Source organism: Lycorma delicatula, chromosome 3, assembly GCF_047948215.1.
Source record: "Lycorma delicatula isolate Av1 chromosome 3, ASM4794821v1, whole genome shotgun sequence".
Lineage (NCBI taxonomy): Eukaryota > Metazoa > Arthropoda > Insecta > Hemiptera > Fulgoridae > Lycorma > Lycorma delicatula.
Genome location: NC_134457.1, coordinates 136,745,682 through 136,870,312, shown reverse-complemented (window position 1 = coordinate 136,870,312; position 124,631 = coordinate 136,745,682). Strand labels below are relative to the sequence as shown.

Sequence of the window (124,631 nt, the reverse complement as noted above, 5' to 3'; positions counted from 1 at the left end):
GTTTTTTCAAAGAATGAAGAATATTCATTTAATCATAATTTTTTTTACTGAGTCTGAGATTAGAAACTATTTAAAAAATAACTAAAAATCATTACAATATTTCAGTTATTCTCCATATAAATCAGAGGCTGATGGAAGTCCAAGAATGATACAACTTTTGCTTCTCTCCAAAGCAGAAGATTTTAAGAAGACGAATTATAATATAACAATATGTAATTTCTAAAAATTGCAGAGAGGTCAGAGATGTGATACTGTAAAGAGGGAAAAAACTTCATGATCAATTTGTATTTCCTACAAAGTAAAAGGCAAAATAAAACTAAAAATTAAAAAAAAGCCACTATCTACCTAAGCAAGTAGATGAAAACTATCCCAACATTCCAGCTAATTTAATAAAAAATAAAATAAAGGACCCAAATTGTTAAAATTACAAAAAACGAAACAAAAATTATTCTCAAAAAAAAATTAAGAAATTAATTACTTTTATTAAATTATATTATAATTATCCTATAATTTCTGAACTTTTAAATAGCTTTTTTCATCAGTCATTTAATTTGTCTCTTGTTAAAATGTGTACAAAAAAAATATTCAAGAGCATAATAATGAAATTAAATTAATAAGATAAATAAATAAGGATATTTTTCAGTGTCCAGAAACTTATTACCTTTTAAAAAGAGTGCTTTGAATACATCACCATTTTAATTTTTGTTAATTAATAGCAAGTAGTACTGAAGGTAGTAAAAGCATAGATTTATTTTTGCTTGTCCCTGATGTAATCTATTTTGTAAAAAAATGGTTACATCACAAATTAGTTTTTTTTTTTAGAGGACTAAACATGAACTGTATGAGAACACTGAACATTTTTATACCACTAAAAAGCAAATCTTTATTACAAAAAAAAAAAAAAAAAAATGATTTGAATACGCAATATTTCTTTTCTAGTTAATTAAGAATGATAGATGGATTAGAGGGCTAGAGAAAGGTTTGCAGCTTTTTGCCACCATCGTTCTTGAAGATAGGAGTTCAATCAATTGTAAAATCAATTTGTAAATGATATAAGTATTGAAATTTTTCCTAATTTTAGGAGAGCCATGAAATCTAGGATACCTGTGAGTACAAGGTAATGCACCCAAATATTAAAAATTTTAATTTTTTACTGAGCTTCTCAGCAGAAAATACGTTCTGCTTTGTGGGGAAAAATGATTCCTTGTGCCTTGGGAAAAAATTTAAGTATTGGAATCATTTTATTTTTATTTGGGGATGAAAAATGTTACTATGGTAGGGAGAGTTAAAGAGTTAAGAAAACATGTTCATTATAATACTATTAGAATTTTTAACTTAAAAATATCCAATTATTTTAATTGTTGTTAATTGAAAGGGACTAGGTGGCTATTAGGCCTAAAACCCCAAGTGAGCTTGAAATCTTTGATACCTAGACTATTTAATTTCTCTTGAAGGTAAAACATGTTTTGAAAAAGAACAGAATAAATGTCTGAACATAAATTTTTGATAAGAAATTTATTATAAATCTTTTTATAAATAAGAGGGTTAGAAGTTATGTTATGAATAAAACCAATTGGTATGTGACAATATCCAAATTTTTTGTTATTATAATTTTTTTATTGATATACATTAGCAGAATACATAATAAAACAGCTAAAATAGTGTAATATTTTAATCTTTGTTATTTGAAGAAATGCTGAACTGGAAGGTTTGTCAAGAGCTTATGAACCTTATGAGATCACTGAGGTTGATCTAGGATGCATAGAAAAAACAAGACGGACTGAACTCTGTAGAGCTATTAGATTTTTACTGGTACTTGGAATCTTAACACATTTTTAATAACCTTAATGAAATGAGCAAAGGACTACTGAATATACATTCATATCTGAGGCTGATATAATATCACTATACTTCAAGTTTTGTTAACTGAGGGAGTTAGAGTGGATAGAAGTTCTAGGACTAGAGGGATTGATTCTCTTTGACAGAATTTAGTATTTTACACATCGCTCATTTATATATATATATATATATATATAGGTAGCTGAAAAGCAACTTACACTCCCCTCTTAACTTTTTTATATAACTGGATGAGATTTGCACCATTCTTCCTTGTACTCACTCTTTTTTGATTATTGAGTGGCAGCGGAAGGGGGATCAACTTAAAAATTTCAAATGGGACCAATGATCATTTGATACATCATTTTAAAGGGCTTGATGAGAGAGAAAAATTATACAAATAACACTAAATTCTGATCGCCTAATCCAAAATGGTGGCCAACAATGTATTTGTTTCAGATAGCCAGAACTACAGATACAGAACTACTGTATGCTCCATTTTAATTTTTTTGTTATTTGAGGTATCCTGATTCCCTCTTTGCAAATCTGTCTGAATGAAAATCTGTAAGAGTGGCTAACTCAATAAGCCCCAATTTAGAGTATTTGGCCTTCAGGGAGTGTAAGGGGTCAGGGACGGCTCAAAATCTGTCAAGAGAGTTGTTTTTCCCATAATATTCTCCCGAAGATGATATGTATGAGTGTAACTGAAGTGTAGTCTTATGCAGTTTCAGTTCGACCATTCCTGAGATGTGTGGTTAATTAAAACCCAACCACCAAAGAACACTGGTATCCATGATCTAGTATTCAAATCCGTATAAAAGCAACTGTTTTTACTAGGACACATAATATTCTCCCAAATTTACCCTCACTTGTCTCACAACCCAACCTTTTAGTCAAACTCATACATTTCTTACTGCCCCAACTTTCTTTAACCATCTTCAAAACCAAAACACACAGTAAAAGGTGCTCTAGAAAATAAAGTATATTTATTATATACATATACTGTAACTTAAAGTATATAAGGTATAAATAACTTTCAAATAATATTTATCTATTAACTTTATTTTTATTTTGAAGTTAATCTATTTTATAAAAAAGTTTGTTAACAAATAATTATTGATAATTGTGTGTTAATTTGTTTTTTCATAATTGTGTGTCAGATTCACTGATTTTAATTGTTTAATTTTTTTTTTACAATAATAATGAGAGTAATTAACATTAGTATGCTTTAGTGTACAACCATAAATAAAAATATCAATTACTTTTTTGGTTCTACTGAATAATTTAAGATATGAACCTACCATAACTATGGTAGGTTATATAATTGGATGAAATATGAAAATGTCCAGTTTTTGTTATACTAAATTAAAAATCATCATGAATTTGTTAACCAATGATCACTTAAATGATGCAATAAAGATGATTTGAATAGAGAACATTTCTAATGTCAATTTTATTGTTGTTTACAATAGAAAATAGTAATCTATTTTTTCAGAATTAAATATTTATATCATTATGTAAATTTCAGATATAAACAGATCCTCAATTCATAAAATACTTGTCTTTCTTGAAAGTCTGCATACGTTTGTTACATCTGTCTGATGATAACATATTTTGGGTGGGTATGTAAATATAAACCTTTTGGATGTATCAGTTGATTATATGATGTCTATTTTTGGGTCTATAACCACACTAGCATACAGAATTGACATGTTATCTCCGAAGGGATTATGTAACGATAATATATCTTTGCAAAAAAATTAATCATTAAAAATACCTGTTCTGGTGCAATTGAGATACACACTACAACTCATTAATCTGTTTTGGCATCAGTAGATTTAGTTTATACCTATCTAGAAATTACCATATTAGTGATAAGGATTGTTTTATTGATTATGATTCTTTATACACTGGCATTTAAAATGAAGATTGATTTTGCCTCTGATCATATAGTTGGGGTTACTGAATGTTTCCTAAATAAGCTATTACTATATTTTTTTGATTCTCAGTTGTAAGTAAATAAAAATAATACACAATCTGTGTAAACTTAAACTTGAATTATTAAGGATTTATTCATTTTTATCAGATATTGTGACAGAATTTATGAGAAATATACATTTCAACTGTTTAACAGAAGTTTAAAAAATACATTCATTAAGTGCAGGAACTTATTCACTAAAATTTTAAAATATTGAAAATTAATTACTTTAGTAATAAATACTGCAAGAAAAGGATTGATAGTAAGGAGATTTGGACAATTACAAAGGTTTCAAAGAATCAGATAAAATGGAATCAGATCATAATAAAATATCTTAAATGGTAATATGTATTTTCAAGTAAAGGATAAACAATTAAAAAAGGAATTTTAATTGAAACATTTGTTTTTATAACTATTTTAAAACATGTCTGTTCCAAATTTTAACTTTCTAAAATATTACATCTTGTTATTTTGTTCCCTCATGTACAGAATGCGTGCCAACGTGATGGAAGTGTGGTTTCCGTCTCTAGCGCTAGAAGAAAATCTTCAAGCAGCTGCGGCAATTATTTTTGAAGAAAGTGCAAGTAGACCTCAGCATTGTACTTTTGTTGGGAAGTACTATACTGACTGTTAAAACAGTCTCTTGTATTGCCAAAAATAAGAAACCCAAAAAATCCATCTTTCCATGAACACATCCATTATAAAAACCCATATTCAAAGCATCTACAATTCGATTGGCTATATCTTTTCACAAATTGCGACAACCTAGTTTATTTCAAGTTAACTAGTTTAAACGTTTCTTGCTTTTGTTAATTTGTTCATGAACTATTTAATTAATTAATGTATAATTTAAAAGGAAAATACTGTTATATTTATTTTATGATACGATATATTTGACTCATTAGTTGGTATAACATTCGACCATGATGGGGGATATATTGAGGTTATATTTTTCAATTAAACGTTGCGTTTCATATTCAATTACTGTATTTACGTTTTGTTTTTTCCAAATTTCTGTACAATGTCTAGCGAAAAGGCAAGTCCTATTAAGTATTTTATTTCTGGTGGATTCGGCGGAATTTGCACCGTAGTATCTGGCCATCCTCTTGACACAATTAAAGTAAGTACAGAATTATCTTACCGTTTTTGGAAACTTCATCTATAGTTTTGTTTCTGTTTAAATAATAATTGAGAAATTTCCATTAAAGAAAGGTTCTGTTACTGTAAAACTTTTTTTTTTTGCACAAATACCCAGTTTGATCTTGTGAGGAAAAAGTTAAAGAAAGTTACATTAAGATTTTTAAATTTTAAATTGACTTAGTTAAGTTTTATTAAAATGGAGAATGATTATCCATCACTTAAGTTTTTTTTGTTTGTTTATTTTTAGTTATATGATTCAAACCAATAAATGTATATGCTATATGCTGTCTAATGGAAAGGAAGAATTAGTATAATGTACTGTCTCTTGAGATTTTATAACTTTAAGGTTGATCAATTTTGAAGTAGTTTAAGCAACAAAAAACACTGTTCTGAGCTGGTGGCTCACGGGAATTAGCGATTTCCGAATTTTAATAATTTATAAAATTAGAAATAACATCTGAATTGGAGAAGGTATATTTCTGTTGTTTGTTGTATTTATTGTGTTAAATCTTTAGGAAATTTACCAGTTTCTAATATCTATTTCTAGGTGAGTTTATTTTTTTAAATTACTGCTTGTTAATAGTATACAATAGCAATTGGATGGGTAGTAAGAAAAAATGCCAGACTTGTTCTAGGAGTCAAACCCAGTACCGACTGATAATAAACCATCTTATTAATTATGCAGTATTCATCAATATTCACAATTTTCTTTGGTACAGTTATGATGACCCCCAGTGTTGAGACTGTAAAAAAGAATAAGGATAGTATGTTATTTAAAGTAATGTGATGATTTTAGATTTTAATTGTGTAATTAACCAAAATATATGAATTAGTAAAAGTTATGTAAGAATAAATTTTGCACTTATTGAGTCACTAGTTTTATTTTATTTTATTTTTTTTGTTATCAAAATTGCCAGAGTACATTTATGGTTCTACACATTTAAAAGAAACTTTAAAAACTCTAAGAAACGTGAAAAAATACATGACTAATTTTATATTGCTAAAATATAATTTTTAATATTTTTTAATGTTCTTTATAAATCTCCATATATGGCATTATTAAAATTCTAATCCCCCCTTTAAACTTACAGTCATACATCATGTAATGTTACCTCTGATAACTAACCCTCAATGTAACGAAGTACATAATTTATAATTTTATTTTTTTTTATATTTTTTTTTATGAAAACTTTCTAAAGGGTAAATTAATATAAAATACTACACCAATGAACTTTTATACAAACACAATATTCAACCATAACCCAAGGTGGAAACTACCATGCCGATTGGTGGATGGCTCTCTTGAATGATGTCCTCTGGGCACCTGGGCGAACCCAGTTGTATTCAGCTCTAGCTCCAGTACGCGTGCATTCTACTGGAGTGGTCTGTTATATTGTTGGTACTTGTGGAAACCATATGGAAATTCCTTATAAACCCCAAGAAACCCCTATGATGGTTGGTGGTCTATCTGAAAAAAAAACCACCACCCAAAGTCAAGTAAAAAGACCACACTCAGCATTGTCTGATGAGGATAAAGTGCTGTTGATGAGAACAGGCTAACTGTTGACGTATCCTGTCCACAGTAAAAGAACATTTGATTTGTTGTTCTTAAACACAATTAGGAAGGAGGCTATTTCAAAAGATCCCACCTTTTCTGATCAATAAAGTTATTACAGGCTCAAGTGGTTCACCTAAAAATGTCAGGAAATTGAGGGATGGCACGATATTTGTAGACAATTAATGACAAACAGAGTCTATCCTTGTTGCATCTCACTAACATGGGTGGTATTAATATAAAAGTGGTATGCCACAAATCCTTGAATGCCAGTCGAGGAGTAATCTTTTGTTTGGACCTTTTGGAGCTTGATGTCAGCGAGATTACCATTGACCTTCGTCCCCAAGGTGTTGTTGAGGTGAGTTAAAATTCTTTAATAAAGTGAACATTTAAAATTACATTGTAATGGACACCACATTGCATCAAATTTTTTTTTAGTGTCTGTATGAGCATTCATATTAATTTTGTTTCATGTTGCTCAAGTAGTTCTGTGGTGTAAGTGAGAACATGTCGTTTAAGTAACCATGGACACATCAGTTCGTATCCGACTTCATGTACATATATTTTTTTAACCTTTTTTTTTTTTTAATTTAAATATATTGATTTATTAATAATTAATTATTAACCTCTGTAAAAAGTTATGAATTAAAATGACAAATACATAAAATTTTATTTCACTAGTAACTTTGATATTTCATTTTTTTATTGTTATTATTGAATTATTATTTATTGTAAACTTTTTTTTACAATAAATAATTAATATTTGGGAATTAATATTTTTTATTATTTCAATAATTAAAATTTTATTTGGTTATAATTCTGGAACCATAAAGTACTACTTTTGATCTATCCTTGAAAAGCTCTCATGAGGGCTGATTACTGTAGTTAAGAAAAAATCCAAAATCCAAATTTTTTGGACACAAGACCTAGTCGATGTGGAGGTGCACAACTAGATGTTACAACAGTTCTAAATCCAAAATTTCAACATTCCACGAGTAATCATTTTTGAGTTATGCAAGATATATGTATGTACAGACGTCACACCGAAACTAGTCAGAATGGATATTTCGTTGAAAACTGAAAACCGAATACGTACGTATATACATGTATAGTATGTATGTATCTCGCGTAACTCAAAAACGATTAGACGCAGAATGTTGAAATTTTGTATTTAGGACTGTTATAACATCTAGTTTTGCATCCCCCCCCCCTTTGATTGCAATCTACTGGACCAAAAAAGCCCAAAATCCAAATTTTTTGGATTTTGGACTTTTTCTTAACTGCAGTAATAACCCCTCATTGAGAGCTTTTCAATTATATATCATAAGTTGTACTTATTTTCATTGGTACCAGAGTTATAGCCAAATAGAATTTTAATTAATGAAATATTTAGTTCTTACAAGGGGACGACACATCGGTTCGAATCCGACTTCATATACATTTTTTTTTTTTAATATATATATTTTTTTAATATACATATATATATTGATTTATTAATAACTAATAACATCAGTAAAAAATGTTTGAATTAAAATGAAAAGTATAAAATTTGATTTCTCAAATAACTTCTGCTTTTTCATAAATTTTTTTTTATTGTTATAGAATTATTATTTATTGTAAAAGATTTTTTACAATCAAAGGTTAATAACTATTAATAAATCAAGATATTTAAATTTTTTAAAAATGAAAAAAAGATATATGTATATGAAGTCGGATTCGAACCGATGTGTCGTCCCCTTGTAAGAACTAAATATCTCAATGAGGGGTTATGAATATATCTTTATCTTTTTTTCATTTTGCTCATTTTTCTCATTTTGGGGAAAGTTGTTGTATTGCCTTGAATTCAAGACATTCACGAAATTGGCTCTTTAATAAGTAGAACGAGGCGTGGGGTACGCGCTTTCGCGTGTAGGCTCTTAGCTTAGTTCTAGAGGGCTACGATGTAGCGTTAGGTGTCCGAGTCTTCTTCGGAAGGCGATTTTATTGTGGTGAAATTACTGATGTAGATTTCCCTTGGGACATCTGCATCAGTGGCATCTTCCCGAGGCCGGACTGAACACTGTGGAATGGGATCAGTACGAGGGCAAGAAGATGACCTCCGTTAAAGCCACTACTGGCAAAGAACGGAGGGGGTGGTGTAGCGACCGGACATGCTTCGTTGGCGGGATCTTCTCCCCTCGGTGTTGGGGGGGGGGGATCGAGATGTGCGGTTTCTGTCCATTTCCAGTGTTCCCACTCAGCAGGTCAGTCAGCAGGGCGGAAAGCTTTGAGAATCTTGGGATATATTCTCGCAGCCAGTTACAGGTGCCGAGGAACTTCTGCAGCTCCTTTCTTGACCCAGGCGTCTTGTGTTTGATAATTGCACGCAGGTCTTGCTGCTGCGGAATATTGTCCGTGGGTGCGATTTCATGGCCCAAAAATGACAACTAGTCTCGGCCAAATTGGCATTTATCCAAAGAGGATGTCAGGTAAGTGAAGTTGTAGGCGTTACAGAACCAAGTCTAGGTGGCATAAGTGTTCTTCCCAACTACTGCTATAGACAGTGATGTCCAGGTAGACCAGGCAGCAGTGGCAGAGGAGGCCATTGAGAACGTCCTGCATTAGATGCTGGAATGTGCTAGGTAATCTTTCAAGCCGAACGCCATGACTCGGAACTGGTATCGACCGTCATCTGGAACTGAAAAGAATGTAAAACATTTGGCTTATTTCTCCAGAGGTATCTGCCAATAATCAGTTTTAAGATCCATTGTCGAGAACACAATCGATCTTAAAAGTCTCATAGATCAGTGGCAGTGGCTAGTCCACATCTTCTGTGATGTCGTTCAGGCGCAAAATCGACACAAAAACGTGATGAAGAGTCTTTCTTGACAATAACCACTGGAGAGTTGTAGGGCGGCTCTATCAGCTACTTACTATCTCAACATCTCTTCTACTTGTTCTCTTACAATCCGTTTCTTTTCTTCGCTGTACCGGTACACTGGTAAGCGAAACGGCCGACTTCCTTTCCGAAGTAGGATCTCATTTACTGCTGATCGAGTTGGTTGCAAGGGAGTGCTGGGAAATACTCCCTTCAATACTGTCTCCAATCTTGTCTTTACTTCAGGGGGTGCTGTACTTTTCACTGCCAACCAGTGCAGATTCGGGTCGATCGTGCCAAAAAAACGGTTTTGCAGGTTTCTCTGCCCAGATGGAGGCAGCCACAACTGTAGTCCATCATGGCTTGTTCCTTCAGCAGTCATGGCCTAAAATGATTTCATCCTGAAGCCCTGGAACCAGCAGAAGCGTTGTGGGGAATTTTCATGTCGCCACATAGAAGCTGTATTTGCACCACTCTCGTGGTACGACAGGAAGGAGAATTCAATGCCAGATCTATCTTGATGTCTGTGTTGGAATTGGCTTGCCACTCAGCTCTTCCACAGCTGAAGTTGGCCGCAGAATCTATGACTCATTTTCCTGGTTAGCCTCCGGGAGTTATTGTTCAGGCATTACTTCAGAGGATGAATGAGGGTGATATGTATGAGTGTAAATGAAGTGTAGTCTTGTAGAGTCTCAGTTCGACCATTTCTGAGGTGTGTGGTTAATTAAAATCCATCAACCAAAAAACACCGGTATCCACGATCTAGTATTCAGATCTGTATAAAATAACTGCCTTTACTGGGACTTGAACGCTGGAACTCTCGACTTCCAAATCAGCTGATTTGGGAAGATGCGTTCACCACTACACCTACCTGGTGGGTACGGAATCTATGACTGCTCTTGTGATTCGTCCCGCTACTTCGGCGCTACTTCATCCCACTGATTCTATGGATGTCCGAGCCTAGTTGATCGAGGCCCCCGGTTGGCTCCACAGCCAGGACCCTAAATATTTTACTGTTTCTAAGAACAAGAAGTTATATAAATTAAAGAACTTATAAAGTTACCTAAATAAATTATAATAAAACTGAGTGTTGAAAACATACTGATGAAATAATGCAAAATGTGAGCACTCTGTTACCCTGAAAACTGATTTGCTTATTTCCATAAATTTAAAGTCTGGCTTACCACTTTAACTAATGTCTAGCCGTTTTAAGGTCTCAGATACTCTCCTGTTCTTTCATTTTAAGAATAAAGTATTAGGTGACTGTTTAGATTCAATCTGATTCAATCTATTCTTCAAGTCGACTAGAGAATACAAGACTACATGACTATATTTCTCCTGTAACTTAATTTTGTCATGCGTGTCTCAGTATCATGTCCAAACATCACCAACCATAAATTTGTTTTATTAATATTGAGATCCAGACCATCCTCCCCATTTGTCATACTTTTCCAACTTTTAAATCACATACATGACATCATCTACATCTTCTGGGAATATTGTTTGGTCATCTGTAAAGGGAATGGTAGGAGGTTAATTCATTTCAGATCACTAGTAGTTCTTATTGTGCTGAACGTTTGATTATAATTCAAAGTATTCATGTTTTAACAGGCACTTGAAGTCATTTCCAGTCGTTAGGAAAATTCATGTTGCAACATGCTCATTTATGCCTGTTGCATCATTTAGCTTTGCAGTTACAGATTGGTCAGGTCTGACATTAGTCAGTGACCTGTTTAATTCTTTACAGAGTGTCTCAAATTTCATCCTGTGTTTGGAAGTGTTTATTAAATAGGTTTTACTTAATAATATTATATTAGCAAATTTTAAAATCAGTTAAATTTTTACATTATTTTCAAGTAATTTCACAAAACGATGGAAGAACAATGTTCCATAGGAATATGTGAATGAAGATTGTCATAAAACAGTGTATGGTACAGTGCCAAAAGAACTCTTTAAAATTTCTGAATTTAGTGATGAAAACCAACAACTTATTCTTTACATGATAATTCAGATGTGTTTATAAATATGAAAAAAGTTTTTGTCAAAATTCAGTCACCTGTATGGACAGTTCTGTTATGACCATTTGAGAAAAAAAACAGTTAAGAAAAACTTAAGACAAATAACATTAGAGCAAGCTTTTAAAGACCACATTTTTCCAAATTTAAATTTAATTCCTGGAAAGTCTCTTTGTGTTAACTGTTTAAAAAGTATTTTTTCTCAGCAGAGCAAAGAACAATATAAATGCGAAGATCAAGAGGCAATACATTGCCTCGCATCACAATACTGAACAATTGGATGCTGTTTGTAGCATCTTGGGTGTATCACCTCTATCAAAATTGAAAAAACAAGCACAGATCAAAGGCCATCAGAATTAAAATTTAAAATAAATAATGTATCTGAGAAATTAAAAAGGGTTTCTGAAAATGAAAATCTAGCTCAATCTCCTTTACATGAATATGATGATTTTATTTTAAAACTAAAAGAAAAATGTGTTCTTGCTTCTAAAGAAGATAAGGTTAAACCACAGCCATGAGAATAATATATAATGTGCGGGTTCAGGAGGTGGAGCCCTTTGGATAGATAGGAATGGCGACCGAGGAAGCTCTGGAGGTATCCAGGGCACCAGTTCCACTGGTAAATTGGGAATGGCAAGGGAAGCGAGCTCTGCGGCCATGGGGTAGGCCTCTTGGTCCTGGGAGGCCCCAAGGAGTCCCTGAGTTGGCTCAGGGATTCACGTGGGCTGACCTGAGCCCCAAAGGTCCAGGTTCTGGCTACTTTAATTATAAAAACACAAAATCTCAACTTTAAAGATAAAAATTAAAATCACAGTGTTTTTAAATTAAAACCTTTAAATGATTTTTTGTTTTCAGGCCAAAAAACACTTTCATGTTATTGCCCAGGTATGATATTTGTTCTGCAAAAAGTAAATGGATAGGTAAAAATTAAAAAACTAAAAATCTTGACACGAAAAAATACATCTTCAAATAAAAAGCATTACATGCATGTTAAAAGCAAAATAACAACACAAAGATACATCACATTATATATAAAAAAAAAAAAAATTGCATGAATATTTGGAATACACTACAGTAATTTATATATTTGAACATAAACGGTTGGATCTAAGAAATCGTAAAACAGAAGATTGCAACTTTTCACTGTCCCCAAGAATTGTTTGCATGTTAGTTTCTAATTTAAATTCATGGCACAATGCCGCATAACAAATACAATTCACAAGGATGTGGTGCACTGTCAGTTGGGAGTCGCAGTGAGTACAAATGGTGTGTCTGTTTGAGTCATCAGATATCCATGAGTAGGCCTAGTGTGCCCTATTCGCAAACGGCAGATAATAACCTCCTCTTGAAGGTTGTTTCTGCATGAGGGAGCTCCATGGTGAAACAATGCTCTTAATTGGATGAAGTGTATTATTTATGATAGCATCTCACTTACATTGTCATTTAACATGAAGCACCCTCTTCAGAAAACAGACAAGATTAGAAGCAAAGCAACTGGTAAATGGAGGCTGAAAACAAGCTTCTTTTGCCGTTCTGTCTGCGTGTTCATTGCCTGAAACTCCTATATGACTGGGGATCCAGTAGATGCTCACTGTTGTATTACGTCTACTCATTTGGGAAATGACACAATGAATCTAACAGACAACAGGGTGTCTAGAGTACACATCATTAATCACTTGTAGGACACTCATGGAAGCTGAGCAAACAAGAACATGCAATATTTTAGACTAATTACATGCAAAGCCTTCTTAATGGCATAAAGTTTTGCAACAAAAATACTGGTAATGTTGGAAAGGGCAGACATGTTTGTTCTGTTGCCAACAACAAAGCTACAACCAACAGAATTAATGTTTCTAGTACTGTCTGTATAAACTGTAACATGAGGATTCATGCAATTTTTAATACTATAAAATTCGTTTTGTAAGTGTACCATATTTATGTTCTGTTTGTTATACTGACAAAGATCAAAGCAGTAATTAACGTGAGAAGGCTGCCAAGGAGGGTAATAACATGATGCAACAGTAAACACTGCAGGTAATTTTATACTTTATTTACTGAGAAACGGCGTTGAGCTCTGATGCTTAGCGAAGCAGTAGGTCTCAGCTGTTCCTGGTATTGATTAATATGCTGATTCAAGAATAACACATCAAAGGTTGGGTGAGTTGGTTGTGCTTTAATGCAAGCTACATAGGAGCATATCATTTACTTCTGTTTATTACAAAGAAATGGCTCACTACTGTCCATCATCAGATTTACCACGGGGCTTGAGCGAAAAGCACCCGTGGTGAACGAAGGATGGACTACATCCAGAGCAACTTTAGTGCGATGGCCCTCCCGATGAATAAGCTTCGCAGTTGCAATCCAAGCGAGAATGGACCAGATCTCGGTAGAAGTGCAACATGCAAATATGATCGGCTCCCCAATGGATATTAGACAGAAGTCTCAGCATGTCTAACATTTTTAGATATTTTATCTTCAGCTTCTTCAAATGTGTTAACCATGTTAGTCATTGGTCAAACAACATAACTAGAAATCTAACCTGCGAGCATGCTTCAACTGGTTCACATGTAAATAATACAGGTGTATAAACAATACAGGGTCAACATGTTCCCTCAACCAGGAAATGCACTTGAATTTTTCCAGGGAAAACATGAATCCAGTAGATTTACACAATTATAAGTGGGTTATTGTGTTTTGAAGCAGCCTCTCACTTGTAGCTAATGTTCTACGGACTACGTAAATTGAAAAATCATCTGCAAACAAAGAATATAATATCAAACTGCGTGTGAAAACCATAGTTTTCACACCAGTTTGTTATACCATTTATGGCCATGGCTTACAAATTAACACTAATTCCTGGAGTACTCTGTTTTCCAGCGTGTCGTATGCCTTTTGCAAATCAAAAAATACGGCAACCAAACATTGATGAAGTGAAAAGGCGTTTTGAATAGCAGCTTCCGGGGCAATTTTTTATCAATAGATGATATTCCCTGGCAGAAACCGCACTGTTCTGGGGTAATTGGGGAGTTTCTCTCAAGGTACCACACGAGACGACTGTTTACCATTCGTTCCATCACCTTCCACAGGTTACTGGTCAAGAAGATAGGACGATAACTTTTTGGGCATGATTTATGCTGACGTGGTTTCAGTACGTGGGTTACTAGTGCCTCTGACCAAGAATCTGGAAACACCTGATCAGAGAATAAATACCCTATTATAGATACACAGAAGATGTGTATTATCTGGGAGATATGATAACATATTATCATTTTTGGGGGAAGTGTCATGAGAATTATTAATGGCATATCTTAGCTCATTATAAGAAAATGGAATGTTTAATTCATTTAGCGAGTCTCCAATCACCAAAGGGATATTTTCTACCTGCAACTTATATCTCACAAACTCAGGGCACTATGATGATGTAAGTTAAATTGTCCTGAATGACGTTCCAAATGTGGTCTACATCAACTGTTGCGGTAACAAGGTCTTGGATTTACAGTCCAATCGGCTGCAGTGAATGTACCGTTCCACACATGGTTCAAACTTTCTCCACACAACAGATAATAGTGTGTACAAGAAATGGATTCAACTTAATTCAACCAAGATTTTCGGTTAGCACATCGGAAAACTCGATGGCAAACACCCCTCGTTTTGCAGAAGGCGTAGAGAGAGCATTTCAGTCATCGGACTTCAATTGAAATTACATAAAGCTCTATGATGATCTCATAGTGCTTGCTTGCAGTCATCTTCCCACCAGGGAACAGCAGGCCGCCTTGGCTTTCCAGTTGTTAAAGGGATTAATTAATGTGCGTTATCAAGAATCTGATGTGTAAACTTGGCAAGTTGGTGGATCATGCTACCTCTCTTGTCATAATCGCCAAAGGAAGCCTTGAAATTGATCTAGTCTGTTTTCTGAACCACCCATCTTCGTTGTTGATTTTGAGGCAAATAACAATTACCGACTGAGATTACAACCAGTCTATTATGACTGCTTCCAAAGAAGTTTTTGGAAACACACCAGGTTAGATGTGGGAGCAAGTTTGCTGAACAGATCGATGCACAAAGATGTACCCGATGAAGATGACATAAATGTGCATGTTCCATCCAAGCAAAGATCTAAGCTGAATGTAATTCCCCGCAATTAACACTTTTTTCTTCCTCCTGGGATTCATAGTTATTGTGGCCTTCATTTGTGCACAGATTGTAGTGTTCTGGCGAGAAGATGTAGTTTGGTCTTTGACAGTGGAAACATCGCCTAGGGTTGGGAATGATTAGTCACACTCAAAAAGACATGTCACCTACTCTGATTTTCTCGGGTGGTATAGCAAGATTAAACATCATTCGCTCTCACATCTCTGACAAGCAGAGATCTAAGTTCTGCCTCAGCCAATCAACTATATTGCCTCTGAGAGAACATGACGATGAGCCCCAAGAATGATGATGGGCGTTTAAATCGCCAATTATCAGGGATAGTATAGGAATCTGGGAAAACAGATTGGACTGATCATCCTCACTGATATTGGAATGTGAGGGAAGATATAAGTTGTAGACATTAATTTTGATTGACGCCATTATCTTCAGTGCAACTGCAGGAATGTTTGTTGCTAGTAAAATACGGGTGGCTGTTATGAGGAAAATAGCTACACCCTCACGTCCTCTACTCTCAGTTTAGTCATGTTTTTCGCAGACGTTTTGCAAAAGGACACGTCATCCTGGGGATGGAGGCGTCTCCTGCAGACACAGTATTTGTTCAGACACAGAGCATGTTATTAAAAATTTATCTACCATAAGAAGGACTTTAAAATTTAAATGTCCTTTTATCAATGCACGCTATATAAGCTGGCTCTGCCCTACATTCAGTCAATCTTCTTCCAGCCTTCTATCAATCTTCATGGACTCAACAATGTATCATTTATGGAATCATTAAAAGTATTTATATACACTTATACATAATCTTGAATTATTCATTCAAATATTAAAGGATCATATCTAATTATGAAGTGATAAATTTTTATATTTATTTATTATTTGAACTAGCAGTAAATACATAGAGTAATTACCCTAAACAAGGAACTACACCAAGGCAGGTATTATCTCGGGAGTATTAAATGATTTTGTTCCTTTAGTAGGATTTCAATATCCTTGTGGAAACATAGACCGCAAACAATCCATTGAATAATTTTTGTACCCATAAATAGTCTTTTCTTGTTATTACAGAACCACATGCATATTATTTGTCAAATACATTCCGGTCTTTCTTTTTGCTGTTTATAACTTTTAGGAAATGCTTTACTTCTTCAGGCACTTCACCGGCCTCTATATTCTATAAGAGATTTTGAGATGGTGTTGGAGATTTAGAAGCCTGGGAGGCTGGAGGTACCAAACCAGGCGACAATTTTTTAATTGATCCCTTCATAGGGATCTTTGTTGTTGGCTGGGTTGTTAGTGCAGCTGGATTGTTGTTGTACCAACTAAAGTGGTTTTTGGTAAACCACTGTCGGTCTTTCCACCAATAATATTTTTTTTCTCGTTTATATTTTTTGCTTTGAATTAATGGTTGTGAGCGAGGTTATCTGAGCAGATAACACCTGAACAAGTGATTTCAATTCACTGCATGATCCGCACTGTTGATTACCTGCATTTGTAGGAGTTTGCTTGGATGTAACTACTGCAAAAGAGACATCACTTTTTGAGAAAATCTTTTTCATCAAATTTTGAGAATTACCTTTACTTTAAAATTTCATGAGCGAGCTGAATGTAATTCCCCGCAATTAACACTTTTTTCTTCCTCCTGTCATTGTAGCCTTCATTTGTGCACAGATTGCAGTGTTCTGGCAAGAAGATGTAGTTTGGTCTTTGTTAGTGGAAACATCGCCTAGGGTTGGGAATGATTAGTCAAATCAAATCAAATCAAATCAAATCATTACTCAAAAAGACATGTCACCTACTCTGATTTTCTCTGGTGGTATGGCAAGATTAAACATCAGTATAAGAGAGGGAGTAGGTTCCTCTATTCCTTCGCTCTGACATCTCAAATTTTTACTCACCTCAACACCTTGGGGACGAAGGTCATTGGTAATCTCACTGACATCAAGCTCCAAAAGGTCCGAACAAAAGATTACTCCTCGACTGGCATTCAAGGATTTGTGGCATACCACTTTTATATTAATACCACCCATGTTAGTGAGATGCAACAGGGATCGACTCTGTTTGTCATTAACTGTCTACAAATATCGTGCTCCCTCAATTTCCTGACTTTTTAGGTAAACCACTTGAGCCTGTAATAACTTTATTGATCAGAAAAGGTGAGACCTTTTGAAATAGCCTCCTTCCTAATTGTGTTTAAGAACAAATCTTATGTTCTTTTACTGTGGACAGGATACGTAAACAGTTAGCCTGTTCTCATCAACAGTACTTTTTCCTTATCAGACAATGCTGAGTGAGGTCTTTTTACTTGACTTTGGGTGGTGGTTTTTTTTTTCAGATAGACCACCAACCATCATAGGGGTTTCTTGGGGTTTATTAGGAATTTCCATATGGTTCTCACAAGTACCGGCAATATAACAGACCACTCCAGTAGAGTGCACACGTACTGGAGCTAGAGCTGAATGCAACTGGGTTCGCCCAGGTGCCCAGAGGACATCATTCAAAAGAGCCATCCGCCCATCGGCATGGTAGTTTCCACCTTGGGTTATGGTTGCATTTCGTAAGGTGTCGCAACACCACAAAGTACATGTGTAAGAAGAAATAGTGTAGAATGTTGTTTTGTATTTGTGTAAGGGTAGATGTTGTAATTTTTGTAGTGTTCTTGATGTAGTGTATAGTGTAAAGTGTTCTGCAGCTTAGTATGTGGTTGGAAGAAAAGCTGCAGAGGCTAGGCCCGTGGGAACACCAACCCCCAAAGTCTTAAAGAATAACACTGCCTGTCGGGACGTTTGAATGACTTTCTAAAATATCTGAGAACTGGGAGTCAAATGCTTTCTTTTTTTTACAAGCCTTTAAATAATGTAATTTGGATAAAATCAACTATGTTCAAATGGAAATAAATCAAAATGAACATGATAAAAATCTCAAATTTTCACAAAATCAACTTTATTGGTGTAGATAAGACATTAAAATTTGATAACTGTTACTTAAAATACTTATTAAAATTAAAACTTAGCTATTGTAAGAAGTATAAATTCAAAATATAATGAAATCGCATTTCCATTGTACTGATAAAATTTGATTATTTAACCATATCAAATAAATTAAAATCAAACAGTTATTCTTAAAATATATCTTATTTAAAGATAATTATATTATGTAAAAACAATTGTGACTAACTAAAATTTTATCATTAGCAGATTATAATCATTTTTTGTAAATTAACATAAAATATTTTTCAAAAAATGTTATTCAATTTAAAAAAAAATAAATAAAATTTATCTTAGCATGTTCTTAAAAAGTTTAATATAAAATAACATTTTAATTTTTATGTGAGTAATTATTAAAATTTAGAGTTCAACTCAGGGTACAGCTCTTGATAATATACAGATTCAACAAAAATAACAATTCTACTAACAGGCTTGATAGGAATAAATTGAAGTATTAGTTAAAATAAATATTTTGCTTAAATATGAACAATTCATTATTTAAATAGTTTTTGTGAAATTAATTTTTATCAAGAGTTTCAAACAACATCTTTTCATCCAAAGCTCATGTCTGAAAAAGTAACTTCTCACTTTGATTCTTAAAAGTGTCCTGCGGTTGCATAGGGAAAGATTTTAAAATAGCAATTAAGTTTTATTTAATTATAATTATACAATCTTCTAAAAGCTTAGTATATGTAAATAATAAAAGTCGTATATATTTCTGGGACTTTTTTTTGCAGTTTCTTCATTAGTTTTGTGTTTTATTCATCTGAAATTGTACAACGATGAAGTAGTTTTTGTTTAAGAATTTTTATCAAAAGAAATAGAATATTGAAAGGTTTGATGATCTTTTGTATTAGAAATATCACCTTTATTCAGGCGATAAGGTTTTAAAATGCATCATGTACTGTGGCATTGTTACATTTTTTATATAATTAAGTGCCCAGTCTTGCTGAAACTAATTTGAGTTGATCAGTAGAAATTTTTAAAGTTGAACATTATAACTGGTTCCACCACATTCAAATACTGTCAAATGGAAATATAACTGCATAATCTCAATCATCCTCAAAATTAGTTTTTTATATCGTATTGTTTTATGATTACTTTATCATAAAAGTCTTATTAAAAGCTTTTTTAAATGTTCATTTTAATTCATTGTTTTGTAGATGCTCATCTGCAAAAAAATTTAATATAATTTTTTTCTGATTTGCAGATAATCAAATTTTATAAAAATGAAAACCACTCTATCCTTGGGAGATTCTCAAAACTTTGTGTTTCTTATTTTTTTATTTTTTTAAGAGTTTACATTACAGACAGTGTTTCCTGTTTATTCTTACATATTGTGAAAATGTATAGGCTTAGAAGCATAAAAAAACTCAGTATTTTTTTTTTATATGGAATTATCAATCCAAGTTCAAATAGTATGAGCTGATGGAATATCATTAGAATCAAAAAAGTTATTTTGAAATTACACAGTGCTTTAATGCAATCATTTTCATTGGAATAAAATAACAGTAAATGGTTAAATTTCACCAGATCAATTTTTGGTGACAATTAAAAGTTATTCTTTGGGTAGAGACATATGTGCTATCATCACTCGCCTGCCAATGTTAACTATAACCCTTAAATTGACAAAAAATTTCCCATTCCCATATGTTGTCTTGTTACGCCTTTTAGGTGTAGCCACCATATTCACTTTGGTGGCTGTATGCGTAGACCCAGTAATATTTGCTTATTAATTTGAATTTTGTTCATTTGTTTACAGGTTAGATTACAAACTATGCCAAGACCTGAACCTGGAAAACCTCCATTGTATACTGGTACTTATGATTGTGCCAGAAAAACTATTGCCAAAGAAGGAGTGAGGGGGTTATATAAAGGTTATTTTACTTTGCATTATTTTAAATTTAACTAGCCTCTTAAGCGAGTTTTTTATTTATGGTGGACTGTATATATACTGGTCTTCCAAGAATGCATATCTTTTTCTGTAATTATTTTGTTCACCCAGGTGTAGAAGTAAAATGCTGTTGTTGGCGGAATTGCCTACTGTATTTTGAGTTAAGATTAGTTATAGTTTTAAATTATGTTTTTGTGACATTATTAACTATTAAATAAAATTAATTTGTAAGTTAAAATTCATGTACAGAATTCTTTGTACATTCCAGTAAGATAAACCAAGACGCTATGTTTTCTAGTTGAGTTTTAGTGGTTCCTTGCCATTGTTTGCCTTAATTTTTGATAGGGTTCTTATGATCTCCATGGACAATCTTTTTTTTGCTGCAAAAGCAGGTGAAAGTTCTGTATTTACATTTTTGTAATTTTTGGCGTGAGATGGCACTAGGATGTGAAATATTGGAATGGATTTGTCATCATCTTAATCTAATTGTTTCTATCTTAAACACATGGTGATCACCAATGCTTCATCGTCACTAATTGACATCTATGCAATGATTCATGGATTGAGTCTGCTTTCCAACTAACTGTCACTATTAACATTCTATTGTATTTATATTTCAAAAGCAGATTCCCTTGGCTCACTTTTTATATCTATGAGAAGTGCTTAGAAATAAAAAAAAAAAAATAAGACTAATATTAAAGTTTTATTTAAATAAAAGATTCTGAAAATGTAATTTTTTGCAGGTATGGGAGCTCCAATTGCAGGGGTGGCTCCTATCTTTGCCATAAGTTTTTTTGGATTTGGTGTTGGGAAGCGAATTTTTCAGTCAGCAGATAATGATGTTTTAACACCGCTACAATTATTTTATGCAGGAGCTTTTTCTGGCATTTTTACTACTTCAATTATGGCTCCTGGTGAACGGATAAAAGTTATATTACAGGTAAGGTTATGAATATTGTTGTATCTTATATATGCTTTAATGTCTAACTGATTATAATGGTTCAAAATATATTTAATTTTGAAATTTTATTTCATTAAATTATACTAAATTATTTATTAGTAAATGAATATTTAGTGAAATCAAATCTACATTAAGATAAGTACAACTCATGTTTTGTTTGGACAAGATGCTTATTCTGTTGTAAATTGTGATTTGTTGTGTAAAAATTATGATAATTTCTATATGAATGAACAAATCAAGTTTTTGTTTAATCTATCTTAATCATTTTTTTGTATTCATATGGTTGTCTTCTATCTAGTTTATCATTAGTGCTTAAGTAATCATATCTTACTTTTCAACCCTGCAGTGCTTGCAGAATAGATATAACCAGTCCGTTATTATCTATTACCCTTTTTTTCTGGGATGGATGAATTTTGCAGATCCCTTCTCAATAGTTTTGTATCTTTAATATGCAGATTTTTTAGAAGTGTATTCTCATTGTATAGTATATGTTTACTGCTTTTTGTTTATCACTTAAGATTTGTTACTTTATTTATTATAAAAGTGCAGCATTTAATCTTTTTTTCATCCTGTGAAAATCTAATATACTTTTTTTTTCAAGTAGTATTCATGAAGTTTTTTAGTTTTTGAAAATATTCTGTAACAAATATTTTAATTACAACATGAAAGAATATGCTGTTACTTTTTAATTTTTTTTTGTTTAATAATGGAACTTGTAACTGTATGCGTATCCTTAGTACAAGGATGTAAAGTTTTTTCTAATATGTTATGGTTCTTGAATTTGATGATATTTAAACTATAACTTCACAATTGTGATTTCCAATTTAGTTGAATGTTTTTTTTTTTAATTTTATCATGCATTTTACTGCTTCTCAAGAGTAAACTGAACTTCTAAATAATTGATTTTTATATATAAAAGAAGCTGAGTAGAATTTAATTTATATAAAAGTGAAAATATTCATTAAAATAATCTGTGTTTTTTTTTTACATATTATTTATATTGTTTTACTGATTTTTCTTAATTCTATTTTATTTTATATTGTTTTAGTAATTATTGTGGTGAATAAGCTTAGTGATAGGAAAATAAATAAAACAGCATAATGTATATTTTTTTATTTGTTTGTATTTTTATCAACATCTTATTTTATGAGTGGGTTTTTTAATTGAAATATTTATATTTTTGTGGCTGAATATGCTTTAGTATATATTAATTTATTTTTTAAATTAATATTTAAAAAATAAATTATTTAAATTTATTTAATAAAAATAAATTATTTAAAAATCATTTTTTTAGTTTGCTGCTACACTGTTATTAGAATATGCATCTACTTGTTGAAATTGCTTTTTATTTGGTAGTTAAAACAATCCTATTGTACATAAACTCATACATTTTTAGTAAATTTCTGTTTGCTTAATAATAGCAATACAGTTTAGGCCTGATTGGATATTGACTGAGGTTTCCCTATAAAACATAGGTAAGCATTTTCTGGTCAATTAGGCAAGGACCTCCAGTAGCCCAATAACAATATGTAAAAACAAAAATATTTAACTTTATATAAAAAACTTCACAAAACTCACTAATTCTAATAAAGGAAACAAGAGAAATAAGAAGGTATGTGATAGAAAAAGACAATCAGTTAAAAAAAAATAAACAAACACTTACATTAAATGTTTTTGTAAATACACGAAAGTATCCTCATTTTCACTGATACCAGATCTAATTTTAAAATTCTGTGTAGTTATTATATTGTTATGTAAAACAAATTTCATTATGTTAAGTATAAATATTTACAATAGAGAACTAGCTGTTGAAATAGAGAATTAGAACAGATGCAGTCAAACATATTGCAGGTAATAATGCTGTATAAACTAGCCAAATTTGAAGGACAGAGTTTTTGAATAAATACTTCACTCAGTTTTTTTGGCTGATACATTGTATGTGGTTTAAAGTGTTCTCTTAAAATGGATTTTTAACGTTTTATTCTAATTTAAGATTAAAAGATTAGTATAAAGATTAAAGCTAAAAAAAAAAATTGTGTTATTTTAGAGGCTGAAAGTTTTGGTTGATGCTTTATAAATGGAATACTTTTATTATCTTACACAGAATTAAATATTTATTCAAAGACTTCATTATTGTATCTAAGTAATCTAGAACTGTGAACAATTATTTGTTCAAGTCTAATGACCTCTTAATAATGTAGGTTTAGAAAAAGTAATTGGAAAGGGAAATATTGTGTTTCATTATTAACATGTTGATTAATTTGTATTGTTTGACTAATGTTATTAAATATTACTACATTTAGTAAAAATAAACAGTTTATCAGTCAGATGTTTGTTGTAAAAGTGATAGATATGGAATTATTAATGTGGGCTAGTTAGCAACAATTCCACTATTGAATTTTGCTTAAAATTTATATTCACATAAAAATTTTCATAAAGAACAATCAAAATTTCCAGAAACTGCTTTGTGTAAAGTAGTGGTGTACATGTTTCCAAGAATGTAAAGTAACTTTTAGTTTAAGGCAGAAAATTACAATAGAAAATCTGGAGTCAGATGCTTCAGTAAGTAATATTTTGATATAATATGGGATAGGAAAAATGATCAATGATTTTAGGAAAATAAAGATAAAATAATATTTAGATTATAAAACTGATATTGAAAGAGGAACTGCAGTTTTTATAAGAGATACTCAACTGATAAATGTAAGCTTGCAAAACATATCAGTATTATTAATATTAGTAATAATGAAGGATGGCTTTAGTGCTTTAGGAATGACAATATAGTGTACATTGTATTATGAACTGTAACAGTATATAACTAGAAAAGTAAAAATCATACCCATGTAAACTAGATTCTGTAAAAGAAATTTTGATCCAACTTCTCATGAACTATAATAGTACATCTAACATACAGTTCAGACATTTCTAAAGAGTGATGTTTAACCATTTTGTGAAAGGAGTATAAATTACAAGAGAAAGTTTTAAACATGCTAACTGATGAAATTAAGGCTCGGTGTCTTAGAAATAACAGCATTTGCCATGATTATTAAACATTTAATAATACATAATAGTAATATTTCATTTAACTGGTCTTCTTTTTTGGTCAATCATCTGCTCCAATAAATTGGAAAATCAGAGGTTTCTGTAGTATAACTATATATTTATAAACATTATAGTAATTTTTTCATTGCTGAAGATTGTTTGGAGATGTTAGAAAGACGAAACTGTCAAAACCACTATTTTACAGTTCTGAGGTATGCTTCTTACTTAACTTTTTACTGGAAAAGAATTAATTTAAAGTAGGGATTTAGTATGGCTAATAATTTGTTATTTGAGACTTTATAAGCAAATCCCATAGAGTTCAATGTAGTAAAAAAAATTTTCAATTATGCAGATCTACACTTTTATTTTACAAATTTGATTAAAAAAAGGGTATTTGTTTTTATGTTTTCATTATGTTTTTCATACAATTTTTTTTATTGGTTTTTAGTAGTTCCTTCTTTTTTTTGGGAAAATTGTCCCCCTTTTGTAATATTTTTACTCTAGTCTCCTTTGTAAGTATTTGAAAAACACTCTTAATTTCATAACTATTTAGGGGAGCGTTGATTTTTCAAATTTATACCATCAGCTAGCAATCCACCAGGTCGTGCATAATTGACAGATAGTTGAATTCTATAAAATTTGATTTCTTTTGTACATTTGATTTAGTATAAGTTCATTAATTTTTATTGACTAGGTTAATTTATTTTATCTGACTTATTGCTTAGTTAGTTTCATTTTATATGTCATTTACGTAGTCTTTTTGGTCACCCTTTTCTGTAGGTAGTTTTCTTGCAGAGGTCTGATACAGTAGTATTTACATTACCTGAGATTGACAGTCCATATAAGAATTTTATAAAGTAAGCCTTTTTGAAAGTGTGTTTGTATCTTTAGTAGGCTTGTGTTCAATTTGCCATACCATTATTTTTGTTTAATTTAAAGGTCAAGTGTTTTAAGTTAAAAATTTTCTGTATTGTATAATTGGTTTATTTATTACAGTAATTGTTCTGATATATTACTTTATTTGTATTTTAAATGGAATTATGTGACCTGCTTTACATGATAAGGAACTTTAGCCATTAGGTTTAATTTTTAGCCACTAGACAGCAAACAGATTTTCTGAACAGAACCACTGTCAGCTTCCTTGCAGCAGATCCAATAAAGGTTGTAGCAAATTCACAGGTTTCAGGCACACATGGATCAAAAGGTCTGGCCTACACCTGGTGAAAAGTGACATGGAAAATGGGTAGGTGGTGTGAAAGAATACTGTCCCATGAAATCATGCTGCATTGACCCCAACCCCAGAATATAACTTCAAATTCCCCTTCAACAGGAATTCACACTGTACCATCTCTTGGGAAGTCAGCCACTTTTACTTTCAGCAATTTTGTGAAGACCAGCTTAAATACTTGCTGAAACAAAACTGATTTTACCCTGAAATTGAAGAGCTGCCTGGGAACAGACCTAAAATAACATTTTGCCTAACCCTGACATTATGTGATGTGTGGAAGTATCAGTTAACTGTAGAGTGATCCTTCAGACCCCTACTAGTGAGTGAATTATTCAGAAGCTGTTGTTCTAATAAAAATGATTAAAGTTAAATGTGTTTCTTATTCTGCTGTTACGATGGATTTTAATAAAATATTAATTCTGTCACTAATAAATATCAACATCCTACAATGAGACAGCAGCTGTTATTAACTTTAATTTTTTTGTGAAGGGTTTTATTAAACCTGTCCTTAGGTGTTGGAATCTTTACTTTTCATGCTTCAATTGCAGGATTCTGCTGTCTGAGATATTCCAACTGTTGTGCTGCCATCGGTGAAAGGAAGCGATACAGTTTTTCTGTCTTACTCAGCACCCAGAACCCTAATATTTAACAAGATCTAATGAAACTTTTATTAAATTTATAAAAAAAACTTTCTTAAGTTAGAACATGAAAGGAATCTTGTAGAAAAATTCCTTATTTGATTATAGCTATTTAAATAATTTTTTAGTTAATTAAATATAAATAATACAGTTAAACTGTTTGCTTTATGTTTGTTTCCTTTTTTGTCTTTGTTCTTTGCTTGGCCTAATCAGTCTCCTTGAAGAAACAGTTAATTTCAACTTGTGTCTTTTTTAATGAGGTGGATATGACTTTCTAAATGATTGTTGTGTAATGCTATTTGAAACCAAACAAGTGACAAAAAGAAAAGATTTACTTTTTAGAAATAGTAATTAGATATTAATAATAAAGACCATTTACTGACAATACGTATTATTTAATTATCTGTTATTATTTTACAGTTTTTCATTTTACATTGTAAATATTTAAAAAAAAATAGATAATCTTATTCACATATTTTTTTACTTAGGTATTGATAATTCTTTTAATTAGTTACTCTGTTTTGAGGTAGATAGTTTTCTATTATCAATTAATTTTTTTCATATGCAAGCATTTCTGTCCTTAGAGAAAATACATTCATTGTTGGTTAATTAAAGATTTGGTAGTTGGAGACATTTTTAGATATTTTTGGCGAGTGCATTTTTATGACTTACTTAGGTTTTTTTTAACACTAGGGATTTTGGGGTTAAAATTAATATCTGCCCTTAATTTATGATTCTTTTATCACCTACATCATTATATAAATAACTAATTGTGCTTTGTGTTAAATCAGATACTATTTACTAATTTAATTTAATTTGGTTTGATAACAGGTTATTTTTAGCTTGTGTTATATCTTTCATTTGAAATTTACCTTTTAAATTCTTTTCCTTAAGGATCACAGATTTTTATCATTTTTACATTATTTATAAAAAATAATTTTATTTTTTGTAGATCTTCTTAGGATTCTTTCTAAACACTGTATTGTAAGTGAAGTTATGTGTTAAATTGTTTTAAGGCTAGATATTTGTCAACTGACAATTTGTGTCATTTGTTTTGCTTACTAATGAGTTCATTGATTCATATACCCAAAGGTCAATTAGTGGGGTAATAACCCCTTCAGATGTTTCCCCTTCTTGTATGTTGCATCATGTGATTTGATCATAAGTAAACAGTATGTTAAAAAAGGATAGAAAAGAGAGAGATCATACAAATGCACATGTGTGCACGCATGCATATACACGCACAAAATAAGAGAATTAAAAATGAACTATATTGAATCAGATATCCTGATGTACTTATATATATATATATATATATATAAACACACACATGCACATACACCAGCATTGGTATATTATATTAATAAAATACTATTGCGAAAATTGTATATATATTGCTAAGATAGTTAGATTATTCATCATGATACATAACTTAAGATTTTATTTGATTTTAAATTAATTATTATACACTATGTGAAATTTTATGATGATATAATATTTTGTGGTTACTCTGCATAAAGTGACCATTCATATAATTCTTATGAACTATAACGGATTTTCTTTTTCTTTTTTTCTATTTATTGCAAGTGTGATTAATAAACATTTTTAAAAATTTTTATGTTTTGTGGAAAATTAATAAAAACAATCCATCATTCTTAAATTGTAGATTTATAAAACGTGTTCTGCGGGAGGAAATCTAATCTACATTTCCCTCTCTATCTCATTAATATTAAGAAACAGTTGGAGAGTAATGAATATAGATAATCTTCTTCTGGATTCTTTTGCCTTGTAGATTTTATATGGCTGGAAATGATGAGATAATAAACCTATCACTATGCACTGATGCTTTTATTTATTATTTCTATATAGACATTTTGCTTATGTGAGTGTTGTAATAGATCATTTTAAAGTGATAAAAAAATTTAACTCCTATACTTTACTAACTTAACTTTTGAGGTGATTTGTTTCCGTATATCATTATTGTATAAAAGTAATTTCTGACTTATTGTGGTCAGTTTTTTAGTGCTTTGAAATTTATTATTTACAAATTAGTTGAGTTGTCTACAATATCAGTGTTTTATTTTATAAATGTCATACATTTTTACTACAAATTTAAGAATTTCATAAAAATATTTAACCAAAATTTAGCAAAGGCTGACATTTAAAATTATTATTAACATGATAATTTCCTGGAATAATCAACTGATTACATTTTTGTTACTTTTTACTGTCTTCACTGTCGTCTCTTTTTACTGCTGTATCATTAGACCTACTAAACTCTACTTCAGCCTCTGAGCACAGTCCCTATATCTGTTTCAGATTTTTCTCATGCAATTCAGTGTCCACTCTTGAGTAATGTTTAACATTTTCTTTCCAAGTTCTTTGCAAAATCTCTTCCCTCCACATAAACTATACTATATTATTATTTATAACTTCATTATTTTGTTTCCTTGGCTTCTTCTACACCCAGGTATACTAGATTTTGTTTTTTTTTTTTACTTAAATTACTCATAACCAATAATGAAATCGTTTTATGAGAAAAAATCAATTATTAAGAACATATATAAGTACATGTATAAAGAAAATAAATTAATGAGATGGTTGCATTTGTTTTTCATTTAAAAGTTTCTCCATATATGAATCTACATTAGAAACACACAAAAGCAAATTGTTTTCAAGTGGAAAAAGACAATTCCTGTATTTAGTTTTTAGCACAACCATAAACAAAAAATCTTTTTCACAGAAGTAAGACTGGCAAAAGGGATTAATATTTTCAATGCTTCTATGGCTTAATTTCCATACACTTCAATGAGCAAGCTAAAACATATCTAAATCTTCAAATATGAATTGTAGTTGTAACATTTTATTAGCAGCTAATTTTGTGTGCCCTAGTACATTACAAATTAATTACAATTTGAATAATTAATGTGGTTAATAATTTCAATAATTTGTGTGGTATCTATAAAATAACATGCAGTGATTGTAACAAAATTTATATTGGGAAAACTAGTAGATCATTTAGGGCAAGGTTTGCAGAACACTTTAGATCTTATAAAAACAATAAATTATGTTTCTCCAATCTTGCAAACCATTTAATAATCAATAAACATTCAATCACTTACTTGGATACAAATTTAAAAATAATAGAAATTATAAAAGGATGTGATAATAATAATAAAAAAATAAATATTTTAGAAAAATATTATATATACATAAGTATAGATGAAAGTTTAACTTGATTAATGTACAGAGTTTGATAATGACTTTCTTTTCAAAACTGCTATAGATAACAACACATTGGTATAATTTATTAAATAACATTTTTAAATAATGGTAGTACAATAGTGCATGTGTGGCTGGCCATATGAAATATTTTATTTTAATTTTTTAACTACATATTTTTATAATATGTGACAATTTTAATGTTTTTGAGTTTAATGTGTGATTTTAAAAAGTTTTTATTAACTGACGATGAGGAAAACCCTCTAAAGCACTCTTAAAGTGGGAAAAAACAATAAGCATAAGATAAGAGGCATTATTTAATTATGTACTGTTGGTGGAAAACTGTATTATAATTTTGTCTTTGACATAATTGGTACCGAGGAGAATATGGACAAATACAATAACAAAAAAGAATTGATTTTGCTAAATTTATGTATATATATATACGTAGATTTAGCAAATATATATATAATATCAAGAAAAACAATATCACTTTTTTTGTGACAAGTGCATATCTGTGAAGGAAGCTGCGCATCCATTCAGCCTTTGATATAAGACAATTTTTTAATTTTTTCAGAAATCCACTGTTCTTTCCTGTTACCACCTTTGCGCTATCACTGACATACTGCAATACATTTTGTTCAATTTATGTTATAGTTTTTAGTATCTTCATAAAAAACATCAAGAAGTCATTGTCCTGTTGCATGGCCAGGTATTGATTTGCAAAACACATTTTCTTTGATTGATCTGTCATCGCATTTATATCTTGGTCAATCCATTTGAGCTGCCCCAAAAAACCATAAGCTGGTTGCTTGACCAATTCAAAAAAAAAATTGAAACTTACCCACTTGTTTCCTATATATTTCAGGACCTTAAAACTATTCCTTTTTTTTAATTTTTTTATTTAAGCAGATTATCTGTGATGGCCATTTTTGTTACGGTGCACACACCTATTTTTGTGATTGTAAGGGGTTACGGAACAAGTCGTAACTAAAAACGTACTGGTCCTAGAAGGATGAAACAAAAAGCAATTTTTTATCATATTTTCTAAAGGTAAATGATTGGTCCAGTGGCTTATTTACTTGTCTCTCTTTTTTTAGTGAGAAAATTACCAATAAAGTTGAACATGAAAAACTGTGAAATTTCACTTTTGGTACTTTTTTTCAAGAGGCAGGGATGGCATACGCACTTTGAATTAAGTTTTTTATATGTAGATATATGTTAATAGTTTTGTCATTAATAATATTAATGGTGATTTGATTTACCCCTAAATTTTTTATGAATTTTTGAAAACTAATTTTTTCCAAAGAACTAAATTTAAATTTGGAAAAATGTGGTCTTTAAAAGCTTGCTCTAATGTTATTTGTCTTAAGTTTTCTTAACTAGTTTTTTGTGAATTCTCAAAGGGTCACAACAGAACTATCCATACAGGTGACTGCATTTTGACAAAAACCTTTTTTCATGATATTTACAAACACTAGTGCCATCTGAATTATCACGTAAAGAATATGTTTTTGGTTTTCATCACTAAATTCAGAAATTTTAAGGAGTTGTATGTACCATACACTGTTTTATGACAATCTTCATTCACATAAATTCCTATGGAACATTGTTCTTGCATTGTTTTATGTGAAATTACTTGAAAAAAATGTAAAAATTTAACTGATTTTAAAATTTGCAAATATAATATTTATTATTAAGTAAAACTTATTTAATAAACACTTCCAGACAGGATGAAATTTGAGACACATGGTAAAGATGTAAACAGGCCACTGACTAATGTCAGACTGACCAGTCTGTAACTGCAAAGCTAAATGATGCAACAGGCATAAATGAGCATGTTGTAACATTAATTTTTATGATGGCTGGAAATGACTTCAAGGGCCTGTTAAAACATGAACACTGCAGTTGTATAGTTCAATCAAGTCTACTTCAACTATAGTAATAAGTATATAAATATTAAAGTATATGCTCAAAAGGAGGTATATGCTCCTTTTGTGAAAATGGAATCTAACATTCTTGCAAATGAAAGTTGCAAGAAGATGTATGACATTCTTTTGTTCCAGTTTTAGAAGTAATCACAATGCCACACCCGACCTTCAAACATTAATACTGATGTAATGGGTTTGAGAATAATTAGAAAAGGCCTGTTTGATCATTATCTCTGTCAACAGTTGACTAATATGCTTAGCTCATTGCTATGAAATTTCTATGGAAGAACTAAATTCATTGACATTATTTACCAATGCGGCCTTCATGATTTTGCTCTCTTGTAAGAGTTATTCCAGGTGGCTCTCACAAATTCAATTTTTACAGATTTTCCAAATTCTAGTAACTCACCACTTTCTTTGCCACAGTCTTTTCAGCAATCCACTTGTAACTGAAAAATGTCATTCCAGAGTCTATTGGGTTATGGATTGCACTAGCTTGTATTGGCCAATGAATAGTTGACCTCACTGCTATTTTATAGATTTGTTGTGATTTAGTTATTGTGAAAACAATTAGGTTTCAGATTAATTTTGAATATGATGCACATCCCACTTTTTTACCTCTAGACAAGGATTGTGGTGAATTATTTTCCTGGACAAAGATTATGCACAATTCTTACAAATCTTCCATCCATCATCTATCTATGTGTTATCTTATATTTAGTTGGATTTAATGAATTTATATGTAATTGCTCTTTCTCTGATTTTTTATTTTTATAATTTTTGCTCATTAAATGAGGGCTGTTTTTTTTCAACCTCTGATGGGCTATAAAAAAAGACACATTAACATAACAAAATGATTTTATTACTAGTAGTTGAGTAGTATCTAACTTATCTTTCTACATAATTGCCAATATGATTGAGGCATTTGTCATATTGTGACACCAGCTTTCCGATGCCCTCTTCAAAGAAGTTTGCTGCCAGTGAGGTAAGGTACATTTTGATAGCCTCCTGAAGTTCTTTGTTGGTGGTGAAGTGTTGTTCTTCCAACCATGTCTTCAATTCTCGAAAGAGGTGAAAAACACTAGCTGCTAGATTGGGGCTGTAAGGTGGATGGTCGAAAACTTCCCACTAGACCAAGTGCATCATGTTGGCACAGTGCGGTCGTGCATTGCCGTGGCTCAAAACCATGACGGATGAGAGCATGCCTCTTTGTTTGTTCTGGATTGCTCTACAGAGGCGACGTAAATATCCATAATGAACTTCCTTTGTTATTTTGTTGCCTTGTGCTCCATAAAGTCCACCAACAAGATACCTTTATGGTCCCAAAAAACTGTAGTCATTGTTTTCCTGTTGTTCATTGTCTATATGAAATTTTTCGGCTTGTTTGGAGAAGTGTGCATCCACTGCTTGGTCTGTTCTTTGGTTTCTGGATTGTCATACTGGATCCAAGTCTCATCGCCAGTAATGATAGACTTTAAAAACTCTTCCCCCTCATTATCATAATGCATTAGAAACATTAAGGCAGGTGCTATTCTCTGCATTTTATGATTGTCACTTAACATTTTTGGGATCCAATGTGCAGTCAGTTTCTGGTATTGTAGGTCTTTAGTTACAATTGTGTACTGAGAAGAGTTTGAAATTTCTGTAGAAAGTTCACTTATTTTAAACCCCTGTTTGTCATGCACAAAATCATCAACATGCTCAACCAGGCATATAGTAGCGACAGATTTGTGTCCTTGCCGACCTTTGTCATGGACATTCATTCGCCCTTTAAATTTCCTACATCATTTCCATATACTAGCATTACTCATAAAGTTTTCACCTTACACTAGGCTCATTCTGCAATGGATTTCAGCAGCACTACATCCTGCTTGGAGAAAACTTATCACACTTCACACTTGATAGGAGCATCGATTGTAGTGGCCATATTCAATTACATGTAGCTCAGCTTAGACTGATGCAATAGAGCAGGCAATGGCGGAGGTATAGGTGGGGGGCGCAATCTCATGATGCACCGGCCTGGTTCCCACCTATCTTTGTTTACTTAGATACACAATTGGAGGTTGAAAAAAAAAACAGCTCTCGTATGATTAGTTTTTCCATAATTTATGATATACTTCTGTCATTCAAGAAAGTAAGGATTTACTGTTGGTAAAATAATTTTTAAAAATTTATGTTATAGTTTCTATATGTCCATGTATACATATGCATGCACATGTATGAGTTTGGGGTGAAAGGTTTTGGATCTTACACATAGATGGCATTAGTACACCTAATTTCTTGACAGCATCATATGATTCTATTCTTCATTAGTTTACTATAAGAGTTTCAAGTCGCCGCATTAGTTAGTATAGTATTTACAGTCTGTCAAAGTGGAGAATTAGGGTGTTTTTTGGAAAATGGAGAAACTGGAAATTCATGCATTGATAAAATATTTTTTTTCTGAAAGACTTAAGTGCAAAGGAAATTAAAGAATAGCTTGATAACATTGGGAAATTCTTCTCCATCAAATACAACAGTTAAAACCCTGGTTCGCAGAGTTAAAAATGGGTTAAACATGCACTAATGATGGCTTGACCATATAGTGGACACCTTTCTGAAGTGATTGCGTCAGAAATGGTAGAAAAAATGCATAAAATTGTTTTGGTAGATCGACGAATGACAGTGAACAATTTAGCAAAGCCTGTAGGCATATCAATAGAATTAATGCACAACGCTTTGCACAAACATTTATACGTGAACAAGCTGTGCGTTACATTTGCTTGTGCATGACCAAAAATAGTGCCGAAGAAATATTTCATGCAGTTTTCTCGAGCGCTTTGGGCACAATTCAGAGGAATCTTTGTGTTAATTTGTGATGTTTATGAGACTTTGGTTCATATTACTACACTCCTGAGACAATATAGCAATCAAAACAGTGGGATGAAGAAGGTCAACCTGCTCCAATAAAAGTGAAAACAACTTTTCGCATGAAAATGTTGGAATGCATGTGGAGCAATTTTCATTGATTAAAAAGGATGAAAAAATAAATGGCAAATATTAAGCGACCCTATTGTAGCATCTCAGCAATAAGATTAAGAAAAAACAATTGTATTTGACAAAAAATAAGTGCTTTTCCATCAAGACAATGTTCCAGCTCACACTTCAGTCATTGCAACAGCAAAAATCAATGAATTACAGTTTGAATTGCTCTAATACCCTCCATAGTCATCTGATCTGATGAAGAGATTTTCGACCAATAATTAAGTTGTAGTTTCTGTAGATGGTTATTTTAAGGAGTTGGATAATCAAATAACAGAACTGGCATCAGTGCTCTTGTGGAAAACTGGGCTAAGTGTATAAACCTGTTGAAAAATATATAGAAAAATATAGACCTGTATAGACTATGTTGAAAAATAAATCAAAATATTCTCAGAAAAATGTTTTCTTATTCAGGCCTGAAACTTTTCACTATTCTCATACAAGAAACACTTACACATACATATATATGCATGCATATATACAAGTAACACTATTTTAATTTAACTAGGTGCTTGGATAAATGTAAGGTGAAATAGATCCACGCAGAACAGTATTTAAATAAAAAATTATCTTTTAAAAAAGCTTTTATTTAACTAATATTAATATTAACGTTAATAAAAAAAGGAAACAAATTAGAAAAACCCTCTAAAAAGTAAAAAATAAGAATTAAATCAAATTGAGAATTTTAAACAAAAAAATATAATATATTAACAAATATAAAAATGCACTGAAAAATAAAAAATAAATTATATAAATATCTAATAAATAAATGTAATAATTATTAAATTTTAAAATTAAAAGTAATGAAAATATTTAGTTAAATAAAAGAGTGGCACAGTTTTTATAATTTATTTAAAACAACACAACATTTATTTTTACAACAATTAATCTTCATTTTCATTTTCAATAACGACACGAGGAGGCGGAAAGGTCTGCTGGAACCTCTCCAGTTGAGACTGACTTGCTACAAGTAACAATCTAGGAAAATGCACCCACTCGCTTTCTTTGTACGTGGTCTCACATAGTTGAAGTTCATCTTCGAATTCTGCTTGTAATCTAAGCCAAATTGAACGCACTCTTTCCTGTAAAATTTTAATTTTAATTAATTATGAATTTTTATTTAATGAATTCATAATTACGATTACAATTATAATAATGATAATAATTAATAATTTTTCAGATTATCGTCAAAATGTAATAACTTTGTGCAATATTTCTAAATTTAATTTTTATTTTTAATCTTATTAACCCTTAAAGGTCATCTCGGTGCAAATTTGAACCATCAAAGAATTAAAACTTGAGTTATTTTATTACAGATAAATAAAGTATATACATATACTAAACAACCAAATTAAAAAAAAATTATATTTTAAAATACAGCAAATGTATATAAATACTTATTCGAAAAGATTGTTATAAAAACTGTGCCACGCTTTTATTTAACTAAATATTTTCATTACTTTTAATTTAAAAATTTAGAATTATTACATTTATTTTTTTTGTATTTATTGATACTTATATAATCTATTTTTTACTTTTCAGTGCATTTTATATTTGTTAATATATTATATTTTTTTTGTTTAAAATTCTCAATTTGATTTAATTCTTATTTTTTACTTTTTAGAGGGTTTTTCTAATTTGTTTCCTTTTTTTATTAATGTTAATACTAATATTAGTTAAATAAAAACTTTTTTTTAAATAATTTTTATATGTAATTAAATATATATTTGTAATTTTTTTGTTTTTTGTATTTTTTACTTTTTGTCTTAATGAACAATAAACATTTTACATCCAAAAAAAATATCCTTAATAATATTTATATCTGAATATTATTGTTTGTTCAAGTTTGTTTATTAAGACTAAAAAGTAAAAATATTTATTTTTACACATCGAAGTTACATACGTGTACCAAATTTCAATCATTTTCATATGATAGTTCACGAGAAATGAAAATTTTCAACTAAATGCATGAATTTAGCATAGGGGTAGCGTGTGGTGGCGTGGGGTTGAGTCATATCAAATTCTGACACTATAGTGCTGTATTGTCATCGAAGTTACATACGTGTACCAAATTTCATTGATTTCATACGATAGATCAAAAGATATAGCAGTTGCAAGATTTGATTATAACTAAAGCAAGTTAAATAAAAATCTTATAAAAATAAACATTGTAAAAGTAAAAAGAATAGTTTATGATACACAGTGTTTAACAATAGTAAAAAAAAAAAACATATGATATTGTAGTATGTAATATATGATATTAAAGCTAATAACTTTAAATTAGTAGTTTAAACTCTTAACACTTGAGAATTAATTAAATTTATCAATTAAAAATTACTGGTATAGTTTCCAATCTTAAAATTATTGTTCCTTAATTTTTTTGTGGGATATTAATTTTTTCTGATCAAAATTTGTCTGGTCTGGTAAAATGCTTGAATTTTAATTGGAGGATTATTTATTAATTATTAAAACAGATTTAATATTATTTGAAATGAATGATTAATAAATAATTGTATATGTTTAGCTAAACTGTAGAGAATGAGTAATTTTTATACATTGTTATAGAAGTAGTGGTGTACAAATAAAAAATAGTCAGGATTATTTTTCCCATTGGGATATAGAAGTAGATGGATGGCATTTTGAATTGTGTTTAAAATAATATCTCCCATATTTACTGTTCATATTCTTTTACTATACATTATTTATTTTGATTCCTAAAAAAAAAAATCGGCTAAAATATTGTTGGCAGCAGTATTTTGTCGGTATGATGCTGAAATAAAATTCTTGTATGTGTGTATATATTTATTTATATTATATACATTATTTATATAAATAAATAATGTGTGAAGTATTTGAATATTTTTTATTGATATATAAATTAGTTCACAGTGTTTGTTGACCTCCAGATTTGGTGGATTCAGCTTATTTCAAATTTATGTTCTTTTTATTAAGATTCTTTATGAGGCCAGCTTATTTTGACCAACATGAACCAATGTAGCCAGTGGTTTCCGTGTGTGTTTCAGGTTTCAGTCTGTACTTTGTTCTCCTTTATTGCATGAAAATTTATCTAGAAGATCAATTTAATGAAATCAGATTGCCAAAGTGTAAAATGTGAGTAGCATTTGGTTTTGGTTCATAAATGTTTTTTTTAAATGTAACTTTGTTTAAATATAATGTTAATTTGCTATAAAAATTACCTTCTTGAACTAATTTCTAGTGTTCTCTTATCTAGTTTTTTGAAGTGAGGAATATAAAGTGAATTGATTTTATATTTGTTAATATATTATATTTTTTCGTTTAAAAATCTGAATTTGATTTGCGTCTCTTTATCTGAAAATTTGATTTGCATCTCTTTATTAAATGAAAATCAGTGGAAATTTTCCCTCTTTTGTTTTTATAATGCATCTTTTAACTTCTATTTGGAATGAACTTACATATAAATATCTATTAACATGCTGGGTATATTAGTGTGAGCCTGATTGTAAGTGTAACACTGTAATATATGACATTTGAGTCCAGGTTGTTCTCATCCACTGAATTTCATTTCTGCATTTAATTGCCTTTGTTCATGCCTCTCAGTTATGTGTACTGAAACTAAACCTACATAATAATTGACCTCATTAAGCCAAAGGCTTAACAATATAAATCCAGACTGGAGGTACAGACAGTTACTGGGCCCAAAAGAAATCAGGACTGATATTAACCTTGACAAGTTATTTTTATTTAATTAATTATGAATTTCGATTATTTCATTATTCTTAAATTTTGTTACATTCTATGACATTATGTATATAATAATGATTATTAAAAAAAAAATAAGTTGCTTATATATATATATATATATATATATATGAAATTATAATAATTTTTGATATATTAAATAGATATTTTAAATGTTAGGGTACTTTGATATTTTACCTTTTATTTCAGTGTATAATTAAACTGATTATTTTTAAATATATCAGTCGTTTTAATAAAAAGTATTACTTGACTTTTTAAAACACAATATATGGTAGAATTTTCACTGATTAATATAGAAAAGGAATTTTTACTATACTAAAAAAAATGTGCAGCTGACCGCTTTCTATTAGCACTTAATGAACTTTTTGATCACAACTTTTTGACTTTTGAATTTTCGAAAATTATTTAATGAGCATGCCTCAGATGAAAACTTTTAATGGTATTAATACTAAATACTATTTAAAAAAATTAGAAATAAAAAGCAAAAGAAAATAGAGAAAGGTAATGAAGTAAGGACAGTATTTTATAATAATTGCATTAATAAAACGTATTTTAGCCTCTTACATTACATGTTATAAAATACTACAAGTTCATGCTGGTAATTTGTTCACATATATGACTCTCTTTCTTTATGTAAGGTATTCAATTTAAAAGAGGCCCCATTACTTTGTAGATTTTACTACATAAATATTTGGTTAAAATACATATATTAGTGTGAGATGGGTAAAATAATGTGGAAGATCTTGGTACAACTGGAGCTGGAAGGAAGGACTGTTATTGCCTACACATTTGAATATTGTCAATCTGTGTCGAGCATTGGCTTTTGAACAAGTTGCGTAAATTGTGTTGTTTGTTATAATGTGGTTAACTGTTGAAAAATGTGTATTTGTGATGGAAACACCACGAAAAGTGTTATTCAGAAGTTAGTTAAAAAGTTTTGTGAAACAGGTTCAGTGTTAGACCAGAAACATGCCCGATACAGGTCAGTTTAAATGGAGGAGATCATAAAATGGCATTAAAGTGGCAATTACAAGATCTCATAAATTTTTGTGGAGAGTAAGCTGGAAAAAAACATTTCACTAGGTTCAGCCCACACTGCAATTAGGAGAATGCTAAAATGTTTTCTGTATTGAATACAGATTTTCCATGAGCTACATTGGCATTGGTGGTTTATACAGATGAACTGTGGTTTCACCTTGATGGATATGTTAATAGTCAGAACTACTGGACCTGGTACTGAAAACTCTAACATTTTCTTTGAATCTCCCCTACACCACAAAAAATGGTGTGTGGTGCCCGGTTTCAAGGCAGAGAATAATATGACCTTTGTTTCTTGAAAAACTGTGGATGCTGCCATCTACCAAGAAGTTATTCAACACTTTATAGTACTATTGCAAGAGGATGAGCATGAATGTTGGTTACAACAGGACAGCACCACTTGCTGCTATACAGTTTTTTTTACTTTAGAGATGTTACAGGATTTTTTTCGGTGGAAGAATAATTTTTAAAGGATTGTGGCCACCAAGATCTTAGTCTTGATCTGACTAGTCCAGACTTCTTTCTGTGGGTTACAAAAAGAAGTTGTTTATAGGAGCAATCCATATACCCTTCAGGAAGATAAACATTGCCAATACCATCCAGCTAACAAGAGTAGCCAGGGACATGATCAAACATGTTGGCAAGTGCATAGAAGTGATTAGACATCATTTTCAACACCTTCTGTAAATTATTATGTAAGTGTTTGCCAATAAACTATTATTTGTAAACTAAACTAAGTGATGGGAGCCTACTTTAAGTTGAACTCTCTCTCTCTCTCTATCTCTCTCTATATATATATATATATATATATATATATATAGATACTAGGTGAGTGAAAAGTTGTATAACACATTTAAAAAAGAACTTTCATGGAAACTTGTATGAAAAAGCTTTATTAATTTCCAAGAAAGATATAAACATTAAATAATTTCATAACTTACATTAATTTGCTGTTATATAGGCTTCAACTTATTTCTTGATATTACCTGCAACACTGAACACTGATATGGGATATTTCAGCCAATGTTCTCTTTGATTTGATCATTTGTATGAGGAATATTGTTGAACACTTTTTGTTTTAAATAATGCCAAAGAAAAAAATCTGTGTGATATAAATTTGACAATCTAGTTGGCCGTAGACCTCAGGAAATGACTTTCTCTCCTAAGAATTTGCATAGCAGCAACATTGTATTAACTTGTGTGAGCTGTGGCCTCATCTTATTGTTACCAGCAGTCATGTTCATCTTCTAGCAGCTCTATGAAGTCAACTATAAGCTGCTGTTAGCGTTGAGATGTTACTTTTCCATGAAAAATATTGAACCCCTTATTCTCTTTCGAGAAATTGCGCACCAAACTCTTTCTGAAAGAGTTTTTCTGATTGTAATGTAGTCTTGTAGAAAATGTTAGTGTTTTCTGCATTTCAATAATGGCTGTTATAGTTGTTTACATAGCTACTTAGAGTAAACTGTACCTTGTTATTAAAGAAAATGTTATCCAAGATCAGAATATTGCTGCAAACAAAATGCACAAATCACTGTCAATAATTGAGTGTCTTTTACCAGTCCAGTTTTCACAATTCCTGGATGACATAAAAACTGTACAAATGTCATTTTAATTTGTTTGTGACTTTGAAAACTTCCTGTATGACATTCCAATCTTCTGAGGTAGCCTTTTTATTGACTTTTCAGATGATCATTCAAAGGATGCACAGACAGTTGGCTGATTAGACTGTTTTTGTTCATTTATACCACTGGTCTCTAAACTGAATGACTGTGGGTGAAGTTGATGACTTAATTGGGTACGTTTAATTGAGGAAAAACTTCAGCAAAGAATTCCGGGTACTTGAAAAATTTGTTATCTGAAATAACTCAAGAATAAATGCTTATTGAGACTGTAAAATGCATGATAGTCTTTTTACAAAACACATGCCACTGACAGACAAAGTAGGGAGAAATTATTTGATTGTTGTGTATACATAATTGCTACAAGGTCTAAGTATTACCAACCCGCTCATTAGTATCAATAAAAGCAAATTTCCCACATCAGTGGATTAATGAAGTCAGGGTTGCATAAATTTTCACACACCTAGAGTTTTACATGTAGATACAGATCTACATGTAAAACAAATAAAAGTAATTAAAATTACAAGGCATGATTTTACATCTGTTTTTTAATTACATAAATATCTCAATTTCTTAAAGAAGGCTTTCAAGAATGCTGACAAAAATTGAAGAGCAAGCAATCTTAATAATTATTAAATAAGAAAAAAGAAAAAAAATTAGTTTAGAGATTTGTAGAGTTAATAATATGGAGATGCATGAATTTTGAATGAAACCAATTGAATTAAATTATGTTTTTAACTTCCATGAAAGTTCTTATTGATGATTATTATTCTATGAATATCTTTAAAAACTTGTAATTTTTGTGAAGTAAAAAAAATTGCAAAGATTAAATAGAACTATTTGTATGTTAAAATTTTACTTACTGCAAAGTGATGAAAATTAACTAGTGATGGAAAGGAATTAGAAGAAGAAGGATCATATAAAAATAGAAATAGAAGGGTATGAAATGTTAAGGATCATCTTCTATAGTAGGTGACCATACATCTATTACATGATAAAGCTGCTGCACATGTTAACAAGAACCTCTTGCTTTGTCCCCTGTTGTGGCTATTTTATTCATTTTTGATTAATACCAATTTCTTCTAGTCTCTTTGTTTACTGTTTAGAGGTACTTATTATACACAATAAACTTAATGATATACACTGTAATAAGTGTGTGATAAATTCACAGTTTTAAAGTTGGTGGTTTAGTTTTAGTTTGTGGAAGTTTTATTGTTGTTTTTATGTTATTTTTTGTTTATCAACAGTTATGAAATAGTGCAAAAATTCATTTCAGTTACATTGAACACAGTGCTCTAGAAATTGCGATTTTTTTAACTAGTGTGGAAAAAACCGAAAATGGCGTTCAATTTGCACATTTACATAGCTTTAAAATCTGATTGAATTAAAATCCTATTAGTAGATAGGCTAAAAAATAGGCTGTTGCTAAATATCATGAAAAACCTTTTTTGTATTTTATCAGTCAAAGTGGACAAGTGAAGTCAGGCATGCACATATTTCTTTGAGTTTATTACCATTAAATCTTTATGTAAACACTTAATACAAGTGGATTATTAGCAGTATGGTATTTTATATAATATTTATTCTTAGTAATAACAGTATTATTAGACTCTTAATAAATGTGTTAAATTAACAAACTTAACTTTTCATTAGTCTCTTTGTAAAGAAGAATCAATAAGTTACTTTTTAAAGATGCATTAATGAGTTTTGTAATGCACAGGTAATTACAACACCTTTTTTCATCTCATTATATAATTTCCTAAGATGCAACATTGGCAGGAAGTCTGTATCTTCTTACTACAAGAAGCATATGTGTGAAAACTCAATTGCCCTATAGAATTTTTATAAAAAAGTTATATATGAGTACATGATATTTTCTATGTCTGCAGAAAAAGAGAAAGACCAGTTATTTGGGTTGATGCAAAAGATCTGTTAGAAATGGTAATAGAAAAAGGTTCTTGATCAGAAGTGTTAACATCAAAATCATGGTAGATGGTGGTCAAGAATTTTTCAAAATTTCCATATCTGTGTTTATATGTTTCTAAAAGATTCTTCATTAGAATCAGCTCAGATGACGAGTGCAGAAATACATGTTCAAAGGGTGAAACGAGTAGTAAAAGTGTGTTGATAAGCGTAAGTAGATTGATTTGACTGTGCTCCTCCTTTAAAAGAAATCTACAATAACATTCCATTGCTGTTCAAATTGACAAACATAAATATCATCTCATTCAAGTTTGTATCAGATTTCAAAAGTCTGATCATGGTAAGTGGTCAGCAAACAACAATAACAACATTCTGTACCCTTATTGCTTCATTTCATTGAGTAAATTGAGAGAACATCAGTGTATTGATAATATTGTAGTTGATGTTTCTAATAATGATAATGATGTCTATAGTGCAGTTAACTTATAGGTATTGAAATCTTATGGAGATTTGTGCAAGAACTAAAAGGTGTTGCTAAACTCTGCCACAACACTGTTAGTCCACCATTATTTGATGAACACGAAAGCATTTACATTGTTCAGAAATGCATTATTCCTGAACTACATATTTTACAAGGGTATGTAAATCATTTGTTTTGGATTGGTTTGGTTCATCTTCTTGTAAGCTGTGAGAAGACCTTAGTATGGCCATCTAAGATAAAGCTCGTTCTCCCCGCAAACGTTATCAAGGAGATATTTTCAAAGGAAATGCCTGCAGAGTATTGCTGAAAGAGTTGGCAAACTTCTCAATCCAGAGATCTATAGTGATTTTGGGTATTTGAGATTAGTGCCATATGTTTCAGTATTTAAAGCAATGGACAGAATTAAGAGCACTTATTTTTCTATGAAGAAAGTTTCTTCTTAAGATAGCAAAGAGCTAGATAAGTGCATAAATGAACTATACAAAGCATTTGAGCCTACAGGTGACTCAAAATCCTTAAAAATTCATGTAGATCTAGATGGCAGAATGTTTGAAGTTTTTGGAGAGTGACGGACTAGGTCACTGGTCTGAGCAAGCAGGTCAGTACACAGAAAATTTTGCATTGTTGGAGAAGTTCAAAATAAATCTGTTGATTGACATAACTTATTCAAATATATTAAAAAAAGCTGTGGTTGAGTTTTCTTTGTAGCATATCTAAATAAATATTTGTTTTTATTGCGTGTATTTATATATTATGGTGCAAATAAATAGATTCTTTATTTCTGTCATTTTTATCTAATTACTCACTACTTCTTTCCTTTATTTATAGTTGCAAAATTGTAGTTTTACTGAGCAGAGGCAAGGAGGAAATTTAAAAAAAAATTACTGTTTGTGCATGAAACAATTTGATTAGTTAATATAAAAAAGCAGTTATAATTATTAGCAAGATAAATTATTATATTTATTGTCATATTGACAGTAATTAATTAAATTCATATTTATATAAAAATTTAACAGTAATAAAATCAAAATCATATTTGCATGTTCGTTCGCTTGTCTAACTTTAAGTGATAAAATACAAAAAAAAAATTTTTTTCATGATATTTTGAAAATGGAATCTGATAGAAATATTAATCCCAACAGATTTTAAAGCCATGTAGATGCGCAAATTGAATGCTGCTTTTCATTTTCTTCCACTTTAAATTTAAACCTATTGCAATTTCTAGAGTACAATGTGAAACAGCCCAAACCATGCTTATAAAAGTTTATTAGTTTATGCTTTTGATTAATTGTGTGCAAATGTGGCACCCATGTTGTGGATAGTTTTCGCATATGTAAATATTTGTGTAAAGTGTGATGCATCTATTTATTTGAGTTTCTTATTTTCTTTAACGATCTCATGCACTCTCAATCTGCTATCTTCCTATAACTATATCACAGATTTTTCAGTATTCTTTGCAGTTGTAACCTAAACCGGCCATCCAGAACATTCAGCATTATTTGTGCTCATGTGACCATTCTGAAAAGGTAAAAATAACCTTAAAAAGGTACTGCGAGTGCCATTTCTTGATTTACTTATACTTATCAAATATTTCTGTTTTAGTTATTTAATTGCATCTCATAATATAATCATATTACTGACTGCCAACTTTTGCCTTAGATTGTGTTGGAGACTTTACAACAAGCACCATCACTGTTTATTTACTGGTTAAAAAGTTTAGAAAATTTATCTATTTAGTAAAATTACGCATTTTTTTCTTTTTTGTTTCATGTATGTGTAATATTTTGGTTTTAATTTTAATAGATCAAAGTAATTATTAAGGAATCTTTTATTTACAATAATTGCATACTTTTGATGTCAGTCTGTGTTTGTTGTGTGAAAATAATGTCTTATGAATATACGAAACTGTTTCTAAAAATAAAAGTATTAATCACTTTTTTTTGGAAATAATGTAAGAAAAAATTTTTGTTAATGAAATTTTCTTATGAAGAAAGGTTTGCATTTCTGTGTCGGCATAGTCTACGTTAAAAAATTGTAAAGATTACTTGTCAAAAATTTTTAATAGATTTATTATTATGACGGTTATTTGGTGGAGTTTAAATTATTTGGGCAGTTGTCACTGTTTTCATTTTATTTTTGGATTTTTTGAAAGTAAATGGGGTGTCAAAGAATCATAAGTACAGACAGACATAAATATTTATTACTCAAGAGTAATATACACTATTATACTGTTTAATAACACTATTATAAATGTACAGTAATATAACAATTGTGTATTATAATACCTAGAGATATAATATTGAAAATTACCTAGATCTTTGAGAAAGCAGTTCATCAGTCAAATAAAATGGATTAATCACAAATATTTCTGTAACTGCATTTAATTTTTTAGTATTTGTGTGTTAACAAACTCCTCATGTAATTTTTTCCACTGATCTTACATGAAACTAATTTATCACATTCATAAGGTTAGAGGATAACTTTTAAGTCTTTATTTTTTCTGGGCTGTCACTTAATCTACCAAATAAAACTGAAGAGAATATGTTACCTGGTATCCAGTTTAAAAATATAATACTCATATATAATTTTCAATATCTTTGTCAGTAAACCCAAATGTTTTTTTTTTTTAATTTGATACCAGTTGGGATATTCTTTAACTGTATGATATTCTGTTGTGAGCTAAGACCTGTGCAAAAAAAAATTACTTCACTGAAATATTGCAGCAAAAACCTTTAAGAGACTGGAATATGTTCATTGTTCTATAATTTTTTTATTGTTTTACATAATCTGTTATAAAATATAACAGATAATGATCACACTTGTCTTGTGTGATCATTATGTTACGCTCGGTATTGTTTTTTTAGGTGCTTCATCCTGAAGTAATATTCAAAAGAAAAAAAGCACATAGTATATAAATTTATCTCTGATAAATTTGAACCCATGTGTCTCAAATATACTTTGAATTTATAATTTGAAGCAATGTGTAGAATTGGATGTATTAGCTCGTAGTTAGATGATTATGATCATAAATCACAATCAGTACCACATTGTTTCAGTTATATGTGATATCAGAAGATTGTTGTTTTAGAAGGTCAACCCCTTGAAGCCATTTTTCTCACACTGTAAATTTCTGTCACCCAAGCTATAAGCTTGTCTGGTGAATTAACCTTACAGGTTAATACAAAATAGTTAATTCTAATATATAACTTTATCAATGCATTATCAGATAGATTTCTAGTTAAAGAGGAATCTCAGTAAAATATCTTTGAAAAGATTAAATATTTCTGTGGAGATGAGTACATGGATGGCAGCAGTATTAGAAGTAGAGTAAATTATTTTAAAATGACAGCATACACTATACGTAGTTTACTATACTTAAACTTTGATTTTTGTAACTTGAGTCTTGATGCAGTAGTAGACACTGCTTATGCAGTGTTTGTAACATATACTGCATAAAAAATAAATGGATTATATTAATGACCAAGATCAATCTCTAGTGGTTGTCCTTAAATTACTTTTGAATATGACAAAAATGGTTAACATAATGATAAGGGGGTGATAAATGTATGATTGAATAAAGTTGTAGTACAGTCATTAATTCAGGTGAATTGATTAAATTGTACTTGTTGGGTTCCTTAGTCACTGAATAATACCTCTGAAACTTAATAGTTAATAATATCCTAGTATTGTTGTGTTTTATCAACATGAGGGGAACAATTTTATATTCAAGAAGTTATACAAAACAAAAAACGAAAACCAAGTTGCTTTCACCATTTCAAACCTTAATAAAATCCTGCAGAGTAGAATGGTATTATCTCAATTTTACAAAGAGCCAGTTGTACTATAAGCAGCAAATTTGATGCCCACAGTGATTTCTACAATGTAGGGTATAAGTTGCGTGCATATTGGCCAAGTTACTGGAATTTGTTTGTACCATAAATGTTGTTCTTTGCATTCAGATGCAGAGAAAATTTTATTGTGCTCTATATTAAAATTGTTGTGGAAAAAATATTATCCTGCAGCATGACAATGCTTTTCTCATTGTGGCTGAAATTCAAAAAGATCAGGTGGGAAGTTCTTCCTGATCCCTATACAAATTTTTCTTCAAAATGTTTTTTCTTGATTTTGTAGACTTAAATTTAAGATGTTTTCTTGCATTTAAAAAAAGTCTATATGGTTCAGATGTCGGTTCAGTTTCTGGCAAGGATCTGAATTTTCATACCCAGATAGAACTGCCCTTTTGAGATCTCCCTTTCAATAAAAGCTCTACACAGAAAAAGTTATTATTTATTTTAGAACTATACAAAATCTAATTCACAGCTGAAACTGCTATCTTATGGGAACTTTTATTAGGTATTTTCTGTATCCATAAATTTAAAAAAAATTTAATGTGGGCTGTACAAAGGGAATTCAGGTAAAAAATTTTATTTTAATTTTTTTTAGTTGGGAAGAGGTTCCTTACACCGCTGTCCATCCATTTCTCCCCATGCCTTCTCCTTCTTGTAATTTTACAATCTTCACCTCATCTATTAACTTCATCCTTCATTTTCCTTGCTTTCTTTTTCCTTCTTCTCACCCTTCCAATGCAGTTGTCAAGATTCCATTTCCTGTAACCATATGTTCTAACCAGTTTCCTTTTCTTTTGTGTATTTTCCATATAAGTACTTTTCTTTAATCCTATTTATTACATCCTCATTTCTTCCTTTATCCGATCATTTTATTTTCTCCATCCTTCTCCACATTCACATCTCAAAAGCCTCAATTCATCCCCTCTCCTTCTTGTTATTTTACTTATGCAAGACACTGTATACGTAGTATTTGACCAACCTTATACTTAATTCTAAATCCAGACATTTACAACATAGTAATCTCCTTTTCTTACTGAGAGATTCCTTTGCCATTGCTATCCTTCCTTTTATTTCCATTTTGCTCTTCCAGTCCTGTCACCAAATACTTGTCCCTAAATACTTGTAATTTTTTACTTTTACTATTCTTCCTTCAATTGCCCCTATCACTAAATCCACTTTGTTGTTTACTTCTGTTACTTTAGTTTTCCAATATTTATCTTCATTCCTTCCTTAAGGCTGTTAACAATCCTTATAGCATGTCTGTGTCATCAGCTACAATTATTATATCTTCAGCAAACCATCTTATTTTCTGTCCTCCTGTAATTATTACTTCTCTTTTTCAAATATATATTTTATCATATCTTCAGTGTAAATATTGAAGTGTCAATGAGAGGCAATATCCTTGCCAACACCTTGACCTAGACTCACCCAGTCAGTCATATTTTAATTTGATTTTCTTTGTTGCCATTTGATTCATGTATAATTATTTATAATTAAAGAATTAATGGAAAGACAGAAGGTAATACCTTCTTTTTTCTATTCTACTCTTTTCTGTTTAAGAATTTTCATCATTTTTTCTCATTTGACTGTATCAAAAATCTTCTTTAAATCTATAAAATACACTCATTGTTCTTTCACTGTTGTGTACCTTGACAATCTTAAAACCACAATTCTCAAATCATAATCTAATTATAAGAGTAAAAAAAAATTTTTTTCTCAAGATAGAAAATTCACATGAATTTAGAAAAATCCTTACTGAATGATTATAATATTTATTACTAATGTAATTTCATGATCTTCAGAAGTACTTGATTATATTCAATTCATAATATCATTTTATTGTTGTTGAATGCTGCAATAATGAAAATTTCTTATGTATGTAAATCATACATTGTAAATTTTTATAATTATTTTGTAATTGTTTATGTTACTTTTAATGCCAACTTAAATACTTTGTGAGGAGATCCAGAGGGTGGAGCCCTCTGGATCAAATTTGAAAGCAGTCGGGTAGTTAGTTCTCTCACGATACCAGAACAAACTTTTGGCTTTATTAAGATTAAATTTATAATGTATAATGTCCATAACATCTATTCTTTAAAATGATGCACATACAATAGATCAATAGCATCCATTTGCATTAACTCTTAATCAGTTAATAATTAATTACATTTTTCATGAACTAGGAATATCTTGTATAATTTAAAATTTTTATTTCCAAAAGAAAAATATGATTGAAGTGGCTCACCACCTCATCTCACTGTTGCCACCCCACCCAACATTTTGTTATGATTCAACCATGTTTATATATCCTGCTCACAACCTTCAAGTTTATGTGGTGATATCAAGTCAAAAAAAAAGTTGATCATTCTTTTGAAGTTAAATCATATTTTTATATAAACATTTTTATTATTATACTAGCTGCAGAGGCATTCGCTCCGCAGTTAGACCTTTCAGGCGGGTTGCCCGGTGGGCGGTGTCTTGGAATGGGATTATTAGGTGTCCAAAATTGATTACCTCTTGTGTAAAAATAATTTTTTTTTAATGATGAAAATTGATGTAACGAAAGTTGAATTAGACATTAAATTCTAGAAATTGATAAAAATGAATCAGGATTTTCCGCTAGTGATCGGTACCTTCCGGTGCCTGCGTTTTGGTTGTAGTTCATTATTTTATGAAGAAAAACAATCACATAAATAAAAAAATATATATTACTAATATATATTTCACATATATATTGATATATATGCGATATATCGATATATAATAATATAACAAGTATATACCTGACCACCACGAGACATGTACTAACGAAACAGGATTTTCTGCTGGTAACCGGTACATTCCGGTGCTAAGCTAAGGGGGGGACAGACACACATACACACATACAGTTCCCTTTAGTAGGGTAGGATAATCTCTCTTATTTTTGTATTTCCTGTTTTTCCTTAGTTTTAATTAAGGTTTTTTTTACTGAATGACTTCCTTTTTACTTTATTGTGATCGCGAAAAATTTCTGTTTTCAGATTTCAATGGAAATATCCATTTTGACCATCCCTGTATACATTTTGACTAGTTCGGCATGACGTCTGTACGTACATATGTGTCTCACATAACTCAAAAACGATTAGTGTAGGATGTTGAAATTTTGGATTTAGGACTGTTGTAACATCTAGTTGTGTACCTCTCCTTTTGATGGCATTCGACTTAACCAGAAGTGTCCAAAAAGTTAAAAATCCCTCAAAATTTAGTTTTTTGAACTTTGTCTTAATTGCAGTAATTAGCCCTAATTGGGAGCTTTTCAACGATATGTCATAAGTGGTGCTTATTTTCGTTGGTTCCAGAGTTATAGCCAAATAAAAGTTTAATTAATGAAATATTTGGATCTTACAAAGGAAGGCACATCGGTTCAAATCAGACTTCATCTACTTTTACTTTTGTAATTTATTTTTTTAACTTTTTTTTTAATTTAAATGAGTTGGTTTATTAATAATGTAAAAACATTTTTACAATAAATAATAATTCAATAACAAAAAAAAAAAAAAAAATGAAAAAATCAGAAGGAACTAGTAAAATAAAATTTTATGGACTTTTAAAAATGTGTATATGTAATTTAATAGGTATTATGAAACATCTGATTATTTAATATTAATTGGAAATTATAATTTAAATCGCATTTAAAGATTTTCTAGTTTAATTTCTGTTTAATTTTATTTAATTGTTCTGGAATTTCTGTTTAATTTCATCTTCCTTAAAGTTAACTACAGAGTGACTGAAAAATATACCCTCACAAGAACAACATATACACTGAGGCATACATGCCCGATCTTTAATAAATTGCAAAAAATTCTTATCTTTTACTTAATTACTCCTCTGATATTGTTAAACAATATTCTTCTTAAGTCAGAGTTGATCAGCATTTTATTTGTTTTTTGTTACCAATCATTTAATCGCTATTTGGTTTGATATAATTCTGATCTTAATTTGTGTATATGTTCTCTAGTTTTCAAATTTTCTCTCTCTTGAAATTCATCTTCCTCTCTTAATTTTTTTATTTTTTCCTTGGTCTTAATTGTTTTCTTCCTCTTTATATTTATCATCTCTTAATGTTTTTATTCTTTCTTTGTTTGTAACATTTTCTTCCTGTTTATTTTTTCTGGTTTGCAACATTTTCTTTCTGTTTATGTTTTCTGTTTTGCAACATTTTCTTCCTTTTTATTTTTTCTTTGGTTTTAACATTTAACTCCAGTATACAAGATTTAACTTTTATTTATATGATACACCAGAAATCTGAAACTTTTGTTAATCAGCAACTCTGGGTGGGAGAAAAAATATTACATGTACTCTATAATATTTTGGACTGAGTAATAGAATATTCTCCTCCCTGACATAGGTGGTGACTGTAAGAGAAGAGTCTGTTCATCTCTCATGTCATATACATGTCTTTCCATTTTTCTCTAACTTTTTTCTCATGTAGCTTGTACCATTCCCTTTCCATTTTTTTCATGTAATGCTCTTCAGCTTTCTGTATATTGTTTTGTACCTCCAATTTCATTTTTAGATCCTCATTCTCATTGCATTTTTCCTTCTACTACCTTTCCCTAGCTTTTTGTGTATGATTAAATAATATGACCTGGCCAAAATGGAAAATTATATTCTAATGGTAATTATAATCTGAAATCTAATGTTTAAAAATAAGAGTTATTAATTAAAGTTTAGCTTAATCATCACTAGTGCATAATTCTCATTGTAACCAATCATAAAGATTGTGGAATTAGTTCTTCCATAAATGACTACTTACATTCATTATTAAATTGTCATTGTTTAATGGTGCACTATTCAAAAAAACTTTTAAAAAAATTATATTTGTCTTATGATTTGTAATTTTTTGTTTGCACAATCTCTGATATATAAAGGCTGTTCAAAAAGTATCCAGCTGTACTTAGCATATTTTTTTTCTTGAAAGACATTTGAATATGATCGGTATATCTTGGCAAGTGCAGTATTAGCACCTAGTATGCATGCATACCTCTTTTGTAACCTAATAAAGTGCATCAGTTGTCCAGCAGTCATTTTGTATGTGTGCATTGCGCATGCACGTGTTGTATTTTTATTTTGTGCACAATGATGGATTTAGTTCATATTTATATCATATTCTACCAAAATGCTTTTTTGAATTTTGAAATAATTGAATATCTAATACATCACCTCCAATAAATACACCATGTCATCTGAAAAATTTACAAAGTGCATCTCACTTGCCCCAACACTGAAACTTTTTTCCTCTTTTAGGGAATTTTTTCTTTATTAATACATGAAATACAGTATAATTCTAATTCAGTAATGGTATTTTTCTTCCTAAATGAAATATGTATGCTTATCATTATTTTCGATATTTAACTGTGAACATGTCTACATTCTTTCTGTGTATCTATGTGTGTTAGTTGTTTGTAAGACTGGCCGTTGGTCTGCATTTTAAAGGACTGCCCCCTAGAGTTGTGTAGTATTGAGATTTGTATCACAGAGGCTTGAGAAATTAAGGTGTTAAGAATTATTGAAGTACGTTGCCTTACATATGTATTAGCAAACATTTTCTGCTACATTTTTAACTTTATTAAATATGACAATAATCCAATTCTACTCATTAAATTTAAATAAAAATAGGTATAAAACAACTTACATTGATCTTTTATAAAAAATAAGTGCTTAAATACCTTCTGGTATTATGTTAAAATCAAGAGAAGAGTAAAAATTAAAAAAAAAAAAATGTGTTAGTCATCAAACATGTAGCTCAGTTTTTATTAAGTAGTAAACAGGTATGTATAGTTATTTAAAATGTTTGAAGCATTAACCAAAGTAAATACAACAGCATTTAGTGTGCTAAGTATTGCTTAATGCTGGGGATCTGCAGGGGCTGGTTCATTAAACGTGAGTTCAATTGGTGGAATTTTATTCTTATTTAATTCAGTCTGTTTCTAGGATGCTACTCTTGAGACGTTCAAGTTTTTCATCATCATCAGTTGGTTACGGATTAGAGCCAAGTCCTTTTAACAAATCTTTATTTGAGTTGAATGTTTTTTTGGCTTTGTGTTTATTTTTATCAACTATCAAAATTAATGCTATCTGTAAAAGTGATGATTGTCTTGTTGGTCATGCAGCATAGTGATTACTTGTTTTTATCTCATTAATTTGGTAATTGATAAGTAAAATGTATCATCATGTGAAAATTTAAGTTGTACTTTTTTTTATATGTGTATTCAAGGAGTAAAAGAGTTGTTTTTAATGATTAAGTATCACATTAGCCCAAAGCTTATTCCATTGAATATGAAATGGAAATTTTGTAGCATATTCTGAGATTCAAACCAGGATCTCTGGATGAAAGGCCACTGCCACCTCACCAAAAAGGTCAGCTACTCATTTTCGGATTCTCTATATCAAAATGAACAAAAATGTTTTTATCCTGAAATATGACAATTTTCCCTTGTTTTCCTTCAGTCTACCATTTTTTATTTTTTAAAGAGAAATATATATCTCAAGATTGGATTGAGGAATCATTACAACACCAGCTTCTAATAAATTTTTTTTTTGTCTTCAGTCATTTGACTGGTTTGATGCAGCTCTCCAAGATTCCCTATCTAGTGCTAGTCGTTTCATTTCAGTATACCCTCTACATCCTACATCCCTAACAATTTGTTTTACATACTCCAAGCGTGGCCTGCCTACACAATTTTTCCCTTCTACCTGTCCTTCCAATATTAAAGCGACTATTCCAGGATGCCTTAGTATGTGGCCTATAAGTCTGTCTCTTCTTTTAACTAAATTTTTCCAAATGCTTCTTTCTTCATCTATTTGCCGCAATACCTCTTCATTTGTCACTTTATCCACCCATCTGATTTTTAACATTCTCCTATAGCACCACATTTCAAAAGCTTCTAATCTTTTCTTCTCAGATACTCCGATTGTCCAAGTTTCACTTCCATGTAAAGCGACACTCCAAACATACACTTTCAAAAATCTTTTCCTGACATTTAAATTCATTTTTGATGTAAACAAATTATATTTCTTACTGAAGGCTCGTTTAGCTTGTGCTATTCGGCATTTTATATCGCTCCTGCTTCGTCCATCTTTAGTAATTTTACTTCCCAAATAACAAAATTCTTCTACCTCCATAATCTTTTCTCCTCCTATTTTCACATTCAGTGGTCCATCTTTGTTATTTCTACTACATTTCATTACTTTTGTTTTGTTCTTGTTTATTTTCATGCAATAGTTCTTGCGTAGGACTTCATCTATGCCGTTCATTGTTTCTTCTAAATCCTTTTTACTCTCGGCTAGAATTACTATATCATCAGCAAATCGTAGCATCTTTATCTTTTCACCTTGTACTGTTACTCCGAATCTAAATTGTTCTTTAACATCATTAACTGCTAGTTCCATGTAAAGATTAAAAAGTAACGGAGATAGGGAACATCCTTGTCGGACTCCCTTTCTTATTAGGGCTTCTTTCTTATGTTCTTCAATTGTTATTGTTGCTGTTTGGTTCCTGTACATGTTAGCAATTGTTCTTCTATCTCTGTATTTGAACCCTAATTTTTTTAAAATGCTGAACATTTTATTCCAATCTATGTTATCGAAAGCCTTTTCTAGATCTATAAACGCCAAGTATGTTGGTTTGTTTTTCTTTAATCTTTCTTCTACTATTAATCTGAGGCCTAAAATTGCTTCCCTTGTCCCTATACTTTTCCTGAAACCAAATTGGTCTTCTCCTAACACTTCTTCCACTCTCCTCTCAATTCTTCTGTATAAAATTCTAGTTAAGATTTTTGATGCATGACTAGTTAAACTAATTGTTCTATATTCTTCACATTTTTCTGCCCCTGCTTTCTTTGGTATCATAACTATAACACTTTTTTTGAAGTCTGACGGAAATTCCCCTTTTTCATAAATATTACACACCAGTTTGTATAATCTATCAATCGCTTCCTCACCTGCACTGCGCAGTAATTCTACAGGTATTCCGTCTATTCCAGGAGCCTTTCTGCCATTTAAATCTTTTAATGCTCTCTTAAATTCAGATCTCAGTATTGTTTCTCCCATTTCATCCTCCTCAACTTCCTCTTCTTCCTCTATAACACCATTTTCTAATTCATTTCCACCGTATAACTCTTCAATATATTCCACCCATCTATCGACTTTACCTTTCGTATTATATATTGGTGTACCATCTTTGTTTAACACATTATTAGATTTTAATTTATGTACCCCAAAATTTTCCTTAACTTTCCTGTATGCTCTGTCTATTTTACCAATGTTCATTTCTCTTTCCACTTCTGAACACTTTTCTTTAATCCACTCTTCTTTCGCCAGTTTGCACTTCCTATTTATAGCATTTCTTAATTGCCGATAGTTCCTTTTACTTTCTTCATCATTAGCATTCTTATATTTTCTACATTCATCCATCAGCTGCAATATATCGTCTGAAACCCAAGGTTTTCTACCAGTTCTCTTTATTCCGCCTAAGTTTGCTTCTGCTGATTTAAGAATTTCCTTTTTAACATTCTCCCATTCTTCTTCTACATTTTCTACCTTATCTTTTTTACTCAGACCTCTTGCGATGTCCTCCTCGAAAATCTTCTTTACCTCCTCTTCCTCAAGCTTCTCTAAATTCCACCGATTCATCTGACAACTTTTCTTCAGGTTTTTAAACCCCAATCTACATTTCATTATCACCAAATTATGGTCGCTATCAATGTCTGCTCCAGGGTAAGTTTTGCAGTCAACGAGTTGATTTTTAAATCTTTGCTTAACCATGATATAATCTATCTGATACCTTGCAGTATCGCCTGGCTTTTTCCAAGTGTATATTCTTCTATTATGATTTTTAAATTGGGTGTTGGCAATTACTAAATTATACTTCGTGCAAAACTCTATAAGTCGGTCCCCTCTTTCATTCCTTTTGCCCAGCCCGTATTCACCCACTATATTTCCTTCCTTGCCTTTTCCAATGCTTGCATTCCAATCTCCAACTATTATTAAATTTTCATCTCCTTTTACGTGTTTAATTGCTTCATCAATCTCTTCGTATACACACTCTACCTCATCATCATCATGGGCGCTTGTAGGCATATAAACGTTAACAATCGTTGTCGGTTTAGGTTTTGATTTTATCCTTATTACAATGATTCTATCGCTATGCGTTTTGAAATACTCCACTCTCCTCCCTATCTTCTTGTTCATCACGAAACCTACTCCTGCCTGCCCATTATTTGACGCTGAGTTAATTACTCTAAAATCACCTGACCAAAAGTCGCCTTCCTCTTCCCACCGAACCTCACTAATTCCTACTATATCCACATTCACCCTATCCATTTCCCTTTTTAAATTTTCTAGCCTACCAACCTTTTTTAAGCTTCTAACATTCCACGCTCCGACTCGTAGAATGTTATTTTTTAATTTTCTGGTGACCCCTTCCTTAGTAGTCCCCACCCGGAGATCCGAACGGGGGACTATTTTACCTCCGGAATATTTTACCAAGGAAGGCGCCTCCATTATTGATATGTGAAAATGCAGAGAGCCACATTTTCTTGGAAAAAAGCAGCTGTAGTTTTCCATTGCTTTCAGCTGCGCAGTACTCAGAGGACTGAGTGATGTTGATACGGCCGTTTAAGTCATTGTGACTCACGCCCCTAACAACTACTGAAAGAGCTGCTGCCCTCTTTCAGGAATCATTCCTTAGTCTGGCTCTCAACAGATACCTCTCCGATATGGTTGCACCTTCGGTCCAGCTACTCTGTATCCCTGAGCACTCAAGCCCCCTCACCAACGGCAAGGTCTCATGATTCATAGAGGAGGTTCTAATAAATAAAAAATGATATTTAATATGTTTTCAAATTTGAAAATGGCAGCTACATCAAATTTTTAGCCTTTACATTTTTTTTAAATGTTACATTTTATTAAAATACAATTACCCTGATCAACAATGATTTTGTTAAATGAGAGGGAATAACTCATTCTTACAGTATTTTTTGTGCTGATTTCAAATATGAAATCAGAATTATTCTATCAGGCTTAGTTTTTTTGTAACTACCATTCTTATTTTAAGGTAGTTATCATGCAGAACTCTATTAGTATAGCATTTTGTGAACATATTTTATTATATTATTTTTCAAGTAAATAGCCTTTGTTTATTTATTACAGTCCCTAAATTGTTGTCACCAGTGACGAATTTACCATAAAGCAAAACAAGCAGCTGCTTGAGGCTTCACTTTGACAGGGGCCTCGAAATAAAAAATTTTGAAAAATAAAAGTAAAATTAACAAAAAATTAAGAATATATTTATAATACTTTATTTATTGCTTTTATAACTTATATATAATTGTAATTGCTATCTTCAATTATGTAAAAGTTTCATTTATATTTATAGCATAGATTATAATGACAGTATATTTTAAAATTGGTTTGTCATGCAAACCATTTTTTCCCACGCGTCATTTCCATGTGTAACAAAAAGATGGCGCCTTGGTCAAACGTTTTGTTCGTCTTTGTCTAAACCAGCAGAGATTCTTGAAGCATCTTGTTTTGTTGCTTGAGTCAAAGATACAAAGTATGTATTTGAATCATACTATTTAAAAATTCAAACGAAAAATTAAGGTCAAAAAAATTCATTAAAAAATGTATCAGGTTGTGTCTGATTATTTCTGTTATCATAACCTATATGTTTATCAAATGAAATTTTGTAGGATAATAGGCAACTGGAACTTCCGGGTGGGGGCTCAAAAATATTGATTTGCTTGGGGTCTCGTCCAAGGTAAATCCGGCACTGGTTGTCACATTGATTTGTTAGACATTAGTCATCGTGTTTATTATTTATACAGTAATTAAAATGAAAAAGAATGTGACTCATTCTTTCTATGTACACCTTACTAATATACATATCCATTCATTAGTTATTTCTGTCATTATTATATTTACTTATAAACTGTCGTGCAGACTAGAGAAATATTTTTAATTCTCATTCAAGTCCAAGTTCTCGTGTGCGTAACATTCAGTTTTGTAGCTGGCTTTCGTATATGTGGGTATATGTTGTTCAATAAAGCGAGTGTATGTTTATTAAATTACTGTATTTATAAAGTGCTTTTTTTAAAACCATATTAGTTATTGTAATGTATTAAAAATGCCTTGGAGTTACATTAATCATCCAAACAATTTCTGCTACATCTAAGGTGAGATAAAATTGAAGACTCAGAAAAGAAATATAACTACACTGATAAAAAAGTTGTATGAACTGTATTTTGGATATAATTAGGTGATCAGGACAAATTTTGGGCTCCTCATATTTGCTGTGCTTCTTGTGTAACATTGTTGACTGGTTAGTTAAATGGATCTCATCACATGTCATTTGCAATTCCAGTGGTTTGGAGAGAACTGAAGGATCACACTACAGACTATTATTTTTGTGTAATAAAGATATCTGGGATAACAGCTAAAACTAGATGTACTGTTAAATATTCTGATATTCTCTTTTCCATGCGACCTGTGCCACATCGCCAAGAGCTTCCAATTCCAGTACCACCAGAAACATGGAACTTAGATAAAATTGAAAATGTTGAATCTTGTGCTGACTTATCAGACGATGAAGAAAGATATCTAGACTTTTTAGAAAATAGATATACAGAATCACATTTAACTAATCAGTCAGAATTAAATGATCTGGTTTGTGATCTAAATTTACCAAAGAATCAAGTAGAAATTCTAGCATCAAGATTGAAAGGATGGCATCTTTTACAACCAAACACTAAAGTAAGTGCTTTTCATGATAGGTAGTCAGAATTTGAACATTTCTTTTCTTGGTATGAAAACTTAGTATACTGTAATGATGTGGACTCATTACTGGAAGCTTTGGGACATATGCATCATCCTGATGAATGGCAACTTTTTATTGACTCATCAAAGCTTAGTTTGAAAGCTGTTCTACTTCACATTTGAAATAAATGTCCATCACTACCATTAGCATATGGTGTTCACATGAAGGAGTCTTATGAAAATATGAAACTCGTATTAAACAGGATTCAGTATGAGAAATATTTATGACATATTTGTGGAAATCTGAAAGTAATAGCGCTTTTACTTAGAATGCAACTTGTATACACTAAGTTCTGTTGTTTTTTGTGCAAATGGGACAGCAGAGATAGTAAAAACCATTACATAAAAGAGCAATGGCCATAGAGAGAGATACTGACTGTAGTAGAGAAGAATGTTGTTAATCAAGCATTAGTAAAACCAAAAAAGGTTTATCTTCCACCACTACACATTTAAGTTAATTCAAAAATTTTGTTAAAGTAATGGATTGTAATGATGCAGGATTTCAGTTCCTAAAATACAAATTCCTTAATATAAGTGATGCTAAAATAAAGGAAGGTATATTTGTTGGACCACAAATAAGAAAATGAATGAGTGATTCGGTGTTTGAAGAATGTCTGAATGACTTGGAGGTTTCTGCATGAAAATCATTTCAAAATATGGTAAAACTTACTTGAAAACCATAAGGTGAGTAACTACAGAGAATTTGTGAGTGAACTTTTTCAAAACCATAAAGAGCTTGGGTGTAACATGTCACTCAATTCATTTCTTACATTCACATTTTGATTTTTTCCCTAATAATCTTGGTGTTATCAGCGATGAAAATGGAGAATGCTTTCACCAGGAGATATCTGCAATGGAAACACAATTCCAGGAAAAATGGAACTGAAAAATGTTAGCTGACTGCTGTTGGAATCTAAAGAGGGATCTACATACAGCAAATTACAGAAAATCCAAAAGAAGTAGGTTTTAGGCGATTGCAAAATGCATGTAATGTATTTTTTTTCCATTACATTCGCCATACATTTTTTATTTCAAAAAAAATTTCAGTTACAAAAACTGAGCCTGACAGAAAAAATCCAGTAATATATATGAAATCAGCATAAAAAATACTATAAGAATCAGTCTCATTCACTCTCATTTAACAAACAAAAAATTATATTTTGTTGACCAGTTTTATTAGCTAAAATGTTGAGTGTCTCTCATTGTAAACAAGATAACACCTTTTTTTTTTTTAAATCGGTCCTCTAACTACATTTATTGTAGAAAATTGATGACAATTTTCAGTCAATTCCATCACCACCACTAATAATTAAACTGAAATAATTTGAGTTAATAAATTTAATTAATTAAATATTAGTTATTAATGATAATATTAAATTTACTACAATTAGATTTAATTAATAATTGTTCAATAATATTAAAATACATTTAGCTACAGCTCTGTTACTATAATAAAGTTGTATTGCAATTGTCATATTTAATGTACATTATTGTGGAAGCAATATTAACAGTAATCAATTATGTTTATTCTACTAACTTTTTTCGTTATTTTATTTCTGTCTGTTTTTGAAAACCGATTATCACTTGTTTTAATGTTAGGTTTTCTTTTATTTTATTCTTTGAGAATGAAGTTGCTCTCACATTGAAATTGCAGATATACATCTTATGTACAGACAGGAAAACTGCAATCAAGCTGAAATGCACCGTCTATATGCCGAACGTTTTCCTTATTACCATTTATTTGCCCAGCGAAAGATTTTTTAAGTTCACTTGTATAAAGTTAAGAGAAAGTGGAAGTTTTTCTCATAGAGCATATGTTCAAAGAAAACCATGAAGCACAAAAATTCTGCCTTTAGAAAAACATTAGAAATTCTGGTATTGAAACATATTGAACAAAATTTAGAGGGCAATACAAGAAGAGTTTTTTTAAAGGAAAGCTGTTTTACAAGTTGACTGAGGAATTCAGGGAATCCGCTATATCCATTTCTTGTTTGAAAAATGCAAATGTTGACGGTTCATCAGTTTTCACAGCATCCATCTTTGGTTGTAAGAAAATCTTCACGCCATTATGCAGTCTCGATTTCAGCGATCATCTTCATTAAACATTTGGATTTGTATCATTGGTGATTCACTGATCAGTCTGTCTTACCTGCCACAAAAATTGAACAGAAGGAATTATTATCATTTCCACAAAAACTTTCTACCAAAACATTTAAATGAAGTTCTCTGCTAACTAGGAATAACGTATGGTTCATGGACAAGGGTGCCCCAGCACATTTCAGTATTAATGTCTGCCAGTACCTGGATGATTATGTACATACCTGGAAGGTAAATTGGTCATGCCATATCAATAGCTTGGCTCTCAAGATCACATGATTTAAATGCAATAGATTTCTATTGTTGGGAATACCAAAAAATTATTTAGACATACTTGTATGACTAAATCAAATATTGGTATGATTTAGTCATAGCAATAACAGTGCTCAGTATTGGGAGAACTTCATCAGAGAATTATCGAACATTTTCAACATATTAAATTTGTACCAAGGATTTTTGAAAGAGAGATAATCATTAAATCAGCTGCAATAGTATATTGTCATCAATGGAGGCAATTTCAAATATTCACACTTGAAAAATTGAGAGTAAAATTGGTAGCAATTATTTATACTATTTAATGTTTATTTAGTAAATTCTAATCCAATTTAAATAAATCTGCCTGTTTATTATAATTTGTTAAATTCTATTGTTTTGTAAGATTGATAGATGATCTTCACGCAGTCATTTTTAAGAACAGTAATGTAATTAATATATTAAAAGTTAGTTAAGTCGTAACTTTTAGCCATTATTTAGTGTTGAAGTTATGAAAAAGATTCAAGCTTAATTAATTTAAATGGTGTAGGAATGGAAATCCAGCTGAAAATTATCCTATACATTTTCTGCAGTAACTTGGTTGTTTGTGAACTGATTTTTAAAAATAAGGTATCATTTTGGTTGATAATTGTATTTTGATGAAACTATGATTACAGAGATGAGAATTTTAAAAATTCTTTTGCCACCTTTTTGAATTTTGTGAATGTTTTCACTGTAATTTTTGATTTATTGGAGAAAACTGATGCCAACATGTGTACCAAATAATATTATGCCTCAATTCAGTTTTGACATACATTTTCCTTTATAAAACACAAAGTGCTGCCACTTTGTGTTAGAAGGAAGATGAAGAGAAAAATCATAATTTTTTTCAGGATTAGAACGTTTTTTTGTTTATTTTGATATGTAGAACCAAACATGAATAGTCAGGTATGCTTTTTTACACCTGTATTTATTATATTATTAAGCATATAAAGTGCTTAATATGATTGAAGCCTTTTTTAAAACTAACATAAAACCATATTAGTTTAAAAGGACCAGTTTAACATAAAAGAGAAAAATAAGTTGAAACAGCAGAATTTAACAATAAATATTAAGTTGAACAAATTATAAATATGATTATTAATTTGATGAAATAAACCATTTGGGGGCACAAAAACCCAGCAGTATATATTGTAACATTTGAAAGAATTATTTATTCCAATTAGAAAACTATTAATAATTTATTATTACAAGTTTTCTTTATTTAATATCTGAAGTTACTGTATAAATTTACATTACATTGTATCAGAAATTAATATACATTTATTATTTTATTCTATTTTCTGTTTGAAGCTTTTAGAAGTATTGAACTTTTAAAAAAAAACATTATTTTTGCAAACCACATTGACTGTAAAGCCAGTACAGAAGCAAACAAATGACAGCCAAAAGCAGTAGGCAAAATGTGTCTGGAGTAGCGAACATGATCAGATAAGGGAATTACCCTGCTAGGGTTCTTAAATGAACATTCATTATCATATAAGATACTGTGAAATATCTGAGTCCACCTTCCAAAGGTGGATCCAGTAGAACTTACTAGAAATATTCGTGATATATATCAACAGTGGAGTCTGCCATGTTGATGACTAGGAAACAAATGCACTCATTGGCAAAGAAACTGTATAAAATGTTTGGAATTGCAGCAACAAAGAAAAAGTAAATGAATTTAATAATGTACAAAATTTAAATTTTATTGGTTTTGTACATTAAAATAGGATGAAAATGGAAACTCATAATAATGAAGTAATATTATGTTAATGTTTAATTTTTTTGTGTATCTTCATATTTGTTTTTTAAGGTTCAACAAGGTGGTGGTTCTGAAATAAAATATAAGGGCCCAGTGGATGTGGTTAAAAAATTATATCGAGAAGGTGGTCTTAGAAGTATATATAAAGGAACTTGTGCTACTCTATTAAGAGGTAATGTTAACCTATATTAAAGAATCATTTTCTCCTCTTTGATTGTTTTTTTTTTTTTTTTTTTTTTTAATAATTAGTTGATAAATTTGTCAGTAATATTAATATTGTACATAACCCAGCATAAAAACTACTTAATTAACATACTTCTTATGAACTAGTAATAAAACAACACCTTACTAGGACACACAGCTGAATTATAACACTTTTACCAGCCATTACAGAAAAAAATTACTTCTTGTTCAGCTGATATTACACTCAACCAATTGGTTCTTCCATTTTAAGTTTCCTGGCTAAAGTATTTTTAAAAAGGTTTTGAACACACCCTCATATTACACAATTATTATTTTGATTTAAAAAGAAATTGAATTCTATAAATATTGAAAAACTGAATTTTCTCAGTAACAAAAACTGTTATTTAACAACCTCTATTCATGAAAAAAGATTACCAGTTAGGTATGACTTAAACGCTAGGTTTTTAAAGACTAGTTTTTATAGCTGGGTGCTTGGCTCAAATATAAAAAGTAACCATTAGTACAATTCTGATAAAAGGAATTGAAAAGGACATATTAACAAATTTCAAAGCTGTCCCTGAATTTTCTTTTAGGGAAGTCACTTGGCACACTAACCAAGATATTCATCAAAAATATTGAAGCATACAAGTCTACTGTGTTTTATCCTTTAGATGGTGGTGATCAAGGTAGAAAGTTTAAGTCTTACAGTTCAAAGCTGAAGAGAGTACAAATATCCCCAATTTTGTCAGATATCATATCGACATATGAAACCAATTTTATAAACAGTTGGACGTTTAACAGAAAAAATAGTGTTTATTGATCCATACAAAGCCCGGTAGTTATAAATGAAGGCAGTAATCAAGAGAGATTTTCTGTTAACTGTTTTCAGTACAATATAGTAATTATACATTACTAGTAAACTTCTACCTTGGGAATTTAAAGAGAGAACACTATCTTGAATATTTGGGAGATGTTTTGCTGAGATCTGTTGGATTTGCCATTAAACAAGAGGATGCCATTGATGTTTCAGCAAGATAGTGTAGTGGCATCCAACAGTGCAGAAAGAAAATTTTTAAATATCCATTTCTATGACAAATGGACTATATACGTAGCCATCAAGAAGCTCAGTTTTATCACTCCCTTGACATTGTGGGATTATTTTAAAAACCCTTGTGTAGTTCTGCTCAAGAAGACTGACTTCGTTTCTGACACCCTCACTACTTTGCAGTCAGACGCTTGCGTTGTGAGAATTTAACTGAAAAGTGGCAGTCGACTCGTGAAACTCGTGAAGTGTCTCGTGAAGTGTCTACTGTGTTTTACACACAAAAGTGGCAGTCGACTCGTGAAACTCGTGAAGTGTCTACTGTGTTTTATCCTTTAGATGGTGGTGATCAAGGTAGAAAGTTTAAGTCTTACAGTTCAAAGCTGAAGAGAGTACAAATATCCCCAATTTTGTCAGATATCATATCGACATATGAAACCAATTTTATAAACAGTTGGACGTTTAACAGAAAAAATAGTGTTTATTGATCCATACAAAGCCCGGTAGTTATAAATGAAGGCAGTAATCAAGAGAGATTTTCTGTTAACTGTTTTCAGTACAATATAGTAATTATACATTACTAGTAAACTTCTACCTTGGGAATTTAAAGAGAGAACACTATCTTGAATATTTGGGAGATGTTTTGCTGAGATCTGTTGGATTTGCCATTAAACAAGAGGATGCCATTGATGTTTCAGCAAGATAGTGTAGTGGCATCCAACAGTGCAGAAAGAAAATTTTTAAATATCCATTTTTATGACAAATGGACTATATACGTAGCCATCAAGAACCTCAGTTTTATCACTCCCTTGACATTGTGGGATTATTTTAAAAACCCTTGTGTAGTTCTGCTCAAGAAGACTGACTTAGTTTCTGACACCCTCACTACTTTGCAGTCAGACGCTTGCGTTGTGAGAATTTAACTGAAAAGTGGCAGTCGACTCGTGAAAAGAGACCTCGGTGGATTCTTTAATGTGTTTGAATAAACCTGTTTACATTCGGGGGTAAAGTGATTGGGCCCAATTGAGTCGGAATTTACCCCCGAATGTATACAAAACATACTACTAGGCTGCAGTTATGGTCGTGCCACGTTCCATGAATTCCACCAACAGAACTCCATTCCGGTCCCAGAACACAGTAGCCATACACTTTCTGTTGGAGAAGATGCGCGTGAACTTCTTTGGTTTACTGGGAGAATGAGAATGCATCCACTGTTTAGATTGTTCTTTTGTTTCTTCAGTTTCAAAATGGACCCACGTCTCGTCCCCTGTGACAGTTTTGTTCAAAAAACTTCTCCTTCATTGTGGTAGCGCTGGAGAAATTAGGAAGGCGTCCATTGTTTTGTGATGGTCGGACAGCATCTTGGGTACCCATCTCGCACACAGTTTGCGGTACTGAAGTCTCTCACTCACAATGGTGTAGAGAGCTGACCTTGAAATTTCAGGAAACGAATCACTCAATACAGAAATTGTGAACCGACGATTTTCTTGAATTGCCTCATCCACTCGCTCAACGAGATCATTGGTTGACACTCGCTTCCTTCCCTGACTGCCACCATCATGAACATCTGTACGTCCTGCTTTAAAGTTCCTACACCATTGTGGCACTTTGCTGTCAGTCATTGAAGTTTCACCGTACACATTACTTATTCGTCGATGAATTTCAGCTGTATTACACCCCTCAGCCTGAAGAAATCGAATTACCGCAGCACTTCACACTTGGCGGGAGATGGTATTGTTGTAGACATGTTTACATGCTAGCTGCGTGTTCAGAACTAAACGAAGTGACGCGGCGTGATTAAAGGCCATACTAGAGACGCAGCGCAACACATATGCGCAAAGGTTCATCTGATTTTTGCACGGGTTTTTATTTCGCGACCGATCGGACCTTGAAAAAAATAACCCTCTTACATAGGCCTATATATATAGTGTATTTTTTTATAATCAAAAACCAACTTGAACAACCCAAGTTCAAAATTACATAGTAAATGAAATGACACTATCTTTTTTTTTTTTTATTCAATAGCACTTGTGCGAGATCCTGCATCATCAGTTGCATATAAATTATATAAAATTACATATCAAAACATAACCTTTTTTTTTTTTTTTTAGAAAAATATTAAAATTAATATTACAAAACATGAAGTCAATTAAATAAAATAATTACATATATGTAAATATGGCATCAATGAAGAATTAAAAAATAAAATTAACTTTAAAAATAAAATAATTAGAAGATTTATACCATGTAACTTGGCCAGCCAATGTTACATTACTGAGTGGATTTGAAATTATTTATATACATTCTGATATATCTATTTTTATCTAAAATGTGCCGCCATCTGTTGCTGCTTTTATAATAGTGTCATCTTCATACTCTGTCTGAAAGTTGATCAAGTTGGAAATTCTTTTGTACTTATATATATATATATATATATATATATATATATATATATATATATATATAAAATCTCTCCAAAATGTCCTAACTTTTACTATTACTATTTATATTAAATTTCTTGATTTCCATTATTTCCAAATTTGTTGGAATATCAGATACAGAATGTTTGTTATTAATAAGGTGGTCAGCTACATTAGAAAACCCAATTTAACATTTTCATAATTTCTAATGTGTTCTAAAGATCTAGTTTTAAAATACCTATTAGTTTTACCTATATATATATATATATATATGTGTGTGTCACAGTCATTGCATTTTATTTTACAAAATGACTTTAGGAAAATCAATATGAATGCGACCAGGCAAAGTTATCATTCAGATAACTTAATAACTTTTAATAAAATGTGCTTTAAATTAAACATCATCCCCAAATATGCTAGGATAATAAAGAATTCCCAATTTAATATATCTATAACAAAAACTAAAATTTTGCAGAAGGATTTAAAATTAAGCAGGAAATGAACATGCATATTATAAAAGTAATTTAATAAATATAAAGTTGTATAATACACATCTCCAGTTAGTACCGGTTTTTGGCATTATAATGTTTAATTATGAATTTAATTTGATCAAGATTAACATTAAAATTCTTTAAAATAAACTTAATGGATCCAAACATGTTAAAATTAATAATTGATAAAAACTAGAAATAATAATAATAATCGTAATAGTAATAACAATTATAATTACATTTACAATGATAAGTATGGTAATAATAGGGGTTTGGAAGACAGATTATACTCATAATGGTTTACATTTTAAAGTTGGACATGCAAATTCAAAATTATTTAATAGTAATTGTCTTGATTTGATTAATTTTACTAATGTTGACCTTGATGATAAGGATAAGTTGCTAGTCATTGCTAATGCATTTAAATTTAATTTGAATGATGATGATAAGAATAATGTTACTAAAAATATAGTAATTGATTCTGAAATGAGTATTAATAAAGTAAATCCTGATGACAAAAAACAATTTATGTAACATCATTGCAGTAAAATTCATAAAAGTAAAAATTTGACTTGTAAACCAATTTCCAAAAATATTAATAAAAAAGTAATTTGCCAATTAAAAAATAAATTAAATAAGAATAATTGCATTATCTTAAAATCAGATAAAACCAAGACTCCTGTCATTATGTATATCGAAAAATATAATAATCTGATGAAACAGTACATATTAGAAAATAATTTAAAAGAAATAAATGACCCCACCAATAAATTTCTAAAAATAACTAAAAGTTTAATAAAAAATTACCGTAATATTTTTAATTATAAAAATAACTTAAAATATCAATCTAGATTATACCCATTTGAACCAAGTGCACCAAAATTAATGGGACTTCCAAAAATACATAATCCTGGTTAACCTATGTGGCCTTTGATAGATTTCACAACTGCTCCATCATATATTATATCAAAAACAATAGATAAAATACTTAAGATAAAAATAAATTTGGATTATAAGTACAATATAAAAAATGGATTTGAATTTGTAAATAAATTAAAAGATTTAATAATCTGAGAAAAAACTAGTTTGGTAAGTTATGATATTAATGATATGTACCCATAGATAAAACAGTTCAAATAATAAAAAACAAATTAATGTACAATAATGAAGACCCATTTATTGATAATATTATTACTATTGTTGGAAATATTTGCCAACAAAATTACTTTAAAATTAATGATAAATATTATATTCAGGAAAATACTTTACCATTGTGTTTTTCATTAACAACTATCTTGTCCGAGATTTATTTACAGGATTTCAAAGATAAAATTATTTATGGCATTATTCATACACATGATATCCTATTATGGACTAGGTATGTTGATGTTTTTGTAATTTGTAATCCCATTACATACAATAAACATTTAATAATTTTGAATAAAATTAATTCATATTATAATAGTTTGAAATTTACTTTTGAAATTAACATAAATAAAGAAATAAATTTTCTATATGTTAGTATCAAAATTAACAAAAATAATCAATTAATAATGTCAGTATTTAGGAAATCCACAACCAATAAAACCACAAAACATAGAAATTCAAATCATCCATGGTCACACAAAATTAGTGCATATACGCACATGGTTAATAGAGCAATTAATTACACATAATATAATAAAAATAAAAGTAAATTAAACAAAGAAATAGATATTATAAAACAAATTGTTAAACATAATGGTTGTAATGTTTCTTTAATTAATAATATATACAAAACAAAATTTTCAAAAATTAATAATACAACAACTCTTATGCCTATAAATGATACACAAAAAATTGACAACTTATATTTAAAATATTTATACAATAATAATGTAGTTGAAAATATAAATATTTATTATAAAAGTAAATTTAAACCGGCATACAAGACAATCATATAATAAAATATTTAAAAAATAATAATCGCACTGATTTATAATTCATGAGGAATTTATAAAATAAAATGCAATGATTGTGAGCTATATGTATATAAGACCTATTAGTTTTAGCTATATATAGGTAATTTTATATATATATATTAAATAAATTATATTATATTATATATATATATAAACTAAATTTTTAGAACACATTAGAAATTATAAAAATGGTAAATTGGGTTTTCTAATGTTGCTGACCACCTTATTAATAAAAAACATTCTGTATCTGATATTCCGACAAATTTGGAAATAGTAGAAATCAAGAAAATTAATTTAAATAATAAAAGTAAAAGTTTGGACATTGTGGAGAGATTATATATATATATAAGTACAAAAGAATTTCCAACTTGATCAACTTTCAGACAGAGTATGAAGATGACATTATTATAAAAGCAGCAACAGATGGCAGCATGTTTTTAGATTTTTTTTTTTTTTGTCTTCAGTCATTTGACCAGTTGATGCAGCTCTCCAAGATTCCCTATCTAGTGCTAGTCATTTCATTTCAGTATACCCCCTACATCCTACATCCCTAACAATTTGTTTTACATATTCCAAACTTGGCGTGTTTCAATTTTTTCCTTCTACCTTTCCTTCCAATATTAAAGCGACTATTCCAGGAGGCCTTAGTATGTGGCCCATAAGTCTGTCTCTTCTTTTAGCTATATTTTTCCAAATGCTTGTTTCTTCATCTATTTGCCGCAACACCTCTTCATTTGTCAAGATGCTTCGTCCATCTTTAGTAATTCTACTTCCCAAATAACAAAATTCTTCTACCTCCATAATCTTTTCTCCTCCTATTTTCACATTCAGTGGTCCATCTTTGTTATTTCTACAACATTTCATTACTTTTGTTTTGTTCTTTTTAATTTTCATGCGATAGTTCTTGCGTAGGACTTCATCTATGCCATTCATTGTTTCTTCTAAATCCTTTTTACTCTCGGCTAGAATTACTATATCATCAGCAAATCGTAGCATCTTTATCTTTTCACCTTGTACTGTTAATCCGAATCCAAATTGTTCTTTACCATCATTAACTGCTAGTTCCATGTAAAGATTAAAAAGTAACGGAGATAGGGAACATCCTTGTCGGACTCCCTTTCTTATTACGGCTTCTTTCTTATGTTCTTCAATTATTACTGTTGCTGTTTGGTTCCTGTACATGTTAGCAATTGTTCTTCTATCTCTGTATTTGAACCCTAATTTTTTTAAAATGCTGAACATTTTATTCCAGTCTACGTTATCAAATGCCTTTTCTAAGTCTATAAACGCCAAGTATGTTGGCTTGTTTTTCTTTAATCTTCCTTCTACTATTAATCTGAGGCCTAAAATTGCTTCCCTTGTCCCTATACCCTTCCTGAGAACCAAATTGGTCTTCTCCTAACACTTCTTCCACTCTCCTCTCAATTCTTCTGTATAGAATTCTAGTTAAGATTTTTTATGCATGACTAGTTAAACTAATTGTTCTGTATTCACATTTATCTGCCGCTGCTTTCTTTGGTATCATGACTATAACACTTTTTTTGAAGTCTGATGGAACTTCCCCTTTTTCATAAATATTACACACCAACTTGTATAATCTATCAATCGCTTCCTCACCTGCACTGCGCAGTAATTCTACAGGTATTCCGTCTATTCCAGGAGCCTTTCTGCCATTTAAATCTTTTAATGCTCTCTTAAATTCAGATCTCAGTATTGTTTCTCCCATTTCATCCTCCTCAACTTCCTCTTCTTCCTCTATAACACCATTTTCTAATTCATTTCCTCCGTATAACTCTTCAATATATTCCACCCATCTATTGACTTTACCTTTCGTATTATATATTGGTGTACCATCTTTGTTTAACACATTATTAGATTTTAATTTATGTACCCCAAAATTTTCCTTAACTTTCCTGTATGCTCCGTCTATTTTACCAATGTTCATTTCTCTTTCCACTTCTGAACACTTTTCTTTAATCCACTCTTCTTTCGCTAGTTTGCACTTCCTGTTTATAGCATTTCTTAATTGTCGATAGTTCCTTTTACTTTCTTCATCACTAGCATTCTTATACTTTCTACGTTCCATCCATCAGCTGCAATATATCATCTGAAACCCAAGGTTTACTACCAGTTCTCTTTATTCCGCCTAAGTTCGTTTCTGCTGATTTAAGAATTTCCTTTTTAACATTCTCCCATTCTTCTTCTACATTTTCTACCTTATCTTTTTTACTCAGACCTCTTGCGATGTCCTCCTCAAAAATCTTCTTTACCTCCTCTTCCTCAAGCTTCTCTAAATTCCACCAATTCATCTGACGCCTTTTCTTCAGGTTTTTAAACCCCAACCTACATTTCATTATCACCAAATTATGGTCGCTATCAATGTCTGCTCCAGGGTAAGTTTTGCAGTCAACGAGTTGATTTCTAAATCTTTGCTTAACCATGATATAATCTATCTAATACCTTGCAGTATCGCCTGGCTTTTTCCAAGTGTATATTCGTCTATTATAATTTTTAAATTGGGTGTTGGCAATTACTAAATTATACTTCGTGCAAAACTCTATAAGTCGGTCCCCTCTTTCATTCCTTTTGCCCAGCCCGTATTCACCCACTATATTTCCTTCCTTGCCTTTTCCAATGCTTGCATTCCAATCTCCAACTATTATTAAATTTTCATCTCCTTTTACGTGTTTAATTGCTTCATCAATCTCTTCGTATACACACTCTACCTCATCATCATCATGGGCGCTTGTAGGCATTGTAGACGTTAACAATCGTTGTCGGTTTAGGTTTTGATTTTATCCTTATTACAATGATTCTATCGCTATGCGTTTTGAAATACTCTACTCTCTTCCCTATCTTCTTGTTCATTATGAAACCTACTCCTGCCTGCCCATTATTTGAAGCTGAGTTAATTATTCTAAAATCTCCTGACCAAAAGTCGCCTTCCTCTTCCCACCGAACCTCACTAATTCCTACTACATCCATATTTATCCTATCCATTTCCCTTTTTAAATTTTCTAGCCTACCAACCTTTTTTAAACTTCTAACATTCCATGCTTCGACTCTTACAATGTTATTTTTTAATTTTCTGGTGACCCCTTCCTTAGTAGTCCCCACCCGGAGATCCGAACGGGGGACTATTTTACCTCCGGAATATTTTACCAAGGAAGGCGCCTCCATTATTGATATGTGAAAATGCAGAGAGCCACATTTTCTTGGAAAAAAAGCAGCTGTAGTTTTCCATTGCTTTCAGCTGCACAGTACTCAGAGGACTGAGTGATGTTGATATGGCCGTTTAAGTCATTCTGACTCACGCCCCTAACAACTACTGAAAGAGCTGCTGCCCTCTTTCAGGAATCATTCCTTAGTCTGGCTCTCAACAGATACCTCTCCGATATGATTGCACCTTCGGTCCAGCTACTCTGTATCACTGAGCACTCAAGCCCCCTCACCAACGGCAAGGTCTCATGATTCATAGAGGAGGGTTTTTAGATAAAAATAGATATAATCAGAATGTGTATAAATAATTTCAAATCTACTCAGTAATGTAACATTGGCTGACCAGGTTACAGTAGTATAAATCTTCTAATTATTTTATTTTTAAAGTTAATTTTAATTTTTAATTCTTAATTGATGCCATTTTTAAATATATGTATTATTTTATTTAATTGACTTCATTTTTGTAATATTAATATTTTTAATTCTTAATTGATGTCATACTTAAATTTATTCTAAAAAATTAAATTAATTTTACGTCTAATTTTTTTCTAAAAAAAAAAATTGACATGTTTTGATATGTAATTTTATATACAACTGATGATGCGGGAGATCCTATGAAAGTGCTATTGGAATAAAGAAAAGAAAAGAAAAAATGTGTCATTTCATTTACTTTGTAATTCTGTACTTGGGTTGTTCAAGTTGGTTTTTGATTATAAAAAATACAATATATTGGTACAGAGGAATATGGGTCTTATAAGTATTGACTTCAAAAAAAAAAAAATTCTATATATATATAAAAAACAAAACTCCAATAAAACTGAATGGTATTTTTGAACTCCTCATACCTCAAAATGTAAAGAAAATTCATTTCCAACCCCCCTCCCTCTTCTGGCGAGGGGGGTTGGAAGGGTATGGCAAGGTAATTGCCATATAACTTAAGTTATATGGCAATTACCTTATTTTTGTTTGAAAAATTGATAAAACATTGCACCAAGCATACTGGATTTCAGATAAAGAAAAAATGGCTAGCTTGAATTTATAACTGGTGGACAGTTATTCATTACATGAATAAAAAGATTTCTATATTGTTTCATTTTTTCTTCTATTATTTTTTTCGTAATTTTTATTTAATACTTATTGTATAATTAGCTGTTTTTAGAAAAAAAGCTGACAATAAAGTTGTATTTTCCTGGCATTGTTTATATATTCTTTTATAGTGGAAAAATAATGATACATGAAAAATTTTTAAAAATCAATAATTTTAAACTTTAATCAGCTCCCTCATTCCCAATTTTACTCACAAAGTATCTTTTTGGGCCCCTTGCACTACTAGTCTGCTTAGGAAGACATAAAAAAGAATTTGGTTAAAAGATATGCATTAAATAAAAGATAGCTTTTTTTGATTTTTGGGGAAGAGAAGAATTTGGGGGCAAATTTTTTTTTTTAAATGGTAAGATACACATATGCTTGTCCTGAGCTTAATATAAGCTGGAGTAATGTTTACAAAATTTTGAAAAAATTGATCCCAAAGTAACTACTCCACCCCTTGGAGATATTGATCTCAAACTTTTACCAACAAATAGCCCCACACACACAAGTCTCTGTACTAAATTTCTTCAAAGTGGTTTATCTAGTCAAAAGTAAAGTTATTAAGCTTCAAACATGCCAACACATGTACATTCATACATCTATCTATGAACATTACCTCCAGCTTTTTTTTCTTTTTTATGTCCTTGGGTAATGAAATGTTGAGAAATTCAAAAAACCCATATCTCATTTTTGACTGATTACCATACTTCCTTCTTGCAGCATAGTTCTAGAGTTTTTATGTCAGGAATGTAAAAATGTTATGTTGTATCAAAAAATTCAGTAAAAAATAGAATTTGATTATTAAAAAAAGTGTTTTACCATTGTTTACAAAAATTAGTGGGACATGAAAAATGCAGTTATATTTTAATACGTCAAAAAAAAAAATAGGGATGGTTCCCCCATTTAAAATTTCTTATAGCTCTTGTTTCCAATGCCCTAACTAAATAATATGGTTAGGCCTTGTTAAGACCTAATCAGATGGATTTTAAATGAAAACACAACGTAGATAATGTCTTAATTTTTTAGATATTTACTGTGTTGTAAATTTTAACATAATTATCTGCAAAATATGTGTAATTAATTTGTAATGGAATCCTAGAATATTGTGTGAAGATATATTTACCTTTTTTTGGCCTATTAGTAAAATAACAAAATTGTAATAGAAATTTCTACAATTAATGTAATTTTATTAAAAAACACTGATTCAGTGATAAAAATAATTTAGCCCATAAATATCAGCTTGTAGGTAAATAAGAAGGCAAAAGCAACGTAGAAAATCAGTACACATCAGTAACTGGATTCTGTTTGTGACTTGCTTAAAGCAGATTCATGATAATATACTTGTTAGTAGAGATTATACACAGCAGCAGTTCTGAAAATATGACAAAGAATTATAAAACCAACAACCTCATTGAACCTTAAGGTTGAACCTTCTTCAACCTTCCTTAACTGTAGTTATCCATTGTAACCACTACAGTTATTAGAATTAAAGAAAATAGAAAATTAAATTTGCAGTAACATACAACCTGTTCATTATATGGCATGACTGAGGTCGTCTTAAGCCAAATAAATACACATTACAAAAAAGTTACAAATTAAATTGTCTTACCAAGAACTTTCTGTATTTTATTGCACTCTTTAATACTTAACTAAAATAAACTTCTCCTATTCAGATATAGTATAATCTAGTTTTCTTCTATAACTAATTTGCTAAGCACAATTTTTTTAAATCTGGTAACAAGGGGCTTTGACCCATAGTTGGTATCTTCTACCTCTTGGATTTACCTCTTTCCTCCGAACAAAGGTTTAGCAATCTCTTCACAGAGCGATCATTGTAACTAACCTCTTGTAATCTGTAATATGATGCTAATAAATTGTGAATCATATTCAATTTTACAACGTATGACTTTTCTCTCAAATCTTAAATTACATTTTTGGGAGTGTTGTTGTGCAGTCACCTAGTTAGTTAAATTGATTACATATTGATATGGTATCTTTACAAATAAAATTTAGTTTAAAATAATACTGTAAAATTTGACATGAAATCCTTTACTGTAAAAATCTAATAATATTTTTAATAGGCACCAAGAGCTTATGAAAGGATACTAAATTGTTAGCAATTTATATTCATATTATCTGTAAGTAATACACTGCAGATGACAGAGCACTGTGGAACAGTATGCCTAAAAAATATTGCATACTAAACTTATAATTTTTTGTAATTTCTCACAAAATTTTATATTCACTTTACACTTAATTTATTTATAATTATAATTACTATTACAATTTATTTATTTTATACTAAATGTATAACGTTTTAATTCCTCACAAAATGTTTAATATAATAAAACCTACTAAAGCAATAATATCCCAAACAATTACTGCCATATTGTTAAAAATAATTTAATAAGTAAAATATATAACTTGAACAAAATCTTATCACTTTGAAACATTAAGAAAAATGCTAACCTTATTCTCTGTCAGTGTTCGACAAACACTGGATCCCTTCTATTACATCCGATTCTTCATCACTCCCAGAAGTTGATGTTTATCACGAATCATCTCTAACATTAATTATTACTTCATCAACCACAGCATCGAGAAAATTATCTAAGTACCACCTTTTCCTTTCTTCTCTAACATGCTTCACGCACTGTTTCCACTTATCAGTTGATACCTCATTTATGCCTTTTTCAAGCAGGATTTTAATGTTAATGTCTTTCATCATATATGTATAATTATTTTGGGAAACATAGTCTTTTACTTGGCTTCATACTAACTCAATTGGATTAAGGTTACAGTGATAAGAGGGGAGCCTTAACACTGTATGACCTTTCGTTTCACTCAAATCATCGATTACAAATTTATTACATTTTTCACGATTGTGTTTTACATGTTCAAGGAGTTCTGTTTTTAAATTGTTTTCTCCAAAGTGGATATTTTTTTATTGCAGCTATAAAGCAATTTCTTCTTTCCTCCATGAACTGTCTAGAATATTTTCCAGTTTTACATTGTGGTACATAGAATTATGCATTACAACAATACTATTTTCATGTAAAAACGACAATACTTTTTCAAAACACTTCCAAAACATATTTCTGTTCATCATCGTGGTAGTCTTCAGATTTTTTTTCATTCAAAAACGAGTAATCCCCCCCCCGTCTAAAAATCCATTTTCATTGCCATATGTACCACAATTAATCACTTTCCTTATTTTTTTTAGGTTGCAGGCCCCTGCTTAATCCTGACAAAATGGTGTTCTTTACCATTGTAACTGTTGTATCACACCAAATTCTTGAACTGTTTTGGCCTTCACTTAAACATTCTTCCATATCTTCATCCAAATAAAATATATTTGTACCCATTTTTTCTATAATTTGCTATTTTTTAAAAATAATTACGTACCAAATTATGATCTCTTCTCGATCAACAATTACACTTTTTTTATTTCTTTTAATAAATTTAAAATCGATTGACAACAGTAATTTGTATAAACTAGTGTGTTCAATCTTTGGTAAACTCTTGTCACAGTTTATCATAGTCAGCAATTTTTTTAAGGTTGGTATTTCATTTCGAAATATAAATTATATACAGTCAATCTTATTACATTTTTGTCAAATCATCCCATTTTCCTAGCACATGATTTCCACATTTTCTATTTTTAACAGGTGTTTCTACCTTTCCTTTCCTATTTATTTCAGTCTGCAATCTATTAATACTACTAACCGACACACCAGATAATTCAGAAGTAAGTTTCACTACTTCCTTTTTAACCAATGTGGGATTTTTCTCCAGCAGTTGAGTGAATATGTTTAAAACTATTTATTTTTTTTCACCACTTCACAGATGTTTCCCTTTTCTGTGCTTATTGAAAAATGTTCCTGAATTATTAGCCATATCGATAAACTCTTCGAATACACACACATACAGGCTAATCAAATCTCACAGTAGTCAGTAATAATCACACAGTAAATAAATCTCACAATAATCAAATGTACACACAGTCACACGTACCAAAAAAATTACTGAAACCCAGAACTACAATTAAAAGACGAGTAAAAAATCCAGTATGGAATAAGAGAATCTATAGTTTATTTTGAAGTCAGTGATAAACAACAATGTTTTGTTTTTAAACATCCAGTAGTTACAACAGCTTGGTGCGTACAGTAGTGTGCTGTATATACACGTACTACTACAAGTTTGTTTAATTCACTATGTGGCAATAGCAGATCTGATATAATTAATTCTGTGTATAACAGTTCTTTAGTTCGCAGAAATACTGATAGGATTAAAATTCAAAATAGAAAAAACCATGGATGATGGATGACATTCTAAATAAAATAAAGTATAGAGACAGACTGTTCAAAAAATGGAAAAAAGCACCAGCTAACCTGGAAATTCGAAAAGATTACATATTATATAGAAATAAAATTAATATTGAAATACGAAAAGCGAAGAAGTATTTTAATGATAAATTTAAAAATTTTCAAAAGAATGATATTAAGGGTAACTGGAAACTACTTAACTCTTTGATGGGGTTACCCTCTAAGCGTAACTTAGACGTTACTATAATTAAATATGTAAGCGGTACATCTAATAACGCGGGTAAGGTCGCTGCAGACATTATCGGTAAACACTTTGTAACTTCAGTAGATGATATTAAACATAATTGTATACATAAGTTCTTGAAATTCACGGGTGGCAATTGCATGCAGCTTGTGTCTTTTCATTTACCTTTAAGTTCTCCTAAACAAATAGAAAATATAATTTCATCTATGAATGATAAAAAATCGCCAGGTGTAGATGGCATACGGATCAAAGATTTGAAATATGTCGTTAATAAAGTCAGCCCTTTAATTTCAATTATAGTAAACAATATAATTAAATCAAGGAGGGTTCCTGATCTACTGAAGATGTCTATTGTTAGACCTATCTATAAAGCTGGTTCTTTTAAAGATTTAAATAATTATCGGCCAATTTCTATACTGTCATGTATCGAAAAAGTTTTTGAACGGTATGTCTCTATGCATGTTACTAAATACCTTGATGATAACAAATTAATCAGTGAAACTCAATATGGTTTCAGAAAGGGGATTGGGACTAATGATGCTATAAATGATTTATCTGATTTTGTCAATATTAACTTAAATAAATGTAACTATGTAATCTTACTTTTTTTTAGATTTTCGTAAAGCTTTTGATACGTTAGACCATCATAAACTTCTAGATGCCCTAAATAAGCTAGGGTTTAATGGCCCTTTTAATAATATGCTACAAAACTATTTAAGTAACAGAAAACTTATTGTTAAAATTAAAGATAAATATAGTGATAGATACGAAACGGATAGTGGCGTGCCTCAAGGGTCTATCTTGGGCCCAACACTTTTTAATCTGTACGTTAATGATATGTCTAGCGCGATCTCTAATTCATGTCTGTTGCAATACGCTGATGATAGTGTTTTAGCATTTGGACATAAGCGATTGGAAGAAGCAGAGTTTTTAATGCAAGAAGATTTTAATAATCTATTAAAGTGGCTTCATGACAAAGGCCTAATTATTAACGCTAAAAAAACTGCTGTTTTACATGTAAGATCTCCTTATCTTCAATCCCAAAGACCAATAAAAATTATTTGTCATACATGTGACTGTATAAAAAATTACCACATAAATTGTAATTGTGAACATCTCCAGAATGCTGACAAATACAAATATTTGGGTGTACATTTTGACTCTTTTTTTAGATGGGATCACCATATAAAACATATATGTAGAATTTTAAGAGTGGTTGCTATGAAATTCCACCACATCTCACCCCTATTACCAATTCACTGTAAATGCTTACTCTATTCATCCTTGTTTGAATCTGTTATTCGATACGGCTTGACAGCATGGGGATCAGCCGCAGACTATCTCATAAATAAAATAAATTTAATACAAAATAGTGTCCTCAAAGATATTGCTCTTTATGATTCTGATAACAATTATGACACTAATTTAAATAATCTTACAAGGTTTCTGTCAGTTAGAGGTCTATTTAAATTCTTAATTATTTTTAAGAACTTTTACAACAGTGAATACAGGAAGTATTCACTGTTGTAAGTATATAACAAGAAGTACGTTGTTCCTGCATTACTTAATTCTTTACCGAATCACCTCAATAATGTAAAAATGGAAAAAAATGATTTAAAAAAACTTCTCATTGAGTGGGCATTAATTATAACGTAATAGGTACTAACAGGATTCATGTTGGATTTATACTGGCAGTCCAGACAATTATAACATGATTATAGTTATTATTTTAATGTTGATAATTATTGTAAATCAATAAATAATGTATTGTTGAATGGTTAAAGCTTAGTTATTTATTTTCTTTATGTAATTGTTGCAACAAGATATTAATTGTGTAATTCGTTGTTGTAATTAAGTATAGTTTTGTTTCTTGAATATAATTTTAGTTACTAAATCTAATACATTACAAATATTAAAGAAATAATTTGTTCATTAGTTTTTAAATATATAGTCTAATTTTGTAAAATTAATTTTTATAATTGTACTACTATTATAAGTATTATAAAACTAATAATATCTTTAGTTGTTACATAAAATTGGTTATTACATTAACCACTTAATAATGTAATAATAACTCTTTAGTATATCTGTCGACAGACTTAGGTCTGACGGATGACCATGTAAGTTTTAAATTGTAAATAAATAAATAATTTCATATCTCCTTCTAAGAATGAACAGATTTCGTATATATATATATATATATATAAAACTTTTAAATTTTCCAAGAAGAGAGAAATAGTTTAAAAATAAATACAAAGATTTCAAATTTTGTAATGCATCTTATTAAAAGTAGTCTTGAAAACAAAGATTTGAAGAAAAATGTAGAAGTTTTAAAAATATTCATGGCCATAAAAACATTTAAATTTTTGGATAAATATTGCATTTAAAAATACAAGATAATATGGTATTATAAATGAGACCCAAAATTTATTTGCATGATGCATTTTTAAAATGACGAGGTGGCACAACTGATGCTCAATGAAGTTACTTTATCAGATGGATGTATTTTATCACACATTAGTTCGTACTTGATAATAATGCTTACAGGGGTTTTACATATAACATGTTTATTCTTTTACATTGTAACTTTATAAAAGTATAGTGAATGGAAAATTAATTGAATGAATGTTTTGTTAGATGTGATTATGCTAGTTGATGTCTGCATTACGTGATAAATCAAATATATTTGTATGTTGAATATTATATAATTGTTTGTTAAACGTATACTCCATTATAACATTACTTATAAACACTTACATTAGAGTAGCTTTTTTTTTAAATATTATTTTAAGTTTCAGTAATTTATGTCCTGTTACATTCAACCTGTTGGCCTTTCAGTGGCTTTCAGTATTTTTCAGCATTTTAGCAAGAATAATTCTGTAGGATATAGAAGATATTGAGATTGATCAAAAACAACAAACATGATCACAGAATTAATAAACTGGTGTAGATTTGTTGAAGACATCATCTCAATGTAGTAAGGCTACACTAAGGCAATAATTAATTGATATAAACAAATTAAATTTTATGTCTAAATGCAAAATATAATAAATTAACTTTCTTGATTTCATCATCAGAAAAAGCAAGCAACAAAAACACATTTCTAGAGTGTCCAGAAAACTAACAATAACAGATTACTGTCATTTATAATGTATTAAACCTGATGTCATAAAAACTGTTTGTTTTGAGAATATGACCCATTGTCTTTTCAATATAACTGTTGCTTTTCAACAACCCTATGTCAACATAACCGTGTTAAACTGAATGGTTAAAAAATTGAATTATTTATGTTAGTTATTGAAGTCTACCAATTGCTTGCCTCATAAACATGACTGAAAAGGGGCATCAGTGTTATATTTCGTCAGATTTAAAAGTAAGTAGAAAACCACATAGAAAAATCTTTATAACATACCTAACACATTCAAATAGATAAAACAGCACACTCATTGACACACTCCCTACCCAGAATAAAATTAAAAATAAAGATAAAGCGAACAAAAAAATGTTATTAACATACTAAAAAAGGACTCTAAGAAAATAGCTCAAATTTAAAAAATTTGGTTATAATGGTGCTCATAATAACAAGCAAAACAGATTATTACACACATTATGCAATCATCAAATAAAGTTGAATAAATGTTTAATGAGAAAATTATAAAACAATTCTAGTTTTATAAAAAGTTATTTTTTTTAAATTTTATAAATATTTTTCATCTAATTTAAAAATCATATGTCAAGTATATCACTGCTTCATTGTAAAACAGAATGTTGGTCGCTTGATAAACTATTATATGTTTATGTTACTCAAAAATTAATTGTTGTATGTATGCATATGTCATTTTAGCAGTTTATTACAGATGTGTTACTCATTTGTTTTGTGAAATTTATTTCAGTATATGTGTGTGTATGATGATATGTTATACAAAAACTAATTTTGGTATGTATGTGTTTAAAATTTTTTATGTTGATTGCAAAATAATTACTCATCATATTGAGGTCGCGGTAAATAAACGTATGACAGCAATCATGAAAATACAACTGTTCAGTTAGTTGGTATACCTATGGGACAAGATTATTTGTAAATTGCATTAATTTATTAATTGATTAATTTGTTAATTACAGTAGTTTACCAATTGCTTGCATCATAAACACAACTGGAAAGGGGTGTCATTGTTGCATTTCATTCAGATATAAAAGTAAGTACATTACTTATGGCCATAAAAGATTGATTGCTTGAAAAGAATCCGGAAAAGAAAATAATTACTGACTTTGTAATGAAACCAACATAGAATGTTCGAAATCTCTGTAAATATAGGTATGAAAATAATGTATTGTAAAAAAATGTAAAATAAAGGAAAAGTATAAATGTTTTTTATTTGAAATCCTGCTGGCCCATTTAAAAATAATTATAAAAATGCTGCAAAGTTTTAAAATAATTTTATATGCGTTTTCAATAATTATATAATTAATCCAAATAAGGCTTTTTGAATTGTAGATCTAAAATCAGATTCTTTTTATTACATTTAGGTAGAAAAATCTAAAAAAAAAAAACAATAACTAAAAATATATTAACTGCATTCATCAAACACCTGAATAACTTAAGTTAGTATTAATTTAATTACTGTATTTATTCGAGTACCCCCCGCCCCCGAATAAGTTCCACACCTCAATTTTCCAGACCGAAAATCTAAAAAAAAATACCGCCCGTATTTTAAAGTGCAACAGATATGATAAAAAATACGTAAATATGAAATTTTCAGAAAGTAAAGCACTTAATTCGTTCATTTAAATTATAATATTAATATTACATTAATAATTAATTACTGTAAGTACTAGTTTAGTTCAGAATCAGTAGGCCAGTAAAACGAAAAGAAAGTATCATGTTGAAAAGATCATTTCAAAACACTTTTTAATATGGAATTTTATTTTAATTAATCACTGTTACTGTCAATGTTCATAGAAGAGTTACCAGTAGTCTCCACGTCGCTCTACCAAAGGTGATCGATCGTCTTCACTACCATCAAGTTCATTAGATATTCCACATTTTTTTAAACTTTTCCTTACTAATTCCATGGAAATACCTTCCCAAGCACCTTTTATCCAAACACAGATCTGATTAAAATCTGGGCGTTTGATTCTTCCTGTAAACGTGAGAAAGAAATTTTCATCAGCCATCCATTTACTGTACAGTTGTTTTAATGCAGATTTGAATGGTTTATTAATGCAGACATCTAGTGGTTGCAATACAGATGTCAATTCGCCTAGAATTATTATTTGGTCTGTCATACCCTTTTTTAAAATGTCTTTCACTTTATCAGTCGTATAACCCTGATAACTATCGATTACTAGCATACCGGTATTTTTTTTAAGTAAATCTCCTGATCGCTTATGCCATACACCCCTGATCCAATCTAAAATTAAGGTTTCGTCCATCCAACCTGATTCCTGTGCTCTGATAATAACTCCATTTTCCTGTACGGTAGGAAGAGTTTTTCTTTTAAAAACAATGTACGGAGGTAATTTTGATTCATCAGAAGTAATGTAAAGCACAACACTACACCTTTGTTTTTCATTACCACCAGTGTGAATCGTTACACTTTTTCACCTGTTTTGTTTACGGTTTTGTCAAATGGCATTTCAGAATATGCAGGGGTTTGATCAGCATTTCCTATTTGAGAAGGCCTTTATCTTTTCTAAGATTTATTATGTATTTGTGAAAATGTAATATTTTTTGTTCATAAGCGTCTGGAATTCATTGAGAAATTCGTCTTTTGTCTTATTGACAAATCATTTCATGCAAAAAATCGTGTTATCCATCCACGGCTTGTTTTAAAATCAATTTTATTCAACGATTTAGCGATTTCATGAGCATATGATAGACACATTTCTGTCATGATAGCATAACCGCATTTCCTTTTTTCCATAACAAAGTCATACAATTTTTGTTTCTGTCTCTGTGTATTTTGATATTAAGCCACGAAAAGCCCTTTTATTACTAGTGCCTTTCACCAGAAGTTGTTTCTTCTTACGCCAGTCTCGAATGTAGCTTTCATCTAGTCAAATTTTCTTCCTGCCACCTGATTTCCAATTTTTTCAGCCTCTTCTATAACGTGCAGTTTTTCATTTACTGTAAAACATCGTAGATGCTGTCCTTTTGTACTCATTTTAATGTCGTAATTAAAATAAATCACTGTATTAAACTTTACAAGATAAACTAAACAGATAAAATGCACATAACCGTCCACATATACAAACAGTACAATGACTATGGGGAATAGACAAGACGACGATGGGTAACTGATACTGTAACTGTAGTGTCATTAGAACCGGGTGCAGCATAAACAGAATGAATCAGTTTTATAAAAATACCGTAACTTCGTTCCTATCGATATTATGAACAGGATGTTAATAATTAAGGTTGTATTCTGTATAAGCGGCATCTGGTATTAATAAACGAAAGCCTTATGTGATTGAATTTAGGTACTTCTAAGAAAACGTTTACTTTACATAAATTATCCTGGCTAAAGGCTGCGTTTCAAGTAAACCCCACACCCTAATTTTTTCTCTCCAATTCCAAGAAAAAAAGTGCGAGGTACTCGAATAAATACGGCAGTTTCTTTATTTCATGAAATCTGACATTCTGTTATCAAAATATTTATCCTACATTTAACATTACATAATATTTAATTATTAGGTAGAGACTGTTATTATTAGGTAGAAATTACTGCCTAGACATTTTGAGTATTTTTATTGGTATGGAAAGAACAAAGTTATAAGTAGGTATTTTAGAAAATGCTCGGAAATATTGAAAAATAATTTTTTTTTAATAAAGTTTTGGTGTTATCTTAGTAATGAAATTCGACAAATAGTAGTACAGAGGTTTTTTTTTAGATGTGCCTGCTAGTGGAATGTATTTTATGACATATGAGTGGCTGCAAAAAGCTTTAACCAAATCTGAACCAAGTGAAGGAGGATATAAATTATTTACAACAATATTAGCTGGGGGTATGGCAGGAATTGCTAACTGGTTGGTGGGAATGCCCGCTGATGTACTCAAAAGCAGGTTACAGTCAGGTAATTAGTATTTTTTTAATTACTACAACTAATTTTATGTTTTCATTGAGTTTAGACAAATATTATATTATGCTTGCCCATATTGTATGAGGTATGTTTAAAAAGTGAGGGTGAGGGCCAGTTGCTAATAAAAAGTGGTTGGCAGCATGAACCATATTATGTGAGCAGTACTTCCAACTGTTTCATTAACTAGCCATCTACCCATCTTGTCAGCAATATTTGTTATATATTATTGTCAGTGATTAATGATGACTGTAGCTATAAACAGTTCTACCATTTATGAAATTCAGAGTATGATTCAATATCTCAACATGAAAAAAGGCAGTACTTATGAAATTTACCTTAAATGGTGTGAAATTTATCTGCCTACAATAATGAGTAAAGCAAAGGTATGACAGCTGTCTTGTGAGTTTTATGAAGACAGTATAGAAGAGAAAATTGCAAGGTCTAGTGTTCAGAAGATGGCCTTATTGAACAAATGGATGCAGAAGTTAAGAAAACTGGCATTTTACAGTTAGTGTTCTTGCATTTACATGTACATTTCTGTACTGCTATAAGAGAGCATGATGAAATTTTATCCCACAACATAACTGTAATGAAATTTGGATTTCATTTGTCAGTATAGAGTCCAAACAACAATCCATTTAGTGATGTACACTGGTGGATTTTATTGAGCTAGAAACGATTACAGTGGAGGTATATACTCTGAAACACTTAAAAACTAAAGTGTGCAGTTCAGGACAAGTAACATGGAATTTTGGTGCATGAATTTTTTTTATTCAGAATAATTCATTCACACAGCCCACATCCCCACTGCAAGAAGATTCATCTCCACAGATGGAATCTTTTGATCACCCTGATCACAATTTTCCACTAAGATCTTGGACCTTGTGACTACCATGACTTCCTTCACTTAAAAAGTACTGGGATTTTACAAAATTTCTGAAAATCAGCTCCAAAAATACGAACCCCCAGCCCTACGAATAAAGAATGAAAAGGGTAAACTGGCCCATAATAGTAAAGACAATGAGGAAATCCTAGCTAAATATTTCAACAAATTCCTACGTTTTGAAGAACCAACAGAATTCCTAAACTTCAACACCAACATCCCATTACAACACCACCAGAAAACATCAACCCTTTCACAATAAAAGAAGTCTACCAAACACTGGGTGAGATAAATAATTATAAAGCAGCAGGAGAAGATCAGACTTTTGTAGAGATCTGGAAGCATGCAGAAAGGTCAGCAAAAATTACCCTTTATCAACAGCTTGTCAACATTTGGATCAAAGAAAAACTATCAGAACACTGGATGACAGCCCTCATCCATCTGTTACATTAAAACAGAAACAAAATAGACCCTAACAATTACAGGTGAATCTCACTCCTAGACACAACATAAAAATTCTTTTAAGAATCATCCTCAGCAGGATCGGTCCACAACTTGAGAAACTAGGAGAATACCAGGCAGGTTTCAGACCCTGGAAGAGCTGTCCAAACCAGATCATGAGTCTCAAGCTAATAGTGGGTTACAACAGGAAAAGAAATGGAGACATGGTGATAACATTTGTAGATTTCAAGAAAGTTATGATTGCATTCACAGAGGATCCCTAATAAAAATTCTAAGATGCCTCAGAATACATATCAAGTTAATAAAAATGATAAAATGACCCTCACAAACACTAAGTCAGAGGTAAAATTGAGAGGCAAGCCCTTGGAACCTTTTGAGATCAAACCAGGACTGCGCCAAGGTGATGGACTCTTGCTTCTATTATTCAACTGCACTCTAGAAATGGTAATGAGGGAATGGCTCAAAAAATGCCCCCCAAAAGTAGAAAATAGGCTGAAAAATCAAAACAAACTGTCTTGGTTTTGCCAACGACTTGGCACTGCTAGCAAATTACATCGACAAAGCTAAATCACAGATATTAGAACTTCAAAACATTGCAAATAAAATTGGCCTCAAAATTTCATTCAAAAAGACAGAATTATGCCCCAAAAACCAACATGATTAATAGAAGTAAACATAAACTGTAATAAAATCAAAGTAGCAACCCAGTTTAAATAACTTGGAGAAATAATAACAAACAACCTAAACGAAAAAACCTTGATCCAGATAAGAAGAAACAAACTAGCTACCGCTCAGAAATTAACCTGGTACACTTGCAATAAAATATTCCTATCAATAAATGCAAAAATAAGACATTACAACACAGTTATAAAACCAGAAGTTACTTATGCAGTAGAAACACTCTTCCACCTGAATGAACAATCAAAGATAGGCAGACTTCAGAAAATTTAAAGAAGAATCGGAAGAACTTGCATCAATAAAAAGTACCAGAAAGACGGGCAGTGGTGGATTGTACCCAACAAAGTCATGTATAAAGAGTTAGAATCCATCACTGATACCATGCATAAGAGGAGACTAGGATTCTTTGGGCATATTATGAGGATGCAAGATACAGTACAATACAAATACAGCTAGTACAGTAAAATCTCGACTCGAAAAACACCAAGACAGGATGCAGATGGATCAGAGAAATAAAAGAGAATTTGAAGGAAATTGGTCTTGCACCACAGATAAGTTAAAATTAAACAAAAAAAAATCAAGAACAAAAACACTTGCTTCACACTCACAAGAAAAAATCTCATAACATGAACATTTTCAACACTAGAAGGGCACAAAGATTGAAACTTATGAAAAGGTATTGGGAGGACTGCAAGGCCCAAACAGTCCCATTGAATAAACTTGGATAATGGACTGACTAAAGTGATCATATGTGGTCATAAAAGATAATAATAATAGCTTTAATTCCTGTAAATTATTATGATATGCCGCAAGACACACTTAGTGTATTACATGATTCACAATGTTGATCAGGGGTTAAACAGTTAAAAAAATAATTGAGAAAAGATATTTACTGATAAAGAAATATTGACTGAAATTTAAGAAATCATAGAAAAAGGATGAAAAATTTCACTATAATTTAATGGTTCTAAGTGTGATGTTGCAACAAACAATTCCAAACTTACTGAGCTCTTACCATGGTATCTTGAGACAGAAATACTCTTCATCAAACCATTGCAGTCGTAGCATAGTTTGTCCTGCTTGTGTAGCAGCGGTTTTAGCAAGACTTGCAAGCTCCTCCATCAGTAATAAAATGTAGATCAAATAAACATTCATCGAGTGAGGAGGAACCAAGTATTACTTTCTAGATTAAAACAAATTAAAATTTAGCATATTAAATAGTTTAAGTTTGGTTCATTTGCTTTATCTACTTTAAACTATTCATAATTATATTTTATGATTTTTCAGCTCCAGAAGGAACATATCCAAATGGATTGAGAGATGTATTTTACAAACTTAGGAAGGAAGAAGGACTTGGGGCACTTTATCGTGGAATTGTCCCAGTAATGTTACGAGCATTTCCTGCTAATGCTGCTTGTTTTATTGGTTTTGAAGCTTGTATTACATTACTCAATTTTATTGCTCCAAATCTATAGTATTAAAATTTTATTATTTGCGTTATTGTATTTTACCAGTTCAGTTTTTTGTAAATTGTGTAAGTATGAATTAAAGAGATCATCAATTACACTCTTTGTTGCAATGTTGGGAGCAACAGGCTTTTGAATTTGATAATTTATTGTTGTGTAAAGTTTTAGTTATAGCTTATATACTGGATGATCATTTGAAAAGTTACCACATTTATTATTCAACAACTATCAGTCCCATTGTATTTCTGTTTGCAGGCATGTGTACCATTCTCAAGGGGAACCGTTTAAAGTTATTTTCAAAGGGGTGGAACCACCCGCTCCACTACACCTACCCCAACTCAAAAATCTTAAATGGCAGTGGTAACATTAATTTTCAACCCGAAAAAATAATGAATTTTAGTGAAAAGAAAGTAAAATCTGCTTACCCCTTTGCTCGGTAGGTGCAAAAAAACCATTTGGGGTAGTACTTTTTTTAAATCTCAGTCCAACAAAAATAACTATAAAATTACATGATATTACTTATTAAACCATTTGAAATAGTCATAATTTTTGGATTAAAATTGTGAAAATTATTTTTTAAAATACCAACACAAAATTTATCCCTTCAATCCTTTCTAAATTTTCAAAGGTTGAAAACTTGATTTTTTTTAATTGAGACGATGTAGCTTCTGACACTTCATTTGGAGGGTCCTTTGAACTACAAGTAATTTGGTACAAATAAAATAAAAATTGGTTCACTGGTATTAAAGTTAAGATTAAAAATGTGGTTTTTTTAGGTTATGTTGGAATACAATGTTATTGACCCAAAGTATTAGGTCTGAAATCGCCCATTTTCAAAAATGTGGGTTTTAGGTTTCTCCAGCATTGAAAACATACCAGTAAACACAGCATTATAACATCAGTTAAACACAAGAAAAACCAATAATAAGGTTACCTACTTCTTTGCTGGTAACATGTTGAAAAATTTGTTACCAGATAAACTTAATGATTAAATAATTAAATAAAAACTAATTCATAAATGAATAATTGTTAATCAAAAAATAAAGCTTAAATGATTCTTTAGTTAATTTTGTTATGAAGGTTTTAACAATAAGAGTTTTTAAGAAATAATTAATGAAGCACATTTTTTTTTACCTCAATAAAATAAAAGTATCAATTTTTAAATCATTTGTAAAAAATGATTCCCATTTTCCTGTAAACAATACTAAAGTCTTTGTTGAAATTCACATCTTAATTTTATTAAAGTTTCTTTAGTTGCATCCTTACATGCTCTTACAATTTTATTCTTCAACTCTTGTATGTTAGCATGAATTTCTTTATAAATTATTGATTTTAAATGACCTCACAAAAAAAAGTCCAGTTGTGCAAGATCAGTAGAGCTTGCCAGCCACTCAGCTGTTCCTGTTCTATCTATCCAGTGCCCAGGAAACATTCAGTCCAACTATTGCCAAACTGGAAGTTAACAGTGAGCATGTGCTCCATCTTGCTGAAAGTGAAGCACATCTTCGTAAGTAACATGTTTTCATTGTCATCTAACTGATTTTCTAAGGCATGGACTGTTGATGAGTAACTTCATGTAGCAATTGCAAATACTTTTCACCTGTCAAATTCACATCGATAAATACTGGACCAATTATGTTATCACCATAAATCCCAGATCACACATTTATTTTTTAACAAAGCCATTTAGAAAGAAGGTGAATTCATAAGAAAAACAAGTATTTTTCGTAAACATTGGATTGGCATATAATTGAATCATTTCTTCACAGAATTCAATCCTTCTGTCAGCATCATTCTCATTCAGTTCTTGATGCAGTTGAATTTTATACAGAAAAAATTTATTCCATTTTAATGTAGTGAAAACAGAACCATAAGAGACCTCAGTTTCACAGGGTATTTTACAAATTGAACTCTGAGGATTTGCTACTATATTCTCATGATTTCAACCAAAATTAATTCGTCTAAAACCTTTTGCCCTGCACGTTTCTTATTCATGACAGATCCTGTTTCTTTTAATTTTTTCAGAAGTTTTACAATGTAAGTTTGAAACATTTTTATTTGGATGCTGTTCATTAGACGCCAGGGCAGTTCTTGTAGTACATTTATATTGTTCTTCATATGTAAAAATTAGTTCAGTTCTTTCTTCCAGATTTTAATTCATTTTGGCAAGACAAAAAATGAAAGGCCAAATGGTAGAACAGTAACACAAACCAAATGCCAATTTTAACTGAAGCACTCAACAATTTAAATAAAACATGATGATGAAATAAATACAATAAATACTTTTTACCACTAATTACATAAAGTATGAAGGAAAACAATTTGCAAAAATTTACCATAAACTAAGATATCAATAATTGGCAGAAAATTACAACCTGTTGTAAACAAGGTAATCAATTTTTCAACATGTTGCCAGCAAAGAAGTAGGTACCTTATTACTGGTTTTTTGTATCCTTAACTGATGTTATAATGCTGTGTTTACTGGTATGTTTTTTCAATGCTGGAGAAACCTAAAACCAATATTTTTAAGAACAGGCAATTTCAGACTTAATGCTTTGGGTCAATAACATTGTATCACAATATAACCTAAAAAAAACACATTTTTAATCATAACATTAATACCAGTGAACCAATTTTTATTTTATTTGTACCAAATTACTTGTAATTCAAAGGACCTTCCAAATGAGGTCTCACAAGCTACATCGTCTTACTTAAAAAACAACAACCCTTGAAAATTTAGAAAAATATTTAGGGGGAAATTTTATGTTGATAATTTTCACAGTTTTAATCCACAAATTATGATTATTTCACAGAAGTAATATCACAGTGGTTTAAGAAGTAAGAAGTAATATCGTAATTTTGTAGTTACTTTTGTTGGACTGAGATTTAAAACAAGTACTACCCCAAATGGTTTTTTGCACCTACCAAGCTAAGGGGTAGGCGGATTTTAACTTTCTTTTCACCAAAAGTCATTATTTTTTCGGGTTGTCAATTAATGTAATTAAATGTTACCATTGCTGTTTAAGATATTTGAGTGTGGGTAGCTGTAGCGGAAAGGGTGGGTTCCACCTCATTTGAAAATAATTTTAAAACGGTTCCCCTCCCTGAGAATGGTGTGCGTGCCTGTAAACAGAAATATGATAACTGTTAAATGGACTGATAACTGTTTAATAATAAATGTTGTAACTTTGCAAATGATCACCCGGTAGAGTAATTTACACTGAGTGACTATGTAATAATTTTCTGTAAATTATTAAAAAATATTTAGTGCATGACATGAATAACCACCACAATAAATAATGTGTCCAAGGAAATAACTTATCAAAGTATTTTTGTTATTATTTTTTTTGTATAGTATGATGTACGAATTGTTATTAAAATTTATAGTGCACTAAAATTTCAGTAATCTAGACTAGAGGGAGATAAAATTTTAATAATGAAATACTGTGTAAATATTTTCATAAAAATGTGAAAAATTGTAAATTAATTTGTATCACAATAATTTTTCTGTGTGACTACGTACCGTCATTCTAGTAAGCCAAACTATTCTGTTATTAACTACATATTTTGACACACTTATATGCCACAATTTTTTTTTTTTTATTTTATATTTTTTATTTTTTGTCAGTTCAGCTATCTAGTGTTCCAGATAGCATTCAGCATAGATATTACTGCAAAAAAGGGCATTATTGTATTATAATTAATATAATTTTATACCTTAAATTAATATAAGTATATTTCATTTAGCAGCACCCATGTAGAATCATTTTATGCTATATATGATCATTTTCACATAAAGCATAATTTATTTATCCTTCCAACTACTGTTCAAATTTGTTTACACTTCTGACTGGTATTTATTCTGACTTGTCTTTTGTTAGGGGACTGTAATTACTAGAAAAACAGTTGATGTAGAATTACATTTTTTTTAAATTATGGCATTTCAGCAAAATCCCATTTACCAATAAAAAACTTGTTTTGGGGATGACTATAATGTGTAATTCTGATAAAAAATGCTTTTCAGCTCTTAAGAACAAAAAATATTTCTAGGTTTAAGAAAATTTTCTCGATTTTCACGGTGGAAAAAATTTTACCATGATCATTTGTCCCAGAAGCTTTAATAAAAAAGCATAATATTTGAAACATACTAGAGGTATAATCTCATGTAGGTCCTTTAAGAGGTTTTTATATTGGTTCTGGTTGTTGCAGTAAACATGAAATCTGAAACTTTAGTTTCAAATCAACTTTACAGAGTGTTGAGTATGTATTAGGGGCCATAATGATTTTATTCTGAATATTAACAATACTTTGAAATGTAAATACATTTTTGATAACTACATTGAAATTGCCTAAGTTTTGGCTGAAATAAAAGAAAGGAAGTTTTGTCGTTAAAGTAATGTTACATAGTCCGCACATTACTTGATGTGATTGTTGTAGTTGTTAACAACATTGTTCTCATTATCACACCTTCTGTTCAGCCAAATTGGTTTCCATTTGGTGTACAAAGAAAAAATATTATGTTTATTTTTAAGTTTGTTGTAAGATTGTATTTAGGATAAATTTAGCATCATCATCCTTGTAAACCGACCACAAAGATTCAGTATCATAGATATTTTGAACAAATTTGAAGGGATATCTTGTTCTTTTAATTCTTTTGTTGCTTTTTGTAGAGATTCACATAGCAAATGGTTCCTTCTTATTGAAAGTAATTTTTATTATATGTGAAGTTTTGCTGCTAGAATTTGAATTCTTTGTTTTCACAAACCTTTTTAGATAAATTGAACAAAGTCATTTCATGTTTTAAATTGTGTACTTCATAGAAAATCATAACAATAATACTGTGATAAATTATTGTTTTTAAATTGATTTGAGATAAAATTTAAGCACTAATTGGCAACTGGCATTTTTTCAATCAGTTTTTATATTGGATAGATTTTCGTCATTATATATGTTCTTTTAACAGAAAAAAAAATGTTGTGCTGGCTGTATCAATTTACTTATAAATCCAAATTATAAATAAAATTAGTCTGCCTTGCAGAGATAAGTAAATGCAAGAAAAAAATAATTAATTTCTAGTAAATATATTTTTAACTGAAGATTAGGAAACTGAAATATTTGTAAAAACTAATAAAGACCCTTTCATACCAAAAATATTTTAAAAAGAACTCATTCAGGATAAGATTGCATGTATGTTTTAACTACAGGATTATACCTTAAATAAAATATTAATTGAAATTTAAAAAAGTCGTATTTCTTATAAAAGAACTAATAATGAACTAATAAAAGAATTATAATCTGGATAATATTACTAAATTAAAAAGCAATGGTATTCATAGAAAAAAATGTTCAGCAACAAAATGTGTTTGTGTGAAAAGGTTTTGTTTAAAAAATAACCAACTTTTTCAAAAAAATATTTTATTGAATATTTAAGTTAACCTCCAATACATTTAACCTTCTTCAACATACTGTTCTTCGGTTGTACACTATTACATACTTTTCACTTTGAGAAACAGCTGTGGAACCCACTTATCAGATTAGTTTTCAGGACATACTGCACACTTTCTTTTATGAACTCTGTTGTCAGATCTCAGTCCTTTTAATGTCATTTTTAATTTTTTAAATAAAAAAAAAAGGTCAGCAGGAATAGATCAGGTGATTAGAGTTGGTGAGGGATGACACTGAGTGAATTTTGAAAAACTTACAAATTAGTAGTGAGTGTCATGGTGACGAAACCATGAACTGTCACACCAAAGTTCAGATTGCCTCTTTCTCACATTTTCACGCAGACATCTGATGACTTCTAGATAGTAGTGGTGGTTGATTGTCTGCCCTGAAAGTAGAAACACATAGTAAACAATGATTTTGATGTCAAAAATGACTATTAACATCACCTTTGTATTTGAATAAATTTTGTGTGGCTGACTGCTTACATATTATAATACCCATACTCATACCCTCTCATTGCCATTTATTATTATTGATAAGAAGGCTTTATCATTTGCGAGATTTAAAAGTTCCAGACAAATTACTAGACAATTTTTTGTTGACAAGTTTTCAGACTGAACTTGTCAAGTGCTCTTTGACAGGAACTTGTCAATGACATGATGCTTTCCTAATTTTTCAGTTAGGATTTGATGACATTAGCACACCAAAATCACTCTCTCTTATACTATCTTGCAAGCTGTTAAACATCAATTCAATCTCACCAGTTTGTTCACTTGGGTAATGTGGGGCATGTCCATTGATGTTGCTTTCCTAGACCAAGCATGGTAGCTTCTCAACCACTTGAAATGAAAGGCCCTGAACCACTCTTAGCACTCTTAAAGAGTCTTCCCTGTAAGTCTTTTAACCTATTTTGTGTGTTGTGGTAAACTCTTTACCAAACACATTCAATTTCACTGTAACTCTTTGCTTTCACATAATTCACTCATTGCAACAGTGGCCAAATGCACCAGATAATACATACTTCAAATAAACAGTACTCAAAACTAATAGACAAACAAGGGTGATAGAAGATTTTTCATTAGTACCTTCATTACACAATGATTGCATCTATTCATCTCAAAATATCTCATTAGCACCAGAGAAAAGAATTGGTTATTTTTTAAATAACCCTCGTGTGTGTATGTGTATGTGTATGTGTGTGTGTGTGTGTGTGTGTGTGTGTGTGTGTTGTGTTGTGAATGTGCTCTCACGCACATTTATATACATTTTGTTTTTCTCCAAAAGTATATTATTCATAGTTTATATTATTATATTAAAAAGTCAGAAATGTATGTGTAATTTTTTTCTTGCCACAGTTTTGTTACATGGATGTCTCCAGACGATCTTAATATATAAATATATATTTTGCTTATATGTTATGAATGTTACAAAGTAAAAACAAGATTCAAGTTGTTTTGAATCAGTGATTGGGTACTTTGACGTACACTCATCTTTTTATCATCTCAGATTTCATATTGCTATTATTATCTCTTCTTTGGTAAACGGTGTCAGTCAGATCATCTAGGTCTTGTATATTTTAATTCATTTCATTATACAGGATGGTTCAAAGAAACGGGAAATTAAAAAAATTAAATAACGTTAATGAAACTTTTTTTTAGAAAATGAATTTTATTTCATGTAATTGTACAAATGTTGCCATTTTAGGATACATACATTTTAGTTTATTTTGTAAAGATGACATCTTGCAAGTGACCTCCTCTTCTACATAAACACCCACGAAGTCTCTTTGTTAAATTGTTCATGGTTTGACGTAACATATCAACTGGAATTTCCACAATTGCTTCTCGGATCTTTGCCTTTAGATCTTCCGTTGTAGCAGGTCTACGATGGAACACTTTGCTTTTAAGGTGACCCCCAAAAGTCACAAGCTGAGAGATCAGGCTATCTGGGAGGCCATCTAATGTCACCATTTCGTGAAATTACACGTTGTCCAAACAATCTGCGTACAGCTGCCATCGATATTCGAGCAGTATGTGACATTGCTCCATCTTGTTGAAACCAGGCTGTGTTATGAATTGGTAGAAATCTCTTTTGTTGTTCCACAACAAAGGTTTCAAGCATGGCTACATAACGAGCCGACCTCACTGTAATCGCAAGACCGTTGTCATACTCAAAAAAATAAGGGCCTATAACACCGTAAGATGACATAGCACACCACACGGTCACTTTCTGGCTGTGCCAGGGATGCCTGGTGTAGCTGCATAGGATTTTCTTGTACCCATTATCTGAAATTTTGCTTGTTAACAAATCCACTGAGGTGGAAATGCGCTTCGTCTGACATCCACAGTTTGTGAACAAACTCTTCGTTATCATTTATCTTCTGAAGCATTACATTACAGAATTGTGCTCGCACAACTGCATCGTTCGGTTTCAGTTCCTGGACGATCTGCTACTTGTATGGATGGTATTGCAAGTCCTTCACTAACATTCTTCGAACACTTGAACTATGCAATTGTAAAGATGCTGAGAGACGACGAATTGACCGATGTGGATTTCGTGTGACAGCATCTTGTAAAGCTTGAACATTCTGTGGTGTACGGACGGTTCGCTCATAGCCTGGAGGTTTCTTTTTCATTGCCGAACCAGTTTCCTCAAAATTAGATATCCATGTTTTAATTGCATGTGCTGATGGAACATGGTTGTTCTGTCCCAGATGAAAATGACTGCAAAATTCTCTACGCGCTCCCTCCACACTGTCATTGTTTTTGTAAAACGCTTTGATAGCAAATGCACGTTGCACACCACTCCAAGGATCCATGACAACTAAATGACAGGTCAGGTTAGAGAGGCTGGCGCCACTTATCAAGTGGTACCAATCGCCCACGGCTACCAACACAACTTTCAAAATTTCCCGTTTATTTGAATCACCTGTATAATCCAATTAATCAGAATCTAGATTAATGATGTTTTTCTGTGTTTATTATTTTTAGTTTTAAGAAAATTGTCATTACAAGAAATTTTTGTTAAGCGTGATTATTATGAATAAGTGTGATTATTAAATTACAATAAAGATGAGTGGCACAAATTGAAATTAAAAAGTTTTTATATTGTAATTAATTTTTTGCCAGTGAAAATTGATATGTGAAGGATTGCAAATGAGAATAGGTGAATGAGAACTGCTATTATTAATGAATTAATTGAGCTTATAAAATTATATTATATTTGTGAATGGTTTGTCGGTATCTTTCAATATTATTTTATTTCTTTTATTAGAGATATAAATCATTCTTCATGTATATATCAAGTGGCTAATCGCATAATCATTTCAAAGGTTCAGTTTCTTTTTATTTTTGTTTGCAAGACGAGTACTATGTTATATATAATTGATACTGTAAGTTATAGTATTTTGGTTTTTATGATTTTGAATAGCTTAACTCACAATATGGACAATAAATTTGTTCTAAGTTCAAGGTGGTATTCTGAAAGTAATTGTATAAATGGATCAGTGTTTACTAAAAATAACTAACTGAATTACTTCTTATGTAGGATTATTCAAAATTTTATATGGTGGAGATCAGTAATTACACGTGATTTTAGCATTGTGTATATGGCAGAATATGTATTTGTGTTACTTTATACGAGCCTTTACTGTGTTACAACAACCGTGGGTGACTCCATAACTAATTCAGTCATCCTACAATAACTTATCATTTTTTAAGCTACTGCATTGAGTGTCTTAAATCTCCCTGTGATATGAAATATATAAATATTGTTTCTGGTTTTTTTTTTGTGTGATTAATATAAAAAAACCATTAACTGTTATTGTATATATCTTTTTTGTTAATATCTAGAAATTTCTTTTAATGTTTTATCAATTCTTGATGCAGAATAAAGGAACAGTGATGAACATAAATGCAGTCATCCACATAAAAGCTGTGGTAGTTGGCTAAATATAATACTTAGTTTACTAAACATAATGAGTTTACTTGTAATCACATTTTGGTAAAGTTAGGTAAAATGTTTTTATAGGATTTTGGGGGGTAATTATTCCATCTTTTTAATCACTACCTATTTTATAAGTCTATATGAATACATTATTCAATAATAATTACCTATTACACAATTCTAATAAATAATAATGCAGAGAATATCTAACAATATAAGCATGTGTTTAGTTCTTAATTTGTTTAAAACTCATGATTTATATTATATATTTTAATGACTTTTATTATTATTTTATTATACGATACTTTGTTCAAATTTTACTTATTAACCTACACTATATTATAAGGCACATAAGTTAACTTTACTATTTAACCAGTTGCTTCCACGAGAAGGCAATTTCATTATGTCTCACTCATTTCTTATTCCATTTATTTATTTATGGCAGCGTTATTCTAAAATATGCACATTAATTTGGTTACTTACATTGCATATACAAAAATAGAATCTATAACAGTCAATTCATAAACCCTGCTATGTACTTTAATTAATTAATATTGTTAAATTATGTGTCATTTGCTATGAGCTATAAACTTTCAGCATTTTGAACTCAGTTTTTCTGTCTTTACCAGTATTTTGTGTTAATTGAGTTCCTTGTTTTATGTTTTTGTAACTATGAAGAATAGATTGATAACTGAGGTATCCAATTTATGAATTGAGTTTTACATGGAAGTAGGGCTTCTTTGAGAAAATCCATATATAGAGCATTTTGCTATCATATGAACTTATTTATAAAAAATTAGATTATGAAAGAATTTTCCTTCCATGTTTTGTGTGATAAACTGAAATCGTTGAAGGTTTATAAGTGAATGCTTAAACTAAATTTTACTCAGCTGTGCTTCAATAAAACTTTGAAGTTAGTTTAATTTTATTTCTGTTGCATTTATGCCACAAAAGACCAGTAAAAAATTAATAAATTTTAACAAACTGTTTTAATTGTTTTCTCTTCTAATTTCATGTTTAGAGAGTTAAAATGTCTTCTTACTTCTTGGAAGTGCATAGATTTCTTTCTGAAATATTAAAATGTCTGTTAATTCATCAGAATTTCTCTTGCATTTATAACATCTAGACTTTGTAGTTATGTAAGCTTCAATGTCTCCATCCTTTTTTCTGATATATTCACTTTCATAATTTAATTTGATATTAATTCAGTTACTAAAGCTATCTGGTTTATATGTTTTGTCTGTGAATTTTTTACCTGGTAGCTATTGTTTTTATGAAAATATGTTGTGTATTTTAATTGTTTTGCTCCCATTTATTTGTGTTTGTAATAGGACATTATGATAAAAAGTATTATACTTTTTCTAAGTGTGTTAAATGCTGTCATAAGTATTGAATTTTGCAGTATTCTGTTGCCTTAATTTCACAGGGCTACATGTTATCATAAGTGCTTATGAGTAGTTAAGTTTTAAATAATTTTATATTATTGAACAAATTTATTTTCTTTGATTCAGTTTTTGTAGAAACAGTGTATGTTTAAATAGAGTGAACTATTTTAATTTTAATGTTTTATGGAAATTAAATAAAACTGGTTATTCTTTGTTTATAAAAAGTTTTTAATTTAATTTTGTTTTCCAATTAAAATGATATGTTTATTATAAAAGAAATCAGATTGTTAAAAAGCCAAAATACAGTATCTGTTCATTGCTGTGTGCCCACACTCCAAAAGAGAGAAGCATATATTGAATAATCTACTGCCAAAAATGAAAATTGAGATAATTCAAAACAATTTGTAATGATAACATACTTTATAATTTTGATAACTGGGAAGTTGTAGCTCAAAAAGAAGCTTATTTTTCTTTTAGTGGATAGAGTCAATAAGTCATAAATAGTAAGCTTTTCCCATTTGAATGAAATTTTATAGAAACATGGTAGACTGAATGACAGTGGTAAAGTGCCAGGACGATAGTTAAACTACATATAACTGTAGAATAATAATCGCACAAGAAGAGTTTGTTTGCCAGTTTATGTGTTTCAAATTCTATTGTTACTTTGTTGACAAATTTAGTGACAGTTAAAATAGCATACATAAAATGTGTCATGATTTGGGGCCTAATAAAGTTTTCAAGATTTTTTTTATAGTTTGTTGTTTACAGAGATTTAAAAAAGTCTGACTAAAACAAGGTCATTGTATGTTAAATTTATATGAATCAATATACATTACTATCAAGTAACAAAAATTGTGACTTATTTTAACAGAGATTCTTGCCTGCACATTCTTTGTTATCGTAATAATGAAACTGTGCTTAAACCATATAAGTATGTTGAAACACATATCTCATGAAAAAAGATTTCCATTTTTAATGAGCAGTGTTCTAAAAATAGCTATCATATTGAAACTAACCATATGAATACTTTTTTGTACATGTTGTCAGAAGATAAAACCATGTTCTTAAATACTTATTTTACATTTATCACTTTCCAATGAAATTATAGAATATTAAGATTTCACTACAAAAAACAGGGGATTTTTGGTGCTTTATTTTTTTTAATTCCTACATGATTTCATTGAATAAATTGTAACCACAATAATAATGTTTAAAATAAAAGCTTAAAAATGGTATAAAACTTTTTTTTCCTCCAGTAATTTGAAAGAATTAATGGTTTGATGACTAGCTTTTTCTTTCACAGTGCTTGCTGTAGTTAATCATTCAAAACTTTTTTCCAGCAACTAGTATTTATACAAGCGTCGTTCAAATATAAAGTAGTGAATGTGGTGGTGCTCTGCGGGTAGTTAGTTGGATATGTGTAGAGGGGAGCAACCGGCCAGCAACTCACGTTCACACATCAGTAGCAAAATGTCTGAAGAGGAGTTACAATTGTCTGTTGGACATTGAATTATAATTCAATTTCTCACCAATGAAGGTGAAATTCAATCCTCTGAAATTTTCACTTTGCTCCAGGCTAGGTTTGAAGATGCAACCCTGTCAAATAACAGGTGTTTGTACCAAAAACGTTTTATGTAGCTGTGAGCAGTGGAGAACAAAAGTTACAAATATCATCTGCTGAGCAGTGTCAATGATGACAACATTCAGGTCATTTGTGACTGCCGCATAACCATCACTGAAATTGCAACAAAGATGGGGATGTGTTAGGAGTGTACATACAATGTAGTCAGATTCTCTTAGATACAACAAAGTGTCGGCAAGGTGGATTCCATATCTTTTCATTGAGCTATTGAGAAATGTCTGGAAAGACATCTGTCAGCAGCTTCTGAATTGCATTACGGTTGAAGGAGAGACGTTTTTGGACCATATTGTGACCTGCAACAAAACATGGGTCCACCACTACACCCCAGAAAGCAAGAGAACAAGTATAGTGTGAAGGAAAAGTGGGGAGGAGAATCAATGAAAGCCAAGAAACTTGTCAGTTGGCAACTGTTTTTTCGGACTCAAAAGGTGTGTTGCTGATTGATTTCCTGCATGAACAAGGACGGCAAATGCAGTAAACTACTGCCAATTATTGGATGACATCAGGGCTGTTTATCGCAACAAACAATGCCAGCAAACTGATTTGCAATGTCCTCCTCTACAATAATTCACAACTGCATACAGCAGCTCAGACTCATGATGAACTCAATAAAATTCATTGGACATCTCCACTATACAGTTCAGATTTGTCACTGTATAATTTGCACATGTTTGGTTTGCTGAAAGAAGCTTTAGGATGGAAAAGATTCAAAGATGATGCCATAGTCGAGCATTGGGTGCGCAATTAGTTGTTGGGGTGGCATCTTGTTTTTTTGTGATGGATCAGGAAGCTACCTATCTGGTGAAGAGAATATACTTCTTTTGAAAGAAACTATGTAGAAAAATAAGTTAATTTACCTAATGGTAATATTTATCTAAGTTAATTTAATTTTATTTAATATCAATAAAGCTATGTAAACAAATTCCAGTTTATTTTTTAATGACTTTGGTACACAGAAAGAAGAGTTATTCTGAACAGTTATTGAAATAAGTCTGAAAATAGAAAAACCGTTTAAAAACATAAACAAATATAATCTAAAAGAGATTATGTTTTGATTGTTAAACAACCATTCTCAATAGATATTGAATAATTAATATAAAAAACAAATATTTTTTAATTTTGTTATAATTTTTTGAAAGATTTTTATCTTTTTATAAGGTTTTTAAGTGTTTTTACCTTTGGGCTTTTAATTAATATTTACAAAAATACTTACCAACATGAACATTAAAACATTATTCATTTTATATATGGTAAGCCATTTAACATATACGAGGGCTCTCCAGTAAGTAACTTATGTTTTGAAATAAAAAACCAACCAAATCAAAAAAAAGAAATTTTTTTATATTCATTTGAAAGGCCAATCTTAAACTATTTTTCTACATAGTTGCCATTTAAATTGAGGCACTTATAATGATGCACAAGCTTTTCAATTCCTTCTCGGTAGAAATCTGCCGCCTTAGATTTTTGGCACCTATCTCGCAAAAAACTTGTGATAACCAAGCTTCCTCAATACAAATTCATACAGTAAACTATGTGAAGTTTGGAGAAAATGAAACCAAAGAATTCAAGTGAGTAACTCTAGACATTGCATAAGCTCTGAAGGTTTATGCAACTGTGACATTGTTGATTTGACCACAAGTTTCCTGTCTGAGAGATCCACTTCCACAGTAACCAAGGAATACCCAGCCTTTAAATTTGGAAAGTAGATATGTGTGATTAACTTTACCAAAGACTTAACTGAAGTCCAAGTAAATTCTATCTCCTTGGTACTGTTGTTCAAATGTGTAAATAATCAATTACATAAATTATTAACAAATAACAATATCCATAGCTAAATACTACGCTGGATATTGTTATCAGTTTTGAGATCCATAACAATATGTAGAAAAGTTTCATTTTGAGGCAATGTGGGAAAGTATCTATTCCTAACCTGTTTAATTACCTATTTTGAAAAACTCAAATATTCCTGTTAATTGGAGTATATATATATATATATATAAAACTGTTTAAGTATAAAAACCACTGTAGTCAGAAAAAGTAATTGTATACCGTACCCAGTCATATCTTAATAAAATAATAAAATTGTCTGCATTGAAGGTTTCATGTACGGCAACAAAATTACTGCCAATTTTCTCCCCAGAACTTATCTTTCCTTATCATGCAACCAAGTTTCACCACCAAACTAGAAGAGGATGTCTTTACTGGTCCTGACATAGGAAAACTTCTCAAAGATAGTAATTTTGAGAAACAAATAGAAGTTGCAGAAAAAGAAGCCTGGAGAGCCTTTAAAGACGCAGTAACCAAGTTTCTAGGCAATAAAAAGGATCCGAACTTCAAATCTGTCGTTGAAAACATGCTGCGGAAGTACAAAAATTTAGGCTGTTCCTTGAGCTTGAAGCTTCACTTCCTAAATTCTCATGTGGACAATTTTCCTGAAAATCTGGGAGACATTAGGGAAGAGATGAGTGAGAGATTTCATCAGGACATGAAAGAAATAGTAAGTAGGTATCTAGGAAAATGGACTTCTGCAATGATGGCAGACTATTGATGGATGTTACACCGAGATGAACCCTACAGAGAACATAGAAGGAAAAGTGCAAAGCAGAGGATAAGTAATCTAAAGAATCTTCTAACATGGAATAAAATTGTAAGTATTTTACATACTTCATCATTGTTGTTGGTTGAAGAGGGGGAGTGATTTCCAAAGGCATGATGTACCTCATAAAAATTAATTATATAAAAATAAATTAATTTAAAAATGCACTATAATAGAAATTAGGCTTATTTTGTGGCAATTTTCATTAGATTTTAAGGCGTCAATACCCCCGCCCCCCCTTCAGACCACTCAACTGTTTAGTTATAATAATACGTAGTATAAGTCAAAAAAGTGAATATATTACATTAATCTATTAAAAAAAAAAAAAAAAATTTTGTATCTGTTTTATTGTATCACATTTTTACAATTTTTCAACTTTTACAAATTTTGAAATTTGTGATTTGCAAAAAATCCTGATGTGATGGGGAAAAATGAAGATTATTTTGGGATTCAGCACTAAAAAATACATAGGAATCAATTATCAAAAACTAAAAAACACAGCCGTCGTAGGCTTGTGAATTAATATTAATATAATGGTAACAAAAATCTTTCTTATACCAGTTATTTGAAAGCCCATTAACATGATAAACAAATCCTGTCTCCATTTTATTATAATTAAATCTATAATTACATTTAGTGAAAATGTGACCGATATTATTTAAGATTTAAAAAAATAAATAAATAATGGAATTACTGTATCATAAACTTGAAAGAATAAAATTAATAAAATCACTTATTTAAGATCTTAATGACAGCAAACACAATGTGAGATAATAGTGCTAAGAAGCTCTATAAGTTACATAAAATATGTAAGCTTGTGTTTTTCTCTCTGCTTATTTTAATAGGTATGGGATTAAAGAATGCATTGTACTTTATCTCCTTTTTAGAATTGTTTACTAAGAAACTATTAATAAAGAAAATAATATTGAGCCTCATAAGACACAACTCAGTCTGCCATCACAAGCTGTTATTTCTGAATCCTTTCAGGTAAATGCTGGTACAGTCTTTTTATAAAACTGTAGGTAACACATCTGTGTATCCTGATGAGATCTATACATTACATAATTTTCTCTTAATCTGAATAATAAATTTATTTGCAGTCTTTATTTTAAAAAAAACATCATGATTAAATCCTGCTAAAGGCTTCATTAAACTCTAATGCAAGGTATGCTAAATAAATTTGTTAATAATAATAAAGTTATTAGAATAAAAGATAGATTTTCATTAATTTTCCTCAAAATACTTTCCTTTGCTTCAAACAAACGTATCCTGAAATTTTTGCACATTATAAAGCAGTTGTAGAAGACTTTTGAGAATATCTTGAGTTTCATTTCTGTAGCTGATGCATTGTTCTGAATGTATTCAAAATATTTTCCTTTCATGGTTATTTTATTTTGGTTTAAAACTAGAAGTTGTACAGTACCAACTCTAGAGAATGGCAGAGCAATTACAAACATTCTAATGTTTTTATTTGACAGAGATTGCTGTACCGAAAACAAAGTGGAGCATGAGGCATTGTTATAATGGAAGGTAAATGGTTTACACATTTCTCAGGTCTTTTATTTACATACATAGTTCCTTAAACAGTCCGTAAAAATTATTCTCTAACAAGCCTTTAAAATATTTCAGTAACCCAGAGGTAAAGCCATCTTCAGTTTTGACGAAAATGGATTTATGAGTGAATTATATAGTATTTTTTGCATCTTTCCAGTGGTTTGCAGCACTATCCCCAGTTGTGGATAATAAATGAAATAGCTACATTTAAAATGACTACAAGTACAAATTTTATTTTGGTAAATAACACCAAGAGCAGATATTATTGTATACTCCTTAGAACAATTAGACTTACGTGCACTCAAAATTATAGATACAATAACTTGTACCTATAATTTTGATGTGAGATGATGAGTTTCTGATATATTATGGGTCATAATATATCAAATATATTGTATGTACCTGATATAATATATATTATATGTTATTTTGATACATATTGTATGTTATGAAATTCATTCTTCAATGCTATATTATGGCCCATAATATATCAGAAGAATGAATTTCATTTCATACAATATTATTGTATTTTAAAGTCATTATGTAAAGTAATTTTTAAGTCGACTATAATTGTATTCATTTCAAATTAGTGCCCATCTAAGCTTTCTAAGGTTCACAGCTCTAATAATTATGTTTTGTTAAAATAATAGTTCTTAATTAGTGTTTAAAAAATGTTGTAACATTATGGGCTGAAAAAGTTATGTTCATGTTACAACAAATGAAGTAACCAAAACAGGATGAAAATGAGTAACATTTTTCTACCCTTAAGTTTAGTTTTCAATTAACACAAAGGTTTCAATAGCTGTTTAAAGTAACTCTTAAATGTACTGATTTTTCCTAATGTTCTTACTTAGTCTCTAGAATAATGTTAGCAGTTTTCATAATAAGTGGTCTGCTCAACATGATGTTTTATGCACTAATTGCAACTGTACTCTGGCTTCTACTTAAAGATTGCCAAAATCTTAGTGCCAGTTTCTTTAGGGTCGCTTATTCAGGCCTTGACCCATTGCAAGGCCATCTTGGAGAGTAATACATAGCTTTGGCTTCTAGATTAAGATACTGTATTGATATGAAACTTGCCTCATAATTGTTCAATAATCATTAAATTGATTGTTGAGTAATTGAAATTGAAAAATCAGCTTTTAAACAAAAAATATTTTATTATTTTTAGAACCTTTAATAAGTAAATAAATAAATCAGGGAAATTTTTTTTATAGAAATTACTTTATAGTTTTCTGGGTCACAGCTGGTTAGAATAACAATGATATATTTTCCTGCTTTAATGTGGGTAATTTTATCCTGACATTTTGGAAAAATCTTACTGTAAATGCTTTGTATTGATCTTAATGCGATCTTATGTTAATTATTCTTCATTTTTTTAATGTTTACTGTATTTTTTTTGTATATTTTTAATGTCTAATTTTAATTAACAAATATGTTAAAATATTCAACTTTTCAGCTAATTGCATAATTATCAAGGTTTTGTTTTATTAAAACTGTAATTGTGCAAAAAACGACAGGGAAAAATTTTGCTGTAGAAAATTATGTAAATGAAATGATCAGTAAAGGAAATTTGTTTCTTTATCTTCAAATGAACAAGCTCATGAGGGAACCTCAGCTTCTCCCAATTGCTCTCAAAATTATCAAGTTGCAGAGTTATATTTGTTAGAAAAAGATTTGCATTTAAGTGACTTTGAAAATAATTCAGCGTATGAGAATTATGCACCATCTTCAGATGTAAGCTCTGAATCAGAGAATGAAACACATAAACATAAGAGAAAGGCATTAACTAAAAGAAAGATGTAGAGGTATATAATATGATACAAAACCAACAGAAAATTTTTTTTCATTATAGTTTACATTAATGATATTAAAATACAAGTGAGTAAAGTGATGTTTTTAAACACACTAGGTATATCTAACAAGTCATAGTTAACGCAATTAAAAAACAAGAACCTGGAGGGATCATAGAAATAGACAAAAGAGGATGGCATACACCTGTCACAAAAACACCCAACAGTGGTAACATTACTGTTAACAAACACTGAAAGTTTCTACAGGAAGTTGCGGATGTTTATAATTTCAAAATTAATGATTCCAATGATGCGACTTCAATCTGTTTGATGTGGGATGAAAGTAAAGGAGGATGTGGTGGGAATGAAATAGCTTCTTGCATTCTAAAATGGACTGAAAAAAATGGTGCCAATTCAGAAATTGTATTATGGCCAGAACAAAAGTTTTGCTTGTATGTGTTTTTTCTATATTTTTTACCATATTTTTCTATGTTTTTTCATATCAGAAAATTATTTTTAAAAGGCCATAGCCATGTGGAAGCAATGTCCATGCACTGATAGAACGAAAGAAGAAGAAAGTAACGAATTACTTACAAATATTGACACTTAGGAATTGGCATCAGCTGGTTCGCTAATAATCAAAAAAGTATTATGTTTGCAAAGTGGAATTACATAATTTCAAGAATTTTAAATCACTGTATATATGAATCTCTGTTTATTTACAGTAAAGTTTTTAATAAGCAGCCTGACACAATTTGTTCGCATTAAAGTTCAGCAAGAAAATATCGGTGAATTATTTTATAAATATGAAACTGGTGATGTCTAAGAATTTCTTTCAGTTAATTTACGAAGAAATTTGAGAAAGAATGACATCAAGTTTCCAGATGCACCTGATGTCATTAGAGTTGTCAATAAAAAACTGATACCACTATTAAAATACAAAGACCTGTTAAGTATTTACCATCAGAGTGCATCTGTTTTATCAAAATATACGTAACTGCAGTGAAGTAAATGATTTCCTTGAAAAAGAAAGTGATGAAGACTGGAGAAAGTACTTATTTTTAATGAAAGATTTAGTTTAGAATATTAATTTTATTATTATTCGTATTTGAATATGTCGTAGATTTTCTGCTATTTAATCATTTTTTATTATTAATTTTGAATGTTTTTGTGAATTTTTATTATACATTATTTTTATTGAATTTAAAAATATTGAATTTACTTATTAAATTAATTATTAAATTTACTTATGATAGTAGTTCACAGGTGTGTAGATAGGCAGCTATTTTTTTTCTTCTTTTCCATTTTCCAAATCAGCAGCAATATTACTTGTTAGAACGACCATCTTTCTGAGATCTTGTATATGGCACACTCTTCCATTAGGTGCTTGACTGTAAGTACTTCACTACAAACTGCACATTGGTCTTTCTTTGCCAGTTAACAAATATGAATTTGTTATTCACATGTGACCGATTCTGAGTCTGGTCACTGCCATTTGTTCTTGGCGAGTCAGCTTCACGTCACTCTTCCATTTATATGGAGAAGTTTTAACTGTGTTTAATTTTGTATTTAATCTTCTTAATTCATTACTCCACCTGTTTCTTATTGCATTAGTTAGAAAATTTTTAACATCTGCCACTCGAACAGGAATTGTATCCTAGTTATCACAGACTGTTGCTGTTCTGGCAGCTTCATCTGCGTTTTTGTTTCTTACAGTACCAGCATGCCCTGGACTCCATACAAATACACATCACTATCTTCATCGATCCAAAGTGTACAAAATGGACAGGATGTTTACAATAAGGCCATCCTTATTGTTCTTGTTCTGGATTGCAGTAAGTGCACTTAATGAGTCGGATGATATTAACACTCTTTCTTCGCAGAAGTGTTCCGAATAGGGAAGAGCTTGTTGTATGGCAATAAGTTCTGCTGCATAAACACTTGCCATATCTGGTAGTTTCCAAGAATGGGCTTCTCCATTTACATGTATGGAGCATCCAACATCGTGTTCGGTTTTAGAACAGTCAGCTTAAATTTTTATATATTCTTCATAATCACTGATGGTTGATAAAAATTCCGGTTGGCTTCTATTTTATTTTTCCACAGGAGAGATTCAATCTTGTGTTTACTGCTGGAAAGAGCCATGGCAGTAATTTTATTGTAGAAATTGCTAATGTCTCTGGTAAAACCAGAGAATAAAATATTTCATATTTAAGTTTTACTAACGTGGTACCGTTGGTAAAGTACAATTATTACATGTAATATAAACTGCTTACCAGTATATTATACGTTTCCCTAAAACGCTTTCAGCTATTCTGCCATCTTCAGGAGAGATTATATTTTATGATTGAAATATGTAATATAAAAGTAACAATTGTGATATTATTACAATATGGACGTAGTTATTTTGACTTAAGACTTTAACTTTTACAAATTTACGATCAATCTTTATGTATATAATCTAAATACGTGAGTTTTATATTATATATTTCAATCATAAATTATAATACCGACTGTAGATAGCAGAATAGCCGAAAGCGCTTGAAGGAAACGAATAACATATTTGTAAGCAGTTTATATTATACATAAAATCTCATATTTTCTTGTCAACTCATGATAACTTATTCCGGCTGGTCTGGAATAGCTAGCACGATGTTCGTATAATGCAGCCAAAGGATGATTGTTAAATGTTTTATTATTTATATGGGTAGCAAAGGCCCATATATTTGCCGCATATCTTAACAATAAGATTCTCTTCTCTAATGTAATAACATTATTCCGGCTTCCGACATTAAACTAGTCACCGGACTTGTACGGAAAGCGCCTGTGGCATTTCTTATTCCGCTGTTGTGTACTACGTCTAACTTTCGTAAATGCGACTTTCTAGCTGATGAATACACAATACACCCGTAGTCGAGCTTCGATTGAACCAATGCTTTATACAGCCTCAGTAGTATTTCTTTATCTGAGCTCCAATTTATGTTTGATAGACATTTAATAATGTTTAGGGCTTTCTTGCATCTAACACTCAAGTCCTGTATATGTAGTCCCCAAGTAAGGGACTTATCTAATACTAAACCTAAAAATCGTACATTTTCCTTGCACTATATTGGATGATCATCGATGGTTAAAACAGGATTTCGGTGATAAATTTTCTTCCTACAGAATTGTACACAGCACGTTTTCTCCGCAGGCATATACAAATTGGGTCTACATCATGTACCAAACGTTGGAGTTCATGGATGTTTTAAAAACATCCATTGAAAAATTGACTCGTTAATTTTTAATTAGTTTATCCTCTTGGTTTGCCTTTCGGCCATCCCTTTTTCCTCTTCTTTTCCATCTTTCGAACAGCTTCGTGTTCGATAAGTATGTCATTGCCCGTACAGCTCCCGCCCTCCGAATCGGAGACTATCGAAGCTGCTGACGACGACGGATATGGATCGTGGCGCTTGGTTTAGGTCCGGATCAAGAGGCAGGAATCCGGGAGACCCCCACAACAGGACCAGTCACCGCCTCTGGCAAGGGGGAAAAAGGCTCCCCCTGTGTGGTTTTTGGTGGTTTGGAGTCCATCTCAATTGTAGAAGGCTTGGGACCCTCCATAGAAGACTCCGAAGCAATCACTTTTCTTGCACTGTCATCTGAAAGACTGTGCAGACGCACTTGAACCTCTGGTTTAGTAGCTGTCTTCTTCTGGTGAGATGTGGTTTAGCTCATGGTCGACTTATTAACTGTTGGTTGTATTTTTATCAAAGGTTTTGTAAATTCCTTATGAGTGAGAGACTTCATTCTATTGTCTATTATTCTCTCAATCATAGTAGCAAATGTGGGCACAAGTATGCTGAAAAACTGATCTGTATCAACAGCAGTTGGTGCAGGAACAACAGTTGGAGCCTAAGCATAAGTTGTTGTTGCTTTAGGCTTGCGGGCACTTACAATCATCTTTGCCTCGAAGTAGCTGACCTTCTACAGGGTTTTGACTTCCTGCACAGCTACTTTGTCTTTGTAAACAGGGCAGTTTCTTGTTCTGCATGAATGATATCCTTTGCAGTTTAGACAGGAAGGAGGATCCTTGCATGGTTCCCCTTCATGAATTTCTTCATCACACATGCATATTTGTGGCCTTTCGCATCAAGCAGCAGTGTGGCCAAAACGTTGACATATGAAACATCTCATTGGTTGTGATACAAAAGCCTGCGTATCTCCAATTGGTGTATTCCTGCATGCACTTTCTTCAGCAGGGTTGATTTGTTGAAAGTAAGGACATGAGAGGCAGACAGAAGAACTTTTGCGTTCCTTCTCATGTTCAGCCTTCGGCATTCTATCACTCCTTGAGATGTCAACTCTTTTATAATTTCCTGCTCTGTACAATTGAATAGATCCCAACAAACCTCACCCTTTGAGGTACTGAGGGTGCTGTGTGGATCGACTCGTACAGCAAACTTACCTATCTTCTTTAGCCCAAGGATCTTTGGTGACTGGTTGTCATTAGTCATCTCTACATGAAGTTTGTTGTAAGTTTTATGGATTTCTTTTACTGGGCCTCCAGCACAATTACTTAACTCTTGTGCTAAGGAAAGTACTTACCCTCAAAATATTACCATCCTCTTTACTAATTACCAGATATTTTGGTTTACAAAAACTATTCTTGTATAGAGCTCTTAACCTCCTTATACTCTTAACCTCCTTTTACATCCTTCCTGACTCCTGACTCTTTCTCCATTTTGCCTTAAGCAATATGGAGAGCGTATTCATAATGCTGTTAGCCAGCATTATGAATAGTACTTATGTACAGCAGTTACCATCCTGGACGTGGAACATAGGTGTTATATTCCAGACGTGGGGGTTATTTACCTCAGGGCATTATTATTTTTTTTTTTTTCAAAAAGATTGTGGGCATTGACTACTACAGTCATTAACCCATCACAAACTAAAAACCCTCCCTCCTTCATGAAATTGACTAGGTCAAATGCGAGTCTTGTCAAACAGATCATATGAAGAAAAAAAAAGAAACAGATTTGTCGCAAAACAATAAAACTACAGAAAACCACTAGATGACAAGGGTGTATAGGACCCTTGTTACTTAAAATGGGCAATCCATTTCTGTGGAAAGTTCATCAAATTATCAGAGTGGGTGTAAAGGGCTTCTTCTTAAAAAAAAATCCATCAACTACACTAAAACACTAGAATAAAAAACTGGAGAAAACAATAATCACAGTTAAGACACCAACACAGCTAAAAGTGATTTCCATGATTATTCATTTTAATGAATGGATCATAGTTACTCCAATAAATCGCTTCTCCTGAGAAACTCAATCATTTTCTTTTCCCTTTTATCATTATATGACAAATTGTGACCCAAATTGCCAGCTAGTTTGAGCCTCATTCTGAGATCTCTATACAACATGCACTCTTCTATTATGTTTTTCACTGTGAGGTACATATCACAACTTCCACATATTGGTCTCTGTTCTCCTGGTAGTATGTTGGTTGAAGTAAGTCTAGTACAAAAGTTTTAGTGTAACTGCTGACGATTTTATTTGATATCAACAACATGTTCAAAGAGTTAATTATTATCTAACGAACGTTATAGTAACATAATTATTAATTATGTTATAAGAAACTTCTTGAGAAGTTAATGATTTTACATTTTTCATCTTTGAATTAATATTTCATAAAATATTTATAATAGAATCTTTAAATAAAGTCATTGTTTTAAAATTAAGAAAACAAATATTTTCTGGTTCATATCTTGATATGTTTCATACTTTCACTGAAAAGTCTTTTCTCTTAGTCTGATTCTTTTCTTTCAGTTACCAGTTTGAAAAAGAATGGTAACAAAAAAAATCTCTGCTTTTCATTTGGAAGGTTCTGAATTCAAATCCCAGTTACTTTTCGTTAGCCGAAGAATTTGTTTTTCTTAGCTTGTTGTTTTACTAAATTTAATGTAGAATAAATTTAAATATATTTATATTTATAAACAGATAAAATACACATTTTACACAGAAAGTACTTTTATCCTACCCAGTCCCATTAGTGTAGCTGTACAATATGAAGTTCTTTTGAATATGTTTCTAGGGGAGTTGTACAATTTATGTGTGAATTTAGAGATATTTTTTCAAAATTTCATTAACTGATGCTGGTAAAATATTCCATCATTCACACCTATCTTCATTCAATCAAATAAATTATTAATATTATTGTTACTACACAGCCCACCTACTTTATTTAAAATTAGATTTCATCTTCTGTTTTATTCCGTTCTCCTTATATTCAGTTGTATTTTAATTTTTATCTGTTTTCTTTAAAAAGATTTTAAAATAATGCATTCTGTTATTCTGGTAGTAAAACTTATTTGCTGATGAGAAAAACTCATCATGAAGTTCAAAAAAAGTTAAATTCATTTTTATATTCCAGCCTTGCAAACACAACTTATCCACCAGCAAACTACAGTTATCTACCAGCCTTCTGCTTACTTCAGTTCATCCCTTCAACTTCAATTTTGGTTTCAGTCCCCTTATCACGCACCCAAAATTAAAAATATTACCTATTTTTTTTAAATTACAATTTTAAATTTATTTTAACATGCTTATTATTTTTTATAAGTATTTAATCAATATTAATTAATATCAAATTCTTTATTCATTTTAATTAGTAAATAGCAATTTAATTTTATTACAAAAATAAATTTTAATGATATATTTAATTGCAGTTTTAAGAAGTATTTAAATTAATTTTCTTGTAATTTTTTTTTTCATTTAAATACAGTGTACAGTTCACAATACAGTGTATTGTTTTTAAATTTTTATTAACCATAGTACTTTCTTCAATTCTTAATTTTATTTAATTAGTTTTTTGATCAGAAAGAAAAATGCATTTTTTTAGTAAGTGATATAAAAGTTTCTTAATATTATTAAGAGAATTAAAAATACATACTTTACCATTATGGCTGGAGGGGGGGGGAATGTCCATCCTATTTTTTTTACTTGGTCATCAGTGAACAGTGATCAGCAGTCATCATCTTCAGCAATATTTTTTTTTTTCGTGTGTGTTTTGGTTTCAAATCAGAATAAGCTGTATCAGTTGAATGAATTTGATGAAAAAAAATTAAATTAACCAAACTTTTAATTAAATACTTAATAAAAATGTTAAATATCTTTCTTTTATTATTCTAAACAAAATTATTATTTGTATAAATTAACTAAAATTTAGTGGATGCTAATTCAAATGGTAATTCATGCAAATCCATTACCTAGGATGAAAAAAATGAGAGCAAACCCTGATTTGAAAATTTAGTTTTAAGAATACAGTACTCTAGTTGATTCTGTGGTATAATTGTCTTATTTTGCAGTTCTTCAGGATCTGCATCCACCAGTGCAAGCCTATGCCATTGGGTACCACTAATATTCTGGTAGATCTTGAAGCAGTTTGTTGTTAATTTACTGGTTGACTTTGATTATAAAAACAAAGAAAGAAGATGAATCAACCTGGCTGTTATTAGCAGGGCTGCAACTATAAGACCGCAAAAGGAAGAGGGCTAAAAATTAAGGTAACTTTTACTTTTATCATGTAATGTAATTATGGTATTATTCAAATCACATGTCAGTAAGAACATTCAGTGAACCGATGGTTAAAAAATTCCCCTTTCATCATCAAATTTTCCATTTAATCTTCATATCATTCCATATTATGTAATTTTTACCTGTATTTCCAAATTTCAATGTAAAATATATATATATATATATATATATTTATTAGACACAACTAATAAATTGTTGTTATTCACCTACATTTTTTTTACTGATGAAATTAGTTTAGTTTTCCAATTTAATATTTTTTCTTGTTGGCCCATTGTTGTCTTACTGAAAAGTATATAATTTAAAAAAAAAATTCCCCTGGATTCATTTAATAGGAGCAACAAAAACAATGATTCATATGTAAGTTTCTCAGGTAATTACAGAAAGTAAAGTACAATTACAGAGAAAAAGGAAAATGAGAGAGTGTGTGTGTAGAATGAGAATAAATATTGAAAAACAAAAGTTACAAAAATTTTAAAATAATTAATAGAAAGGAAAACATCTGGAACAAGGTGAAAGAGTTAGTGTTTAGTATTTAGTGAAAGTATAAAGAGTTAGTGAAAGTATACGAGGATTTAGTAAGTATTATTACACGTGATCATGCAAAGAAAATAAAAAGGAAGATCGGACAAGGAAAATTGATGTACTGGAAAGAAGCAATTTGGTAGGAAACAAATATATCAATATAGAGTTAAGAAGATTTGTTAATTGTTAAATGATTTTGAAATTTGATAAAAAAAGAGAATTATTTTGAAAGTTTTGTGATATAGGTGTGAAAGAAAATTCACCCGTTTGTTACCAACTATGGTGATTATTAGTCTAGCCTACCACGATAATGCTCGCATATCTCACACCTCTAACCACACACGCAGTCCCCAAGAAAATCCCACTATTGTTAAACGTACATTTTTTCAATTTCTTTAATATTATTTTATTTAACGTAAATATAATTTTATCATTTTTGTAATATTATTCATTCGATTGATTTGAATCATTCAGTACAAACCTAGCTCAGACAGTGGTAGAGACTCACAGTTCACGATTCATTAAAATTTGTGCTTTAACCGGCAGTTTCCCCTATATATATTTTTTTTTTCCGAGCTGAAATATATCTAAAAACCTTCTCAGTCATTCCAAGAAACATGGATAGAAATTTGGGGAGATTGATCGAGAAGTTTTTTTATTTATTCCGAACAAGCAAAAGTACTCTTCCTCTTTATTTAATAGTATATATACATGAATTTTCAATGTAATAAATTCTGTCATTACCTGATATAATTTAATATATCATAAGTAAATCATTATATTGTAAATAATAATGCTTGTTTGTGTTGTAGGAAGACTAGATTTGACGTTTAAACTATTAACACTGACAAAGTTATCAATGTAACAGGTAACAAAGTATTCAAACATAGAGATGAATTGACATAACCTATACAAAGGCTGATAGGTAGTCTGTATGTTGCGTGTAGTTATTGTATATAGAAATAATCTTAACAATTTTGATTATTCAATGAAGTAAGCGGCATTTAGATGCAAATAATAATGGAAAGGTTTATTGTTATTCGGGATTATAAGCCGGGTGATGAATCACAATGTTATGAGGTAGTAAAAGAAGGAACAATGTCTACAGTAAATGCAGCTTTTGTTGCTGGTTTAACGAGAGAAATAACATTTCAAATAATGGTTTTAGCTTCTGCAGTTATGTTTATATTTCTTGGAATACCGATTGGATTTTGTTTGGGTTCTATACCAGGTGTTATAGTGTTCATGTACTTTTGTGTTTGGAGTGGTCATAAATATAAAGCTGTAGAGATGAGTCAGGATCTTTCAAATATTCCTCGCGTTTATATGTCTTCAGATTATACCGGGTTCTGGGTTGCTGAAGCTTACGAGCCAGTATTAATGATTAATGATAGGTCACTTGTCAAGTATACTTTCCTTAATGAAGAAGAATTTAAAAAGAAAGACTTAAGTAGGGGATCTTATTTTAAAAAGATTGTTGGAACTGTTGCAATTACAAGAAGTAAAGTATCAGAAGATTGTGCATGGCTTAGGAGAATGGCAGTAACTCGTGATTATCAATGTAAAGGGATTGCTTCAGCCCTTCTTAATGAAGTTTTAAAGTTCTGTCATGAAAAAAATTATAATGGAGTTGAGCTTGTTACAACAGAATGTCATGATGTTGCAAGAGAATTTTATGTAAAAAAAGGATTTGAGCTAAAACAAATGTACCATAAACAGCTACTTGGAAGTTTAGTAACTATTCTCATGTACGAGTTGTTTTATAAGGTGAAAACAAATAAAGTACCTGTGCCTCCTTGACTATAGAGAAATATTTTTATAGCATAGTTATGAAAATAACACCAAAATGAAGGAGAGTTTGATCAAATGATCTCTCTTGACTTTTATAATGAACCATAGAAGACTGATTATAAGAGATAGAGATTGATAAATCTTTGAAATTTATTTTTTATAGAATAACAGTTTTTGGGCCCAAGTGCCTTGTGCACTTCTCAAATTTCTGTTTATTAAGTTGTAAGTAAGAACTAAGCTCAGCATTGATACTGTAAGGTAATTAAAATGATTTTTTTTGTCTTATGTTTTATTTTTATTTCTTATTGCAACAAACATGTAATGTGAATTCATATATTCTTCATAACGATGGATGTCTAAATGTTACTGTTTCTGTGTTTGAGTAATTGTAGTTTATTATAATTAATTTTTATGTTATATATTCCATATCCTAATTGGTGTACTGCTATTATTTATTATAATCTGTTAAAAATTATTTACATAAAACATGCATTTAAGTACTTGCATTGATTGTAACAGTTTATTTGTCTTTTACTCTTAATTGACGCTAGGAGTATCTGTGTAAGATATTCTTGTTTACTTGTGCTATAAACTGTAATGGAATTACTGTGCCATAACTAACACAACTTTAACTTTTAATTTGTACTTTTATTGTTAATCAATGTTTGAAGGGAAATCTCTGAAAAAGTGTACATGCTTAGTTTTTTATTCAGTTTTGGATGGCCAAAAAAAGAAACAAATCATTTATGATTCTGAACATTCCAATTTTGTATTATACTTATAATTAGTTTAGAGTATGCCTGTTTAGATAAATGTTAATGCAAATAACTCGCCAAAATTAATGATTCATTCAATAAATTGAAAATTAAAGTGCAGTGAAATATTTTATAAAATACAATTCAATTAAATATATTACTATAAACAATTGCTAAATGTGATTAATTTTAAAAATAATTCACCAGTTAAATTGTGATGATCTGTTAAGTATAATTTTAACTAATTAAAACTGTGATAGAATAAAATTTATCAGAAAAATTATAATCTAGTTTTATTATAAAATTCTCTCACAATATTTAATTAACAAAATAAGTGGAAAACAGTGGAAGCAAACTGTTACATGCGTATCTTTATTTTGTATTTGTGATAAATAATTATTTTTCCTATTTTACGATGTGGAATTTTTAAATCCTTGGAATAAGTTATAGAGAACTAGCAATTTTATGGTAAAATAATTTGTTTAAAAAAGTGTGGCAGTAACATAATGTTGCAGTAATGTTTTGTGTTCACTGTTTTATTATTGCTACTTTTATTTCAATTATTTTGTATATAGGTATAATAAAAAGGTAATTCTGCTGATATTCATTACTGTAATACAGTAACATTAGTTTACTGTGTCGTAATTAGAGCTGCTTTATTGGGAAAAAATAATTTTTACTATTATAAAAAAACAACTATAATTCTATGAAAGAATGTTGAATTAATTTTTTTATGATAAAAAAAATAATTTAAAAATTATATCACGATACGGTGGTCATCTTCCCTGAGACATAACAAGTTCCATGCACTATGTCCATCTTAATCTCTTATGGACAGCTAAACCTTTTTAGTTCTTGGTAGATTCCTTTTCCTTTTAAATTGTCTAATTTTTATTTTTTTCCAGTTTCTCTTTGTATCCTCCACTCATCCATCTAGCAATGTATAATGAATCCTTTTCCTCTCTTGATATAATCCAATTAGCTTTATTATTCTGTATTATTTTGATTAAGTTTCTGTTCTTTTCATTCTCTTCATTATTATTTCATTTTTCACTTTGCTCATTTAATCTTCTCTAACATCTTCTATGTCCACATTTCAAATACTTCCACCCTTTCTTTTTAATTTTTCTTACTGTTAATGTTTCACACACTTATAATAATTATTAAAATTCACAAAAATTATTCACATTTTGTAAAATAATTATTCAAGTCTAATTCCTTCTTATTTAGTTGTAACAGTTTCTTTCTGTAAAATACTTATTTAGCCATTGCTAATCTTTTATTTTGTTTTCACTTTTGCAATCTTCTGGTAACAAAATGTAATTTAGATAATGTATCTAAATATCTTTTATATTTTACTGATTCAGTGGTACACTTGCGTTGTATTTTCTCCTATCCTTATTACTTTTGTTTTCTAAGCATTTGTTTTCATGTCATATTCTATCAAAATGCCTCACTTTTGACATCAATTGAATATCCTTTGTTTAATTCCTAAAAACACCATGTCATTTGCCAATTTTTACTTTTCTTCTTTCTATTTTGATCCTTTCAACCTCTTTTAGAGTCTTCTTACGAGGTAAGAAAAAAAAATTAGACTGGTTCAGAAAAACTTTTTATTTACAATCCAATTATACATGGACTTCATCACCTTTGAAGTAGTTCTGTTGGGAAACCATGCAACACTTCAAACGGTTTTCCCACCCTTCATAACAGTGTTGGAAGTCAGAAACCGGAACATCCTTCAGGTGGTCAGTTACATTTTTTTAATGTTTACTACTGTTCTAAAATAGTGTCCTTTGAGTTGTTTTTTTTAAAGTCGGGAAAAGGAAAAAGTCGCAGGGACTAAGTCAGGTGAATAAGGTTGAGGAACTACAGGAATGTTTTTCTTTGCCAGAAACTCATTAATTGAGAGTGCAGTGTGACAAGATGCTTTATCACAATGCAGCATCCAGTTGTTTTTGATGGCTGGTCTCACACAGGTAACTTTTTTTATATAGTCTTTCTAGAATTTCTTGGTAAACATATTTATTTACAGTCTGTCCTGTAGGCAAAAATTCCTTATGGACAATGCCATTATTACTGTCGAAGAAACAAATTAGCATGGTACAGATTTTCGATTTGATCAGTTTTGCTTTTTTGGGATATGATTAGTTTGACGTGTGCCACTCCTTGCTCTGGCGTTTTGTTTCTTGGCCTTATTCAAATATCCAAGATTCATCACCAGTGATAACATTTTTGGCAGTTTCAAATCATTGATCCATATTTTTTTGAACTTGTGATGCATTAGTAATAACTGTTACAGACAAACGTTATTGTAAGATGTTGGGGAATTTATTTACCTTGTCAATTTGAAGAAATATATAACAGCTATGGTTTCAACAAGGTAGTGCTATGAGTCAGAGAGCTTGTTTATTTTACATAACTTGTTTCTGGATTGTCTTATCTCATATTTCAACAATATTTTATGCCATTTCACTTGTAGGTTTACCTCAATGATTTTTTTTCACGGGGTAGTGTATTTTGATTTGTGTGTTTAAGGTATGAGTAGGGAGTGCATTTGTTTGTTGAGGTATTTATTTATGTTCTTAATTACTTATGTTTTGTATTCACTGTTTTGGTTTTATAAGAAAATTTTGAAGATTGCAACTGTAAAGTTGTAATAACCTCAATCTAAAAATTAGAATGAATGGAACATATTACTAAGAATGTAGAAAGTGAGAGTTATTGGGACTAAGATATAGGCATAGAAACAAATGGAAAAGTATTTCTAACCACTTAAATGACTAATACAAAAAAATCTGCTTATGATTACTTTAATAGAAGTATTTGCTTCCATGTAATATTCAGTGTATTGTAATCAATCAACTGATGTCAGGTTCCTAAACAAAATAAAATAATAAAATCTAAAAGGTACCTTATCCTAATAAAGAAGGTGTCACATGTACCTTAATTTCCATTCTTTTTTAATAAACAGATATTTCTGTTTGCGTTTTAATCTTGTGATAGACACTGTATTTTTATGATACGGTATACTAGAAGTCACTTTACCCTGCATGTAGACTTACATTCTACTACATGGGAAATTATGATATACATGTGAGTAATCAACTGATATAATTGTTCTAGTCATTTGGTTGTTGTATGGTTCATATTTGTATCTGTACAAGAATAGTGGCATTTAAGTACACAAAACAAAGATAGAATTTTATGTTTAATTATTGAAAAAAATAGCAAGGAAACTGCTGCCATTCATAAAGAATTAGGTGAGCTTTCCTAATTTTCCACTGGATTCATCAGCATTTGTCTAAAGTGGCATGAGATTTGAAAGTAGTGGAAATATTGCAGATGTGCATAATCAAGTTAGCCTAGAATTAAAATTCATTGCATGAAAATAAAAAAATCTTATTGATGAAACATTAGTAAAGAGTCTTGAAATGTCAACCAGAAAGGTTGCGTTAGCCTGGAAGTACTCGGTAATATTTATGAAGTTATATACTCAGTAAAGTTATGAAAGTAAAGTGCTCAGCAAAATTGAAGTTTAACTATTTTTGGTCAAAATTACTTCAGGTACTTTGTGAAGATGATGTTGACAGAAAATTGGAGTTTTTTGAGGAATCTTTTCGTTGAGAAGCAGATCCTCATTCTTCTAGCTTATTGATATTGGTTAGCTGGCATCTCTCCTGCCACCACCCCATTCGGTCGCCCTAGAGCATAGACCAAATGTTCCGTCCCAAATAACGGCTACTGTGCCTCAAAAACAGATTTGCGACCTCGTTATTCCTAATGCTCCTAGTGAGCTCCTATCTTGTGTGAGCGGTTAAGCTGGGTGCCGTACAGCACCCACTTATGTGTCCCTACCGCTCACTTGTCACATTAAAACTAGATCGGGGAGGCGCACCCCTTGTTACAATTTAAAACTAAAAAAGTTATAAGTTAAAAAGACGGCAATTTAAGCCGCCACGCCTCGGTCGCTGTTTGCCAGCTAGTGCCTGTCCACCATTTAAAGCGCTTGGAGCTTATTACTGGCTGATGGCAGCCATTATTTCAAGGAAGACTTCCCACAGACACGCTACAGGAATCAATAAATCCCATTTAAATTAAACAATCTAACGATGATGGTTGAACATCGCAACCTCATCGAGGAACTCCCACACGGTCCGACAATGCGGCTCACGCCACATTGACTCGCCGTTTATGAACGGCCAGTTTTCCCCCTGACCTCTAAGTTCCAGTGTGGCCCAGTCTCTGGCCCCCCCAAGAGCAGGGCAGTCGAACATTAGATGTTCGTTTGACTGGACCTCCCCGCAGACACACAACTCATCAGCCGCTAGGCGAAACCTGAACAGATATTGCATCAAATTCACATGGTTGGTGAGCACTTGGGCACCTGCCGCCCTCAAAAATGAACTCGAGGCATACCATCCCCCCAGATCCTGTATAAAGCTATACAGAGATCTTCCCTTAGTCATGGTGTGCCATTCATGCTGCCATGCCTCCATCGCGAGGCTCCAAAGCCTCTTTCGCAGGCGGAAAATGGGCAACTGTTCGAAATTTAGATCCGGTGCATTGTGATTTCCGTTCCGGTTCTAGTACGGCCCGAAACCGCATCCCAAATACCTCTGTTTCCCGACCTGTTCGCAACTTCCACATGGCTGCTTAGCCTCGTAGGAGGTTGTTTTAAAGACACCAGTGCATACAATTAAGGCTCTGCGCTGGGCACTCCTTAAATTTAGAAGCAGTGCTCTATTTCTATCCAACCTGTGCGCCCAAACTGGCGCCGCGTATGCGATCATACTCTCGAAGACACCTCGGTACACCAAGTACATTTGGCGACCAGACAGTCCGTAGTCTTTCCGAGCAATCCTTCTAAGTTTGTGCATAACAGAGACAGCGTCCGCCACAACTTGTTTAATGTGGTTGCTAAAAAGCAACTTGTCATCAAACAAAACACCTAGGTACTTATGAACCCTTACTCGGCTGATTACACACAGCCTTTATACTTAATGTGGGGGTTTCGACTGCATGATAATTTGTCTGCGCCCTTCAGAAGCATAAACTTCGTCTTGGGCACAGAAATCTTTAAATTTTGTATGTCCATCCAGCCTTACAAAGCTTATTGATATAGTCTAATGAAGGATTTTCAAGTTAGAAGGAACTTAATACTTGGGATTCATGTTTGGTGTTGTTATTATGTAAAAAGCAATGTTGGCACCAAATTTTTGTATTGGATGTGCAACAGGTGATTCACATCTATTACAAGATGTTATTTTGAACTATTAAAGGAACTATGTATGTGACAATGGCTGTTTCCATGTTTGGCAGCAAGTTGAACTTCTTACTCTGCTCTTTAAATTTAGAGGCACTTGAGTATTGAATGTGTAATTATAAAAAAACTTTTTTTTATTATTAAATTCTTGTTTTGTTATGTTTAATATGTTTAAATTAATTTAAACATATACAATCTCTTTTGATAATTAATATAAATATGAGTCACCTAACAGAGTGATGAAATGTAACTTGTCTGTTCAGAGATAAATCTCAATCCTTAAATCATCCTCATTATCAATCTTTTTCATAATTTACAAAATTATTAATGCAACTATGGCAGTATCTGATTGTAAAAAAAGATTGTCTGATCATATACTGAGACTCATTTAGATTTCTGGGGATATTCGCCCCTCCCATACAGTTGCTGGACTTTATTGACCCTATGTTTTTTTAAATCTTTTAAACATTTTCAGTAAAACTCATCTTAGTGAAACACAGTAGAAAACATAGTTTTCTACACTGAAAATTGTACTGATAGCTGTAAATTTAGTATTGAGAGGTAAGTAAATGTTAAAATCATTACATAGACCACAGTGGAAATATTTGTAAAATGTAATCTAAATAATTGTAAAATATATTAATTGTTTAATACATTTTACTTGAAATATAATTAATTATAAGAGTAGACTAAAGGTATTTGGCTTATTCTAGTTGAGTCCTGTGTGTTTTGATAACATGAAAGTATGAAATAAGCTAATATATTAAAGCCTTTTAGGGTAGAAAATAATATTAATCATTTCCTTTTATCTGAGGGAACCTTTGGTGTAAAATTGTAGTCAGTAAATTTAGCAACACTCTTAAAAAATTAGATTAACTCTACTCTTTGGTTTGGTGTTTCTCAGTTTTAAAAAATTGTTATTAATCTTGTTTATTACCCATTTTCTTCTACTTTTTTAAAAGAATTATGGGGATTATACCTTCTGAGGAGCATTCTAAACCGAAATTTGTAATTTTATCTCTTTTTTTTTTTTAATCAAAAAAATTAATTATATTATGCTATTGTTTTTCTCAAGGGTGAAATCAGTTTTTGGAGGCTAGACCTTGTGTAGAAATGCAGCACAATTTGGTAATGGTTTTGAGAATGTTAAGCCATGTACAGTACTGTCAGTTTTTTAAATATGCCTTCAACATCCCACACATACAGAGAGGTCTTTTCCCGTCTTGATCCTAAATCATCACACAGATTAGGATCCAAATCAACTTCCAGCATCCCAAAGTCTTCCATGTATCATTTTCTGGGCCACCCCAATCTCATCTACCATCTGGACAATAGTTCAATGTTCTTAAGGAGAGCCACACTCCTGTCTTCATCCTTTTGATATGCTCTAACCGGTTCTGTTTATATTTCCTTACTGTTTCTGTCATTCCATCTTCCTGGAACTCTGCTCTAATATCTCTGTTTTGAATATAATACAAACAGGTTACCCCCTTCACTGCTCTAAAAAATTTAATCTCTGCCGCTTCTATACAATTTTTTTCTCTCTTAGTCTTGACTGATATGCCTTGCTTCTATAGGTCTGATCTCTAATATCTGAATTTTCCGATCAGTTTCCACTTGCATTCCAAAAAGATATTAGAACTTCAATCCCTCCCACCATACAATTACTGCTGCATTTTATATTTCATTTTCAGGCAT

At 30.7% G+C, this 124,631-nt stretch overlaps 2 protein-coding genes across 2 annotated transcripts; both read left to right on the top strand.

Annotated features, from left to right (window-relative positions):
- The first annotated feature begins 4,750 nt into the window (after nucleotides 1-4,750).
- LOC142322035 (congested-like trachea protein) lies at nucleotides 4,751-99,658 on the top strand. Its single transcript, XM_075360635.1, has 6 exons — nucleotides 4,751-4,934; nucleotides 20,280-20,394; nucleotides 21,155-21,351; nucleotides 63,168-63,288; nucleotides 84,982-85,164; nucleotides 88,481-99,658. The coding sequence occupies exons 1-6, from the start codon at nucleotides 4,836-4,838 to the stop codon at nucleotides 88,666-88,668; spliced, it is 903 nt and encodes a 300-aa protein (XP_075216750.1). The 5' UTR covers nucleotides 4,751-4,835; the 3' UTR covers nucleotides 88,669-99,658.
- A 16,331-nt stretch (nucleotides 99,659-115,989) lies between these two features.
- Nucleotides 115,990-117,197, top strand: LOC142322034 (N-acetyltransferase family 8 member 3-like). The gene has a single exon (XM_075360634.1). The coding sequence runs from the start codon at nucleotides 116,130-116,132 to the stop codon at nucleotides 116,919-116,921; it is 792 nt and encodes a 263-aa protein (XP_075216749.1). The 5' UTR covers nucleotides 115,990-116,129; the 3' UTR covers nucleotides 116,922-117,197.
- The last annotated feature ends 7,434 nt before the right edge of the window (nucleotides 117,198-124,631 follow it).

Excerpts from the sequence above, each read along its gene's own strand:
- LOC142322035 (XM_075360635.1), top strand. The coding sequence starts at position 4,836 with ATGTCTAGCGAAAAGGCAAGTCCTATTAAGTATTTTATTTCTGGTGGA. Across the intron at positions 4,935-20,279 it reads ATCCTCTTGACACAATTAAA|GTTAGATTACAAACTATGCC; the intron begins GTAAGTACAGAA and ends ATTTGTTTACAG. Across the intron at positions 63,289-84,981 it reads TTGTGCTACTCTATTAAGAG|ATGTGCCTGCTAGTGGAATG; the intron begins GTAATGTTAACC and ends GTTTTTTTTTAG.
- LOC142322034 (XM_075360634.1), top strand. The coding sequence starts at position 116,130 with ATGCAAATAATAATGGAAAGGTTTATTGTTATTCGGGATTATAAGCCG.